Genomic DNA, 144179 nt, shown 5'->3' with positions numbered 1-144179 from the left:
CATGCAAACTCCTCACAGGCAGTGACCCAGGACCGGGATTCGAACCCGGATCCTCAACGCCTTGGCAGCAATGCTAACCACTGTGACACCATGCTGCCTTCATTTTTTTAAAAGTATTTTTATTAAGGTTTTGCAGAATTTTTCATAATAAAACAGTAGTAACAATAATAACAAATAAAACTAGAGTGAACATTAACATAGTGCAAAAAGAGAATATACAATAACAATTAAATAGTTATTACCCCATGCGACCCAGTCTTCCCACACCATCCCAATGAAGTACTCAACTCCCCCTCCTCCCCCCCCCCATAAATTGCTGCTGCTGCTGACATTTTAATTTTCCCTGAGGAAAGTCGACGAACGGCTGCCTCCTCCGAGAGAACCCTAGCGTAGACTCTCGTAAGGCAAACTTTATTTTCTCGAAGCTGAGAAACCCAGCCGTGTCGTTAACCCAAGTCTCTACACTGGGGGGCTTCGAGTCCCTCCACATTAATAAAATCCGTCTCCGGGCTACTAGGGGATCAAAGGTCAAGATGTCGGCCTCTTTCGCCCCCTGAACTCCCGGGTCTTCTGACAATCCAAAGATCGCTATATCTGGACTCGGCACCACCCGTGTGCTAAGCCGTGGGGCCTCACGGTAGCATGGTGGTTAGCATCAATGCTTCACAGCTCCAGGGTCCCAGGTTCGATTCCCGGCTGGGTCACTGTCTGTGTGGAGTCTGCACATCCTCCCCGTGTGTGCGTGGGTTTCCTCCGGGTGCTCCGGTTTCCTCCCACAGTCCAAAGATGTGCGGGTTAGGTGGATTGGCCATGCTAAATTGCCCGTAGTGTAAGGTTAATGGGGGGATTGTTGGGTTACGGGTATACGGGTTACGTGGGTTTAAGTAGGGTGATCATTGCTCGGCACAACATCGAGGGCCGAAGGGCCTGTTCTGTGCTGTACTGTTCTATTCTATTCTATAAGCACCTTGGACAGTGCCCTCGTGAACCCTTGCCAGAACACTCTAAGCTCCGGGCATGCCCAAAACATGTGGACATGGTTTGCAGAGCTGCCCTTGCACCTCATACAACTGTCTTCTGCACCAAAAAACTTGTGATGTGACCATCAATTCACTCGAGACATGAGTAGAAGTAAACCGTGGCTTTTATCAACTTAGAACAGTGCCTACCTGTGACTGAACCAATACTGAGAACCGCCTACAGGTCGACTGCTCTTTACACCTCCCTTCAAGGGGAGGAGCCATGGGCAGAGGAACATGGGGATACATGCCCCAACATGTTCCCCTATGGATAATGCCATACAATGGCGCATAGGAGAAGCCCACAAGGGCAACAGCATAGCACAGATACAAATACAATGGTGGATTATTGTTATAGTACTTCACCACAAATTGCTCATTCTCGCTGCCGTCATGGGTGCCCGGTGGACCACCTTAAATTGAATTAGACTGAGCCTGGCACATGATGAGGAGGAATTAACCCTGCCCAGGACCTCTGCCCACAGACCCACTTCCAACTCCTCACCTAGCTCCTCCTCCCACTTGCCCTTGAGCTCCTCCACCAGGGTTTCCTCCGCCTCCTGTAGTTCCTGGTAGATATCCGACACCCTCCCCTCCCCCACCCAGGTGCTGGAGACCACCCTGTCCTGTATCCTCAGTGGCGGCAGCGTCGGAAAGGTTTTTTTTCAGGAAGGCTCGTACTTGCAGATATTTAAAGGCGTTTCCTGGCAGCAGATTAAATTTGTCCTCCAGCGCCTTCAAACTGGGAAAGCTTCTGTCTATGAACAGATCTCCCATCCTTCTGATGCCTGCCCTCTGCCAGCTCTGGAACCCACCATCCATCCTACCCGGGGCAAACCTGTGGTTGTTACATATCGGGACCCGGACCGACACTTCCTCCACCTTCTTGTACCTCCTCCACTGTCCCCAGATCCACAGTGTCGCCACCACCACCCGACTTGTGGAGTAACGGGTCGGCGAGAACGGCAAAGGAGCTGTCATCAAAGCTCACAGACTAGTACGTTTACGTGACGCCGCCTCCAGCTGCTCCCACGCCACCCCCTCCCCCCACCCCCCACCCCCCCCCCCCAACCACCATCGCCCACTTCCTAATCATAAGTATATTGGATATTGGCCACCCAGTAGTAGTTGCAAAGGTTTGGCAGCCCCCCCCCCCCCCCCCCCCATCCGACTGCGCTCCAACAGCGATCTCCTTACTCGCAGGGTCTTATTCGCTCACAAAAAGCCCATAACAATCCTACTCACACGCTTAAAAAAGGCCTCAGGGATGAAGATGGGGAGGCACTGACAGACAAACAAAAATCTGGGGAGGACAGTCATTTTCACGGTCTACACCCTCCCTGCCAGTGACAGCGGGAGCATGTTCCACCTTTTGAAGTCCCCTTCCATTTGCTCCACCAACCAGGTCAGGTTGAGCCTGTGCAGGGCATCCCATTTCCTGGCCACCTGTGTACCCAGTTGGCGAAAACTTTTCTCTACCATCCTGAGCGGCAGCTCTTTCAGTCTCTCCTCCTGTCCCTTGGCCTGGATCACAAACAACTCGCTCTTTCCCATGTTCAGTTTGTACCCTGAAAAACAAGTAAAATCCCTCAGGATCCGCAGAACCTCCCCCATCCCCTCCACAGGGTCCGAAATGTACAGGAGCGTATAGCGAGACCCGATGTTCCACCCCCCCCCCCCCCCCCCTCCCGAACTAGTCTCCGCCAGTTCCTCGAGGCTCTCAGCGCCATAGCTAGTGGTTCTATAGCGAGGGCAAATAGTAACGGGGAGAGGGGACACCCCTGCCTCGTTCCCCGGTGAAGCTCGAAGTACCCCGACCTCAGCCAGTTTGTACATACACTTGCTACAAGCGCCTGGTACAGCAAGTTCACCCAGCCAATAAAGCCCTCACCAAACCCGAACCTCCCCAGCATTTCCCAGAGGTACTCCCACTCCACCCGGTCAAAGGCTTTCTCTGTGTCCGTCGCTGTTACCACCTCTGCCTCCCCTCCTTCTGAGGTCATCATAATAATATTCAAAAGTCCCCGGACATTGGTACTGAGTTGTCTGCCTTTAACAAACCCAGTCTGGTCTTCCTCTATCACCCCTGGGACGCAATCGTCAATTCTTGTGGCCAGAATCTTAGCTAGCAATTTGGCATCCACGTTTAAAAGCGAAATCAGCCTGTATGACCCGCAATGTTTCGGGTCCTTCCCTCGTTTAAGAATGAGTGAGATCAAGGCCTGTGACATTGTTGGGGGGAGGGTTCCTTTCTCTCCAGCCTCATTGAATGTCCTCATCAGGAGTGAGCCAAATATTTCCAAAAATTTCTTATAGAATTCTATCTGGTAACCGTCCGCCCCCAGGGCTTTACCCGATTGCATGCCCTCTCTACCCTTGACAATCTCCTCCAATTCAATCGGGGCCCCCAGCCCCTCCACCAGATCCTCTTCCACCTTTGGAAACCTGAACTGGTCCAAACATTGCCTCATCCCTTCCACTCCCGTCTGGGGCTCCGACTTGTATAGTTTACTATAGAATTCCTTAAAGACTCCGTTCACCCCCCCCTGGATCCAAGACCGTGTTACCCTCCTTATTCTTTACTCCCACGATTTCCCTGGCCGCCCCCTCTTTTGCAGTTGGTGTGCCAGCATTCTACTCGCTTTCTCCCCATACTCATAGACTGCCCCCCTTGCCTTCCTTAGCTGTACTACCACTTTCCCTGTGGTCAGCAGTTCAAACTCCGCCTGCGGACTCCGCCGCTCCCTCAGTAGCCCCGCCTCGGGGTCCTCCGCGTATCTCCTGTCCACTCGGAGTATCTCCTCCACCAGCCTCTTCCTCTCCGCTCTTTCTCTCTTTTCCCTATGGGATCTAATTGAGATTAGCTCCCCTCTAACAACTGCCTTCAGAGCCTCCCAGACCATTGCTGCTGCTACCTCACACTCCCCGGACAGGCGCCGGAATGTGGCGACTAGGGGCTTTTCACATTAACTTCACTGAAGCCTACTCGTGGCAATAAGCGATTTTCATTTTCATTTCATTTCATATCGTTTGTTTCCAGATAATCCTGGATGTTCCTGCTAATCCGCCCGCAAACCTCTTCGTCTGCCAGCAGCCCCACATCTAGTCTCCAGAGTGGGCGCTGCCCTCTCTCCTCACTAAGCCGCAGGCCCACCCAGTGTGGGGCATGGTCCGAGACTGTGATTGCTGAGTATTCTGTCCCGGCCACCTTTGGGATTAATGACCTGCTCAAGACAAAGAAGTCTATGTGGGAATAAATCTTATGAACGTGGGAGAAAAAAGAGAACTCCTTTGCTCTCGGCTGCGCGAACCTCTAGGGATCCACCCCTCTCATCTGCTCCATAAAACCCTTCAGTTCCTTAGCCACTGCTGGTCGCTTCCCTATCCTGGACTTCGACCGGTCCAGTTCGTGGTCAATGACTGTGTTAAAGTCTCCCCCCATGATCAGGTTGTGTGACTCTAAGTCCGGGATTTTGCCTAGAATGCGTCCCATAAATTCCACATCATCCCAATTCAGAGCATAGACGTTCACAAACACCACCCGGATCCCCTCCCACTTTCCACTCACCATTATATACCTGCCCTCCCTTATCTACCACAATTCTCCCAGCCTCGAATGCCACACCCTTACTGATCAGAATTGGTACCAGCCCTTCGAATCCAGCCCTGAATGGAACACCTGACCAACTCAACCCTTTCTCAATCTCGTATGATCTGGGAGTCTCCTGAAGCATTGCTACATCTTCCTTTAACCCCTTTAGATGCACGAACATGAGTGCTTTTTTCACCGGCGCAGATTCAAACCCCTCACATTCCACGTGATCAGCCCGGATGGGGGCGATGGGGGCGAACCACCCCCCCCCCCCCCCCCCCCCCCCCCGCCGACTAGCCATCGCCTTTTTTTGGCCAACCTCGAGCCCGTGCCCTTCGCTTCCTCGACCGCCCCCACAGGAGCCACCGGCCCCGACCCTCAATTGGTACCCCGAAATTGATACCTCCTCTGTCACCAATGCAGCATCCCCCTCCCCTCCGCCCCCCGCCCCCCCCCCCACAGCCCCACGACCCAAAACCCCCCCACCAAGCACCAGCTGAGCACTTGCTCACCCCCCACTATGCACCCGAGTCAGCTGACCCATGCTGACCCCGGCCGCTCCCGTCCCTGGCGCCGATCAGACTGTCGCCTCATTGTCCGGACCCCTCTCCCCACATGAATAAACCAATTAAACTACCTCTCCAGCCCCAGTGAGTAAATATTAATCCGAAAAAAAAATCAAACAGAAGACACTAACATTGCCCTGTGAGGAGACACTTGTTGAACCAAGGCTCCAACTTCCCGAAAAATCGCACTAAGTACAGGGCCCCCTCCCCCCCTCCGTATCTCAACTTTGCCAAAAACACTGCACCCTTAGCCAGCACCACAGCCCTTACACGCACCCAACATTGTATTGAATCTTATATTAGAAACGGAACCGTGTTACCCAGCCCCACCGCCGCATTCCACCAAAGCTTAACTGGCCTTTAATTTGAGTCCAGCTTTTCTTGTTTGACGAACGACCACGCCTCGTCCGGCATCTCAAAATAGTGATGCCATTCCTTGTAGATGACCCATAGCCTCGCTGGGTGTAGCATGCCAAATTCCACCCCCTTGTTGAAGAGGGTCACCTTCACCCAGTTGAATCCAGCACGCCTCTTGGCCAACTCTGCACCCAGGTCCTGGTAGATGCGTATCATGCTGTTCTCCCACCTGCTGCTCCGTTCTCTTTTTGCCCACTGCAAGACAAATTCCTTGTCCGAGAAGTGATGAAATCTCGCCACCATGGCCCTCGGTGGTTCATTAGCCTTGGGCTTCCTTGCGAGGGCTTTGTGTTCCCTGTCCAGCTCCAGGTGTCGAGGGAATACCCCCATCCCTATCAGAATCTCCAGCATCTTGGATACAAATGCTCCTGCATCCGATCCCTCCACACCTTCGGGGAGGCCAACAATTCTCAAGTTCTGTCTCCTGGACCTGTTTTCTAGGTCCTCCAGCCTCTCCTGCCACTTCTTGTTGAGGCCATCCTGAGCCTCCACCTTAAGAGCCAATACGACCAACTAGTCCTCATGGTCGGATAGTTTCTTCTCCATCTCCTTAATTGCTTTCTCTTGTGACGCCTGAGTTGAGATAATTTGGTCTATTGATGCCTTCATCGGGGCCAGCATGTCCTTTTTAAGATCAGGAAAGCAGCCCCTAAGGAACTTCTGTTGCTCCTGTGACCACTGCACCCATGAACCCTGGTCTATACTGGTCGCCATGCCGTGCCTCGGCGCCCGCTCCGCACGCTTCTGTCCGTCGGGACTTAAACGCTTCACCCGGCCACTCCTGATCCAGCTATCCATACAACAGAGAGGGAATCCTTTTGGCAGTGTTTGCTTCACCAGTCTGCCCCAAAAAGTCCGTGAAAACCCCTGAAAAAAGGTCCAATAGTCCGTTCCATATGGGAGCTGCCGAATGCGTGACCTACTCCTCCATGGTCGCCACCGGAAGTCCGTGCTGCCCTCATTAACCTTAACGAGACACTCTGCGGCAGTGTACAGAAGCCAGATAGAGGAGAAACTGCGTCACAAACCCGAATGTTTGCAGAGTTCCAAACAAATATCCATGATCCACCCTGTGAAACACCTTCTCCTGATCGAGGGACAGAAAGCCACTCGACACACCAGCCCTCTGGCAATGGTGGATCAGGTTCCGGAGCGGATGGATGTGATCATGGATTGTCCGGCTCAGGACCATGTAAGACTGGTCAGGATGGATCATCTGGTCCAGCATGGTGCCAAGACATGAGGATATGTCCCTGGCAAAAATGTTATAATTTGTCTTGAGGAGGGAGACCTCAGGCAGCAAGGTAATGGTGGCCCTGTGCCACGAAAGGACATGTCCCTGCTCGCAATACTTTTCCCCAGGACCGCTGCATAGTCACTCCCCAGGATGTCCCAGAACCCTCCAGACCCACCTACAGTAGGTCCTCCTACAAAACTCTGCAAGCATCTTTGCTGGACAGATCCGGAGGGAAGGGGGCAGTGTAGAAATTGTGGGCATGGGCCCTGATGCCCTCTGGATTTGAGACGAGGGATCTGTCGTGGCCAGCAGCATAAGGAGCAGCTGACGGATCCCACACCCTTTTTCCAGGGGGTAGAAGAAGGGGAATCCATGGTCCATGATTGTGAGGAGCTGGATCCTTGGATCCTCAAACTCATGTAAGCGTTGTGAGACCTAACGAGTTGCAGATCTTCCAGCGCGCCCTTCTTCTCCTACTGCAGGTGGGTCCTCATCGGGCTGACCGGACATGACTCCAGGTCAAGCACCTCCTTCTCCAACTCCTTGACCTTGGATTTCCACCTCTCTGTCGACACCAACGCATACTCCTAACAGAAGGTATGCACGTGAATCTTACCCACGTCTCACCATAGCCTCAAGGAGTGGAAGCCTCACTGCTTCCTTCTCGAGCTGGTCCAGAGGGTTGGTACAAGCCCAGAAACTGCTTGTCCTCCAGCAGCAGGTTGTTAAAATGCCAGTACTGAGCACGAAACTGTCTGAGCATGTGACTAGGCGCGACCCTCCCACACCAGGCGATGGTCCGAGCATGGCATCTGCTGCAGAGAAGCCATCGGAATGCGGGGCAGTAGGCCCTTGAAATGTAAAGGCAGTCGATCCTGGACACTCCAGATCCACCGGCTCTGGTAAAGTTGAGGAACCTGGTCGGGTTCCTCGACTTGGTGGACATCCTTTTTTTAAAAAAAAAATTTGATTACAAACGTGCGTGTAGAAAAACAGTACCATACGCAACAAAACACTCAACAGCCTCACAACCCACAGTTTGGACACTTTTTCCCCACGAAAAACAGTTCCTCAAACGTTGTCATGAACGACCCCCACCGTGACTCAAAGCCTTCCTTTGGCCCCCTCAACTCAAATTTAATCTTTTCCAACTATAAAAAGCCGTACAGGCCCCCAGTCAGGCTGCCATCCCCGGTGGCGTAGCCGACCTCCCAATTCAGCAAGATCCTTTGCTGGGCAATTAGAGAAGTGAAGGCCATGACATCAGCCTCCTTCCCCTCCAGCAGCTCTGGCATTTCCCATACCCTGAAGATCACCACCATTGGGTCCGGCCTGACATCCACCCCTACAATTTTGGATAGCACCCCAAACACAGCTTCCCTGTATCTCTCCAGCTTCTCTCAAACCCAAAACATGTGCGCAGAATTCACCAGCGCTCGCCCACACTTCCCGCACTCGTCGGCCACCCCTTGAAAGAAGCCACTCATCCTCCACCGGGTCATATACACTCTATGCACCACCTTGAACTGAATCAAACTCATCCCCGTGCAAGGGGAGGTTGAATTCACCCTGCGCATCGCCTCACACCACAAACCCCAACCTATTTCCCCCCCCAAGCTCCTCCTCCCACTGACATTTGATCCTCACCACTTGCCACCTATGCCACCACTTGATCCTCACCACCCCGCTCCCCCAACCACTCATTTATATCCCCAATCCTACTCTTTCCCGACGCATCCAGGAGCAACAATTGCTCCAAAAGGGTATACCCCGGCAACCCAGGAAACACCCTCCACTCCTTTCTTGCAGTCTCTCACTTGCATATATCTAAATTCACTCCCTCTTGTCAACTCAAAACTCTCCCACAACACATCCAGACCCGCAAACTGCCCTTCCGGATACAAGTCCCACACCCTCTCCCAACCCACCTCCCTCCACTTCCTGTACGTCTCATCCACCTCCCCCGGCTTAAACCTGTGGTTCCTGCACAGTGGCATCAACATCGACATCCCCTCCAATTTAAAGTGCCTCCTCAACTAGTTCCACACTCTGACCGTCGACTGTACCACCGTGTTCCCCGTGAACTTCCCAGAGCTAACGGCAGCGGAGCCGTCATCATGGTCCTAAAACTGTATCCCCTACAGGACTCCTCCTCCATCCCAACTCACTCCCTACCCCTCCATCGTCTCACCTTCTCCACGTTCGCTGCCCAACAATAGTGCAACAGGTTCGGGAGCGCCAACCCCCCTTTCTCCTCTGCCTCTTTACCCTCGGCACCTTCCCAGCCCATACAAACCCTGAGATCACCATCTCAAATTTCCGAAAGAAGGCCTTCGGGAAAAAGATTGGGAGGGTCTGAAAAACAAACAGGAACCTTGGCAGCACATTCATTTTCAACACCTGCACCTTCCCTGCCAGTATCAGGTGTAATGTATCCCATCTGTTAAAATCCCCTCTCATTTCCTCCACCAACGTTGTCAAATTCGGCTTGTGCATAAGGCCATTAGACCATATAAGACATAGGAGCAGAATTAGACTACTTGGCCCATCGAGTCTGCTCTGCTATTCAATCGTGGCTGATATTTTTCTCATCCCCATTTGCTGAACCTTTCCCTAGCTACCTTAAATGACAACGCCCCTAAATTGTCTCCCCACCCCGCTGCATTCACCAGAAACACCTCGCTCTTCCCAACGTTTAACTTATACCCAGAGAAGGCCCCAAACCTTTCCGTTGTTCCATGATCCTACTCATACTCTCCAGCTGGTCCGACAAAACAACATGTTATCCACGTACAGCAATACCCAGAACTCTCTGCTGCCCCTCACAATCCCTGCCACTTGACTGACCCCTTAAGTACCATCGCCAAGGGCTCAATCGCTAGCACGAACAAAGGAGACAGTGGACACCCCTGTTGCCTTCCCCTGTGCAGCCCAAAGCTCAGTGAACTCATCCCATTTGTACATCCACTTGCCACCGGAGCTACATACAACAAACGCACCCATACCACAAACCTTGGGCCAAACCCAAACCTACCCAAGATCTCAAATAAATACGTCCACTCCACCCGATCAAACGTTTTCTCTGCATCCTCAAAGACAATTACCTCCGGCACCCGCACCACCGACGGCGGCATCTGTTAATCCATTCAACACTGGATGAGAAAGAGATGTACGGATATGGTGTATTCCATTTCTTTGCATGAGCATTTGGTACAAATCACTCGTAAAAATTTTTAAAAATGTACAGTGCCCAATTATTTCTTTTTCCAATTAAGGGTAAATTTAGCGTGGCTAATCGACCTAACCTGCACATCTTTAGATTGTTGGGGTGAGACCCACACAGACACGGGGAGAATGTGCAAACTCCACACGGACAGTGACTCGGGGCCGGGATCGAACCGGGTCCCCGGTGCGTGAGGTAGCAGTGCCAACCACAGCGTCACCGTGCCGCCCCACTCGTAAACTTTTCCCATTATCAAAAGCAAGAAAATCTGGTAAGCCACGAATTACAAAAAATTGGCATAGCTTCTCTATCATAATGGGAGCTGTAATGCTGCCCATGACATGTGTTCCTAACCACTTAGAATGCGCATCCATAACTAAAAACATATTACCCATAAAAGGCTCTGTGAAGTTCACATGAAGTCTAGACGATGGACAGTCAGGCCACTCCCATGGATGTCATGCTCGGGTGGTGCCATCTTTTGGTTTCACTGACATGCAGATCAGAACTTTACCTTGTTCTCCAAATCCTAATCCATATTCTGCCACCAAACCATAAACCCCTACTGTGCAGAAGGAGGCTATTCAGCTCATCTAGTCTGCAATGACCCTCTGGAAGAGCACACTACCCAGGCCCATTGTTCCGCCTTATCCCCATAACCCCATAACCCTACCTAACCTGCACACCCTGGACACTAAAGGAATATGGATTAGGATTTGGAGAACAAGGATGCTTTCTATGGTGTACCTGTAAAAGTTGATAAGACTCAATATGGACATGCCAAATTTCCTTAGTTTCCTGAGCTGAAAGCTGTTGTGCTTTCTTGGCTGTAGCGTCGACGTGGGTGGACCAGGACAGATTTTTGGTGATGTGCACACCTAGGAATATGAAGCTGTCAACCATCTCCACCTCAGCCCCGTTGATGCAGACAGGGGTGTGTACAATACTTTGCTTCCTGAAATCAATGACAGCTCTTTAGTTTTGCTGACAGAGGGAGAGATTGTTTTCATTACACCACTCCACTAGGTTCTCTGTCGATCTCCAGGAAGGAGTTGATCAGTTGCTGCCTAGCCACCCTCTCTTCTCTATCTCTACGAGCCATGTAGACTATAATTTCTCCCCATATCACCACCTTCAATGCCTCCCAGAACATGGAAGGCGAGACTTCCCCGTCCCGGTTGTTAGAAACATACCCGCCTATGGCCTGTGATGTTTTCAGGCAGAAGATCTTGTCGGCGTTGGGTACGGCCTGTCTCCAACCTCATATCCATGTAATGTGGGACGTGGTCGGAGATTGCGATCGCGGAGTATTCCATCCTGACTATTTCTGGAAGCACTGATTTCCCCACTACAAAGAAGTTGATGCCTGTATAGACCTTGTGTACTGGTGTGAAAAACGAGAATTCCTTCTTACCTGGGTGCAGGAACTGCCGTGGTTCCACTGCTCCATGAACGTTCCCAGTTCCCTAGCCATGTAGGCCCACTATTCGAATATTCTGCCGCCAAGACCAGTTCTCCTGGCCCTCAACCTTCCCCTTCAGGCTCCCTTGGGTCACCACCAACCTTTTAACTCTGCTTCCTGGGTGACGATCCTGTCACTCTGGTCGGTCGATGCCTTTTCAAGCTCTTGGATTGTCCTTCCTTGAGCCTCCAGCTTCTTCCCGATCCCATCGAGCGCCATCTGCATGGTGACCAGAGCCACCGACATCACTATCCTGACCACCACTTAGATCTCCACTTTTATCTCTTCCTTCATCCCGGTCAAATCCTTGGTTAGGCATGTCTTCCACCCCAAGTTAGAGGGGTGGGGGGGGAAGCGGGAGGGGGAAATACGAGCACTTTGTCCGAGTCATCAGTCTCCCACGCTCGGGGGTGGCTGGGGTTAGGTTCGGGGACCCCTTGCATCCTGGGTCTGCCGACGCGCTTGCTACTCTTACCCTTTTCCACCTCTTCTGGCTTCCCTGCGGCCTCTTGACCTACTGCTTGCTGGCGAATTAAGGGGCAATTTAGCGTGGCCAATCCACCTAACTTGCACATCTTTGGGTTGTGGGGGTGAAACACACGCAAACACGGGGAGAATGTGCAAACTCCACACAGACAGTGACCCAGAGCCGGGATTGAACCTGGGATCTTGGCGCCGTGAGGCAGCAGTGCTACCACTGGGCCACCATGTTGCCCAGCCTGTTCACATTATATCTTAATCATTTGGATGAGGGAACTAAATGTATTAACTCCAAAATTGCAGATGATACAAAGTTGGATGGGCGGGTGAGCTGTGACGAGGATGGAGAGATCCTACAGCGAGATTTGACCAGGCTGAAAAAGTGGGCACATGCATGGCAGATGCAGTAAAATGTGGATAAATGCAAGGTTATTTGCTTCGGAAGGCAAATTATTATTTGAATGGGTGCAAATTGAGGAGAGGTGGATACTCAGTGAGACCTTGGTGTCCTTGTGCATCAGTCACTGAAACAGCACAGGTACAGCAGGCAGCAAAGAAGGCAAATGGTATGTTGATCTTTATAGTGTGAGGATTTGAGTATAGGAATAGGGATGTTTTACTGCAATTGTATAGGGCATTGGTGAGGCCACACCTGGAGTATTGTGTGCAGTTTTGGTGTCCTTATCTGAGGAAGGATGTTTTTGTTATGGAGGGAGCAGAGCGAAGGTTTACCAGGCTGATTCCTGGGATGGCGGGACTGCCATATGACGAGAGACTAAGTCGGTTAGGATTATATTAATTGGAGTTTAAAAGAGTGGGAGGGGATCTCATAGGTACACAATTCTAACAGGGTTAGACAGCATTGAGTCGGAAACAATATTCACGATGGGGAAGGGGTGGGGGGGCGTCCCGAACTAGGGCCATAATCTGAGGATAAGGAGTAAACCTTTTACAGCTTAGGTGAGGAGAAATTTCTTTACTCAGACAGTGGTGAATCTGTGGAATTCACTACTACAGAAGGTAGTTGTGGCCAAAACGTTGTGTAATTTCAAGAAAGAATTAGATATAGCTCTTGGGGCTAAAGGGATCAAGGATATGGGGGAAGACGGGATCAGGATATTGAACTTGATGATCAGCCATAACCATAATGAATGATGGAGCATGTTCGAAGGGCAGAATGGCCTCCTCCTGCTTCTATTTTCTATGTTTCTAAATGGGGCCGTATATAACAGCCACACCTATGCTACAAAGCCAGGCAAAAATTCTAATTTTCTAAAACCCCAGACAGATAGTCCCACTCTACCCGGTCAAAACGCCTTCTCCATGTCAAGTGAAATTATGATCTCCGGGACCTGACCCTCACCCGGAGCAAGCACCCCTTTCAAAAGTCGTCTCAAGTTCGCTGTCAACCTCTGCCCCTTAATGAAACCCATTTGATCTTTCTCCACCAACGCTGGTAGGCAAGGTTCCAGTCTTAACGCCAATACCTTAGCTAACAGTTTTGCATCCACATTTAATAGGGCGATTGGCCAATACGACGAAGAGGTCCTTGTCTTTTTTCAAGAGCAGGGAAATCAAAGCCTGCCTCAGCATTTGTGGCAAAGCACCTTTCTTCAAGGAGCCTCTGAGCTTCCCTAACAATAGAGGGGCTAATAGCTCTATGAATGTTTTATAAAATTCCACCAGGAACCCATTATGTCCTGGTGCTTTCCCCAACTGCATCATTTTCAACCTTTGTTTGATCTCATCTAACTCCAGCGGAGCTTCATGGTCCTCTCATAACATCTCCTCCACCTTGGGAAACTCCAACTCACCCAGTAATTCCACCATATCTTTCCCATCCCTTGAGGGTATAGGATCATAAATACGTCATTTACCTTCTCCTTATCCGAGACCAATCCCTGTCCTAATCTGGGCAATCTCCCTCTCAGCCTCCTGTTTCCTCAGTTGATATGCCAGGAGTCGGCTTACCTTCTCTCCATATTTGTAAATAGCCCCTTTAGCTCACCTCTGCTGTCGTACCGCCCTATCTGCAGTGATCAGATTAAACTGCATTTGCAGTTTTCTCCTCTCCACTAATAGTTTTTCGGCTGGGCTGTCAACATACTTGCAGTCTACCTCTATAATAATCGTCTACGAGTTTTTCCATCATTGCCTCCAACTCTACATGTGCCTTAGAAGATTGAATTTCTCCTCTAATTACAACCTTCAGTGCTTCCCAGTGTCGAGGAAGAGACTCCCCACTGTCATTGTTCAAAATATAATACTGGATAGCCCCGGAGATCCTTGCACAACAGAACCCAATGTCCACTGGCAGACCTGTATCAAGCCACAACTCCTTACCCCCAACTCAAGGTCTATCGAATGTGGGTCATGGACAGAAATTACCAGTGGCCAGTACTCAGACTTCTTCACCCTTGCCACCAGCGCTCAGCTTATGACAAAATAGTCAATCCTGGGAAAACATTGTGCACTGAGAAGAACAAAACCTCTTTTTCCCCTGGGTGTGCAAACCACCAAGGGGCTGTCCCCCTGATTCTTCCATAAAAGCAATAAATGCCTTTGCCATACCCCCAGGACCAGCAATCCTGGCCTAGCACACAATTCATGTCTCCTCCATAATAAGCTGATGGGTCTTGATCCGGTATCATTGCCAGCAGCCGTTTCATGAACATCATATCATCCCAATTCGGGGCGTGCACATTCAACAACACCACCTGTAACCCTTCTAAACGCCCGCCCCCCCCCCCCTGTTTTATAACATACCTCCCTCCCTCCCACATTCAATACCTTCTCCGAACAACCCCGGACCCTTTTAATAATAAAGATCGCCACCTACCCCGGCGCGTACTGTCAAATCAAGAGTTGGCTCACCCAAGCCTTCCAAAGCCATCCCTGATCTCACTCACGCATGTGAGTCACTTGGAGGAATGTCACATCGGCTCCCATGTTCTTTAAATGAGCAAAAACCTGCACCCTTTTGACTGGGCCCCAAGGTTCCACACATTCCAGGTGACCATCCTTGTAAGGGGTCGATTACCCCTCCCCCCCCCCCCACCCCGCCGTCCACCAGCCTCAGGTCAGTCATTGCCACGACAAAATGTCATAGCCTCGCCGATGATTCCCAGGCTGCAGGCAGATGGCAGCCCTTCCCACTTAAATGGTGGAGCAGAAAAAGATAACTGTTACTGTCAGTTCCCCCCCCCCCCCCAGCTCGTTGTGTCTTTACTTAATTTGCTCTGTTTAATCACCTTGCTCTAGAGTCGGCAGGTAACTTTATGATACCACCACGAGGTTCAAGTTCAAGTGCTGATCAATAACTCAACACACCAGTTAGTAAGTATCAAATCAAAACACATTTATTATATACACAGTCAATCGCTACTCATGCATAAAATACTACTCACTAGACTATCTCTAACACTAAAAGGCCAATACTTAGCTTTGGAAACTGGCCCACCAGGTCTTGGCCATTTATCCCTGCATTCTTAGCGGATCTCCATTTTGGAATCGGGAAGTGGCCATCCCAGGTGGCTACACTCCCTCCTTGTAATCCCTAACGCGAAGCATGAAGGATCACATAACTGTGTCGTCTTCATTCCCTGACCCAGCGAGCACTCTTCCATGGCCTCTACACTGGCCATAACTATGCAAGAAAATTTTAACTAACACTTCTAAGTGGCACTATGTCACAACAGGGACATGCATTACAACACAAAAAAAACGGTACCTCTAACTATCTTCCATAAACTACACTCACTTAAACATCCAATCATACTAACTTCCTAACAATGCAAAAATAATAGCAGCAATCACATTTTTCTCTGGCTTGGCGGTCAAGCACAGAGTTGTACAATCTTTCAGTTGCAAACGAAACACATTTCTTTATTCACAAATGACGCAAAATGAATGTCCTTCATTGTAGATCAAGGGGTTCGGGGGCCTGGTGAAAACCAAAAATAGGGGATCTTATCCTGTATACCGGGGTGCGAGAGCGGTAGGCTCTCCTTCGCCATTTTCTCATGCGGATAGTCTGCACAATGCTGCACAGTATCGCCAATGCTAGAAGGGATTCAATTACATATGAAAGGGAGTACCACGTTATAAACCTATCACACCATGATGGTGTGTTGTTACTTGTCACTGGGCTCTGGGTGCTATGGGGAAGTGAATCATTGACGGTCGGGGGGGGTTGGGGTGAGGGGGTTTGCGTTCGCGCGCAACCAAGTACAAATTATAACTACAGCAACAAAGATGGAGGTTGTCTTCATCTTTCTCTTCTTTCTTCTTCTCTTCCTTCTCTTCTCTTTCCTCTTCCTGGAGCTTCTGGAATTCTGTGGATCAAGCATAGTTTCTGTTACTATCTTGTTTAATATCGTGTACGTTAGCATGTCTGTCCTTTCGTACCAATTTCCCTTTATAATTGGTCACCACCTGTGACTCACTCATTTTTTATTTTTTTTTAAAAACGAATTTCAGGACCAGACATACTGTAAAATACTGAAACAGTGCGAGCCATCTCGCAGGCTGTGTGATTTATCATCCAAATGTTGGATGTAAACAGCAGGAGGGGTGGCAACCGAAGGGTCACCTTAAAAGAAACAAAAACTTTTGAACCAAAAGAGCCAAAATGATGTGCGTATGGGCCGCGACGGGTAAGAGTTGGATGGAAACCCCGGGTAGGGCGGGCTGTGCGCTACCCGAGCTTAGATGACCAGAGGGGGGTCCTCAGACAGGGCGGGAAACACTGCCGTTTCTCCACTGCCTGAGTAACCGACAAGAACGGGCAAGAATGTAGTCATCGAGGGGGGGTTGCAGTAGTGTCTCTAAAGTCAAACCAGAAGAGCAATTATGAACAGGGGTCTGGCAAGCTCTCAGTGGTTTCAGCTGATAAGCATGACGGCAAGTTCTCATAGGTTTCTGCGGACAAATGTGGCATGTGGCCGTAGAAGCGGTTTAAACTGAAACAAAGAACATTTAACAAACATAAACAAACAAACATACAACGGATATCGTGCAGGTTCCATCAGAAAGGACATCGTTTCTCCCAAGCGGTTCCTTTTAAACCATCATCTGGACACCTCAGTTATCCGCTGCGAACAGGGTCACAAAGAGATTCTCATGTTGGGAGTCAGACTCAGAGTCATCATCTTCTCCCGGATGCCATACTATTGTATGGATGAGGGTCGCCAAAGCTGCATGGTGTGATTTAGGGTCCATCTCGTCATTTCGGACAAGCCTGTATAAAGTGTCACGGTGCCAAAAACATGTGTCGAGTTCTGTGGGAATGGAGTCGGGGTCGTCATCATAGGGCGGTGGTCTTGGTCAAGGTTGTTAAGGAATGTGATCAGGAAGGGATCACTTGAGTTGTGGTCAGAGTCACTGGGCGTGGGGCATGTTGCATGGGGATAGTAGGGAGGTGTGCTGTGGCTGAAGTCTGTGTCACAGTCGCTGTCTCTGCTGCTGCTGTCTGTGGGCGTTCCGGGGCGGAGTCTAGAGTTAGGGGGCGGAGTCGAGGTCGAGTCCGTGGATGGGCTGGATGTGTTGGGGGAGGGTAGGGATACGTTGGCTGTGAGCGGGGCGTGGTCTGCTGCGTCGAGCATGACGTGGTGTGCGTGGTTAGACTGAGAGCCATATGCCTTGAGCTGGTTTATATGAAACCACGCAGTCTTTCCGTTGGGGTACTTAATCCTATAAACGGAGGGGCTTACTTTGTCCGCAATCGAATACGGACCCGAATACTTGGGTGACAGGAATGTGCTGGGGTTGTAAATAGAGAGCATGACCTGCTGCCCTACATCAAACTCAGTCGCATGCACTGTCTTATCGAAACAGGCCCTGCTCTGTTTCTTTCTGTTGCCTAATTTCACTGCGGCTGCTAGCTGAGCCGATTTAACATTCTCTACCGATTGCTTCACTGCGTTCTCATGGGTGAGGGCCGTCACTTCGGTGCTTGTCAAGTCAAGCCCTAATAAAAATTCTGTGCCTTTCATGGGGCATCTGGTAATGAGAGTGTGTGGGGTGAAACCTGTGGAAGTGGAAACAGTGTTACACAAAAACATTAATGCAAAAGGGAGGACTTGTTCCCAAGTGGTGTTATTTTGTTGGACCATTTTTCTGAGAGTTGCTTTTAGGGTCCGATTCATTCGTTCGACAATACCACTTGACTGGGGGTGGTATGCGATATGGAATTTTTGGGTAGTGCCAGATATCGTGAGGACGTTCTTCATGACACGTCCCATAAAATGGGAGCCTTGGTCGGATTCAATGCTGCGGGGGAGTCCCCATCTCGTAAAGATGTGGTGGGTTAACATCTTAGCCGTGGTCTTTGCCGTGTTTGTCCTAGATGGGAATGCTTCTACCCATTTTGTAAACGTGTCTATAACAACTAACACATACTTGTAACCATTCCTGCAAGGGGGCAATGGTCCTATTAAATCAATCTGGAGGTTAGTCCAGGGGCCATTAACGGGGCGGCTGTGGCTGAGTTGAGCTTTTTTCGCATACCTGTCCGGATTGTTTTGGGCACAGATAAGGCAATTCTCAACATAGTGAGCGATGTCTTCCTTTAAATTCGGCCACCAACAGAGCTGCCTGAGGTCGGCTGTAGTGGGATCAATTCTATGATGCCCATGACTATCATGGAACAAACAAATAAGCTAATTCCTCTCCTGTTGAGGAACCACATAAAGGGTGGCTTTTAGGATCACACCGTCATGTGTAGTCAGAGAATTTCTAAACGTATCGTACGGGGCTGGGAAGTTTCCTTTTAAAATCTCCCTGAGATTTCCATCTTGCTTCTGGGCCTGCACCAAATCTTCGATATTTGTCTGTGAGACCTGCACTGCATTAACTGGGCGCTTTCGGGGGGGTTCCAAAAATGACCATGCTTGGAGCCTGCTCTAGCTAATAGAACATAGAACATAGAACATAGAACAGCACAGAACAGGCCCTTCGGCCCTCGATGCTGTGCCGAGCAATGATCACCCTACTCAAACCCACGTATCCACCCTATACCATACAACCCCCCCTTAACCTTACTTTTTCTTTTAGGACACTACGGGCAATTTTAACATGGCCAATCCACCTAACCCGCACATCTTTGGACTGTGGGAGGAAACCGGAGCACCCGGAGGAAACCCACGCACACACGGGGAGGACGTGCAGACTCCACACAGACAGTGACCCAGCCAGGAATTGAACCTGGGACCCTGGAGCTGTGAAGCATTTATGCTAACCACCATGCTACCATGCTACCCCTAATGCATCAGCTTTTACATTTCCAGGTGGGGACGAACGGTGGTGACTTCGAACTTTTATAATTCCAAATGTCCTGTCCTTTGCTTTGTCTAAAATGTGGCGGAGTAATGGGGCTGAAGGGAGGGGCTTCCCATCTGCGGAAACAAACCCTCTTGTTTTCCACAGGGGTAGGAATTCTGTAAGGCTGTTGCAGACATAGAGGCTGTCCGAGTATATGTCTGCCGGGCTGGGGAAGGAATCTGGGTGATCTACGATATATGCAATTGCTGTCAGTTCTGCTGCCTGTGCGCCTAAGTGTCCTGGCAGTTTTAATGAGATGTCTTCTAGGCGCGTCCCTGCGCGTCCTCTACATAAATGCCGCATCCTGTAATGTGTTTCCCGTCTAATATAGTGGAAGAACCATCCACACATATTCTCAAGGGTTCGCACGTTTCTGTGTGCTGGGGGCTCTGGGGTGAACTACCTATCTTTCTAGGGGGTGTTTTCACGATAAACGGGCCTGTGTTGTGGTGGGGAGAGATAATTTTGCATTCATGGGAGATGCCTGGGTACTGTAGGTTGTCGGGTAGGAAAGTGTGGGTCTTAGTCCTTTTAACAGTGATGTCCCGTCCCTGCAAAAGAAGGGGCCATCTGGCTGCTCTGATCTGGCTGACTGTGCCATCCTTAAGTCGTCCATCTAGTAAAACTTGTGTGGGGGGGGGGGGGGGGGGGGGGGTGTTCCGTGAGGATTGTGATAGGGTTTAGACCTGTGATATATGAAAAATATTGAACTGCCCAGAAAACTGTGAACAAGTGCCTTTCACAGGCCGAAAATCCCTGTTCCACAGGATCTAAAACTCTGGAGGCGTAAGCCACGGGTCTTAACTGTTCGTGCCGTTCCTGGAGGAGCACGGCCGAAAGGGTGCGATCTGTGCTAGCTACCTCTATAGCGTAGGGGGAAAGTGGGTCTGGAACCTGTAGTGCGGGGTCTGCGATGAGGGCTCTTTTCAAAGCATCCACAGCATCCGTATGCTGCGGAAGCCAATCCCAAGGGGCTCCTTTCTTTAGGAGGCCTGAGAGGGGTGCTGCTTTGGTGGCAAAACCGTTTGTGGTTTCGGCAGTAGCCAACCAGTCCTAAAAATGACCGGAGGGCTGATACATTCTGGGGAAGGGGCAATTTGACAATCGAGTCAATCCTTTTGTGCTCGATCTCGCGTTTACCGTGCGTGATAATCGTTCCCAAATATATCACTTTGTTTTCCAAAATTTGGGCCTTCTTGGGTTAACTTTGCATCCAATTTGCTGTAGGAGTTCTAGGAGTTCTGACAGAAGCGCGATGTGCTCTGCCTTGGTGTCTGTCTGCAGTAATAGGTCGTCCACATACTGGACCAGACATTCGGGGCGAGAGAATTTTGCTAAACCATTTGCCAGCTGTCGGTGGAAAATGGAGGGGGAGTTGTGGAATTCTTGTGGGAGGCATGTCCACATATATTGTTGACCTTTAAAAGTGAAGGCAAATTTTTACTGGCACGCCTTTGCCAATGGAATGGACCAGAATCCATTACTGATGTCCAAAACCGTAAAATATCGTGAGTTGAGTCCCTGTTTGAGCATGGTCTCGGCACTTGTGGCTACCGTGGGGGCTGCTGTGGGGGTGATTTTGTTGAGTTCCCGGTAATCGATGGTCAGTTGACATGATCCATCGGGCTTTCTCACTGGCCAAATCAGGGCATTATTAGTAGATGCTACTGATCTGAGTACGCCTTGTTCTAATAAACTTTCAATTACTTTTGAGATTTCTCCCTCTGCCTCTTGGGGAAATCCATATTGCTTTTGGGGGTCTAGGGTCAGGTCCTGTAATTTGAACCGAACTAGCCATCCTGCCACAGTCATGTTTATGACTTGCAAATGCTGTCCTGTTTTTCTGCAGAGCTGCTCTAACCTGTTTGTCTGCGCTAATCGTGGTCGGGTCAAACCAAAAATCGCCGACTGCGCTAATCTTATTAGCATACTCACCTACTGTGAGCGTTGCGGGGGCTCTTGCTGACTTTGCCATTTTCCAGACACATTGATTTACTGGGTCAAATGACAGGTTGTGGGAGTTCATGAAATCGATGCCCAAAATGTGTTCTGCTGTTTGGGGCAGATCAACTAAAACTATGGGGTGTGTTGTCGTAATGTTGCCAATTTGAATGGGTACAGGGGCTGTGATGTGTCCCTGTTGTGAGTGGCCTGTAAAGCCGCTGAGGGTGATTGTGGCTGTAGTGGGCCACGTGTCCTTTTGGAACATGTTGGAGGAATTAATTGTGGTGCGGGACCCTCCTGTATCCCAGGAAATTCAATGGGTTGTCCCTGTATTTTCGCTGCAATGACCGGTCGGCCGGACCTATCCCAAAGGGTGTCGCACATGCAAGTGGGGGAGCCCGAACACCGTCAGTCTGTGTCGTTCATGTCTGTCTGGTCTGAACGGGCGCTTACACTGTGAATAGGCTTTGTCCTATTCCTATTTAGAGTGCCTGTCTGCTGGGCTCTCTGTGGCTTTTGTGGGGCATTGCACTCTCGTGCAAAGTGTCCTGGATGTCCACAGTTGTAACATTCCTGCTGTTTATGTGGGGGGCTGTTTCTACCTTCATTCACCCATGCGGGGTTCTGATGCGCTTTAACTGCTTGGATATCTGCCTCTGCCTGTGCTTCCTCGGGCTTTGTAAACGCGGGTTTACTGTGTACAGATTGCTCCCAACCTTTTTAAAACCCATTTTTCGTTGTGTGTTTCTTCTGAGGGGTCATAATTAGCACAAGCTCTCTGTCCTGCCTCTGTGGCATGAGAGATAAGGGTACGGGTCCATTTGGCCGTGTTTTCTGGGGTCAAATGGGCGCGGGTTAAGTCTACGAATACCGCTGTAAAATGGATCCACAGGCGTCCAGCAAACACTGTGGGGTGTTCAGTTTTCTTCTGCCTGCACTTATTCAGGCCTTCTACAGGGTCACCTCTATTGTATCCAATCGCATCTAGGATCGCCATGTGCATCTCTGCAAGGGTGCCTCCTCCTACGTTCTGGGGGTCGGGAAGGGCTGCTACAACAGAAGGGTCTAAACTTAAAACTATGAGCTTCACTTGCTCACGCTCATCCAGGCCGTACATGGTCACCTGCTGCTTCACTCTAGCAAAGAATTGGTGGGGATCTGAGGTGGGGAGGAACGGTGGGATCTTTTTGCACGCGTCCCGTAATTGGGTCACGGTTAAGGGGGTCGTGTAAAGAAATTCCGCGTCTCTGTCTGATGTGACTGTGCGGTGGGTGGTGACTGGATTCATGGGTGCCTGATTCATGGGGGGTTGGGGTGCTCTTCTCTTTTGGGGCTCTCCTTGCGCACATGTTCCCAGTACATATCTATGCGCGGTTTCATTTAGTTCTTGCCGTCTTCTTCATCTAACTGGGATCCAAAGGTGCTTTGGAATCCATTTTGAACTGAAAGCAAAGACTGCAGTTCCGCAATCTGCTTCCGGCATTTTGCATGATCCACTGAGCTTTGTCTCTGCTCTGTGGTGGCAGCATGGAGTGCTCTTCACGCTGCTTTTAGATCGCTGCACTGCCTTTGCAATGCCTCTACCTGTTTCTCTGTCCCTTCTCTTACCAGAACTGCACATTGTGTGTCCTGATAGGCCTTATCGTATTGGGTTTGGAAGCTGCTCAGGTGCGCTAGACAAGACTGGTCTGCCCTCTTGGCATCATGCACCTCTCCGTCATTTGCTGCTAACTTCCTTCTCAATTCTACATTCTCTCTCTCGATCTCACTAACATCGACTTTACTCATTCGATGTCTCTCTTCTATCTCTTTGCGGAGCGTCCGAACGACTTCCTCTGTGCCTCGCAATTGTGCCAGACAGGACACAATTGCCATCGGCTTGCGAGCTTTCCCTAAGCTCTTCTTATGTATTTCGTTCAGGTTCTCCCACCAACTATGTCCTATACTCCCGGGACCTGTTTCCTCATTTGAACAAAAGTCACTCCAAAGGGGCCATTCTTTCCCTTTGAGGTACCTTTGAATCTCAACTTCCCAAACTGGACACTGATCTACTCTGCTGCTGGTTGCTGCGACCACGAATTCTTGAGGGTTCATGAGGCGTTCCATTGCCTTCATTGCTATTTTTCCTATCTGTGCTCTCTTTAAAAATTTGGAATGAGGGGTACTAAGGCGGTGCTGTAAACACGGGTACGGCTTTCGCTATTTTCCGGAATACAAACTCCCGACAGTTTTTCGCAACAAAATCTACCAGGTTTACCTTATAACCCTGTTAGTACGCATGCATTAACACACTTCTGAATTATGAGGATTGATCAGAACTGCTTGAACACTTGTGGTTATTTCTGTTCCCAATTGGATTCTAATTTCAAATTTCTGGGTTCTCTCGGAGTGGGGGTGCCACTTCTAAGTCGAGTCCCGTCAGTGTTCGCCAATAAATGTTGCTCGATGTGTCTTTACTTAATTTGCTCTGTTTAATCACCTTGCTCTAGAGTCGCCAGGTATCTTTATGATACCACCACAAGGTTCAAGTTCAAGTGCTGATCAATAACTCAATACACCAGTTAGTAAGTTTCAAATCAAAACACATTTATTATACACACAGTCAATTGCTACTCATGCATAAAATACTACTCACTAGACTATCTCTAACACTAAAAGGCCAATACTTAGCTTTGGAAACTGGCCCACCAGGTCAGGGGAACAAATGGCCTTTCGTTCGATTCTGAGTCTGCAGGCTTCAAGCTTGTATGGACTGGAAGCTAGGAGCGCCTATCTCGTAGCGTGCATTGACTGGACACTTACTTGGTTGGTGCAGCTGCTAGGCAGGTCACGGTCAAGGGTTGTTTCAAGCTGCTGAGAGACCCTGCCAAGAAGGACGAATTTGAACTTGGGGACTCTTATTTTATAGTCCCCAGGGGCTTCGCGCCCTTTTGGGCGGACCCCGTACCTGGTTCCAATTGATTGGACTGAGTTCTGATCACTTGGTTCGATTTCTCCAGTACTGGAGCTGTTCCCTGATCGCTGGGCGGTTCCTAAGTGTCTGTTGACCTTCCTTTGTCTTGGCTCCTGCTGGCGCCGAGGAGTCTGATTTGGTCTTGATTACTTTAATTTATCCAATTGTTCCCGGGGGTCGCTCATTACTATGCAGATGGTTTTTGGTTTCGGTTCCGTCTGGGTTCTGCAAGTCCTAATATACAGGAAACTTTGCACCTGCTTGTTTTCCTGAGCTTGGCCATTTCTCTCTGAATTCTTAGTGGATCTCCATTTTGGAATCGGGAAGTGGCCAACCCAGGTGGCTACACCAGTCAACAGATAGTCTCATCAAGCCCCCTCTACTCTCCCACTTCTAGACCTATCGAGCTTAACCAAACTGGCCCTATAAGTTGCTGCCTCATCCCCCTTTAATTTCCGTTAACTAGCAAACTTACTAGTGCTAGTAAGGAGACCACCCATCTCAGGACCCAACTACTCCTTAACCGTTGCCTTCAAATCTGTCCCAAACACATTTCTTCCCCCGGTCCTCTTTCCCGCCCATAAGAAACAAAGGCCTTTAACTGAGAAAAGACACCCCCATCCCCCCGGCGTTCCAGCAACTAAACCTGTAAAGAACAATCTTACAAAATAATTTTGTGTTAATAGGTTTTCTGGTAAGTTTAAATCAAATTAAAAGGTAAATGTTTATTCATACAACACCCAAAATGTAAACACAATAAAACCACCCACTCACTCAAACACACAGGCAAATACATATAAGAAAAGATGAATTCTAGAGATGAAGCACTTAGGTTGTTAATGGAATAACAAAACACATTTCACATGTTTAAATTATTCCTGGAGAGTGTTGCAGGTCTGATGAGTTCCATCTCTTGGTTCTAATTTATGGCTTTTCAGACAAAGTTGTGGCCAAGCTTTTATAGGAGATGAGTCTTGCAGGTGAAGACAAAATGTTTGTATTAGGCAGGGTTGCTTTCTTCTTCCTGGAGAATGGTCCTTCATTTGTCCTGTTGGCATCGAGACTGCCCTGCTCTCCTTGGAATAATATGTGTTATCTCAAGTCAGTTTCAATCATGTGACCACATGATCACTTCATCTATTATCCACATAGATAACGGTGCCCGTTCACATCTATTTGTGATAAATTGGGATCTTTATGCCTCTCCTTGATAGGTTTCAGGCCGGGAGACCATTGTATTTGAGTCTCTGTAAATACACATATATATAGGATTTGTTAATTACACAACTAATCTTGCATTTTGAATGTTCTTTCAAGAGAGGGTCTACCACCAACAAACATTTCCATCTTAATGACTTTCAGAGTTATGAGTTAGTCCTTGTCAGAGCAGAAATCACAAAAGTCACTTGACTCCCTGGACTCCATCATGAATTCAGCTAAATTCTCCATATGTCATATTTTTTTTTTAAAGTGAAAAGATTCTTCGCCTCCATAAATTCACTGGCATATGGCACAAGTGTCACAACGGTGCATACATCATGTATATATGAACATTGGTCTTATTTGCTCAAGTGTCTATCATTCATTTTTTAAGTTACTAATCAAAGATGCCATATTTGGCTGCCCAATTAGCATCCAGAGGCTTGTGGCTAACATATTGCATAATCCTGGTATATTTTCTGTTCCGCGCTGAGCCTGAGAACTGTCACACCCTGTGGTGAAGTGAATCTCATTTTATCTCCCTCTGGTGGCTGAGCCTTATTACTGCATGCAGCACCATCATTATGTTCTATTAAGGACAATCTTTTTCGACATTCAAATTTCATTAAACTACGTTTTGATTTCTAAATTTGAATCCCGTTCCGAAGGCTAAAAGAAAACTGCATTTTCTGGGCCCTTTCCTCAATGGCATAGCCCTGCTGTCTTTGTAACTGTGAGGTGTGCATTTCTCCTGATTGGTGACCAAGGGTGCAATTCAGCAGACTAAAGTTAACGGCTGGTTTTGGCGAAGACCTTCGCAACGGCTGGCTTGTATCATGCCCGTATTCTCTCCCCCCCCCCCCCCCCCCGCCCCAGAATCTCAACATTTCTGGCTCGCTCGTCATCTGATTCACCAGACTCACGCCTTAGCTGCTCGCCGCTAACAAATGGGGAGCTGCTTTTAAACGTTCCCTCACCACTCACTCCAAGTCAACACACAAACATGGCAGCTCGCAGACCTGCTCCTCGCTTTGGGGGTGCCAGCCTTGCCAGGCTTCTGTGGATGAGAGATGGGCGACCCTGTTTGTCCCAAGTGGGTCGGAGGACCAGCAGCAGGGTCAGTAATGCCACCTGAGAGGTAGTGGCAGCGACTGTCAGTGCGGGCGGCATGACAATGAGGACCGCAGGCCAATGTCGGAAGAAGATCAATGACCTCCAACGCGCTACAAGGGTAAATTACCACCTCTCTTCTGGCATCAGTTCAGCCTGCCACTCCTCAAGTTCCCACTCTTTCCCCCACCCCTGCCCCACCCCACCGCAGATCATTGGCCAACACCTTGCACCTTCCCCACATCTGATCTTCAAACTTGTTCCTTGGCACCCACCAGCACAACCGCTTCATGTCCAGGTGCGGTGCTCACACATGCTGCTTGCTATAGACCTCCTGATCCATCAAGCGCGTGGCTCGCAAAGCCCTCACTTTGTCCCCGCAGGAGAAGAAAGCCTAAAGTTAACCGGACAGGGCTAATTTGGGGGGAGGAATCCCAGAGATTATGAGGAAAGGCTCTAGAAATCACAGGGTTGCTCTGAGGAGAGAGCAGTCACCAATGGTGAGGTTGCCTGTGCCAGAGAGGTGCGGATCCACTGCCCCTTCATCCAGATGACCTGTCTCAAGTGAGTTGTTCATGTCAAACATTATCCTTCCCTCTCACTGACTGCATGACCATTGTCTTGCAGGATCACCATTGATGAGGCAGCACCATCCAGAGTTGTACCCCACACCTGCCACCCAAGGAAACACCTCAGAGGAGAGCTCAAAGAAGACCACTGGTGAGGCATTACAGCTATCACCTGCACCTTCACCGAGTGCAGAGACACACACCTCGGTGGGTGACATGAGTGGACGGGCTTCGGGGGCACAATCTGGTGAACACCACACAGTTGCTGATGCACATCAGGTGGAGGCAGGAACATCCAGAGGAGCCAGCAGTCAGAGCTCTGCTAGATCCCAGGACACAGCTCGATCCCAGCCACATACTGAGCCACTGGACAAGGTTCTCCCAGAACTGATACAGATGATAGGACACAACCGTGGGATTCAGGAGGGGGCAGCAGCGGCATCCCAGCAACTACAAGGCAGATTGGAGGAGTCCGAAAGGGTTCAGACACAGGCAATGGTGCTGACAATTCGTGGCATCGAAGCCAACACTGCTAGGATGGCGACTGCAGTGGAAAACCTGCGTCTTGAGTGGTGGTGTCCAAGGCATGGCTCAGTCAGTGACAACCATGGTTGAGCGCCTCAACATCATGTCCCAGTCAATGAGGGACGTGTGGTCATTGCCAGAGCATGGTTCAGTCACTGAGGACTATCGCTGAGGGCGTCGACACCATGGTGCAGACAATGGGGAGCCGGCACCAGATTACTCAGAGGCCTCTGAAGCTCACTCCAGCTGCCCCTCCATCCCATGGAGGAGAAAGCGCAGCAGGCCATTCCAGGGTCTGCCACCAAGGAGACTAAGGCCGTCTCGTCTCCAGTGCTTCTGACTCCTCCCCCAAACCCCCCCCCCCCACCGACACTGGCGCATCTCAAGGGCAACAGGGTGTAACAGTAAGCCAGCCGGGGCACGCCCCCAGCTTCAGGCCCTCCAGTGGACAACCGCCAATGACATCAAAGGCCACAGGATGTAGAAAGCAGCAGGCTGCCTCCACCTCTGATGCGCATCTTGGGACAAATATCGATGGAGTGCTAACTTACAGAAAATCAACTAGAATGAGGAGCACTGAGTGGGCACTGATGGGGTCACTATCTGTAGCTAGGGGGAATGGAAATTTGTCACAGTGAAATGTTCATTATTAAAACATGTCACACCTGACACATATTAAGCCTCTATCACGTTAATCTTCACAGTGGGCCTGCCCGCACCCCCACTATCTGTTGCTCTCTGCTCTCCCCACCCTCCGCCCCCTGGCACTGTGGTCCCAGCTCCCCCCACCCCGATCTCCTGGCACAGTGGTCCCCACCCCTCGCCCCGTGGCAGAGTGGTCTAAGATCAAAACTCCCGATGCAGAGGATTGGTGTGAGCACGCTGTCAGCAGAAAGACAAGAGTCAGACTTTAACAGAAACAGAGGAGTGCCAGGGCTTTTCTCATAGCGAGTTGTCCCTGCTTTGTACAGTGACCTGCTAACAGTGCCAGTGATCTCACAGACACAGCCTCGTCCGAGGAGAATCTAGAGTCAATGAGGGCTTCCCTGGTCCTCCTGCCATGCCGGACCCTTGCCGCTGTCTGTCCTCCCTTACTCCGGCTCCTCCTCGGGCACGTCTTCCAGCCTCATTCTCCATGTAAGACAAAACTGCACTATCCTGCACCTCCTCCTCCTCCATCATGTCACCGTGTTGCTGTGCCAGATTGTGGAGAGCACAGAAGACTACCACAGACTGAAAGACCCTCTGGGGGCTGCACTACAGGACATCACTAGAGCAGCCAAGGCATCGGAACCTCACCTTGAGCAGTCCGGTACACCACTCAATGACAGCATGGCTGGGAATGTGGGCCTCATTGTATCGGGTTGCCTTGGTCTCAGGCCACGGGACCGGTGTCAACAGCCATGACGTCAGTGGGTATCTTTTGTCCTCCAAGAGCTAACCTGTCATCCTGGGGTGGTCCTCGGAGACACTTTGGACCTCACAGTCCCCCAGGTTGTAGCTGTCATGCACGCTCGCAAGGTAGCGGACACACATGTGCATAATTTTGAGGTGGTGGTTGCACACAATCTGAATATTCAGGGAGTGGAACCCTTTCCTGTTAGTATAGGGCACTCCTTGATGCCCCAGTGCTCGCAGGGCAACATGCTTGCCATCGATTGCCCCCGGACGTGGGACATCCCAGCGAGAGCGGCAAACCCTGCAGCCTGGGCATTTTGGTGGGCCTGGTCCAGATTGAAGTTAATGTAGTTTGATGCCCGGACCTCAGTGCATCCATAACCTCTCGGATGAGCCTATGGGAATTTAATTATCATCATCGCCATCGACTGGGACAAAGATGTCATGTTCCTCCAGTAGCGAGGCAAAGTTATGTACAGAAATGGGATGACCATAACAAAGACTTCAATGAGGCAAAAAATGTCTTGACAGCTCCCGATCTCGTCACCACCATGGTTTTGGAAGAATGGAGTTGAATCTCGCTTTAGTTCGGCGATTCAGAAGACCTGGTTACCTCAGTCCACAAGGTACAAGACTGAGATGCCACACAGGTCCCCACTCGAGCCCTGGAATGACCCAGTGGCACAAAGGTTTAGGACTGCAGTGACCTCTACTGCCATTGCGAGTTGCTGTCCTACTCCTCCACAGGATGCCATATCCCCGATGATGTAGCACAGGTGCCGCACTGTCTCTGCTGATACGCAATCTTCTGATTAATATGTTGTCTGTAAGCTGATGGAATGACCCACAATGCATGTACACAAGGGGTTGTTACTGGCCTCACCTTCTGCCTCCCTCCTCTGCCTGTTGGGTGGCCAGATCTTAGTTCAGAGTATGCGGTAGCCCCCTGAACATGGGGTTCTGCCTCCTGCCTGAGTTGGCATTGCTGGCCTTCTACTGCATCTGCCCGCCTCGGATGGCACAAGACACACAAGGGCAGCCTCCGCGGGATCAACACCAGCAAACATTGTTTTATCTGGAAGAAATTGCAGGAGATAGACCAACAATCAGTAGGGACACCAAATCACCCAAGCCACCCCCACCCTTACCATGACAACCCTGTCTTCTCAATGTACTATCCAATGAGCCAGTTGTGGCCACAAACCTTGCCCTGCACACTCTTCCCCAGCCACATCAGGAGCTCCTAGAGCCCAGACCTCTGCCGGGAACATTATGGAGGACGTGCTCAGCTGCCTTCCGCTCATCCACACACTTACCCTTTGGCCAGGAGAGGATTCTCAGTGGTGAAGCCTTGATCTTTAGTGTTTGATTGTTGGAAGCTGCCTCTATGGTGCTGATGCTCCTAGAGTTCGGGCACACTGTTCAGGTATCAAAGGTTGCTGGACATGTAGTGCGTTAATCCTCCTCTGAGACATGGCATGTGTGTCCTTGAGGAGGCACTTGAGAGTTCAGGAGAGTGAAGTGCTATCACTACTAACAAGGCTTATTCCACATGCACGCGGCAGACGACCTGTAGCAGTCGCGTAGTACAATATGGTGTAGTACAATATGGTGTCGACTGTGCGCAGACCCAACCCGCCATCTATGACACGACAGCAGAACCACCTGGACACCTCGTAGCAGTACCCCTAGCCCTCGCAGGAGTCCCCCCCCCCCCCCCGGCCAGCAGAACGGATCCTGGCCAAGTGTGGCAGCGCTGGACACAGTCCGCAGCCACCATGCTGGGTTCCCGCATGGCTGAAACCATATGTGTCCCACACCATCGAGAACTCAGCCCATCGGGGGCGGAGCATCTTGGGTGGACCGGCCGATGACGTGCCAATATTGTTGCAACGGCACTTGGCGCACGTCACGGTTTCGTCATTTCCGCAGGGGGCAGAGCATGGCTGGCCGTGACGCGCGCCAAGTGGTGTTGCAACAACACTGGCCCGTCATCTGCTGGTCCACCTAAGATGCTCCGCCCCCGATGGGCTGAGTTCTCGATGGCGCAGGACATATGTGGTCTCAGCAGTGCAGGAACCCAGCGGCAAACCAGCTGCAAACCAGCGGCAAACCCCAATTTCACCTTCGGAGCCCATTCTCTGCCCAATCGCTGAACACTATTTCTGAGTCGAGCAACAGAGAATCCCGTCCATGGTTTTAAATCCCTTGCTACTTACTCAGAGAGCAGATTGGATACTTTGAGAAATTTCAAGCATAAAACAGTGACAGCGCTCAGCAAAGGAACTCCCTTTTATTTCTATAAATAAATAATAATGATATAACCTTTTCATGGTTAGGTTAACTGAAACTAATGGAGATTCTGAGCTCTAAAAATAAATCTGATAGTATTAAAACCTGACTGCTTTAATAAGTGGCGGACTGGGTCTAAAAATATTGGTTGCCAGGAGACAAAGGGGGCCCACCCACAACTACAATGCTATCATTTAATTTTCATAACGAATAAATAAAATTTTCAAAAAATACATATGGATAAAAGGGTACAATTAAAATCTTTGTGGAAAAAATGTGTATTTCTTAGTAATTACAGTGTACATGTACTGTACATATTACTGGCAATAGATACCAAATGTAAATACAGAATGTTATAATTGAATTATTTTTACTTTTTTTTTAATTTTAAGTAATTGGTTGATATTTTTAAATAGTTTACTGTACAATTTACACATTAACAGATAGTTCAAAAGCACAATAGAGCATTGCATGCAGTCCACTATATTAAGAGCAATCGTTTGTGTTCGCTTGATGATTGTGCGAATCTGCCAATAATTGCTTCTGCATCCAATTCATCTAACAATTCCTTTTCAATGGATAGCAACATGTATGATTCCAAATTCTCCTCAGACAGCAAATTTCTTAACCTTGTCTTTATGATCTTTAGCTTTGAAAATGTCCTCTCACATTGGACTTGAGTAACTGATAGTGTGCAGATGACTTTATAAAGTTCATAAAGGTTATCATATGCCTTGTCATGAAGTCTGTTGGATGCCAGAGTTTTTAGTACACACGATGGGCAGGTGCTGCAAATTTTACAATTGTTGCAACTGGAATCCATATTCTCACCATCATTAAGCAATAGCTTTAATACATCAAAGTTTGAAGCAAAAGAAAACAATGCTAATATTACTTGATCTTTGCTGATTTGTGGAAACAGCTTAATAATACCTTCCAATGCTTCATCTTCAAGGCCCTTCTCTGCAATAGTTTTAAACTTTGCGGGGTCCAAGCAGGACAAATCTTCATACAACTGTTTGTGTTGTACAAAGCGTGATTCTAGTGACTGGACAATGCGATCCATTGTTAGGTTAAACACATGTACTCGAAAATCAGCTAGAGAATCTGAGGAATTTCTTTCATCATCAATAAACTCATCTGCCATTCTTTTCTTCTTCCTCTGCCTCTTAACTGGCAATGCTGTTTCCAACGTATCAATTTCCAATGTTTGATTTTCATCCATATTCATCTGTGAAATCCTGTCATTACATTTATTTACAAATTCCAAAGCCTTGCTTTGAACGTTATCAAATGTTCTTGTCTATTCCTTCAACTTTGTTGTAGCTGAATCTACCAAACTCTATGCAGTAAACATATCTAAACCACTTGTCTGTAGATAACTTGATAACGGGGTTGTAGTTTCAAATATATACAAGTAAGTAAATGCTGTCAATATGGTTTCAAACTTTAGAAAACTTTGAAGTAAATGCTTCATGTTTTGTTTTTGCATCAAACTTTTCTGAATCTTGTATCATTGATAAGCATGTCAATAGATTTACGAAAGTACTGGCAGCGGCATCATCAAAACGTCCAAATATAGTTGTTGCTGCATTGGATTTTCCTGACCATCTGGTCTCACCAATTAGCTTTAATCGTTTCATTTTTTCATGCCCTAGATGTTTTCGAACAACTTCTATCCATACAGCCATTCTCTTGTATGATGCTTTCACAAAAGTTGCTATATTCTGGAGCAAATTGAAAAAAGAAACTGCAGGCACACAACATTTTGTTGTTTCAGTTATCACCAAATTCAAGACATGGGCATAGCACCATATATGAACATGATGATCAGCCACATCAGCAATTTTACTTTGTAAACCATTATACTGGCCATGGTAGCTTGCAGCGCCATCTGTGCTATCAGATAAACATTTTTGGGGGTCAATTTTAAGATGCTGTAATGTTTCAATCAATAGATCAAAAAGTCCCTGTCCTGTACCATCATTACTTGGCACAACTGAAAGTAGTCGCTCACAGATAATACCTTTAAGCACATACCGAATAATAATGCTAAACTGATCGATGGATGAATTATCTTGTGTTGAATCAACCTGAATAGAATAATATTTTGCTTGAGAAACTTCGTGACTAATTCTTTCTTGTATCATATTCTTCCTAATTTTGATTAACATGTTTATAGTTGTTTTACTCAGGTATGTAACAAGTCCATCACGGCCTTTACTTTGAGCCTTTCCTTGTTGCTCTAATCGTTTGATTCTTTGTTTAGACTTGCTTTGCACTGCAGAAACGTGAGCTGCCATAATGGGGTCATATTTTGCCATCAACTGCACTGTAGCTAAAAAATTGACATGATTCAGAACCTCATTATCTAGAGTGTAGGCCGCTTCATTTCTGTGACCTCGAAAAGGAAGTGCTTGCTTGCCTAACATCTTTATGATGTCTATAATCCTCATGACAATACTTCTCTGCTTCAATACTTCTTCTTTCCTTTTAATTAGTGATGCTGCAAAAAATTTATCTAAGGTGCCATTATTAACCACACTGATATATTGCTGAGCATTTCTGACATGTGTTGTTGTTGATTCATGTAAAGTCAAGCTCTGGCTAATACGCCTGTAGTTACTAAAGCCACGTACAAAGGGTGATGGATTATAAGTGTTGGGAAACTCAAAGGCTAAGCAGTATGAGCAATATAAGCATCTATTTTCTTTGTTATATGTTAGCCATTTTCTTGGGACTGAGTCATTCATAATTTTCCTCTCATACAAACGAGCATCAAATGGCAGATCATCAAGTGGCTGAAGTGGATGTTCAGCAAAAAACTGTTTTAGCTTTGCTCGTGATGGATATTGGAAGATTCCAGTAATTGATCTTTCATTTTCTTGCGTAGGTTCATTTACAGGGTGTGCTTCAGAAACCAAGTCATTTATGCTTGAAGGAATATCTGATTCCCTGTCACTAGTTGAAGCTATGTGTTCAGATGTTGCAACTACAGGCAGTACAGGTACCGGAACAAGGAAGCCAGAAGAAATATTGGGCCTGGGTTGATTAGTAATGGATGCACTTGTATTTGTCTCTACATTCAAAGTAGCTCATCTCTGTTCTTGTAACTCGCACGTCATTGCATCATCACCATGAGCACTGTTTCTTGCTTCTTGATTATTTGTTGCAGAACTGGATATTGATGTGGATTGTGCTTGTGGTATTATAAACTCTGTAATAGGCCTGCATCGCTTGGCTGATTCCTTCCTTTCTGCTTCTTTTTGTTCTTTGCGTTTTAGTGACCCAGATTTATGCTTTTTCTTTTCCATGCTGGTAGGGGTAATATTCCTGAAATAAAAACTTAATTAAAAATAGTCCACATTGGGAAAAACGAATATTGATGATTGCAAGAATAACTTGAAGGAACGCCAGATAAACCCCTACTTGATAAAAAATATAAAACAACTTACTTACACTTCAATAGGCTATGTTTATTAGTCAATACTACTGTGGCCTATGCAGCTTCAGAAGAGGAGACAATCCACTGTCCAGTGTTCACACCAGCAAGCAACTGAAACAACTGTTGAAACTTAGAAGTTTGGTCCGACTATAGTAAAACATTAAGAATGGTCCCATGACCAAAGTTAACATGTCCAGTTTGATACCAGTGTAGTGTTACAAGTCGCAACCCTTTGAGTTTACCGATCATGGCTTATCACTTCAATATCTTTGACCTCATGATTCACGGTCAAGGGTACCGCTTCTCCTTTTCGGTGACCTCACGACCCTATGTACTGCTTGATATCCTTTCAAGTTGCCGACCATCTCAAATCACGAATTGTAACTTTATCTTTAAATTCACACACTCTTGCTGAAAACGTGGGTTTCCAACTATGTCCGACCCGGGTGAACCAGCCCCCCACCCCCCTCCCCACTCCTTTTCACATCCGTTTAACACTGCTTCGTTCCTTCCTACACTGAGTGATTATTTGTTTGTTTCTTTATTGCATTTTTATTTGGTATTGCTCTTTTTAAAAACAATTATATTTTATTAAGTTAGAATACGAATCTCAGGAAAGAAGTTCGAGATTTATTTATCTAATTAATTATAATTTTTAAGGGCCCTTCAGAGATTCACGGGCCCCTTCTTGGCTCTCCGGGCCCCGGACCGATGTACCGGCTGAACCAAGACTACTGCTTGATATCCTTTGAAGTTGCCGACCATCTCAAATCATGAATTGTAACTTTATCTTTAAATTCACACACTCTTGCTGAAAACATGGAATTTCCTTAATTATGCCCGACCCGGGCCCCCCTATTCCACATCCTTCCTCTACCTCCCCTGCTTCGTTCCTTTTCATGCACTGCTTATTTATGTCCTGTTCTTTTTTTTCTTATTCCTTTTTATTATTAAAACAGTTGTCTGTGTTTGTTTCTTTATTGCATTTTTATTTGATATAGGGGGCCCACTTCATCAGGGGCCCACTTGCCATCGGGCAAGCTGACACCCTGGCCAGTCCACCACTCGCTTTAATGCACCCATTGGCCTCAGCAAAATGTAGAAATAATTGTACATTATACAGCTCGGAGTTACTTAATTCCCAAATTAGTTAAACTACACATGAAATCAAATGGTACAAAATACAAAATGCTCAATAGCTCTTTTAATTAACAGAATGCAACTCATTTGCTTACCTGAGACAGTGGGCGGGATTTTCCACGCAACGCACCACCTAGAGGCTGCTTATCATCGGCCGGCAGCAGGATCTTCTGGTCCCACCCTTGTCAATAGCGTTTTAGTTTGAATGCACGTCGCGCCGCCAGGGCTGCGTCGTCAGCGGGAACGGAAGATCCCACTGGTGTGAATGGCTGGAAAGTTCTGGCCATAGTCATCGTGAATTGTTTTGGGTTTTCTAATTGAACATGTTGAAGTTTCACGGCAGTGCTCAGGGGGCGAAAGAACAGGGCCACATAACCAGACATGTAGAAGGTGGTAAAGGTGCATAATTGGGTTAAATTGCAAAGTACAAAAAAAAGTTCAGAAAAGTCTACAAAAGAAGGAGAGCTGAGGAAAAGAATAGAGAAAGGAAGCAACAAAAGAAAGATCACAATACACTTCCAAATGCTAAAATGCAGAAACAAATGTCAAAATATTATACAACAGGTGGGGATATGTTCCCTGACCATCGCAGTCCATCCCTTTTGGAAAATTAGCATAGTACCATCTGGATCACTTTTCGTGTTCAAAAATCATCCAAATCTATCACTGAATTGTTATTTTTAGCTGTAATACAACTCATAGAACATTGGATAAAGCTGCAACAGGTCATTACATATTCATGACCCATTATAAAGCTATTGCAACTATTATCATTTGCATGTGAAGATATTGGGCAGGATTCTCCTTTCCTGAGACTAAATGTTGACGCTGGCGCAGAATTCATGGAGTTTCACAGCAACAAAACTGGAGCTGCTCCTGGTTTTGCTACTGTTAAGGAGCTAGCACCGGTGCCACGTGGAACATCATCGATTCCAAGGAGCTAGCACCGATGCCACGTGGAACATCATCGATTCCAAGGAGCTAGCACCGGTGCCACATGGAACATCATCGATTCTAATGAGACTCAGTGTGGAATTTGCCAGATTGACAATTGACACTCAGGAGGCTGACAAGCTGCAGTCACATATGCCCACTTTACACTTCACACATACCATCTCAGCTAACAAGATGACAGCAAGACGCGCGGCCCCATGCTTCACAGGTGCCAAGCTGGACACCCTCCTGGACGTGGTAGAGGAGTGGCAGGCCACCTTGTACCCGGCCTGCTCCCTGTGCTCCATGGCCGCGAGCCTGCAGACCCTGGTCAAGACCAGAGCGAGTTCCAGGACTGGCAGCGCAAGGTGGCAGGGGAGCTTCAGGGGTTAACACCACTCGCACCCCCATCCCATGGAGTTGCCCGGGGGCTATCGGGCACCCTGAGGGAGGAGGAGGTGATGAGACCTGTGCCGGTGACTCCTGCAGGGGAGGTGCCAGAACATCACAACACCTCGGATTCCCCTCACCCCCCTCCTGTACCTGGTGCATCTGGTGGGCAGTGAGCAGAACAGGGTGGCACCACGCCACCTGGGACGATCGTGCAGCAGCTGGGCCCATTGAGGCCCACTCGCCCCAGAAGACGGCCACAAACGGTGACGCAGGTCGCAGGGCGGGAAACACAGAAGGATCCTGCTGTACCGTTTGAGAATCACCAAGACGTAGCTTTAGGGCCTGTAAGGCCATAAAGTTAGACATTGGTTAAGTTGGCACAGGTGCAGGGCACAGTTTAGTTATAGGGGCTAGGGCATAAATATGTATATATGTTGTCACATTAAAGACCTGTTCACACTGTTACAACCTCTTGGTGCTGTGTCAGATGGTTGAATGGGGGGAGTATCGGGCACAGACATGCATGATGCGCATCGGATATCAGCTGCACGTTCATCGAGTGGAACCCCTTATGTTTGTGTTGGAGCGTCCTACCATCTTCAGGTAATCGTAGGGAGACCTGCATCCCATCGATCACGCCCTGGACAGCGGCAAACCCAACTGACCAGGCACCTTGGTGGGCTCCATCCACATTGAATTAGATGTATTGAGCCGCCTGGGCATTTAGGGACTTCATGACGACACGGAGGTACCTGTGCACCGAGGTCTGTGAGATCCCGGACAGGTCTCCACTTGAAGGACCTGGAAGGACCCCTTGGCATAAAAGTTCAGAGCAACCATCAACTTAATGGTCACCGGCAGCACGTGTCCTGCACCATACCCCCATGGTGCCAGATGCGCCATGATTTGGCAGATTTGTCACACCGTCTCCCTGCAGAGCCAGAGTCTTCAATGGCATGCCTGGTCCGGTAGGTCTTTGAATGACAGGTGCTGCCAGTACACACAAAGCCTCACAAGGCGCCTCCTTTGCACCACCTCCTCCTCAGCCTGTTGGCCAGCCTGCTCTCCATCCTGGTCAGCTGCCTCCAGTTCCTCTGCTGCACGCTCTGCTGTTGCAGCTTCCTCCTCCTCGAGCAGCTCCAGCTTGTACAGCCACAGGGCAGCCCCCAGCTCGTACAGCCACAGGGCATCCCCCTGGGCTGTGGTGACTAGCAGGAAGGCCACCACTGCTGGTTGAATTCCAACATCCATTGTTTGCAGAGGGTGAAAGGCTGACATGTTAGCATGGTGCATACTTCTGTGTTCAACCAGGTCCAACGGGCTAGACGGTACCTGCAGTTGGCATTGCGGGCTCTGCCCACACATGTCTCTCCACACCCGTCCCCACTTCCATTCCCCTGGCCCGGTCGGAGGCCAGCACAATGGGGGCCTCTGGCCTTTGGGGGGTTGCTGCAGACTCAATGCGCTCAATGGCCTCCTTCTGCACTGTACAGATTCTATGTTTATCTAAGATAGCTTTATTCTTAGTTGCACTATGTACTGCATACTGCTCCAATAAACTATCACAAAATACATTTTACAAACAACTTCCAGACCATTCTTACCAATTTGATTGCCTCAGTCTATATTAAAATTAAAGCCGCCCACAACTATTATATTACCTTTGTTGGAGGCTCCAATAATTGTTTTTTGATGCTCCACCCAATGGTATAACAGCTGTTAGGGGTTCTATAAACTACACCCACCCCTGTTTTCTGACTTTTGCTATTCCTAATTTCTGACCATATTGACTCTACTTCATGATCCTCAAATGCCAGATCCTCTCTCATTAATGACCTTATATCATCCTTCATACTAGAAGTGCTACCCCATATCCTTCACCATTCTGCCTGTCTTTCTGAAAGATTGTGTACCCTGGGATATTTATTTCCCAACCTTGTTTTGTAACCACGTTTATGTCATAGCGATGAGATTTAAATCACTTCATTCTTTATGCCACTAATTCATTTATCTTATTGCAGATGCTTCATGCGTTAATTTCATTTTTTTAAACTTCTATTCCCTGCAATGCACTTATTCAACAATGTACATTTTTTTGTCAAACTCTGTCCCTTCCTGTCCCATTCCACTTATCTTTACCCACAGCATTATATTGTTCCAGTATCTCAACCTTTCTCTTTGGATTTTTATCCCCCCCCCCCCCCCCCCCCCCCCACTCCCACTCCCAAACCACCACTTAGCTTAAAGCCCTGCCACTGTCCCAGTTATATGATTGGCCAGGACACTAACTAGTCCCAGCCTGGCTCAAATGGAGCCCACCTCAACAAAAAAAAAAGCTCACTCGTCCCTGAGTTATGATGCCAGTTCTCCATTAATCAAAACCCTTTCTACAGACCCACCATCCTTTGAGCTGCATTTTTATGTAATATATTCAATCTTATTCCAATTGGTGTGTGGCTCAGTTAACAATCCAGAAATAATTACCTTTGATATTCTGCGTTTTCATTTGGATCGTAACTCCTCAAATTCTCTTAGCAGATCTACCAGTCATTGGTTCCCACATGGAAACTCTAAAGGGGTGTGAATATCTCCTGCAATAAAGTGTTCGGATAACTTTCCCTCTCCCTAATGTATTGCGGTGTCCAAAGTTCAGTCTTCATCTCAATGGCTCGGAGTCAAAGTTCTTCAGGTTGTAGACACTTACTACTGACTTGTTTACCCTAGATCAGTGTTTTTCAAACTTTTTTTCCGGGAACCAATTTTTAACCAACTGGCCAACCTTCGGGACCCACGCAGGCCGACCTTCATGACCCACCATTTTCTCTTACCTTTAATGCGAGGTGAGCCTGCGTGGTCCTCATGATCTCACTCTAATCAGGTTCACAGGAGGAGGGGATTCTGCGTATATCAGTAGATTCAGCCAGTTTCTTTGTGCCGTCTTCACCTTTGGGAGGACGGAAAATCCAATCGCGCGCATGTAGGTCGTTGTGAAGGGCAAAAGCAACAAAATGCTTGTTTTACTCAGCTCCAGAAACTCCTCGGACACGCTACTCCAGAATGGTGACAGCCTCATTGACTTGTGCCGTGTTTTTAATGTGCTGTCACAGCTGAGGTGCAGAAGTTCAGTTTCTTCATTTGGAGTCAGCTGCAAGTTAACAATCGATTCTGGGGTCTCAAACTCAGAGAGATTTTTCACACACCTCTTCTCTATCAAAATCTTAAAACTTCTCTGGAAAGTAGCGACCAAAATGATTGATCAGCGCACCCAGATGCAACTGAATAAGGCTTGCCAGCCATTTACAGTTTTCTTATGAATGTTGTTTTCTTCTATGTGTCATAGCAGTGTGGGGAACATGTAATAATTTTGGCTTTGCACTCGCAATTGCCAAACTTTCAATGACTTTTGGAAAGCTGTGATTTCTTCACAGTGCTGAAAGCAATCATCATCCTTCCCTTGCAATTTGACGTTTAGTTCATTTAGAATTGAAAAGATGTTTGCAAGGTAAGACATAGTTAGCATCCAAGTTTCATCAACAAACAAAATCAGCCAGAGAGGACAATTTCTTGAGGAGAGTGTGGATTTCGTACCTCAGTTCGTAAACTCTGAGGAGCACCCGACCCCTTGACAGCCAACGTACTTGTGTGTGGAACAATAAATGTGTGTGCTCGGTCCCCATATAAGCCCCATATGGGGCTGGTTTGGCACACTGGGCTAAATCACTGGCTTTTAAAACAGACCAAGGCAGGCCAGCAGCACGGTTCAATTCCCGTACCAGCCCTCCCCGAACAGGCGCTGGAATGTGGTGACTAGGGGTTTTTCACAGTAACTTCATTGAAGCCTACTTGTAACAATAAGCGATTTTCATTTCATTTTCATTCACACAGTCTCAAAAAGTCTGGTATCGAGTGCGCTGCGTTTAATAAAATTCACAACTTCGCAATTCCTTGCAACACCACTTCTTTCCTTCCGATGCCAGTGCCTCACAGTGAATAAAACAATGATTCCAAACAATGTCCTGACCAGCTGCCTCCTTAATCATTATAACTCCGCTGATTTTCCCAGTCATGTTGGCTGCTCCATCGCTTGTGATTCCTTTGCAATGAACCCAGTCGAGCTTGCACTTTTCAACCACAAAACTATTAAATGCTTCAAAAATCACTGCGCTAGTAATGTGGGTTGGTAAAGGCAGGTAGCACAGCAAATCCTCAACAAATTAATTGTGCCAAACATTTTTTTTTTAAATTTAGAGTACCCAATTCATTTTCCAATCAAGGGGTAATTTAGCATGACCAATTCAACCACTCTGCACATCTTTGGGTTGTAGGGGCGAAACCCACCCAAACGTGGGGAGAATGTGCAAACTCCACATGGACAGTGACCCAGTGCCGGGATCAAACCTGGGACCTCAACGCAGTGATGCAGCAGTGCTAACCACTGCACCACCATGCTACCCTGTGCCAAACATACCAAACGTAAACTAGCAAGGTGGTACAATCTGAAACATCTGTACTGTTGCTCGTTCTGGGTGAGTGTGCTTAACAAGCAATTGGCTCTGTTTTATTCCTTAGCTCTAGAGTCGCCAGGTATCTGTATGATACCGCCACGAGGTTCAAGTTCAAGTTCAGATCAATGACTCAATACACCAGTTAGTAAGTTCAAACAAGACACGTTTATTATTAGTTATTTACTTCTCATGCATATAATACTCTTTCAGGCCGTCAACTTCTAGCGCTGCAACCGTTTGCGCATCCGCCTGCTCCTCCACCACCTCGCCCAGCTCCTTAACTTTAACATCCTGGGCGTCCAGCCTCTGGTTCAGCTGATCCACCGCTTTCTGGATTGGGTCCAAGCTGTCCCGCTTCAGCGCTTCAAAACTGGACTTCATTACCTGGAGCATGTTATCCAGCGCCAGCTGGATTGCTGAGTCCGGGGTCCGTGTGTCCGCCATCTTAGGTCCCAGGTAATTTTCTTCAGGTCCTTGTCTCTGTCCCTTTTTCTCCTTCTTCTTCTGCCTTCTGGAATCCCGCTGTTCCATGTGCCGCAGCCCGCTCCTCAGCACCTTCGCTGCCGCCTTCCTTCGCCCAGCTCCTTAAATTTTACCTCCTGGGCATCTGAAGTGGGTCCAAGCTGTCCCTCCTCAGCAACTCCAAACTTTTTTTCCTTGTCCTGGAGGAAGGAAGGTCCGTGGGTCCGCCATCTTACCCTTCAGGTCAGTTTCCTCCTTGCCTCCGTCTCTCTCTCTCTCTTTCTTCCTCTACCTGCTGGCCTCCCACAATTCCATCCGCTGCAGCCCGCTCTCCTCTTCTTTCACGGCAACCTTTTTGCCGCCCCCGTGGTCCCGCTATCGCGGGGAATCAGCTGCTGAGCCCCGCCGGAGTGAGAGCCCGCCGAATGTGCGGCTCACTCGGACATCGCCGCCACCGGAAGTCCCCTCATGCATATAATACTAAGACTAAACTATTCCTACCACTACTAGGCCAATACTTATCTGGAATAAGGGAACTGCCGGATGAGGGAACAATTGCCTCTTGCTCTGTCCTGGATCCGCAGGCTTCCAGTTGGTGTGGACTAAAGGGGTCAGGAGTGTCTATTCTCGTAGCGGGCGTTGTATGACACTTACTTGTCGGTGTAGCAATTGGCCAGGCCTCTCCTTCCCATGTTCAAGTTCCTGGAGAGCTGCTTCAGTGGCTACACTCCCTCCTTGTGATCCTAACGCGATAGCGTGAAGGATCACACAACTACGGTTTCTTCATTCCCTGACCTCAGCAAGTTCCATGGCCTCTGCACTTTCCTCAACTATGCAGAAAATTTTACCTACAATCTCTATTTGGCGCTATGTCATAGGGAACATGCATTATCAAAATCACAACGGGAACCTCTAACTAACCTTAAATAAACTACACTCAACTTACATTCCATCATTCTATCTTCCTATCAGTACAGAATTATAACAACATTCATGATACACTTTTCTGACTCGGCAGTCGAGCTCAGAGATACATAAGCATTCAAAACACATTCCTTTATTTACATGGCAACAACAGCGAAAAAAATCCTTTATTACATTTCAAGGGGTTCGGGGGACTGATGGAAACCGAAGATAGGGGATCGCATCCTATATACCGTCGAGGTACGAGAGCGGTATGCTCTCCTTCACCATTTCCTCATCCTAAAAGTCTGTACTATGATGCAGACAATTGCCAGTGCCAAAAGCGATTCTACTACATATGACAAGGAGTACCAATGCATAACTTTGGTACACTAGGTCGGGTTACTGGGCTTTGAGTGGTCTGGGGAAGTGAAACATTAACGGCCGGTGGAGTGGGGAAAAGGGGGTTCGCATCCGCGCGCAACCACATGGATTCCATAATCCATAGTACAACAACAACTGGGGTCTTCCATCTTCTTTCTTTTCTCATTTCCTGCTTTGGTGTTCTCTTGCTTTGATCCTGTTCTTGGTCTCTCCTCGGAATGTCCAAGCTATGGGATCAAGCATAGTGTCTGTTAGTGATCCGTTTGACATCTTGAATTTTAGTATGTCTGTCCTCTTATGCCAAGTGTCCCTTTATGATTGGTCACTCCATGTGACTCCCTCATTTTTTTTTTCAAAACGAATTTAGGACCAGACATACACTTAACTACTGTGCCACTGCGAGCCGTCTCGCAGGCTTTGCAATTTACCATCCCAATGTTCCTGGATGTAAATAGCATGTGGAATGGCAACCAAAGGGCTACCTAAAATAAACAAACAAAACCAAACTTTTAGAAACTAGACTTTTGAAATGAGGTGCGTATGGGCCACGATGGGTAAGATTTGGGTGGAATCCCCGGGTAGGGGGTGCTGTGCTGTACCCGAGCTTAGCTGACCAGAGGGGGGTCCTCAGACAGGGCGGGTCCTCAATGCCGTTACTCCACTGCCTGAGCAACCTGAAACGAACGGGCAAGAATGTAGTCATCATTGGGGTTGCCTCTTCTGTCCTCCAAACAGAAGAGCAGTTATGAAACTGGAGCTAGCAAGCTCTCAGAGGTTTCGGCCGATATGCCAGTCGGCTGGACTTCAGACATTTCAGCTGATAAGGTTTCTTGCAAATTCTCAAAGGTATCGGCGGACAAATTGAGTGTGTGTCCGCAGAGCTACTGTTGCTGGAAAACAAACAAAACACAAACAAACAAACATGCAACAAACATACTGCAGGTTCCATCAGAAAAGGACACCATTTATCTCTCAAGCGGTTCCTCTTTTTACGTCATCTGGACACCTCAATCATCATCTTCTGCGAACAGGGTCGCAAAGGGGTTGCCGTGTCGGGAGTCAGACTTAAAGTCATCCTCTTCTCCCGGATCCCATACCCTTGTATGGATCAGGCGTGCTATGGTTGCATTGTGTGAACGGGGGTCCATCTCGTCGTTCCGGATGAGCCTGGATGAATTGTCGCGGTGCCAATGTGTATTGTCAAAATTTGAATGAGCGAAAGTGGGGTCGTCATTGTGGGGTGGGGGTTCTGGGTCTGGGGCCTTTATGTATATGATCTCAAAAGGATCACTGGAGTCGGGTTCGTAGTCGCTGTGTGTGTGGGGTCTGTTGTATTGGGGCAGTAAAGAGGCGTGCTGTGGCTGTCGTCAGAGTCACAGTCGCTGTCTCTGCTGTGGCAGCTTGTGGGCGTGTCGGGGCGTGGTCTAAAGTCAATGGGCGGAGTCGAGGTCGAGCCCGATGAGGTGCTGGTCTGTGAGGGGGAGGGTGGAAATGCGTCTCTTGTGGGCGGGGCGTGGTGTGCTGCGTCAAGCATGACGTCATGTGTGTGGTTGGACTGTGTTCCATATGCCTTTAACTGGTTAACATGGAACCAGGCAGTCTTCCCATTGGGGTACTTTATTTTATAAACCGAAGGGCTGACTTTGTCCGCAATTGAGTACGGGCCTGAATACTTTGGGGCCAGAAATGTGCTGGGATTATAAACAGACAGCATCACTTGCTGTCCAACCTGAAACTCTGTGGAATGTACTGTCCGGTCGAAACAAGCCTTGCTCTGTTTCTTTTTCTTTCCCAATTTAACTGCAGCTGTTAACTGAGCTGATCTTACATTTTCCACTAATTGTTTGACTGCTGTCTCGTGTGTGAGGGCCGTCACTTCTGGGCTGGTCATGTCGAGTCCTAAAAGGAATTCAGAACCTTTCATGGGGCATCCGGTCATGAGTGTGTGTGGGGTGAAACCTGTTGAAGCTGAAACAGTATTCCTTAAAAACAGAAGTGCGAATGGGAGCACCGAATCCCAAGTCGTATTATTTTCCTGGACCATCTTTCTAAGGGTCGATTTTAGAGTCCGATTCATGCGTTCCACTATACCGCTGGACTGAGGGTGGTACGCAATGTGGAAATGTTGTTTAATGCCGAATATGGTCAGGACGTTCTTCATGACCCGTCCTGTGAAATGAGATCCATGGTCCGACTCAATACTTCTGCGGAGTCCCCATCGAGTAAAGATGTGCTGTGTCAGGATCTTTGCGGTTGTTTTGGACGTGTTAGTTCGTGATGGGAATGCCTCTACCCATTTGGTGAATGTATCAATTACCACCAAAACGTATTTATAGCCATTCCTGCATGGGGGCAATGGACCTATAAAATCGATCTGGAGGTTAGTCCAGGGGCCATTAACGGGGCGAGTGTGACCAAGCTGAGCCTTTTTAGAATACCTCTCCTGGTTATTCTGTGCGCAAATTAAACAATTCTCGATGTAATGCATTACATCCTCTCTCAAATTTGGCCACCAACAGAGCTGTCTCAGGTGGGCTGTGGTGGGGTCTATCCCTTGGTGTCCATGACCATCTTGGAGTAGGCAAATCATTTGATTCCTGTCCTTCTCAGGAACCACATACAGTTTATCTTTCAGCCCCACACCATCATGTGTGGTCAGAGCGTGTTTAAACTTGTCCTACGGGGCCGAAAACTTTCCTCTCAAAATCAATGCTTCACAGCTCCAGGGTCCCAGGTTCGATTCCCGGCTGGGTCACTGTCTGTGTGGAGTCTGCACGTCCTCCCAGTGTGTGCGTGGGTTTCCTCCGGGTGCTCCGGTTTCCTCCCACAGTCCAAAGATGTGCGGGTTAGGTGGATTGGCTATGCTAAATTGCCCGTAGTGTAAGGTTAATGGGGGGATTGTTGGGTTACGGGTATACGGGTTACGTGGGTTTAAGTAGGGTGATCATTGCTCGGCACAACATCGACGGCCGAAAGGCCTGTTCTGTGCTGTACTGTTCTATGTTCTATGTTCTATGTTCTCTCTGAGATTGCAGTCCTGTTTTTGGGCCTGTACTAGATCCTCAATGTTTGACTGTGAGACCTGAACTGAACTCACAGGGGCGCTAGCTGGGGGTGTCCAAAAATGTCCGTGCCTGATACCTGCTTTTGCCAGTGCGTTGGCTTTCACATTTCCAGGGGGGGGATGACCGATGATGACTTCTCACTTTAATTATTCCGTAAACCTATCTTTTGCCTTTTCTAGGATATGGTGGAGCAATGGGGCTGATGGAAGGGGCTTTCCATCTGCGGAAACAAAACCTCTTGTCTTCCACAGGGGTAGAAAATCCGTCAAACTGTTGCAGACATATAGACTATCAAAATATATATCTGCTGGGCTGGGGAACGAAGCTGGGTGGTCCACTATATATGCTATGGCCGCGAGCTCTGCTGCCTGCGCGCCTAAGTGACTGGGTAACTTTAGAGCTATCTCTTCTAATGCGTGTCCCTGCGCATCCTCTACATAGATGCCGCATCCTGTTATGCGCTCACCATTTAAAACAGTGGATGAACTATCCACATAAATTCTCAGGGGTGCACAAGTGTCTGTGTGCTGGGGGTTTTGAGTTGAACTTCCTATCTTCCTGGGGGACGTCTTGGCAATGAAGGGTCCTGCGTTGTGGAGGGGGGCTACTATCTCGCAATCATGGGGTTGTCCTGGGTATTGAAGGTTGTCTGCTAAAAAGGTGTGTGTCTTTGTCCGTTTAGCTGTGATATCCGTCCCTGTAAAAGAAGGGTCCAACTAGCTGCTCTAATTTGGCTAACTGAACCGTCCTTCAGTCGTCCGTCCGATAGAAGCTGTGTGGGGGTGTGTTCAGTCAGAATCGTTATGGGGTTGAGTCCGGTAATGTACGAAAAGTACTGTACTGCCCAGAATACTGCGAGTAGGTACCTTTCGCAGGCTGAAAATCCTTGCTCAACTGGGTTTAAAAGTCTGGAAGCATAAGCCACTGGTCGTAGCTGCTCATGCCGTTCCTGAAGGAGCACGGCCGAGAGGGTCAGATCTGTGCTTGCTACCTCAATTGCATAGCGGGAAAGCGGGTCTGGAACTTGGCGTGCAGGGGCTGCGCTAAGGGTTTCTTTAAATCATCCACAGCCTCTGTATGCTGCGGAAGCCATTCCCAAGGGGCTCCTTTCTTAAGGAGGTCTGAAAAGGGGGCTGCCTTTGTCGCAAAACCGTCAATATGGTTCCGACAGTACCCTAAAAATGACCGGAGGGCTGAAACATTTTGGGGAAGGGGCAATTTGACAATTGAGTCAATTCTTTTGAACTCGATCTCGCGTTTGCCGTGCGTGATGATCGTACCCAAATACATCACTTTACTCTCCAATATTTGGGCCTTTCTGGGGTTCACTTTACATCCAATTGTTTGCATAAGTTCCAGGAGTTCAGACAGAAGCGTGATGTGCTCTGCCTTGGTGTCTGTCTGCAGTAATAGGTCTTCCACATACTGTACCAGACATTCGGGTCGGGAAAATTTAGCTAAACCATTTGCCAGCTGCCGGTGGAAAATGGAGGGGGAATTGTGGAATCCTTGTGGGAGGCATGTCCACGTGTACTGCTGACCTTTAAAAGTGAATGCGAATTTGTACTGGCACGCCTTCGCCAATGGGATTGACCAGAAGCCGTTGCTAATGTCCAAAACCGTAAAGTACTTGGAGTTGAGTCCCTGCTTGAGCATGGTCTCGGGACTTGTTGCTACTGTGGGGGCTACTGTGGGGGTGACTTTATTGAGTTCCCGATAATCAATGGTCAGACGCCATCTTCCGTCGGGCTTCCTCACTGGCCAAATTGGTGCATTATTAGTAGAGCCTTTTGGAACATGGTGGAGGAATTTATGGTCGTGCGGGACCCTCCTGTGTCCCATAATAACTCTATGGGCTTTCCCCGAATTTTCGCTGTGACTACCGGTCGTCCGGATCTGTCCCAGAGGGTGTCACAAACCCAAGTGGGGGAGCCCGAACACCATCAGTCCATTCCATCCACATTAGTCTGTCCTGACTGTGTCCCTATACTGTGAATGGGCTTTGCTCTATTCCTGTTCAGAGTGCCTGTCTGTTGCCTTCTCTGAGATTTCTGTGGTGCATTGCATTCTCCAGCAAAATGTCCTGTTAAAACATTCGTGACTTCTGTGGGGGGCTGTTCTGTCCCTCATTTACCCATGCGAGGTTTTGGTGCGCTCTTACTGCTTGAATGTCTACCTCGGTTTGCGCCTCCTCGGGCTTCTTAAATGCTGTCTCACCATGAATAGATTTCTCCCAAGCGCGGGACAATCTTTTCAAGACCCATTTTTCATTATGGGCCTCTTCTGAGGGGTCGTAATTAGAGCAGGCTTTCTGTCCTCCCTCTGTGGCGTGGGAGATAAGAGTGCAGGTCCATTTAACCATGTTATCTTGGGTCAAATGTGCACGGTCTAATTCACCGAAAACTGCAGTGAAGTGAATCCACAGCCTTCCTGCAAATGCTGTGGGGTGCTCAGTCTTTTTCTGCCTACATCTGTTTAGGCCTTCTACTGGGTCTCCTCTGTTATACCCTATTGCATCCAAAATAGCTGTATGCATTTCCTCTAGGGTACCTTTCCAACTTTCTGTGGGTCGGGGAGGGCTGCTACTACTGATGAGTCTAAACTCAAAATTGTGAGCTTAACCTGTTCTCGCTCATCAAGGCCGTACATGGTCGCCTGCTGTTTAACTTTTGCAAAGAATTGGTGGGGGTCTGAAGTGGGGAGGAACAGGGTGATTTTCTCACACGCGTCCCTTAAATGGGTCACAGTTAAGGGGGTGGTGTAAGTGATCTCGGGTGCGCCGTCTGCGGTTGCTTTTCGTTGGGTTCATTGGTGCGGTTCCTCTCTGATCCGTGGGGGTTGGGGCGCTTTCCTTTTCTGCTGCGTGTCTAGCGCACATGTTCCCTAAACATATTGCTGCGCTGTCTCGTTTAACTCCTGCCAATCTGGTGCATTTCTTCCTCTAGTTGCGTTCCAAAGGTATCTTGGAAGCCATTATGCACAGAAAGCAGAGATTGCAGCTCCACAATCTGCTTCCTACACTTTGCATGGTCCACTGTGCTTTGCCTTTGCTCAGTGGTGGCAGCATGGAGTGCTCTTAAAGCTGCCTTCAGGTCGCTGCACTGCTTCTTCAATGCCTCTACCTGCTTTTCTGATTCATGTCTTATCAAGACTGCACATCCTGATAGGCTTTTTCATATTGTACTTGGGAGCTGCTCAGATGGGCTAGACAAGACTGGTGTGCCCTCTTGGCATCATCCACCTCTCTATCCTTATCTGCCAACTTCTTTCTTAATTCTAGATTCTCTCTTTCTATATCACTGACCGAATTTGTCTTGGGACCTTACTTTTATAGGTCCCAGGGGCTTCACGCCCTTTTGGGTGGGCCCCTAACTCACTGGCAATCGATTGGGTCTCATCCCAATCGATTGATATGAATCCTCCAATACTGAGGTTGTTCCTCGATCGTGGGGCATAGAACATAGAACATAGAACATAGAACGATACAGCGCAGTACAGGCCCTTCGGCCCTCGATGTTGCACAGACATGGAAAAAAAAACTAAAGGCCATCTAACCTACACTATGCCCTTATCATCCATATGCTTATCCAATAAATTTTTAAATGCCCTCAATGTTGGCGAGTTCACTACTGTTGCAGGTAGGGCATTCCACGGCCTCACCACTCTTTGCGTAAAAAACCCACCTCTGACGTCTGTCCTATATCTATTACCCCTCAATTTAAGGCTATGTCCCCTCGTGCTAGCCACCTCCATCCGCGGGAGAAGGCTCTCGCTGTCCACCCTATCTAACCCTCTGATCATTTTGTATGCCTCTATTAAGTCACCTCTTAACCTTCTTCTCTCTAACGAAAACAACCTCAAGTCCATCAGCCTTTCCTCATAAGATTTTCCCTCCATACCAGGCAACATCCTGGTAAATCTCCTCTGCACCCGTTCCAAAGCTTCCACGTCCTTCCTATAATGAGGCGACCAGAACTGTACGCAATACTCCAAATGCGGCCGTACCAGAGTTTGGTACAGCTGCATCATGACCTCATGGCTCCGGAACTCAATCCCTCTACCAATAAAGGCCAACACACCATAGGCCTTCTTCACAACCCTATCAACCTGGGTGGCAACTTTCAGGGATCTATGTACATGGACACCGAGATCCCTCTGCTCATCCACACTACCAAGAATTTTACCATTAGCCAAATATTCCGCATTCCTGTTATTCTTTCCAAAGTGAATCACCTCACACTTCTCCACATTAAACTCCATTTGCCACCTCTCAGCCCAGCTCTGCAGCTTATCTATGTCCCTCTGTAACCTGCAACATCCTTCCGCACTGTCTACAACTCCACCGACTTTAGTGTCGTCTGCAAATTTGCTCACCCATCCTTCTGCGCCCTCCTCTAGGTCATTTATAAAAATGACAAACAGCAACGGCCCCAGAACAGATCCTTGTGGTACGCCACTCGTAACTGAACTCCATTCTGAACATTTCCCATCAACTACCACTCTCTGTCTTCTTTCAACTAGCCAATTTCTGATCCACATCTCTAAATCACCCTCAATCCCCAGCCTCCGTATTTTCTGCAATAGCCGACCGTGGGGAACCTTATCAAACGCTTTACTGAAATCCATATACACCACATCAACTGCTCTACCCTCGTCTACCTGTTCAGTCACCTTCTCAAAGAACTCGATAAGGTTTGTGAGGCATGACCTACCCCTCACAAAACCATGCTGACTATCCCTAATCATATTATTCCTATCTAGATGATTATAAATCGTATCTTTTATAATCCTCTCCAAGACTTTACCCACCACAGACGTTAGGCTCACCGGCCTATAGTTACCGGGGTTATCTCTACTCCCCTTCTTGAACAAGGGGACCACATTTGCTATCCTCCAGTCCTCTGGCACTATTCCTGTAGCCAATGATGACCTAAAAATCAAAGCCAAAGGCTCAGCAATCTCTTCCCTGGCTTCCCAGAGAATCCTAGGATAAATCCCATCCGGCCCCAGGGACTTATCTATTTTCACCTTGTCCAGAATTGCCAACACTTCTTCCCTACGCACCTCAATGCCATCTATTCTAATAGCCTGGGTCTCAGCATTCTCCTCCACAATATTATCTTTTTCTTGAGTGAATACTGACGAAAAGTATTCATTTAGTATCTCGCTTATCTCCTCAGCCTCCACACACAACTTCCCACCACTGTCCTTGACTGGCCCTACTCTTACCCTAGTCATTCCTTTATTCCTGACATACCTATAGAAAGCTTTTGGGTTTTCCTTGATCCTACCTGCCAAAGACTTCTCATGTCCCCTCCTTGCTCGTCTCAGCTCTCTCTTTAGATCCTTCCTCGCTTCCTTGTAACTATCAAGCGCCCCGACTGAAACTTCACGCCTCATCTTCACATAGGCCTCCTTCTTCCTCTTAACAAGAGATTCCACTTCTTTGGTAAACCACGGTTCCCTCGCTCGACCCCTTCCTCCCTGCCTGACTGGTACGTACTTATCAAGAACATGCAATAGCTGTTCCTTGAACAAGCTCCACATATCCAGTGTGCCCAACCCTTGCAGCCTACTTCTCCAACCAACACATCCTAAGTCATGTCTAATGGCATCATAATTGCCCTTCCCCCAGCTATAACTCTTGCTCTGCGGGGTATACTTATCCCTTTCCATCACTAACGTAAAGGTCACCGAATTGTGGTCACTGTCTCCAAAGTGTTCACCTACCTCCAGATCTAACACCTGGCCTGGTTCATTACCCAAAACCAAATCCAAAGTGGCCTCACCTCTTGTTGGCCTGTCAACATATTGTGTCAGAAAACCCTCCTGCACACATTGTACAAAGAACGACCCATCCAATGTACTCGAACTATATCTTTTCCAGTCAATATTAGGAAAGTTAAAGTCTCCCATAACAACTACCCTGTTACTTTCGCTCTTTTCCAGAATCATCTTCGCCATCCTTTCCTCTACATCTCTAGAACTATTAGGTGGCCTATAGAAAACTCCCAACAGGGTGACCTCTCCTTTCCTGTTTCTAACCTCAGCCCATACTACCTCGGAAGAAGAGTCCCCATCTTGCATCCTTTCTACCACCGTAATACTGTCCTTGACTAGCAGCGCCACACCTCCCCCTCTTTTGCCCCCTTCTCTGACCTTACTAAAGCACCTAAACCCCGGAACCTGCAACAACCATTCCTGTCCCTGCTCTATCCATGTCTCTGAAATGGCCACAACATCGAAGTCCCAGGTACCAACCCATGCTGCCAGTTCCCCTACCTTATTTCGTATACTCCTGGCATTGAAATAGACACACTTCAAACCACAGACCTGAACACTGCCGCCCTCCTGCGAAGTCAAAACTGTGCTCCTGACCTCTCTACTCTCAATCTCTCGCACCCCAAAACTACAATCCAGGTTCCCATGCCCCTGCTGAATTAGTTTAAACCCCCCCAAAGAGTACTAACAAATCTCCCCCCCAGGATATTGGTGCCCCTCAGGTTCAGATGTAGACCATCCTGTCTATAGAGGTCCCACCTTCCCCAGAAAGAGCCCCAGTTATCCAGAAATCTGAATCCCTCCCGCCTGCACCATCCCTGTAGCCACGTGTTTAATTGCTCTCTCTCCCTATTCCTCATCTCACTATCACGTGGCACGGGCAACAACCCAGAGATAACAACTCTGTTTGTTCTCGCTCTGAGCTTCCATCCTAGCTCCCTAAAGGCCTGCCTGACATCCTTGTCCCCTTTCCTACCTATGTCGTTAGTGCCAATGTGGACTACGACTTGGGGCTGCTCCCCCTCCCCCTTAAGGACCCGGAAAACACGATCCGAGACATCACGTACCCTTGCACCTGGGAGGCAACATACCAAACGTGAGTCTCTCTCGCTCCCACAAAATCTCCTATCTGTGCCCCTGACTATTGAGTCCCCAATTACTAATGTTCTACTCCTTTCCCCCCTTCCCTTCTGAGCAACAGGGACAGACTCCGTGCCAGAGGCCCGCACCCCATGGCTTACCCCTGGTAAGTCGTCCCTCCCACAAGTATCCAAAACGGTATACTTGTTACTCAGGGGAACGACCGCAGGGGGTCCCTGCACTGACTGCTTCTTCCCAGTCCCTCTTACAGTTACCCATCTATCTCCAGTCTTTGGTGTAACTACTTCCCTGAAGCTCCGATCTATGACCCCCTCTGCCTCCCGAATGATCCGAAGTTCATCCAGCTCAAGCTCCAGGTCCCTAACACGGTTTTTGAGGAGCTGGAGTTGGGTGCACTTCCCACAGATGAAATCAGCAGGGACACTGAGGGCGTCCCTCACCTCAAACATTCTGCAGGAGGAGCATTGGACTGCCTTCCCTGACATCCCCTCTAGATTAAAAAAAAAACAAGAAAAAGAAAAAGAAAGGAAGAGCTTACCTGATATTACCTCAAACCCTGCTCCCGCTGAAAGGTAAGCAAATTTAAAGGCACTCACTCACCTTCACGACAGGCCCCTGCTCCCGCTTCCCAACCACCGTGGGGTGGGGGGGTTGGTTAGAGGAGGAGGTAGGGTGGGAAACACTCACAAAGTGTTTCGGGTTTAACTGTCACTTGCCAACAGCCCCTCCACAAACCACCTTCAACTTAGGCTGACCGCACTGCACGTATGCAAATTCCCCCAGAACAGCTGATCAGTAGCTCTGCTCTGCTGCCCTCTGCTGGTTGCTTGCCTTTACTCAAACTCCTTGGGTCTTCTTCGCAGGTTCACCTTCAACTTAGGCTGACCGCACTGCACGTATGCAAATTCCCCCAGAACAGCTGATCAGTAGCTCTGCTCTGCTGCCCTCTGCTGGTTGCTTGCCTTTACTCAAACTCCTTGGGTCTTCTTCGCAGGTTCACCTTCAACTTAGGCTGACCGCACTGCACGTATGCAAATTCCCCCAGAACAGCTGATCAGTAGCTCTGCTCTGCTGCCCTCTGCTGGGCGATTCTTTCTAATTTGTTTGTGTCCTTTTGTTTCAGACTCCGTTGGCGCCGATAAGTATGACCTGCTATAGAATGTTTCTATTGCAGCTAATTGTTGTGTCCATTGTGCCCGGGAATCGCTCAATTAGTATGCAAACTTGTTAGTTTCTATGCTGTCTGGTTTCTTCACAGACAGAATCCACAGAGATGTTCTGCAACCTGCTTGCCTTTCTGACCTTGTCCAGTTTTCCCTGCATGCAACTCAATGTTCCATTTTATGTCGGGAAGTGGCCAGCTTCGGTGGCTACAGTAGTTTCCACCAGTAATGAGAACTCCTGCGCTGATTTTAAATGAGAAATAAACTGGGCTTCTAAATTCTCAGCAATATCACAAATTCAGCGAGCCACTGTGATTTTACTAAGTGGGATGCATTTCACGTTTTCAACGAACCTCTCATCTACGACCATACAAACTATATCTAATGCTGCATGGAAAATTAATCTCTCTACTACAGTGTGGGGCATTTTCTCTTCAGCTACACCGTAAGCTGCCATGTAAGAGGCTAATTGCACTTTGTCATTCAATGTAACGTTTCTGCTGAGGAGGACTTCAACTGACATTTAAGTCTTTGGTGCATCCTTTGAAAAAAAAGAGGTTTGTCCTCGAACTCGCCATGCTTTGTCTTCAAATGCCTTTGAAGTTTTGAGGGTTTTAAACTTTCATTTGCTAGTACTTCCCTGCATATAATATAGATGGGCCTTGCATCCTGATTTGCATTGGCACAATTAATAAATCCTTAACTTAAAAAATCATCTTTATACTGCTTTGTGCCTGATTTCAGCTTCTTCTTAATGGGCTGTTCACCAGAGCTCACACCAGCGCTGCTTTGTCCTGTTATGGACCCTCCTGAACAGCTCACACTAGCACTGCTTTGTCCTGGTGTGGACTCTCACAGGCTTAGACGGCCAAAATGCCTGTTCCTGTGCTGTACTTTTCTTTGTTCTTTGTTCCATCAGGTTTAGTTGCGAGATCCTGGCCTGTTGGTGTCTCTGGCCCTCTTCCTTTTGCAAAATTATCCATTCCATTTTAAATTGTACATTCCAGTTGCTTGTTTGCTGCTGACAAAATGGAGGAATCACAATCGTGCCCAGAGCAGCTGATGTCAGCGTTCAGGACACGTAACCTGCTCTCTCTGTCTCTCTTCAGGCAGGAAGACTGAATTGAATTTTTTAAAAAATCTTCTCCTGGGTCATTGCGCTGACATCAGGAGCAGGCGGTGTTTCTCTCTGGGCTCTGGGCATGCGCACCCACCGATGAGCAGGCACGCATGCGCAGTGTGCCTGCATTTTTAAAGCCGGTCGCGGCCGTCATTTTTAAAGCCGCTCCCAGTCGGCATTTTTAAAAGCCGGCTGCTGCAGCCGTTGTGCCTGAATTCCCGCAATTGTGAACGAAGCGATGGATGACCCTCCTGACACCCACCCGCAGGGCCCGACCCCCACTTTGAAAATGCCTGCCCTAGATCACACTGATGTCCAGGAGCTCCACCATTTCATAGCCACATCACATTGCTCTTAATTAAATGAACTACTTTGCCTTAATAAATTTATAATTAATAAACTAATTAATATTTATAATAAATGAATAATTACTTCCAATAACCTTTACAAGTGCTAGCAAACCTTAATTCTACCAGAAAAGCCAAGCAACTATAATAAATTATACTTCTAAAAGAAAAAGGAGCAAAATATTCAGCATCCAAGCACTTACCAATTTTCCTGTAACCTCATGATTTGATAATTCTCCAAATGCGATTGGTCCACATGCTGAGCCCCTGTAATGGCTCTGCTCTTTAATGGACTCTCAACTCTCACTCTGGTCTTCAATGGACACTCACCTCTCTCGCTCTCTGCTTTCTTTAATGGACTTTCTCTTCTCTCTCTCTCTTCTTTAAAAGACTCTCACCTCTCCCAGTTCCCCTACCTTTCTAAAATAAACTCTCACCTCTCTCTCTCTCAGTTTTTTTAACGGACTCTATAACAGAGAATCTGGGTCAGAAATTCAAACGCTGGAAAATTAAACGAGCAGCATTCTGACCTGACTGAAAGCAGCTGAAGTGTAGAAACAGAGGGATGCTGTCTGAAAGAAGCGCCGTTGCAGAATCTGAAGCAGAAAGACGGAGCACAAATTCCACTGTACATGAGGACTCCACAAGATCTCATGAGAGATCCATTGTGAATGTTCACAGAGTACAAAGTCAAAGGACCTAGCAGGGGTGAGCAAAAAGTTCAGTTCTCAGCCAGGACTAGTTTAAGAAGCTGCAGTCCTGTAAAAGAAGTCATAGCAGCTTTTTTGCAAAAATCACCATGGCCAATCAGATTCAGAGTCAGCGCCATACCATGTGGCAGCCAAGCTGGTTTGAAAATAAAACAGAAATGAATCAGCAGATTTGAAAACCTTAGACAGCAGTCCACTGTAAAATATCCAAGAATCCTCTGATATCGTAGGGAAGGCCCAGAATAGTTCATAGTAAATTGCTGCACAAAGCTAATGACAAAGAGATTGGGACAGCCATTGTCAGGGAAGCCAGCCAAAATGTAATAACCGGCCATGAACTAAGCAGCCGCACAAAAGGTGGCTCCCATCTGGAAACCCAATTTTAACCCAATTTACGGGCACCAAACTTGAAAAAAAATGGTTCAAACTTGACCCTCGTCGATAGCTCAGTCGGTTTGGATTGTTGGCGGGCTACCAAACGGCACACAAGTGGACCTTCGTGGCAGCACAAAGTCGAACTGCAGTCGTTGCCGCCATCCTCGTCCTCGACAGAGAGGCTGGCAAGAGTTCATCGCAGTAGAACTCCAAAAGCACATTAAAGGAGTGAAGGGGGACCAGCAATGGAGATGGGTATCAAAGCAGTGGTTGCCCCATCGCCTCCCCCTACATGGGTCGATGGACAGCGTGGAATGGCAGCTGAAGTCTCAGGGAGCTATGATCTTGGAAACGGAGAGGATGATCACAGAGGAAGAACAAATTGCCTTGTAAGAGGCCGAAAAAACAATGTTGGCAGCGTGCCAAAAATCCTGAAGTGCAGAGTTGGCAACCAGGAGACTGGTCTTGGGCCTGAAACTCCAGATCATCAGTTACCAGAGGGCACAGAAAGCAAGAGCCCATACAAATAATCTCAAAGATGCTCAGGAAGCTGGTCAGGAAGGGGTCATCACTACACCCCCCCCCCCCCCCCCAAAGGCGGATCGTGCCCATATGTCGCTTCACCAGAAAGCATAGCCCGGGAAATCACTGCGGGCTGTAGTCATCAAACTCCACAGGTCAAAACAAGGAACGTACCCTACAATGGGCGAAGACCATGCAGACCTATGATTGGGAGGGACATTCCATTAGTATCTAACCAAGACATTGGAGACAACCTGGCTAAATGCGGACTGGAATTTAATAAAGCCAAGATGGCACGTGGCACCATTTCAAAGTAAAGTCCGATTTGGCATGCTGCACCTGGCAAAACATAGGGTAACTTCCAAGGATAGGGACCATTTCTTTAAAATGCCGGAGGAGGCAAACGACTTTGCACAGAGGAGTGGACTGGGGGAAAAAGGTTTTTATTGCACCATCTTTAAAATCTGCACAGTATTTAAAGCTATACTCCCTTAACTTTAAAGCAATCATGGACAACAAATGAACATTACCAGACTAATTTAGACTAATCAAAGGGCCACACCTAACACAAAATTGAGGACTTTGTCAAACAGTACAAGTCTTTAAGGTACAAGATAGCTTCAGGATTCAAGAAAAAGACAGAAGCTGAACCAGTGAATACACTACTTTATTCAGTCAGTCTGACACCCGATGACATTATTGAGACATGGAATAAATAAATCCTCAGGTAAATTTGAAGAAGTTCTTAGTGATACATATTTTAATCTAAGCGGCAACACAATTTTAGAGAGCATAATTCAATAAATGCGCCCAACATCCCGAAGAACCAGTTGACTCTTTTATAAACCAATTATACCGATTGGCTGACTACAGTAACCTCAAGTCAGATCTCACAAGGGACAGAATTATTGTCAGAGTACTGAAAATGCCCTTGCAGACGTACTACAGGCCAAGGACGTTCTGACTCTAGAAAAGGCCATCCAAATAATCAGGCAGTCTGAAATCTGCCGTAAGAACCAATCTATTTTATAAGCGAAAGTAATGGTACAGAACAGCCCTAACCATCCAGCTTGTGGAACACCAAAGGGGCAGAGAGAGTCCAGGCCAAAGTATACAAAACCTTAACTGCCCATGCCAGCACTATGGAGCTGTGATCAATGTCCAACAATCTCATTGCAGTGTTACAACTGCAACCATCAAAGCTATGTAAAGTTTAGACACTCAGATGGATAGTGGACCCCAAGACATCCAATGGGACAGACAGGAAGAGACACAATCGTGCTTCTTCAGTGAGCTCAAGGATCCTGGATTCTCTTTTTGTATTGCAGTTATCTCAGTAAACAAATTGATCTCAACATCAAATGAGACATGGGAGCCAGTATTATGGTCCTGTCAGATATTGAACTGTGGCTGAGAGAGACCTCTAACAATAATCGACAGACATAGCACTGGATGAGCCTGAAGGAATCCAACTTCCAATCATAGGCATGATCCAAGAAGCACTAAGGTACGGCAACAAGCAGATACTCAAAAGTAATGTACGCCATTCAAAACCAAACTTTTCTCTCTTGAGCAGAGATGCTGGTGTTACCTTTAACCTTCTAAAAATGGCATCATTGCAACCTTTACACAGAACTGCAAGTTTACAAGAGACCTACCAGTCAAGAGATTCTCAACTGCGATTTTGTCTCTGACACCCTTCACAGAGTCAGTTAATCGAATTTCTTTACAGTGGCAGGAGCTCATCAGACCAGGCAAAACTTCAGATAATTACTACAGTACCTCGAGTGGAAGGCACATAGGAAAATGACCATAAGCACCAACCCCAGGCTCCAACTGCTGCTGTCAGACGAACTGTAAACACCCCGGCATCTCGAGCCAATGTGCAAAGCTGCAAAATGACGCTGGAGCAAGGGACTAAAGACATCAACTCGCCAGAGCACACCTCAGTAAGAGATAGAAACACATGGAAGTGATGCGATAAAAGCCAACCCGAAAGATGAGCCCACTGATGAGGATTATCCAAACGACAGGGAAATACACCTTCAACTCCCACAAAGTTCATGGCAGATACATGGAAAAATTAAAACTTCAATTTTACCACAAATTAATCGAGTGAACAGTCTCTCTGGAAAGAAAAAAGAACATGATGGTGATCCCTGAGCTGAGCAAATGGGGAACTAAATAGGGTTCAACTCTAAGGGGGATAAAAAGACAACTAAGTGCCAGAAACACTAAGTGCTGAATCAGCAAAGGTTGCTCAAACTATTGGAGCTTACCACTCCTCCGAATGTGATCACACATAACCTGGAAGAATTGTCAAGCCAAGGATTGATGTGGGACTGGGAAACATACTCACTACAGTGTGATGTAAAAAGACACATGTCCTGAGACCAGAGTCAGCTGTAGACTGGACAGTGACCTGTGTAGAAGCAAGCATGGAGTTAGCTCACAGCTTGGACTACACCCTGTATATATGTGAATGGTTATGCATTATCAATAAACAGGTAATGTTCAATGGTACAAGACTCCGAACCTCTGAGAACTACTGAACAGACATACGACATAGAACTATAAAACTGACAAAACCTTCTGGCTTCCACACTGATGTAATTAAGCATAGAAATCCTGAAGGTGTTCAGTGATACCCCCATCCCCCATAGGGTGTGTTAGCGAAGTCCCCACATATGGTAATCTTAGAAATCACTTAAATTGACACAAGCTTTCAATTTTCGATCATTAGTCTCACTGTGACAACTATTAGGAAAGTTAACCCTTACTGAATGAGATGACTGCATTCACACTAGGTTCATAATTATTGTTGAACAACTTCTCTGGCCCTCAAAAATATACATGTTAAATGACAATCTTCTCCATGATAAAAAACACCCAGATATTTTAAAATGCAACAAGTGAAACGTTTTACATTTCGGCTTCTACCTTAATCCTAGTTTTGTGCATATTTTTGCTGTTTGAAAAATTATTCCAACGGATAATCAGTTCTTTTCCTATGAGAATTCTTCCAGGTGACTGGCTGGTAATGACAGCCCGATTGCTGAACATCAGCAATCCTCTTGTGCTGACACCAAAGTGAAATTAACATTGAGCATAGTAAAACCCATATCACAGAGATCGCTAGATCCTTTATAGGCCACTTTCTTCAAGGTCAGCAGCATGTTCTAGCATTTTGTTGACAACTGCAAAATCCAGAGCAATGCTTGAGTGTTTATTGGCATATGCAAATTAATAGCTGCCAAATTATATCTAAATGAGAATTCCTAGCTTTTGATCACCTCTCCTGGCAGGCCATACAAGATCAATTTTTAAAGATTTACTTTTATTATTATAATTTGCATATTTTAAAAAGTAGTTTGTAGGATACTTCCCACAATGCAAAAAAAAAAAGGCGTACGTGTATTGTATGAAATCCTTTTGCTCTTTTATTGTAAGCTATTGATTCGATAAAGTTTTATTTAGATATAAAATTACCAAAAATTATTCAAGTGGATTCATTCACATTGATCATGTTTCAGAACCAAGATCATCAGTAGGGCTTCTCTTTGTATTCTTCCAAAATGTCTTTTCTGTCCTTTGCGGTTGGCATGTTAGGGCTAATGCCATTTCTTCGTCTTTGAATCATTATGTTGTTCTTTTAAAGGGGAAACAAAGGTGTCAAAGTAAATAATTATTTCTGCAAAGCTTCTTCAAGATATTACTGCATGAACTAACTGAGATACACAATCGATTTACCATAGTTGCATTCTTGGTCAATGGCTATTGATGAGTTAAACAAATCATAATTCATAATTGGGACTCATTGTGCCAATATATTACATGTCCTGCATCACCACTGACAGAAGATCCTTGAAATGGCAGCGTTACAAGAGGCCCAAGAGCTTTCCACCTACATTTGTGCTGAAGATAGGGTAGTTTAACTTGATTAGAAAATCCAGGTGTTAAGCAATACCACAGAGACCAAACAACTTGGTGGTTGATTTTCTTTCTCATACATCTCAAAGATTCTTCTGATATGAGTTAAACCTTCAGTCACACTTACCCAGAATTTCCTGCACATTTTATACTTCAGAAAATACTGGGTGCACATGTCTCTGTTGTAATTATTTGTTTCTAGGCACATTCTGGAGGCATCCATCTCCTTTAAAAAGAGACAAACCATTAGTCAGATCAGCTAACAGGCATAGTTAAAATGACGGCTGGAGTTTAACAATGTTCCTACCTCAAGACATGGATTAACGTCTTCATCTCTTAACTTTTGTACATTTCTAGGCATTCCAAGTTATCTTTCTATCGCACCTGGCATCAATAAAAGTTATAATATTAGCCAATCTTAAGAAAGTGGTGAAGACCAAAAGCTTTGGAAACATGTCTGTCTTTTCAGCAATGTTCAAAAATATATCACTCACTTGACTCAAAAACGTAGTGGGTATTTAACATTTGTCGGTTGGTTTTAGGGAGTTTTATTCTTAAAATGAAATCCTACCCTTTGCCATGAATCCCTGGAAAAAAAAACATCCAAATTATAAAATCACTTTTGAAAATTGGTCAGTTGGGTGAAAGAGTAATCCAGTGTTTTGATCTATGCTGATCAAGATGGAGGTTGATGATGGCTGGTAATACAATGCTACACCAGCAACTAATTGCATTTATATAGAACCTTAATGCAGCAACATTTCTCAAGACACTTCAGAGAGATAACCAAAAGTTTGGTTAAAGACATTGGCTTCATGGTGAGTCTTAATGGGGAGGTGCAGCAGCAGAGAGGTTTGGGGAAACAATTTCACAGTGTGGGTCAGAGATATCTGAAGGCACAGCTGCCAATGTACAGGATAAAGGTATGCATAAGAAGCTAATGCCAGGAATGGAAGATGTAGAGGTAGTTAGAGATAGGGATGAGTAAGGTCATAATGAGATTTAAATATGGAGACAAAGATTTTAAATTGAAGGCATTAGCAACCAGTATAGATCAGCAAGGATAAGAAAGATGGGCAAGTTGGACTTAATGCAAGCCAGCAAAGGCTAAACTCCTTGTTCAATTGGTTAACAGTATTTTGACCTAAGCAAGGTTCTCCAGTTTCCTCCCACAAGTCCCAAAAGACGTGCTGGTTAGGTGAATTAGACATTCTGAATTCTCCCTCAGTATATCCGAACAGGCGCTGTAGTGTGGCAACTAGGAGATTTTCACAGTAACTTCCTTGCAGTGTAATGTAAGCCTACTTGTGACACAAAGATTATTATAAAAAGTGTATGCCAACTTTGTCTGCCTGTGTACATCCAAAACAGGCTGTTGCCATTTTATTAACATTCTAGGAAGTTCACACTAGTGCGCAATAGAAACAAAGTCTTTAACTTATGTCATAAAGAACACAAGCTTGTGTGGAACCAGGAAACGTTATTCTTCCCGTCACAGGTCACGCTTAATTTATGCATTATCCCATTAGACTACTCAATTTATTTAATCTTCTGGACAAAGGTTCTGCAATGTAATCGCCAGCCCCCAAAATAATTCAACCAAAGTTAAACTTGACTCTGTGACTAATTTTGCATCCTTACAATCTCACTGAATACTACTTTCCAAGACCAATCTTAAAAATATAAATGAAAATAGATCTGAACTTTCGGATCATTAACCCGAAACATGAACTTTATTTTTCTCTCTGGAGGGTGCTGCCAGGTTTGCTGAGCATTTAAGTATTTTATGTCTTTATTTCAGACTTCGCGCATGTGCAGGGTTTTGCTCTGGTATTCATCTGACCTCATGTTTTTATTTCAAGATGTAGTATTATTTGACCTTGCTCTGTACAAACTGGGTACTACATCTGTCTAATGACATGACTGCCCTTCAAAAGTCATTCATTAGCTATGACACTTTTTAATGGACTCAGGGACATGAAAGGAAAATAACTACAAGCTTGTTCTTTCCTAATCCTTTGTTTAACACCCCCCAAAAACCTCCATCCTGACATCACCTTCTCTTCCTCTGCCCTCACCCTTCCAGGTCTACCTTATCCTCTCCCCTTTCCGCTATTTTTGCTGCCATGTTTTTTGTCTGTTTCTCTCCCCTTTCATGCACTTGATTCTTGCCTTAACTTAATTTTACTTTTTCATCCTCTATTCTTCTCCCCCACCCAATTGTCTCCCACAATTAGGGAATGGGATGACTGGAATGGGCTTTACCCTATTCCAGTTATCCCATTCCCTAATTTTCCCAGACTTCAATTATCTTACATACTCTCCTATTCCATCTATTGGTACCTCTCCTAGTGTCCTTTCTCAATCCCAATCTGTTTTACATTCTCTCCAATTCCCTCACCTCTTGTCCTGCACCCATCACTCTCTGCCACTCCTTCTCCTCACTCCACCGGCTTTCTGTTACCCTTTAATGACCGTCTAATCAATTTCTGCCCCACGTGGCCCAAGCCTCTGTGACTAATTTTGCATCCTTACAATCTCACTGAATACTACTTTCCAAGACCAATCTTAAAAATATAAATGAAAATAGATCTGAACTTTCGGATCATTAACCCGAAACATGAACTTTATTCTTCTCTCTGGTGGGTGCTGCCAGGTTTGCTGAGCATTTAAGTATTTTATGTCTTTATTTCAGATTTCGCGCATGTGCAGGGCTTTGCTCTGGTAGTCATCTGACATGTTTTTATTTCAAGATGTAGCCCCAGATAACCCCTCCTAAGGTCTTCTGCTCCCTCCAATGGCTATCTACCCAGACCATATTCCCCTCCTATGGTCCTCTAACCCTCAATCCCCTCCTGCCCTCTTTATTGTTTCCTGACCCCTCCAACCCCCAGCCCTCTATATCCCCTCCTGTCCCCTCTGCCCTACTCTGGACCTCTATCCATGGCCCCCTAACCACACCTACCCCCCTCTCCTATGGCCCACCACCTCTCTAGCCCTCAATCCCTTCCTGCCCTCTTTATTTCCTGACCCATCCAACCCTCCTGCCCTCTCTATCCCCTCTGTCCTCCTATGGACCTCTAACCCTCTCCCATGGCCCTCTATCCCCTCTCCTAGGAGCTAGGGAGCAAGAAGATACAGCTCTCTAATTCCCTCCTCTTCTTTCTAACTCCCTCTTTCCAACACCCCTCTCTCCCTCCTTAACCGCTTTCCCTTCTCTCTCCAAGTCTCACTCTCTGTCCTTACCTCCAACATCAGGACACATCAACCCGCGACGTCACAGACAGCCGCGCGCTATAATATGAGTGGAACCTAACTTGATGGCGGAAACCTTGGATTGACGTTGACAGACAGCCGAGGCTGCCCAATCGGATTCCGGATCCCGCGTTGTATGTCAGCGGAATCCCCGCCCTTTGCCGCTGCTGCTCCAATCGGAAAGGGGCGGAGGGGGCGGGATGTCCGCCATCAGGGTCGGTGGAGGCGCAGCGCGTATACAATGGCCGCTGGAAGGAGGCTAAAGCAAACAATTTTTAGGCCCGCGGTGAAACAAAAATATGAGAAAAAAAATTTTAAAAATTCGGACAATTGTTTAAAGCTGGAAAAAAATACGGGAAAGTGATGTTGAATGTCCCGCGGTAAGTTCCAGTTGAATTTTGCCAGGTGTTGTCCCCTTTTTGAAATAGTTTATCAGGGTTATTTAAATCATGTTGTTGGGGGGGGGGGGGGGGGGTTGTGCCCCCGTGTGTACCTCAGAGTCTGAGAGAGACGGAGGGAAACTGCAGCAGAGAGGGGGGAAAGAGGAAACAACTTTCTCCAAAACTGATCCCAACTCATCGCCAAGGCTGAGGATAGATAACCTCAGCCGCCTTCTTAATAGGATTGGGGAGTTGAACCACTTTATTCACTTTCTTGCTGGAGCTCCGTTTGGAATTGGTTTATTTTATTATGGTTTTTTTTGTTGCCGTGTGTTTAGCGACAGCGCTGAAGAGGGAAAAGGGAAACTTGAAGCAACTTCTTCCGTCAAAGCTGCAACGAGACCCGAAATAATTTAAAGATATTTTTCCCCCCTAAAACGAACCTTTCGCGGAAATTTAGTGTTAAAAAGAGCACACTGCCCCCTCCCCCCCCCCCCCCCCCCCGTGTTTGTTTTTGTTTCGAATACGATTCTGGAAGAAACTGAAGCAAAGATCAGTTGCCCCTTCATCTGAACAAATTTTTAAATCGGGTCTTGGAAGCCCAGACGCTTTCAGAGGGGGTCGGAAATGCCAAAAACGTTATAAAGTTTCAATTTCTCTCTATTTGATTTTGAGCAATCGAGTGAAGCGAGCAGCTTTACACAAACATGCAATCGTGGTGTTGAGGAAGGGGGGGAGGGTAGACCAGGATTTCTAAGAGTTGTATATTACATTTTACTGATTTTGACGTTTAGGAATATTACCAAACAAAGTGGGAAATATCAGCACCCATTATGTTCTGTGGCTCCAACGAGTTCCCGGGGTAACACAAATCTAGATCGCCTCTTAAACGTTTAGCAATGATAATAGAAACTAGGTTTATGTAATTAAGTGTAAACATTGCAACTTTAAAATAAACTACTTTATCGAGAAAGTCGCAGGAAATATTTCGTTTAAACGGATAATGCATAATTTCGATTTGGAGCAAATGTTTGAAAAGGGGTATTGCATTTGAGAGTGCACTGATGTTTGATTTCCTCTCTTTAATTGCCAAGTACCTGAAGCAATTTGACACTTTTGGGAATAAAAGTATTAACATTGTGGAGAATAGCAGTAGAAGTGAATGTCGTGAAATTAATAACAATACGTTAACAATATGTTAGTAAACATTTCCAAGTCGGTACGATTAATTAGTCGTTGGAAGAGTTACGACCAGAAGAAACAATGTTTATTTCTATTGAATCATAACTTCTCCTGCTTTTTTGTTTCTACTTCGCTGACGCAAAGTGTGTGTTATTTTGCACTTGTGAAGATGTGCTGCATTTCTGACATGTTGCACGAGGGGGCGGGGAGTGCAGTGCTGGTTCAAGACAAAAGGTTTATTACTGGAAAATGATTGAAGTTGGATAATTCAGTTTTAGTTCAGTCCTTTTTAACACTCACGAACTAAGCAATTTCAGCACTTTATATTTGTGACTTGTCTGGTCGCATTATGATTGTTATTCTAATAACTTATATTGACACGTACAGCACGTTAACGCCATAGGAAATTCTCTTGCAGTCTTTAGTATAGTGACATGCGGAATGAGCTATTGAAAACTTTCAAATTAATACTAAGTGCACAAATATATACGCCTCACCTTGCACTTTTAGATTGTTTGTCGATACATATCCGTAACGGAGTGACGTTCAAGTGTTAGCGCGTTATTATTTTATATCCCAGCCATGTTGTGGAGATGCCGGCGTTGGAGTGGGGTGAGCACAGTAAGAGGTCTTACAACACCAAGTTTAAAGTCCAACAGGTTTGTTTCAAATCACGAGCTTTCGGAGCACTGAGGAAGGAGCAGAGTTCCGAAAGCTAGTAATTTGAAACCAACCTGTTGGACTTTAACTTGGTGTTGTAAGACTTCTTACTATATCCCAGCCATTTGAGAAGTGTTTTTTTTTAAAGTTTGTACATGACAAACTAAAAGATTTCAATGAGTTCAGCTATAAAATACTTGCAGAATGGACATGTAAATGATTTTTAAAATCAATAGAGATAAGGGTTGGTAGGAGAAATAAGGAAGAGACCTACTCTTTGGAAAATTAAAAGTTTAAATGGGTAGACGTTTGGATTGAATTTGCTTTATTGTAACTGGTACCAAGGTACAGTGAAAGTATTGTTCTGCGTACAGTCCAGACAGATTGTTTCATACATGAAAAAAGGACATACATAAATACACAATGTAAATACATAGATCCCTTTGCACTTTGCCTGTGCCTATGGCTACAAATCAGTAAAATAGCAAAGCAGGTGAACAAAATCGTAACAATGTCCGGGGATTCATTTCTGGATGAATAGAATTCAAAAGCAGATAAACAGTTAAACATGTTAGATCCTCAGATAGACCATGTTGAATGCTGTGGACAATTCTGGTCTCCATATCACAAAATTAATATAGAGGCACTGGAGAAAGTGCCAAATAAATTACTAGGATGCACGCAGCCAGAGGCTACAGCCATCAGGAAAGGCTGAACAGGATGAGGTTCTTGCGAAGAGATCGAGAGGTAATCAGTGATGAAGGTCTTTAAAAATATGAAGGAGCTTCACAAGGTAGATGTAGAGAAAACATTTTCACTTTTAGGAGGGTCAAAAACTCAGGGCTACAAGGGTACACTACCGTAAGGTGACCCATAAGGAATTGAGGAGCTGCTACTTTACTCATTGGTGGGAAGCTGGAACTTGCTACCAACATGATGTGGTTGAGGCAAATAGCAAAGTAATAGTTTAAGTTTGATAAGTGGATGAGGGAGAAAGGAAGTCTATATTAATTAGATGAAGTATGGTAGGAAGAGAGTTGCGTGCAGCATAACCACAGGCATAAATTTATTGAGTCATTTTTGTATCCAAATTGTGTAGGAAACATTGCAACAGACATTTTTCTATTTATCAAAGTAGAAATTGCTGTCATCATAATGCTTTTAAAAATAGTCTACTAAAGTCTGTTGTTGAACTGTAAAAAGTCTATCATTCAATATTCAACATTTCAGTTTAACAAAATACTTAATTACACATTGACCATGCTTATTTTAGTTATATATTTCCTAATATCTACACAGCCATCTGGTAAGTTTTCATAATCTTAAAATTTGAAATACAGTAAACAGCTGTTACTGAAATAAGGTTTTCTTAAATCATAATCTTTTTAGCTCGTTTATATTAGATACTTAAGAAATCTATGTTAATTTTGGGATAAAGGATAGTTAGAGACTGAATGCAAGTCTTTCAAAAAGGGAAACCTTAAAAACTCTATTTGAATTGTATGCAGAGTTTTCAAGTTTCATGAGAAATGCTTAATTATATTTATAAAATGTCATTTTCGGGAGGAGCTTAGTTTAGTTGAATCCATTTATGAAAAAGGTGGAGTTTTCAAAAAGAGGAAGATGTTGAGAACAAAGTTTGGCACACTCAGGAATATGTTTCATCTTAGCCTCTTGTTCTTTACCAGTTCTGAATGGATCTTAATAATTATAGCTTGTGCTTTGTTTTTATGATATTCATTGATACCTAATAACTGTTAGAACAATTGTTTAAAAGCAAACGGTGAACTCAAATCAAAGTTGACTTGTGAAAACGATTCTCAAATAACACTCAAATGATGTTTGTTTTGAAGATTTGTTTAATTGTTGGAGTTGAATTTAAGTGCCTTATATGAAAATGTATTTCTGAAATGCATTGTAATCTAAAGATATTTAAACTAACTCAAACCTCTATGTACAGTTTTATTTATTACAAGCATTTGTATAGCCTTGTGAACTGGAGGAAATATAAACACATTATGCCGCTTGAATTTCTTAAACTTCATTGTAGTAACATAATACAATCCACCCAGCTAAACCAGGTACACAATTTCCTCTTTCTTTCTATCTTGTGCTGACATTGAAACATTTGTAGTTAAAAACATTGCACCTTAAGAAGTAATTTGAGGCCATGAAGAGTAGCCCTTTAAATTGGTTATCAAAATTGTTTATTATTTTAGTGTATGCTTGGGACTAATTTACTTGTACAATTGAGCATTTGATAGTATGAAACTTCAGAATTACCAATATTTGTAAAGTTTCTTCCATTCAATATTATCTTTTATTGTCAATGATTACCTCCCACCCCACCACTTGTTTCAAACTTTTTTGACAGGCATTGGTACACTGCAATATTTGAAAAATGGTGTCATTTCAGAGATTCAGGAAATAATCTGGATAATTTAGGAATGCTAAAATAAAAGTGAATACCTTGTTTTTCCATTAAAGTGGGATTCCTGAAGGTAATTTCATCTGTCTACTACTGCAATAAAGTCTAACTCACTAAATGCCCTTAGTTTAAAAATGCTCATGCGCACATTAGACACCTGAAATAATTTTGCTTGCTGATTACAGTGCATAAAACTTTCCCTTCTAAAACAAGCTGAGAAATTAAACATTAGAACGTCTATGTATTCTAGTTTTTAGCAGCTATCTCAGAATATCTTTAGAAATTTCTGTTTAAAATTCAGGAAATCTTTGATTGTTTTCATTGTTATAATTCTGCACTTACCTTGCATCTTGTTTGCCTTTACACTCTCCTATTATATTCTCATGTAAATGTTTCCTTAATCTTGGACAATATTTCTCCAAAAGACCCACAAATTAATTGTGTAAGGAAAGTCACAATCAAACATAAAGCTGTTGAATACAATGTTAGCCTGTAAACAGCAGCACATGTTGACTGATGAGAATACAAAATCAGGAAAATGTTTCTCTTATCTCCTCTTCAGACTCTTTGTACAGGTGGTGTTATTAGAGGGTGACATTTTTTCTATGAGTTAGCTCAGTGCAAGTGATTCAGTATTAAACAGTATTTTCTAAAATGTATAGTTGTACAAAATAACTTTTGTAAAACTTAAAAATCTTCAGCATATAAATTACTGAAGCTCTTTTGAATATGGGGTGATAAATGAGATGAAGAAGCAAGTTTAATATCATTGATAGAAAATGATTCCGAGAACAACACCTGATTGGGAAATCTGCCGAAAAGGTACATGGATAAGATGTTCATTTTCTGAAGTTTTGAGGTGCACCTTGAAACAAAAATAAATCCTGATTATTTTTTGTGAAACTATTTTATTTAAAATGTTACTGTAAAATATGACTACAATTCATAAAACACTTCAGAATATGTTCAAAATATTTCATATCTGTGTGCTGGAAATGTTTTCTTGGTATTGTTTTCTTTCGAATTCTCACTCTTGCATTTCATCATGTGAATTGCCAATCCTTTCTGCACAAGATTTACATGCAGCTTAGAAAGTGTTTGCTAATCATAGGAATATTATCCAGACACCAAAACAAAACTCGCACATAAATATTTTCTAGATGAAACAGGGTATGTATTGATGTAGAAATACATTATTTTCAGATTCTCTTGTCGGAATACAAGTAGTTCAGCCATGAGCTATATGTATAAAGTTTTATAATTTAAGAAATACAATATAAGGAATAATTAACTTTAAGTATGTATTATTAGGCTGTTATGAATCTGCTAATTACAGTCAGTAAGAGAATTTTAAATTAAATTAATTTAGTTTAATATTCAGCATTTTAGTACCCAAGTCCATTTTCAATCAGAGCAAAAGTTGAAAAACTTTACTGTTAAACCTTTTTCTAAAAGTTTGTGCCAATATTCAGGGCATTTAATGGCAGAAATATTTTTTTCTTTTGACAATTTAAGTCTCCCTACGCTTAATATATTGATTTTAAAAAGAAAATCCTGTTGTTTTAGACAAGAGTTGTAATATTTTTGATGATTTACAAATGTAACCCAAGAGTGCCAATTATGTTTTATTGAATATAATTTACATACTACAAGCACCAAACAAATTGAGCATTAATAAACAATTTAAGCACATATTCTAAGTGTATAGATATTTAAAGTTAATAGTCTTCTTACTTATCAGAGTAGTACCAATATGGTACAGGAAAATTCACATTTAATCTAGTCTGCCTTTAATGTTGTCCTAGTGCATTTCTTGTTGACGCGTCGGAATTGTTTGTACCATTGCCAGCAACGAAGGTATATTACGTTTGAATGAAACAAAGTGCTTGCCATATATATTTCTAGTTTGGAATAACGAAATCTATAATATCATCGTAATACTCAGTATTTTCTTCAGTTTGTTCTCGTATATAACCATTTGCATTTACTAATAGTCTACTCTCAATACTGCAATGTTGTCTTGTAAAATTGTCTAATAAATTGGATTCAACATTTTAGTTTTAAAAGAGGATTAGTAAAGTTTAAAATATGCAATCCCTTAGAAGCTTTGTTACAATTTTGCATCATTTTAGTTTCTTAAAATCACAGTAACACTAACAAAATCAGTTGTTAATAGTGTTGTAGAAGTTCCTTCTTGAGATACTGGTGTATGCCTCGTGGCAAATAAAAGTATATTACAGCATTATGAACTGATATAAATGATAGTAGTGTATAAATACAGTTGGTGGATATGGATAAACCCAGATGAATTCACTTTAGCTTTGTTGTTTCATGCTCATTTTATTTAGTTTTACATGTAAATAGATATTTACTACTTTGGTTAATCATCACAAAACCAACTGTTGGGTTTTGATGTTGTGCTAACATAGAAACAAAAACAAAACTTAAAACTGGTTAAAAGAAAACTTGGTATGGTATAATATTTTAAGCAACGCTTTAGTCTGTAGATAAAAAAAAGATAATGGATTTAAATCCAAAGGGATGGAAATTAATTTTGCGTAACTAATTGTTTTGAAGTACCAAACATGTTATTTTAGTTACTTTCAAAAATGAGAAGTGTAAGCTTTAAATTAGGTTTTCAGAATTTAGTTGTTACGTTTTGTTGTATTATTAGCTCCTGACAAATTTAAAAGTAGTCAGCTAAACATGCTTTACATCAATGAATATGAAAATATCTTCCATGAAATTGGGGTAAGCAATAAATTTTATTGAGTTTATGTAATAGTTTGTCAAGAATATCTGGTTTCTTTTTAAAGAAAGCACATTTGAGGTAGCATTATTTTGGCTTCATATCTGTTAATTGCAGCATTATTTTGGCTTCATACCTGCTCATTGCAAACTTAAACACAAAACATAGCTTTATTTTAAAATGTGAAGTATTATCCCATATTCCTACAAGAGGGGGTATAAAATAAAAAATTATTACAAACTTCAATTTTTTTTCCTTCTCTGACATGAATTCCCATTTTTCATTATGTTTACTCTGATTATTCTGGATTATGCTGTCTATGCAACATGTACTCATTTTACCATCCTATTGAACAAAGCCACAATGTAAAAGAAGACGACAGTTGTTAACTTTCACAATTGCTCCAATTAAATTAAACTTATCGAATGTCAAAAATAATTACTCAAAAAGCAAAAGCTCAGTCAGTAAATAAAATTACTACATACTGTTGCGAATTAGTCCACTGTGCTTGCATATTTTATCTATACTTTAAATGTGTGAGGAAGCTAAATCTAGTTTTGATAGTTATTCAATACTGGATTATTTCAAACTCTTTTAGAGAAGGTCTAAATCAGGGGTGGGCAAACTTTTCCGTGCAAGGGCCACATTCAGAAATTCACAATTTTAAAGGGCCGCATAGTATATTAAGTAAAATAATTACTTCACCCGGTTATGATTCTGGGCGCCTCATATAGAACAGGCCCTTCGGCCCTCGATGTTGTGCCGAGCAATGATCACCCTACTCAAGTCAACGTATCCACCCTAAACCAGTAAGTAACCCAACAGCCCCCCCCCCCCCCCCCCCCATTAACCTTAAAAAAAAAATTATATGACTTGGTGGGCCGCATAAAGACCTTTGGCGGGCCGTAGTTTGCCCACCCCTGGTCTAAATGATAATCTAATGTAGTAATAATAATGAAACAATTGTATACCCTCTAATCCATAGCAAGTAATATTGGACATTTATAACTGAGTATTAACTAACGGAAAAATAAATTAGAATCTGAATCATCTTTTGGATTCTTTGGAATATATTAAAGGGAAAAAGAAATGTGTTCAGCATACTTGTATAACTGTCTTTTTTTTGTGAAATGTGTCTAACAAGACGAATTAGCATATACAATTATAGAAGACATATCCATAGAGAACCTTCATACCAGATATATTACATAACATTGAAACCAAAATAAAATTGAAATGTCAGCTGATGTTTATTCATCACACTAAAATGACTAATTTAGAATTGATGTACTTGTCAAGGAAAAATGCCGCATTATCCTAGTCATTCATGGATATATGTAATTAAGGAAGTAATGTTTTTTTTGAGCAAAGGGATCTCTGGGTACAGATACACAAATCACTGAAAGTACTGACACAGGTTAATAAGACTTTTAGCAAAAAAGCAAACAAAGCATTGGGGTTAATTTCTAGAGGGATAGAATTGAAATTTATCAAGCTTTGTATAGAACCTTGATTAGAACACAATTGGAGTACTATAATTTTGGTCTCCATATTACATAAACAATGTTGAGGCACTGGAAAATTACAGGATAATAACCAGATCAGGGAATAATGATCAGATTGTGGGTTTTTTTTCTCTAGAAAAGAGAAGACTGAGGGGTGACCTGATAGAGGTGTTTGTTATTATGAAAGGATTTGTGGGGAGATGAAAACTAGGAACCATTAATATAAGTCATTGATAAATCCAAAGGCAATTCAGGAGAAACGTCTTTAACTAAAGAGTGATTTAGAATGTAAAATTCACTATCATGAGTAGTAGGGTGAATGGCATAGATGAATTTTTGAGGGGAATATAAATAGCATCTGAGGGGAGAAAGGAATAGAACAATATGCTGATAGGGTTAGGTATTGTTGGGTGGGAGAAAGCTTGCATCGAACCTAAATACTGAGATGAACAAGTTGGCTTGATTGGTCTGTTTCCGTGCTGTATATTTTTGGCATTCTTGTTAAACTAGGTCATCAATGGTTAAGACGTACTATTAGATTAATTCATAATCATATGCTAAATTTTCTCTTGCATTATCCAAATATTAGTCTTCAACATTCTGTTCTCTATTTTAACATTCAAAAGTAAAAATGATAAATTATTTAAAATTCCAGAATGTTACTTAATATTATGTTCAGTTTACAAACACAGCTACTTGTGATTATTATTTTTGAAGGTTAAATAGATTTGCATTAAAATTCGCGGTCCACCGTTTTAACATATCACCCAGTTTTATTTTTAAACCTGTTTAAAAGCATCATTAAATTAAGTGGATAGAGAAACTTGATATTAAAATTAATATTTATACAGTAGTATCACCTAGCACGATTTTCAGATGCCAGATCAATTGTGCAGATGTTTTACTCGATTCATTTTAATGAATATGTAAATACGTTTACAGATTACATTTTGCTAAAACTATACATTAAGGAAAGGTATAGACAATGGGTTTTAATCACCTTTTGGCTAGACAGCAATGGCCAGATTCACATTTCTGTGCTCATTGGCATTCCAAATTATGTCAACTCCCTGACACTTACTGAGCAGAGGGTGGGCTCAGTGTTTTATAATGAGTGCATACTGCCGTTTTCTTTTTGCGCACCACTTCTACGTTTCCCAGTTCATTTACTGAACTTTGGATTTTACAGGTATTTCAACTACTTGTTCTGTGATTCTGTATTCTTGGGAGATAATAAAACTGGTTGTTAGTTTCATTCCTGTTAGTTTCATGACTCTGGTTTTGATGCACTTGACCTCAAATTTTAGTACTTTGCTTTGTACATCTTTCAAAATATGTGTTTAAAACATATACTTTGTTTCCTACAAATATGATTAAATACCACTTTGCTATTTGACTTGTCAAATTGTACGATGTTCTGTTTATGCACAGTTCATAAATTTGTATTCAAATGCAACTTGGGTGCTTATTGAAGTTTATTTATTGCATGTTTTAAACAACACTGTATCTTTAATAAACTCGTATCCCCAATAGCTTGTTCTTTTTTTCAGAAGTTCAATTTTTGTTTTGTTTTAACAAGAGTTTGCAAAGTCCATTTAATTTGTTTGTTTCATTGAAGGCTTTCTTCATATTTTTTAGTCAACATACATTTGTTAGTTTCAAATATAAATCAAATGTTTTTTTTTGGTTTTAAGTATTATAACAAATATTTTACTGAGTGTAAGGAAGTTAGCTGTGGTGCACTGGCCACATGAAGTCATCAATTATATTTTAATTAACTGAAAACCAACACAAGATCTGAGTTTTGGCTAAACATTTTCTGAATATGTTAACTTGTTTTTTTTGTTGCTAATAAAAATTGTTTGAGAAATGTAAAGTGTCCTATTTTGCTGAATTGCCAATTCATTTCCTTAAACTCTTCAGGTAGGACTTTTTGGAAAATAAATGCAATAAGTGTTTCATTTAATGGCTTTGCCACATCCCATTTTACAGCTTTCTCTCTGACCTTAATCATTTTGCTGCACACCAAGTAGCTGACTCTATTTGGAAGTGTATTGACGTATACAGACTTTCTCTACAAGAGAATTAAAATCCTGTGTCAAAACCAATGATCTTTTTGTCTCAGATCTGTTGCAAAATTGTCTCAGCTTGATGATAGAATTGGTCTTTTAACTCCTGCAGTGATATTATTGCAAGCTTTGGTGTTTTTTTTTTTTAAAAGTAGATTGGAGCATTCCTTCCCCATCCACTCCATTCAACTTTGCAGAATTGGTTGCATCTTCATAAATAAATTATCCTAATTGGATAAATAAGGGAGTTTAACAGTTCCCTAGGATTAATTTTCATCTTTTCATGATGATGCAAAAGTGCATGACAATGAGCTGTTTGTTGACAAGTAATTTCATAATTAAAGGAACCCTCCTACTCCTATACCAGATCTATCAATTTGGTTCTTTTGCTGAGCATTCATGCTTACTGGAAACCAGTTACTCTTACTAACATGATCAGTCTCTCCACTTCCACGACTGAACTGGTTCTGGATAATCTGAGGAAGTACCTCGAACTACTAAATTAGCATTTGTCTTTCAATTTTTCTAAGCTTTTAAGTTTAAACGGCAATAATAGCTGTTCTGAATTTAATTTATATTAGTTTATATGTTAAATATTCTAGTCATCTAATATATGCAAGATGGCCAATGCAACCAGCAAAAAAGGCAATCCTGAGCCCATGTTCACACAACACCTGCACATTTTAAGTTTTCTCAATAGTCAGGTCAATAATTTACCTTCAGTTCCACAACCCTTGGAGGCCTGGACGGACTCTACTTGTACAGAGATTGGCTCTGCTTATTTGATAGAATCCCTGCAGTGCAGAAGGAGATCATTAACTTTTGTAATTTTGGTTCTACATTATCAAGAGGCGAAGGATCCTACATAGTTTTTCCCTACAACCTCCAATCAAGATTGTATATTTACTATGTAAAATTGGATTGGATTAATTTACTTTGCAGGATCACTATGTTGGTACTTGACAAACAAATATTTTTTTTAAATCCTTCGCAGTAATGGGGACCCTTGATTTATCAATACTATTAATGGTGAATTTCTGATCTGAATCAATTAAATACTGACAGATTTTGGAAGATGGTATAATTGATATAAAACAGAAAATGCTAGAAATACTCCGGTCTGGCAGCATCTGTGGAGAGAGAAATAGAAGTTGATATTTTGGGTCAATTATCTTTGCTTATTAATCTGAAACATTAATTCTGTTGCCGTCCACAGATGCTGCCAGCTTTGCTCAGTCTTTCTAACATTCTCTGTTTTTATTGCAGGTTTCCAGCATCCACGGTATTCTACTTATGTAATAGTGCAGTTGATGTTTGTGTGTAATTTCAGAAGACACTTAATAAAGCAATTTTTTGATATAGATTTTTTTAGCAAGATTGAAGCCCACAAAATTAAAAGGGACAGTAACAGTATGGGTATAAAATTGGTTGAGACAGTAGTGGTGAATGGTGTTTTTCAGACTGGTAGGAGTGTACCCTGGGAACTGGAATACACTGTCTAAAGGGGGGGGGGGGGGGGGGGGGGGGGGGGGAGGTTAGGAGGTGGAGGAAGATTCCATTTGAAACTTTCAAAATGGAAGTGGATACATGCTTGAAAAGAGACATTTGAAAGGACTGAGACTAATTGGATAACACTTTCAAAGAACCAGCAGAGACATGGGCCAATGGGCCTGGCTCTTTACTTTTATTCTGTGAATTCCTGCCTCATAACACCATCCATTTGTATCATAGTCCTTTGGTAGGTCAATCAAATAAACATTCTGAATGACGTTGCTACCTGCCCCACTGCCACCCAAGGCTAATCCTGAAGTTGTGGAAAAACCTGCATTTCACCCCACCTATATCAAGCTTTTGTCCCTAATGTCCATGATTCTACCAAGTCTGTTTTCTTCCTCCTGAGTATTTCTGGCCAATCATGCCCTTGCCCATTGCTGCTAAAACACAAAATTGTCTTCAACTCCTTGAGCGTTAACTTCTCCAATACGATCATAGTCCATCTCCATACCCAAGCCCACCAAAATGCACAGCCTGTATATTTCACTGGCCCAAATTATTCCCCTCAATTGATCTTGTCTTGACCAAGTTCTATCGACTGCCTATAATCCATCAAATTGACTTCAAATTCTTCTTGGTTACCTCCACCATCTTACTTCATTGATCTCATAATAATCTTTATTAGTGTCACAAGTAGGCTTACATTAACAATGCAATGAATTTACTGTGAAAATCCCTGAGATGCCACACTCCGGCGCCTGTTCAGATACACTGAGGGAGAATTCAGAATATCCAATTCACCTAACAAGCACATCTTTCGGGACTTGTGGGAGGAAACCCACACAGACACAGAGAACACATGCGGATTCCACACAAACAGTGACCCAAACTGGGAATCTAACCTGGGTCCCTGGTGCTGTGACGCAACAATGCTAACCACTGTGCTACCGTGCTGCCCAAGCAATACATCCCTGAACACATCCTCATTCTTCTGACATCATGTTACACCTTTGTTCTCTGCACCACCATTTATAAGTTTGTTTCCACACTGCACCGGTCTTCTGGGACTCCTTTCATTGACTTCTCTGATCTGAGTTTGTTTCCACACTGCACCTGTCTTCTGGGACTCCTTTCATGGGCTTCTCTGATCTGAGACTTCAAACTTTCTCTTTGACCATGCTCCTCGTTTTCCTCACTATTTAGCCACTAGTGTTTTTCCGAGATGCCTTTCTGTATGTTGGGAACTATTTTGAAAATTTGTAAGTACCGGTAATTAGTAGTGTTAACAGCCTGTATAGGCTCTTTGAGCCGGATAATATGGCTACTGTTGTCTGGATAAGCTTGATTTTGTAATAGATTTGGTCTCTAGCTATGCTGTTTCTCATTTATTGCACATGAAGAAAGTTCTGTCATGTACCATTCACATCGTGCTAGTGGAAAGAGATTAACCACCAGCATGATCTACCAGAAGCGGTCTTACTTTTCTCCCTTGTACTCCTTTTGGAATCCTGCAATGTACATCATAATATTTGTCTATCATTAAATAACTATTGTTAACATAAACATATATTTTCCCTGCCTAGATGTGCAAAAGAGGAAATAAGATGTTGATCTCTATCACAACCCAAGATTAATAAAGTGTACTGACTGGGCGTTAGGGAAATGGAGGAAATAAGTGTGTTGTGGATTTTTATTTCAAAATTTATGAGGTATATTCAGATGTCACCTTTTTTTTTCAAATTTAGTTCACTAAAATTTCTCAATTTTTTCACTTGGGGTGTTCATTGCTGAACTTAAAACTTGGCATGATAGAGAGATATGAGGAAATGAGGTCCAAAACATAGCAGGCAATTTAAGGGTTAAACAGACTGAAGGAAAATACGGTCAGCCCAGACTCAAAGGGATACACCAACACCTAGATGTGTCGCATGGTCCCATTCAGACTTAAACCCATTGGGGAATGCATATGATTCACCCAAGATCGTTGTCTTTTGGGACATTCTTGCATGACCAACCATTATCCTGTTAGAGTCAGATGACTCATTTGTCCATCAATGGAAGGTAGTTGCATATTAATTGCATAGTTCTGGTATTTTGTGTAAATGGGACATCAAACAGCCCAATTACAGTATGTTCCAATCTGGACATTGCTGACGAAGACCTCTGTTTGAAGGAAGGGACGGAGCTTAGAGAGGGAGGGAGAAAATAGATTTGGAACAGACAGAGAAGGATGTGAGCGAAGGCCATGGAATAGGTCATGAAAACTGCCAAAGAGAAAAGGGATTCTGAAAGCAATGCCCTAACAGAAGAAAGATTTCTTCCCAAATACAAGAATCATCTTTGCCTGTCTATGTAAGTGGAAAGAGATCTATGTGTTATTTAGAGTGATGTTCACTGAGAACTGATTGTATTAAGGTTAAGAAACTGCATGTAATCTGTTAGTGTTAGAACTGTGAAGTAAAAGTTTTTAAATTCTTTGAGGAGGTGACAAGTAGGTTAGACCAGGGAAACCCAGTGGATGTGGTCTATCTGGATTTCCAAAAGGCCTTTGATAAGGTGCCACACAGGAGGCTGCTGAGTAAGGTGAGGGCCCATGGTGTTCGAGGTGAGCTACTGGCATGGGTTGAGGATTGGCTGTCTGACAGAAGGCAGAGAGTTGGGATAAAAGGTTCTTTTTCGGAATGGCAGCCGGTGACCAGCGGTGTCCCACAGGGTTCAGTATTGGGGCCGCAGCTGTTCACCATATATATTAATGATCTGGATGAAGGGACTGGGGGCATTCTAGCGAAGTTTGCCGATGATACGAAGTTAGGTGGTCAGGCAGGTAGTGCTGAGGAAGTGGGGAGGCTGCAGAAGGATCTAGACAGTTTGGGAGAGTGGTGCAGGAAATGGCTGATGCAATTCAACGTGAGAAAATGTGAGGTCTTGCACTTTGGAAAAAAGAATCCAAGCATAGACTACTTTCTAAACGGTGAGAAAATTCATAATGCCAAAGTACAAAGGGATCTGGGAGTGCTAGTCGAGGATTCCCTAAAGGTAAACATGCAGGTTGAATCTGTGATTAAGAAAGCGAATGCAATGTTGTCATTTATCTCAAGAGGGTTGGAATATAAAAGCAGCGATGTGCTACTGAGCCTTTATAAGGCTCTGGTTAGGCCCCATTTGGAGTACTGTGTCCAGTTTTGGGCCCCACATCTCAGGAAGGACATACTGGCACTGGAGCGTGTCCAGCGGAGATTCACACGGATGATCCCTGGAATGGCGGGTCTAACATATGATGAACGGCTGAGGATCCTGGGATTGTATTCATTGGAGTTTAGAAGGTTAAGGGGAGATCTAATAGAAACTTACAAGATAATACATGGCTTAGAAAGGGTGGACGCAAAGAAACTGTTTCCGTTAGGCGAGGAGACGAGGACCCGTGGGCACAGCCTTAGAATTAGAGGGGGTAAATTCAGAACAGAAATGCGGAGACATTTCTTCAGCCAGAGAGTGGTGGGCCTGTGGAATTCATTGCCGCGGAGTGCAGTGGAGGCCGGGACGCTAAATGGCTTCAAGGCAGAGATAGATAAATTCTTGATGTCGCGAGGAATTAAGGGCTACGGGGAGAATGCTGGTAGGTGGAGTTGAAATGCCCATCAGCCATGATTGAATGGCGGAGTGGACTCGATGGGCCGAATGGCCTTACTTCCACTCCTATGTCTTATGGTCTTAAATATCGTTTTCTTTTTTAATAAAGTTTTTGTTTATGAAATAACCAAGCCATATTTCTTATATTATCACTTCTGGAGCGAATTTCTGCAGTCTTAAAAAAAATTATGCATCTGGTTCAGTATTTTATCCATTGTTGAATACTGACCAGGCAACTGTAACAAAGGTGATAGATGTATGTTGTGTTTTACAGAAAATGTAATATAATTCCATTTATATCTGCAGTTAGTGAACCAGTTCATGGAACAGGACTAAACATTAAATTCAAATAACCAGACAGTTCATGGAATATGCTTGTTGTAAATAAGTACAATATATCAAATGCTGTTTTTTTAATGAATAATAGTTCTAAAATGAGTGGCAACTAATTGGTGATATGTAATTCCAACAGCAATGAGGTCATATTTTGATTAATATTTGTGTATTCATAGTCACAATCTCAGATTGCTTAGAAGTATATATTTGTTCCGAAGGATGCATTTTGAAATGAAATGAAAATCGCTTTATTGTCACGAGTAGGCTTCAAATGAAGTTACTGTGAAAAGCCCCTAGTCGCCACATTCCAGCATCTGTTCGGGGAGGCTGTTACGGGAATCGAACCGTGCTGCTGGCTTGCCTTGGTCTGCTTTCAAAGCCAGCGATTTAGCCCAGTGAGCTAAACAGTCCCTACAATGAACAGGAAAATGTTTTTGCTTCACTTTAACAATAAAAATTATCTAATAATCCAGGATTGGGGCCTAACTTCACTGAACAGGCAAAACTTCCTTTGTTTAATTTCAGAACTGGATAGGACCCTGATGCTGGAATTATATCAACTACTGTTAAATATCATTGTTCCTCCCTATTTTGACATAATAAACACACATTTCTACCGTGTTATAAGAAATGGTTTTTAATTTATTCTCTAAATAATTTATTTAAATATGTTAATTAATTATCATGGATGAGACTGTAACAAGTATAAACAGCTCCCAGAAGAGCTCTGAGTGTTACTGGAAGCAGCTTCCTGGAGAATCTTTGATGGAATCTTCCTAAATGACATTCAGCATATCACGGTTTAGCATTTAATTTTGGGAACAATTTGATTAGTATTCTTTGTCTTGAATACTGGTATTCATGGTCTTGAATATTGGTATTCATTGGTTTATATAATGCACTTGAGTTTTTCATTTAGTAATAAAATTTATCAAATTCATTTGCATCACAAAAATATCTTGATGAAGGGATGGGAACGTGCGTGCATTTACAATTCTAAAATTGGGCACTTAATTTTGAAATACCATTGAAGTCATTCTATAATCAGTACATTAAAATTAATAAGAGCTATCTGCTAAACAAAATTACTCTTTCAGAACATGCCTTCAAAATTGTTTACTAGATAGAAAGATGAACCCCCTTATGATGATGATGATGGCTGGAAAATTATAAAGTTGTGTCACTGTTTAAGGGATTGGAGGAATTTATGTTTGACCTTTTTATATGGTCTTACTAAGAATATATGTTTGAGACAGGTGATTTCAACATTTGTTTGGAATGGACCAGATGGACTGCCGAGTCTTTCCAGCCTGTACTTTCCTCTTTAATATTCTTTCATAGGGCCAAAAATACATAGTATTGTATATCATTTAAAATTAAAATTAAAATCATAGAATATACAGTGCACAAGGAGACCATTTGGCCCATCAAGTCTACAGTGGTCCTCGAGAAGAGCACCCTACTTAGCCCACGCCTCCACCCTATCCCCGTAACCCCACCTAACCTTTCAGACACTAAGGCGCAATTTAACATGGCCAATTCACCTAACATGCACATCTTTGGACTGTGGGAGGAAACCGGAGCACAGGAGGAAACCCTCACAGACACTGGGAAGAAGTGCAAACTCCACACAGTCACCCGAGGTCGGAACTGAACCTAGGTACCTGGAGCTGTGAGGCAGCAGTGCTAACCATTGTGCCGCCCCAACTATTACAACAATGAATTTTTATTTTGCGATCTGAATTTTAGACTATTAACAAGTAAAATATATTGGAATTGCATGCATATTGAGCAAGAGCTGCCATCCCAAACCATAGTGAAATCAATTGCAGTTTGCAAACTTTAACTGTCCACTCAAACACAAAATTGGGTCGTGATCCACCACTGAAGTGAGGCAGAATAGGACTTCTCCCCATCCAATGCTCCCAAACTGACCTCTCCAGAAATCATCCGCTCCAAATTATGTGCATGATGTTTAGAACTGCAGACAGCCTAACAAATACAATATTTTTTCCCATTCTCTCAATAAGATATATAAATTTCATACCCACTTGTTTTTTTCCAATTAAGGGGCAATTTAGCGTGACCAATTAACCTACCCAGCACATTTTTTTGGGTGTGGGCATGAGACCCACGCAGACGTGGGGAGAATATGCAAACTCTCACGGACAGTGACCTGGGGCCGGGATCGAACCTGGGTCCTCAGTGCTGTGAGGCAGCAGTGCTAAATTTGAAAAGTAAATTTAATAGCATCTTATTCTTTACCAATTGTGTGATGCAAAACTCTGCTGCAATAGGAATTCTGACCAATTTTAATAGTAATAGCCAGGACACAATACAAGAACATGAGAAATAGTAGTTGGAGTAACCTGTTTGATCCTTCAAGCCTGCTCCATCATTCAACATCATGACTGATCCTTTTCCATCACAACTCCACCTTCCCACACTCATCCCCATATTCCTCAACTTTCTTAGTCCTCAAAAATCCTTAATTCCCCGAGTACCCAAAAATATTTCTCCTTCTGTCTTAAACATACCCAATGACTGAGCATCTACTGTTCTCTGGGGTAGAGAATTACAAAGATTCACAAGAACAATACAGCACAGGAGCAGGCCGCGAACTTACTAATCAGACCAGCTACATTTTTGTCCAAATCGTTTATGTATATTACAAACAAAAGAGGCCCCAGCACTGATCCCTGTGTAACACCACTGGTCACAATCTTCCATTCAGAAAAAGACTCTTCTACTGCTAACTTCTGTGACTGAGCCAGTTCTGTATCCATCTTGTCATCTCACCTCTGATCCCGTGTGACATCGTCATTTGTACCAGTCTGCCTTGGCAAAGGCTTTACTGACGTCCACGTAAACAACACCCATCGGCCTCCCCATATCAATCATCTTTGTCACCTCCTCAAAAAACTCTATCAAGTTAGTGAGGCACGACTTCCCCTTCACAAAACCATGCTGCCTATCACTGATGATTTGAGAAAAAATGGGTAGAAATGCTGTCCCTGAGAATTCTCTCCAATAATTTACTGGCTACCGACGTGAGGCTCACCAGCCTATAGTTTCCTGGATTATCCTTGCTACCTTTCTTGAACAGCAGTACCACATTAGCTATTCTCCAGTCCTCTGGGATATCACCTGTAGCAAATGAGGATACAAAGATGACAGTCAAGACCCCAGTAATTTCCTCCCTTGCTTCACTCAGTGTCCTGGGGTAAATCCCATCCGGCCCAGGAGATTTATCTACCTTAAAGTCTTTTAAAAATCCAATACCAACTCCCTTTTGATGTCAACCTGACCCAGACTATCCACACATCCTACCCAAAGAATCATCTTCCACAAAGTCCTTTTCTTGGTGAACACTGATGCAAAGTACTCCAATTTCCCCTGGCTCAACAAATTGACTCCCCTCCACACTGTCCTTAAGGGGTCTAATCTTTTCCCTGGCCACCCTCTTGCTTTTTACATATGAATGAAAAGCTTTGGGATTCATCTTAATACTACTTGCCAAGGACTTTTCATGACCCCTCCTAGCCCTCCTAATTTCTTGCTAAAGCACCTTCTGACTTGCTTTCTTTCTACTACTCAAGGGTTTTGTCTGTCCCCCACCCTTCTGGACCATACAGAAACCTCCTTTTTCTTTTTGATGACGTTCACATTAATCCTCGTTATCCAAGGCTCCCTAACCTACTTATCATTTGTTCTCTCAGGAACATGACTTTCCTGAATCCCAATGAACTATCGCTTGAAAGACTCCAATATACCTGATGTTGATTTACCCTCAAACAGCCGCACCCAATCCAAATTCTTCAATTCCTGTCTAACCTTATCGTAATTTGCCTTTCTCCAGCTTAGCACCTTAACCTGAGGGTTACCCTCATCCTTATCCAAAAGTACCCTAAAACATCCAGAATTGTGGTCACTACTCCCAAAATGTTCCCTGACTGAAACAAAAACCATATGTCCAGGCTCATTCCCTAATACCAGGTCCAGTACTGCCCCTTCCCTAGTTGGACTATCTACATATTGCATCAAGAAGCCTTCCTGGATACATCTTACAAACTCTGACCCATCCAAGCCTCTCGCACTAAGTGAGTCTCAAGTCAATATAGGGGAAGTTAAAATCCCCTGCCACAGCAACCCTGTTACTTTTGCACCTATCCAAAATCTCTCTATCTATCTTCTCCTCTATCTCTTGCTAGCAGTTGGGGGACCTGTAATAAACCCCCAACGTTTTGACTGCCTCATTCCTGTTCCTGAGCTCTACCCAGATTGCCTCATTGTATGAGTCCTCCAAGGTGTCCTCCCGCAGTACGGCTATAATATTTTCCGTAACCAGTAAAGCTACTCCCCCACCCCTTTTACATTCCTCTATTTCTCTTGAAGTATCTATATCCTCCCAACGGAGTATTAATCAGTGCTCTAATTTCATCTGCCTTATCTGCTGTACCTCTGGCGTTGAAACAAATACACTTCAGACCACTGTTTGAGCAGACAGGGTGATGTTGTTGTTCTCTTATTTTTGTTCTCCATCTCCCCTTCAGTTAATACACCTTCTAAGCCAACAGTCTGGTTCCCGCCCTCTACTATACTAGTTTAAATCCTCCTGAGTGACTCTAGCAAACCTCCCAGCTAGGATATTGGTGCCCCTCCAGTTTAAATGCAACCCATCCTTTTGTACAGGTCTCATCTACCCTGAAAGAGAATCCACTGGTCCAGAAATCTGAAACCCTCCCTCCTACACCACCAGTTGAGTCATGTATTTAGCTGCACTATCATCCTATTTCTAGCCTCACTGGCATGTGGCACAGGGAGTAATCCTGAGATTACAACCCTAGAGGCCCTGCTTTTTAGTTTACTGCCTAACTCCCTAAACTCCTTCTGCATTACCTCGTCGCTCTTCCTCCCTATGCCGTTAGTACCTTTGTGTAATACGACCTCTGGCTACTCCCCCTCCTCCTTCAGGATATCTTGTGTTCGTTCAGAGACATCCTTGACCCTGGCACCAGGGAGTCAACATACCATCCTCAAGTCTCTTTCACGTCCACATAAGTGCCTATCTGTGCTCCTTACTATAGAGTCCCCTATAACTATCGCTCTCCTGCTCTTTGCATTTCCCTGCTGAGCAACAGAGCCAGCTGTAGTGTCACTGTTCTGGCTGCTGTTGTTTTCCCCTGATAGGCTATCCCCTATCTCCCCTGCTTCTCCCCCCAAACATTATCCAAAATGGTATACTTTTTAGAGAGGGTGACAGCCACAGGGGATTTCTACACTGCCTGCCTGCCCTTTCTAGTGGTAACCCAATTTTCTGCCTGCACCTTGGGTGTAACCACGTCTCTTTCACTCCTATCTATGATGCTTTCCACCATCTGTATGCTCCTAAGTGCATCCAACTGCAGCTCCAACCAAATCACGCAGTTTGTGAGGAGCTGCCATTGGTTACACTTCCTGCACACGTAGTCGACCAGAACACTGGACGCGTCACTGATCTTCCACATCCCAGTTTGACCACTGCACCCTGTTGAGTGACATTTAAGCATTAGTTAATGAATTAAAAATAAATACTTATTAAATTATTATTAGATTAAGTTGCAGTTAACTATATGGTCCCTGGCGCTGGATTTCTATTGTAAAATTAAATGCTAAATATAATATGCTGGGATGATTCACACACCTGATAATTTTCAAACAAAACAATTGCAATCAGCACCACTTGTCTCCTAATTAGGCTTTAGGTGATTGACAGTTAACTGCCACTCAGTTTGTGTGTAAGTGGAGCAGTCCCTTATTCACTTTTACTGCACGACTTCTACATTAATTCAGACTACTGAAATTTTAAAATTTAAAAAGCTGTCTTATCAATTCAAATCCCACCTAGCTTCAAATTCCCTGCTCCCAAACTCACTCTTTGATGTGTCTTCTCTGTCTCACAGAGAATGAACTTCAAATAGGCCTGAGATGGGCTGGGATCTATCTTTTGACTGAAGACATTTCTCCCGATAGAAAATGTCCTAAATGACTCACCCCTTATTGTGAAACTTTGACCGTATTCTAGATCCCACAGCCAAGGGAAACGTTTTCTCTGCATCTATCCTGTCATGCCAATTGCAAATTTTATACGCTTAATTCGGTCACACCTTATTCTCCTAAATCTTAATCTTTTCTAAATCTCTTCTTAAAAGGACAATTCCCATATTCCAGTGATCAGTCTAATGAACATTAACTGCAATTGCTCGAGGGCGAGCATGTCCTTCCTTAGATAAAGAGATCAAAAAGGTACCCAGTACTCCAGGTGTGATTTTGCCAAAGCCCTGTATAATTGTATTAAGACATCTTTACTCTTAGACTTCAATCCCTCTTTGTAACAAAGGGTTGCATACCATTAACTTTCTTAATTTCTTGCGATGTCTGTTAAATTTGTGATTCATGTCCAAGGATAGCCATGTCCCTCTGAATGCAAACATTTCCTAGTCTCTCACCATTCAAATATAAAAGTCGGCTTTTTGGTAATTTTTCCCTCCCTTATAATTGGTGCATGCACCTGGGAGGACGCAACTGGGAGGACTAGAAAATTCATGATGTTGGGGTGATGTCTGCAGAGGTCATTGTAGAGATGCAGCTGCACAATGGAGCTGAACAGCAAGTAAAGCAGAGCCAGCAGATAGTAAGTTGAGGATATTGCTCCAACTAGGAGCTAGTAAAAGTAAACATCCGAGTGATGTGAACATTCTTTTGACGGAAAGTGGTAGGTGTACATGGCAAGAAATCTGCCACCAAAGCCAGAACCATGTACAGGGATGTAGCACCAGTGGCAAGTTGCAGTATCCTAATCCTCAGCACCTTCCTTCAGCCCAGGAATTAACTCGGCATAGAGTGGATACACTAGAAAGGGCAGAAGTCCATTTGACCCATTGTGTCTGTATTGACCCTCCTGAAGGAGCCTGTATCTAGTGCCACCTCCCCGGTCTCCTCCTTGCCTCCTTCACAGTGGTGGCAGTGGGGTCTGCCATGACTGAACAGTCCAGTCCTGGATCCGTAGACGCTGCCACAGAATTGGCAGATGTGTTCCGGGGTTGGGTGGGTGAGACACTCTGATTCTGCGCTCTTGTTCCACTATTTATGCTTGGCTTCTGCGTGCTCCACCCTTCATTGCTTAAGGTGATTGGCACCTTCGCGAATGCTTCTCCAGTTTGTGCGTTAAGGCAAGCAATTCCCACATGTCAATGGGTTAGTTGCATTTATTTAGGGAAGCTTTCAGTGTCTTTGTAGCGTTTCCTCTACCCTTCTAATGATCGCTTGGTATTGTGGGGCTCTGAGTAGAGCACTCATTTCAATAGTCTTGTGTTAGACATGCGGGAATGAGGCTGGCCCATCACAGTTGGTCAAGCGTGACCAGTGTCTCAATACTGGGGATATTGGCCTGGGAGAGGACGCTCACATTGGCAAGCCTATTCTGCCAGTCGATTTGCAGATTTTGCAGAGGTAATGTACGTCACATCTCTCCATGGATTTGAAGTTCCTGCTGTATATTGTCCATGCTTCTGATGCATTCAGGAGGGTTGGGACTACGGCTGCTCTGTAGACCATGAGCATGGTGGTGGATTTGAGGTTTCGGTCTGCGAACACGGTTCCTCAGGCATCCGAAGACTGCACTGGTCCATTGGAGTCTCTGCTGAATTTCATCATCAATGTAGGCCGGTTAGCCGGACTTCGGTCATTGGTAAGATTTGAGAGTCCATTATTAAAGATGAGATTACAGAGTACTTGAAAGTGGATGATAAAATAGGACTGAGTCAGCACGGCTTCATCAAGGGGAGGTTATGTTTGAAAAATCTGTTAGAGTTTTTTGAGGATGTAACAAGGACGTTAGACAAAGAAGAAGCAGTAGACGTGATTTATTTAGATTTCCAGAAGGCCTTTGACAAGGCGCCGCATAGGAGACTGTTCAATAAGTTAAGAGCCCATGGTGTTAAGGGCAAGATCCTGGCATGGATAGAGGATTGGCTGATTGGCAGAAGGCAGAGAGTGGGGATAAAGGGGTATTTTTCAGGATGGCAGCCAGTGACTAGTGTGGTGCCTCAGGGGTCGATGCTGGGACTACAACTTTTCACTATACATTAATGATCTGAAAATGAAAATGAAAATTGCTTGTCACGAGTAGGCTTCAATGAAGTTACTGTGGAAAGCCCCTAGTCGCCACATTCCGGTGCCTGTTTGGGGAGGCTGGTGCGGGAATTGAACCATGCTGCTGGCCTGCTGTGGTCTGCTTTAAAAGCCAGCGATTTAGCCCAGTGTGCTAAACCAGCCCCTTTAGAAGAAGGAACTGAAAGCACTTGCTAAATTTGCAGATGATACAAAGATATGTAGAGGGACAGGTGGTATTGAGGATGCAGGCGGGCTGCAGAAGGACTTGGACAGACTAGAAGGAGAGTGGGCAAAGAAGTGGCAGATGGAATGCAATGTGGAAAAGTGAGAGGTTATGCACTTTGGAAGGAGTAATGGAGGCATAGACTATTTCCTAAATGGTAAGATGCTTGGGAAATCAGAAGCACAAAGGGACATGGGGGTCCATTGTTCACGATTCTCTTAAGATTAACGTGCAGGTTCAGTTGGCAGTTAGGAAGGCAAATGCAATCTTAGCATTCATGTCAAGAGGGCTAGAATACAAGATGAGGGAAATACTTCTGGGGCTATACAAGGCTCTTGTCAGACCCCATTTGGAGTATTGTGAGTAGTTTTGGGCCCCCTATCTAAGAAAGCAAGTGCTGGCCTTGGAAAGGGTCCAGAGGAGGTTCACAAGAATCATCCCTGGAATGAAGATCTTGAGGACTCTCGGTCTGTTCTCATTGGAGTTTAGAAGGATGAGGGGTGATCTATTGAAACTTACAGAATACTGCGAGGCCTGGATAGAGTCGACGTGGAGAGGCTGTTTCCGTTTGTAGGAAAAACTAGAACCAGAGGACACCATCTCAGATTAAAGGGACGATCCTTTAAAACAGAGATGAGGGGGAATTATTTCAGTTAGAGGGTGCTGAATCTGTGGAACTCTTTGCCGCAGAAGGCTGTGGAGGCCATATCACAGTGTCTTTAAGACAGAGATAGATAGGTTCTTGATCAATCAGGGGTTATGGGGAGAAGGCAGGAGAATGGGGATGAGAGAAATATCAGCCATGATTGAATAGTGGAGCAGACTCGATGGGTAGAGTGGCCTAATTCTGCTCCTATGTCTTATGTTATGATCTTGATGTCTGTTTTGCATTGAGAGGATCCTGAGATATGGGAAATAATTCACATTGTCCAAGAGCTCACCATGGATCTTGATGGTCAGGGGCAGTTTTGTGTGGCAGGAGCGGGCTGGTAGAGGACCTTTGTTTTCCGATGTTTAGTCGGAGGGTCATTCTCTCATGCCTTGGTGAATGCGTTGCCGATGCATTAGTGGTGAGTTTGCATGCACACAGGTGTCGTCTGGGTACTGAAGCTCGAAGAAAGAGGTTAGGTTGGTCTTGGCTCTGGCCTGGAGGTTGAACAGTTTCCCACTTGTCCAGTAGGTTAGCACCACACCAGCGGGAAGCTTCATGGTGATGGGTGTGGAGTGTTGCTGCAAAGAAGATGGAATAGAGTGTTGGTGTGATGACACAGCTCTGTTTGATCCCAGTTTGCACACGTGTTGGCTCTTGTGATGGTTCCACTGGTGAGGGTCACGTCTAGCATGTAGTCATGGAGCAAGCGAAGAATGGTGACTAATTTCTGCGGGCAGCCAAATTTGAGGAGGATGGTCCACAATCCCTCATGGTTGAAGAATCGAAGGCCTTTGCAAGATCGATGAAGGCCATATACAGAGGTTGATGCTGCTCCCTGCACTTTTCCAGGATTTGTTGCGCTTTGAGGATCATATCCATTGAGCCTCTTAATGGGCGGAAATCACAAGGAGACTCGGGTAGGAGCTATTCAGCCATTGGGAGGAGGTGATTGGGGAGGATTCTTGCAATGACCTTTCCTGTGGCAGAGAGTACTGAAATCCCTCTGTAATTTCCACAGACGGACCGGTCTCCTTTCTTGAAGATAGTCACAATTAAGGCGTCTCGGAGATTACCTGGCCTGCTCTCTTTCTTCCAGACAAGGGTAATGATGTGGTTTCTTGTCAAGAGTGCCTTTCTGCCTCACGTGGCCATTGCTTTTCTTGTCAATTACCTTAAATCTGTGTCCTCTGGTTCTCGATCCTTCTACCAATGGGAACAGTTTCTCCCTTTCCTCTGTCCTGAACCCTAAAGACTTTGAATATCTCAATCAAATCTCCTCTCAATTTTCTCTTCTGCAAGGAGAACAGCCCCAACTTCATAGAATCATAAAATCCCATTGAGTCTGCATCAACCCTCTGAAAGAGCACCTGACCTAGGCCCAGTCGTCTGCCCAACCCAATGACCCCAGATAATCTTTAGACGCCAAGGGGCAATCCACCTAACCTGAACATTCTTTGGACTGTGGGAAGAAACCCGAGCACCCGAATGAATCCCAGGTAGGCATGGAGAGAACATGCAAACTGTACACATCCCTGGGACCATTCCCATGAACTAGATCAGTAAAAGCAAGTATTGGTAGTAAGCTTCCAGGCATCTCTATTTTAAAAGTTTTTAGACTGTAATACCAAAGAGCCTAAATGTATCAAATAGAACAGTTAAATTACAGAATTCTATAATTCGTGCATGGCCTTTGAAGAACCATTTACCTTATGGGAATTCCATAGGAGAAGCAGTAGGCCACTCGGCCCATAGCATCTGCTCTACCAGATCATGGCTGATCTGATATAATCCCAATCTCCACTTTCTCATCTTTTCCCCATAATCCTAGATTCCCTTTCTGATTAAAAATCTGTCTATCCCAGCCTTAAACATACTTAACAATCCAAACTCTACAGCTCTCTGCGGTAAAATATTCCAAATTCACTACTCAGTGAAGAAATTCCTCCTCATCACCTTCATAAATGAGCGATCCCTTACTCAGATTATGTTCTCTGGATTGATACAAATTGTTCAATAATTGTCAAATAAACCATTCTGTACCTGACAAACATTCTGTTCTCATGGGAGCAGCAACGAGGCTGGTTTAGCTCACTGAGCTAAATCGCTGGCTTTAAAGCAGGCCAGCAGCACGGTTCGATTCCCGTACCAGCCTCCCCGGACAGGCGCCGGAATGTGGCGACTAGGGGCTTTTCACAGTAACTTCATTGAAGCCTACTCGTGGCAATAAGTGATTTTCATTTTTTCATTTCAAAAGAAGCCACTATTTATCCATTAAACAGCCAGGCAAAGGAGGAGGAATTTCAGACACTGAGATTCCATTCAGCTGAAGCAGTAAGGGATTCAGACACTAGATGCTGCACCGAGTTTTTTTTGTGCAGAGCGTGTGTTAATTAACACAAATTAAAACTATTTTTTAACTTCCTAAAGACCCTTGCAAGAGCAAGATAGTAAGCAAAAAGAAAACAATATGAAATTCAGTTTGTTTATCCATCCTTCTCTTTGCTTATAAATAGCAGAAAAAACTATTGCAGAGACAGTCAGTAGAAATTCACCTCCATTGTCATTCATTCTCTTACTTGCACTCACCAGCCCAGATACATTCACTCAGGGAGATGGAATCTTTAGATGAAAAATGGATACTGGGTTCTACATGACGGTTGTAGCAGGATATTTCTGAGCAGAGATTAAGGAAATGGCACCTCTGAGATGAAGTCTTTGGACAATGATCTCCAAGTCCTAGACACGAGCAAAGTATCACAACCATGAAGGCCCTGAAAATGTGCAGATGTCAGGCTAGCAGTATAGTACGATGACATTATTTTCAACATCAGAGAGGGCTGCTCATAATCCTAGAAAACGTGGAAGCTGAAAGAATCTGGTCCCCAACCCAATATTCTGTGGGACATAACAAGTCATCACATCCATATGCAGACTGTGATTCCATCACTCTTGTGGTGTAATGGTATCATGCAAGATTTCCCATGCATGCGATCCGGTTTTGATTCCTGGGTTGTATACACAAATCTTTAGTGCAGACACAATGAGCTAAATGGCCTCCTTATGCACCATAACTATTCTGTGATTCTACAGTCCTAGAATGACAGAATGAAAGCAATACTAACTTTAATGATATGCATAAGCGATTCTACATGTGTGTGTATATATATGTTAGACCTCCAACCAGCAGGTGGCAGTAGAGTTACACCGTAACACTGCAGTCTGGGTGAGGCGTCGTTGTGTTATGTATTAGCTCTCATTCGATATTCTAGTTGTTAACTATCCGTATTGTTTTCTACCCACGTTATTGTAATTTAGTCAATTTTAACTAGTCACAAACTAGACGTTCTTTGGTGCACCGAGTCAATCATTGCAATGCATTAGAATGTAACATGGCACCATAAGTGATGATCTACGAATTGAAGATCTGAAGTAAAGAATTTAGGAAATGGTATGACTTTAAAAAAAAATCTCCTAATCGATGAAGAGCATCAAAAGAACATCTCGATGCTCAACTGCTCATCGAAGAAAAAGATAGCTTGAAAAAAAACAGTCTTTGTGTAATTGGTAACATAGATATAAATTGGCACGCTTTTAAGCAGCAGTTTAATTCCCACATATCCTGAAAGATATGCTTGTTAGATGAATTGGACATTCTGAATTCTCCCTCCGTGTACCCGAACAGGCAACTAGGGGATTTTCACAGCAACTTCATCGCAGTATTGTCAGCCTACTTGTGACACTAAAAACAATTATTATTATTTGTACGTAGCACCTCTAGGTTTACAGGCACAGCCTGGTGAACATTGCTGCTCATTGTAGCAGGTCCACAGGTGATCAAAATCTTGACACATTTGTCTTTGAAAGAGAGGCTGAGTGAGAACTTTTAACACCATCATTAAAAAGTTCGATGAGCATTGTACTCCCAAGGACTTTTGAAAGGTACTTTTTCAGAACTTGCACGCAGCAGACAGGCAAGTCGTTTGACAGTTTTCTCACAGATCTAAAATTAAAGGCTCAGTAATTTTGCCACATTAAAAGCATCCCGTACCAGCCTCCCCGAACAGGCGCCAGAATGTGGCGACTAGGGGCTTTTCACAGTAACTTCATTTGAAGCCTACTTGTGACAATAAGCAATTTTAATTTCATTTCATTTCATCAATGATGAGGGATTAAATCGTATTTGGCATAAAACGATAAAATGTGTGAACGTCTTTTGAGGGAGAATGAGCTCCAGATCAAAGATGCAATAAAAATGTGCCATGCCACCCTGTGCCCTGGCATGGCGGAGGGGGACCTGCTGGAATTCTTGACACTTATAAAGGTCAAATTTGAACTGAGGGGAAGGATGGAGGGATTCTACAATTCATGGGCGTTGTTCATTCTGCACTTTCGAGAATTGGATCACATCGAACATTGGGTTGTTGGGGGCTGGGACTGTATGTGTTAATGGTAACTATGGGTGATTCCTCTTTGTCATTTGTTTATGTTAACATGCAGGCTAATTTTTGGGGGTTTGGTGGGAGGATGGGATCGTTGTTATTGATATGGGGATTGACACTGCATTCATTACTGATTGTTTATTGTTGGGTGTAAATTTGGGAGAAAATGTGAAAAAGGAGTCTGGATCCAAAAGACCTCAATGGCAACATCAAGTGAGAATACTATCCAATACCAAATTAAGAAGAAATAATGAGCGAAATGTTCGGTGCGATATGCGTCAGTAAACGAGATGCATCACACGTTTTTTGGCAACTCAAATTGGATGAAGGGATTACAAGGTATTGTACTTTTGACACTCCATTTGAACAAAGAACAATACAGCGCAGGAACAGGCCCTTCGGTCGTCCAAGCTGTACCGGTCATGATACCAATCTTTGCCAAAACCCTCAACATTTCCTTGTGCCATATCCCTCTGTACCCATCCTATCCATGTGTTAGTCAAGGTGCCTTTTGAACGCCGTTAATCTGCTTCTGCAGCATGTTCCAGGCACTCACCACCCTCTGCATAAAAAGGTCCTGCCTCACACATCTCCTCTAAACTTTGCCTTACGGACCTTAAGCCTATGCCCCCTGTTGACTGACCCCTCCACCCTGGGAAAGAGTGCCTGCCCATCCACTCTATCCATGCCCCTCATAATCTTGTACACCCCCATCAGGTCACCCCTCAACTTCCGTCATTCTAATGCAAACAGTCCAAGTCTATTCAGCCTCTCCACATAGCTAACACCCTCTAGACCAGGCAACATCCTAGTAAATCTTCTCTGCACCCGCTCCAAAGCCTCCACATCCGTCTGTTAATGGGGCAACTAAAATTGTGCACAATATTCCAAGTGAGGCCTTACCAAGCTTCCATACAATTGTAGCATGACTTGTCAGTTTTTATACTCTATGCCCTGTCCAATGAAGGCAAGCATTCCTTATGCTTTTATTTGGGTGTTTTTATTTTATTCCGAGTGCCTTTTGGGATAATATCCACATCTGAAACCTTTCACAGGGCAGTGGAGCACATTGTGAGTAATCAAGGTGTTTGTGTGTATGTTGACGAGATAACGGTATGGGGTTCTACGAAGGAAGAACACAACGACCGAATCATCAAAGTACGCCAAAAGAGTGTTAAGAAGTATGGCCCGAGGTTGAACAAAACCAATTTGATGTTAATAAAATCATGTTGCTGGGGGACAAGTTGTCTGCTCAAGGCGTAGAACTCAATCAAATAAAAATACAGGCAATAATGAAAATGCCACGACCGTTGGACGAGAAAGGAGTTCTGAAGATATAAGGAATAATCAGGTAAATTTATTCTGAATTTGTCAGCCAAGGTAACATGTCTGAGAGAACCTATCAAGGAGATGAATACTTTTGAATGGACAGATAAGCACAAGTAAATATGGCTTACTCTGAAATCAGTTTTGATAACAGCTCCAGGGCGAGCATTTTTTGACCTGACCAAGAAAACAAAAATCCCGACTGATGTGTCGATGGATGGGTTGGATGCTGTTTTGTTACAGCAGGAAGATGGAGATGATGGGAAACCAGCTGCCTATACATCTAGGTTCATGACTGACTCCGAGTGTCGACATGCTCAAATTGAGCAGAAATGTCTTGGACTAGTTAATAGCTTGGAAAAGTTTCATAGCAATGTGTATGGCCTACCAACTTTTGTGGTAGAAACGGATCACAAACCATTCGTAGCCATTGTCAAGAAAAAAACTTAAGAAAGATGTCACCATGCATCCAAAGGATGATGAAGTTCCAGCAGTATGATTTTGATCTAATTTATACTCCAGGCCAGCACATTGTAGTTGCAGATGTGCTATCAAGAGCTACAGCTTTGCTGGAGGACAATCATATTGAAGATGATGTACAAGATAACAGAGACACTGCCAGTGTCTGATGAAAAATCAAAACTAATAGTGGCAGAAATCAAAACAGATGAGGTTCTGCAGATGGTTCTCAACGAGGAATGGCCGAAAGGGTAAAAATACCACAGCATTAGAGCAGAACAATGTGTAGCCAATGGATTCCTACTAAGGCAACAAAGAATAATAATACCAATCTCTCCAAATGGAGAAAATCAAATTCGCCATCCGAGGGTCAGACGACAGCTTCCACAGAACGTGGGAGCCATTCATGCAATTGTTCCGGGACCTGTTTGTGGCCAACGAACAAGAAGAAGAATAGCCAGGTGGCCAAGAATCAGGGGAAAATGGACGGGAATCGGGGGAAGGTAGGTGGGGGGGGGGGGGCTACGGGTTCGTTATGGGGGTTTTTTCTCATGGTTTTATGCTTATTTCTTTTTCTTGTTAATTTATTGTTTTTGTATTGGAGGGGAGGGGTTACTGTTTTTCTCTGTTGTGATAGAATTTGTTGTTGAAAACTTGAATAAAAATTATTCCAAAAAAAAAAAAGGACAAAGCCGCAAGCGATAGACTGATGGCAAGCTAAGGCCCAAAACCAAATTGTAAATAAATGCCTATAAACATGTGCCTCGGCCATATTGGGGAATGTAAAATATGTATGCCGGTTAAAGGGAGTGGCCACAAGGGCAGCACGGTGGCCTAGTGGTTAGCACAACCGCCTCACGGCGCTGAGGTCCCAGGTTCGATCCCGGCTCTGGGTCACTGTCTGTGTGGAGTTTGCACATTCTCCCCGTGTCTGCGTGGGTTTCGCCCCCACAACCCAAAAAATGTGCAGAGTAGGTGGATTGGCCACGCTAAATTGCCCCTTAATTGGAAAAAATAATTGGGTAATCTAAATTTTAAAAAAAAAGAAGAGAAAAAAAAGGGGGTGGCCACAGTTGTTATTATTAAGATGCTTGCCTGTAAATATACATGTTAATTTTTGCGTGTTTTTTTCTAATAATTTGTAATTTGTTGGATATAAAATATGAAAACTCAATAAAAAACATTTCCAAAAAAAAAAGAATAATACCAGTCTCTGCGAGCTGAAATTTTACAAAACAAAATCATGAGGTCCACCTCAGAATTGAAAAGTTTAAAAGGAGATATGAGACACAGTATATTGACCAGGGATCAACAAGGATATTGAAAGGATGGTAGAGGCATGCACGTCGTGTCAAAAATTCCAACATAGACAAATGTAAGAACCAATGCAGATGGATGACATAGTGACACTTCCATGGCAGAAAGCAGGAATAGACTTGTTTTATCTCGAAGGGAAAGAGTATTTACTGGTCGTAGATTACTTTTCCAATTTTCCTGAAGTGGCACAGTTGTGTGGAATTTGCATATTCTTCCCGTGTCTCTGTGGGTTTCCCCCGGGTGCTCTGGTTTCCTCCCACAGTCCAAAGATGTACAGGTTAGGTAGATTAGCCATTGTAAATTTCCCCTTCGTGTCCAGGGATGTGTAGGTTAGATAAGGGAGTGGACCTGGGTAGAGTGCTGTTTCAGAGGGTCAGTGCAAACTCAATGGGCTGAATGGCCTCATTCTGCATTATAGGGTTTCTATGTTTATTTGATGTCGAGAGAGAGAGGAAGAAATGAATCCTATGAGTCTGTTCACAGATAGTAGAGAGTTTTCTGTTCGGTTCTCAAGGCTTGGAGAAGCAATCTGTTGAAGCCTCAGAGTCAACAGCCTTCAAAGAAAAGCTACCAGTGCCCTAAGACGGTTGTCGTATAGAACATCTGTTCACATCTTAGACCTTCATATAGCACTTGGAATGTGCAATGAAGACTGAGGAAGCATCAAAAAGTCACAGTGGCACACTCTGACTTGCCAATTGACCACTTGATTATAAAGTTCCAGTAATTTGTGTCAAAAATATGTTTTTTGACCAAAGCTTGACCTTGCATTGGATCCAATAGTATGTTTGACACAAGACCTTAATGGACCATATTTAATAATGAATGGACCATTCTACGGTTTGTACGTTTAAATTGTGCAGAGCCGGAGAATCCTGCTCGGCTGGCGATCAGCAACACCACCCACAGCTGCTGACTGGCTCGCTGACCTTTTGGAATTTCTCCACCTAGAGAAGATCAAGTATGTGGTCCGAGGGTCGGAGGAAAGCTTCCTGGAAACTTGGGGGCGGTTTGAGGCCAGCAACGAAGAGTAAGTTCAGAATTAAAAAACCAAGATAGATGAGGAACCAAAGGACTGCGCAACCCAGAGGGAGGGGAGGGGTGGGGGGAGATGGAAGGAAGGTGGGGAAACCACAAAGGAAGAGAAGAGGAGGGGGCTTTCACTGAAAAGAAAAGCAAAACAGAGCTGAAGCCGGTGGGGGGGGGGGGGGGGGGGGGTTATAGACCAATCCAGAGGGCCGCTTGAGAAGATAACCCTCTCACTTACTCAATTCCAAAATCATTTTCTTCTCATTTGACAGACCAGGACCCTCAAAATTATTAAAAATATTTGCTGCAGCAGGTTGTGCCAAGCTTTAGTAATGGTGCATTTAGTCATTGGTTCTACGCATAAGTAGCAGCCCAGATGGCATCAATCACAGAAAATTATTTTTAGGAGCCTGCAATTCCCAAGTCTTGGGAACCAATTTTTTCTTTATCCTTGGATTTAATGAACCTTAAAATTACTTGGCCTGTTGGCTGTATCAGTGAGGTATCATTCAGAGGTAAATATATGCCACATGTCTTTCGTGAGAAATTCAGCATCAGAATGCACCAAGCGATTGTCAAGAAACAACCAGAAGTTGAGGTCACAATCAAATGAGCCATTTCTTATTGAATGGTAGAGAAGGCTCGAAGGGCCAAATGACCTGTATGTAGGAAGGCTTATAGTGGAACTCTACAGGGACCCTTATTTTTATTAATACAAATTAATGACCTAGACCTTGATATACAGACCACAGTTTCAAAATGTGCAGATGGTCAGAAACTTGGATGAATTCTGAACTATGATGATAGTGTGGGACTTCAAAAGGACATCGACCCGTTGGTGGAATTGGCAACCAGGTGCCAGATGAAGTTTTATGCACAGGAATGTGAAGTGATTCATTTCGATGGGAAGAAAATGGAGACAATATAAAACAAAGGGTACAGCATAAAAACTCTGCCTTAAAATGCATACAGGCAGCGTGTCTACTAAAGCCATAATTAAACAGTCGTAAAAGTTGAGGTAATCATTCATTCCAACCATTTCCATGATTACTGATAAAGGGCAAATAGGATATTGTTATGATTGCTGGAGATTACCTGGAGCGTCGATAATTTATGGGGGACTGTATTTAGTCCCAGCTAAGCAGGTCATGAAAATACAGATGTAATTAATGGGAGGAACAAGGTCTGTAGCTTTTCAATACGGTATAAGATTTTAAGTTGTACAGCAGTTTGCCATAGAATTTGAGTCTGACAAGACAGAAGTGTACTGGATCTGCTCTTGAAAGGTCTCTCAAAATCTTCACAAGCTAAGCAAGTAACTTGTTTTTTTAAACTGTATTTATCAGTGGCATTTGAAGTATATTGTTTTACGTAATTGGAACGAGTGGCTGGTGTAGATAGTAAGTTTAAGTTTTTCCTTGTGTTTAAGAACTGTTTAACTGACAATTGTAAAACTATTTTCTTTGATCATGTGGTTAATTCTGTGTTTATGTTAAAACAACTTTAATTTTAAAATACCTATTGTTCAGAGTCATCGCTCCTGGGGTGAAGTATCCTTTCTTCAGTATTATCAATTTTAAAAAATATGTATTTGGGGTTTTCTTCCAGTATTCCAACAAAAGTTGGAGTCTGGTCCAGTATCCTAACAGGAGACAGAGCACAAGAGCAAGGAGGTTATGTTGAACTTAAGAAACTAATTTGGCCTCAGCTGGAGTACTGCATTCAGTTCTGGGTACCATATATTAGGAAGGACATGCAGACATTGGAGAGAAGGCATGGCTGAGGAACTTCAGTTCGGAAGATGGACTGGAGATGTTTTTCTTGGAGAAAACATGGCTGAGAGATTTGATAGAGGTATTCAAACCATGAGGGATCTTGAAGGATTAGAGGGGTAGAAACTGTTGTCACTGGTGAAATGATTGAGAACAAGAGGCACAGATTTAAAAAAGCAAAAATTATACGAGAAAAAAAACTTGGGTTGAGATCTGTAATGTGCTGCCTGATAGTGTGATGGAGGAGGCAGGTTCAATCAAAGCATTAAAAAGAGAATTAGACTATCAGAAAAAGAGGAATGTTCCTTTTTCCTGCCTTCTCTCTGTAACCCTGTACAAAGTGAATTGTTCATTATGGCAAAATGGTGCAGACACAATGGGCTGAATGGCCTGCTACACTGTAACAATATTTTATACTTTTTATTGAGCCCAATTAACTTATGCCGTATCCCTCTATATGCATCCTATCCATGTGTTTGTCAAGATGCCTTTTGAACGCTGTTAATGTATCTGCTTCCACAGCCTCCCCTGGCAACGCGTTCCAGGCACTCGCCATCCTCTGCGTAAAAAACCTGCCTCACACATCTCCTCTAAATTTTTCCCCATGGACCTTAAACCTATGCCCCCTGGTGACCGACCCCTCCACTCTGGGAAAGAGTGCCTGCCCATCCACTCCATCCGTGCCCTCATCAGCAATTAACCTGCTGAACCTGTCTATTTAGTTTTCAGCTGCCTCATGATCTGCTACGGCTTTATTTCACTCACTTTTTATTGTCTTATCTAAATTTAGAGTACTCAATTCATTTTTTTTAAATTAAGGGGCAATTTAGCATGGCCCATCCACCTACCCTGCACATCTTTGGGTTAGAGGTTGAGACCTACACAGACACAGGGAGAATGTGCAAACTCCATACGGACAGTGACCCAGATCAAACCCGTGCCGCCCCAATTGCCTTACTCCATGACACCTTTTAAATTTCATTAACCAACCTGAAGTGTAGTTGCATGGAGTTGAAATATTTAGTTCATCACAGAAAATCTTGGCTTGCTTGATCAACAGTGGCCCAGTCAATGGTATCCTCGCACTCCTCTTCCAAATCCATTCCATTATCACTTGTGTGTGAATTATCACTTTCAATTCTTTGCGAATTTCAGTGTGAAATTTCAAAATCTTTGTTTTTTTTAAATCGTAAATGGTGGGAGTATCATCTCTATATTTTTGCACTGGAGTGCTGAACTTGGTGCATTTGAGTGCTCCAGTGAGAGTTTGGTGACTGAGGGAGTAGAAGGGTAATTTTTATCTAAAATCTAGTATTTCTTTTATTTAGCTAATTAACTTAAAAGTTGCTGTTTGGTTTAGAAGGTGAATTTTGAATCAGCTTTAACAAGGTCCCACTTGGAGGTATTTGCAGCTGAAGCTTGTTAATTAGTTAATTGGATTAAGCCAGTTTTCAGAGGCTAGATTCACAGTATAAAAAGGATCCAGCTACAGTGTAGACTTTGTTTGCACTGGAGTGCTGAACTTGCTGCATTTGAGTGCTTGTGAGAGTTTAGTGACTGAGGGAGTTAGGTGCTCCTTTCATTTCATTTCCGCAAAGAGCGGGAAGGGAGCCAGGAGTTTGCAGAGTGCAACTGACTGGAAGCAGAGTCGGAGGGCGGAGGTCCAGTTGGTCTACAGGCTGCTATATTCTGTAAAGTAAGAGGGGATGGAGGCTCAGGCAGTTGCATGCTCCTCCTGTAGGATGGGGTGGTGAGGGATACCACCGGTATCCCTGCTGACTATGCCTGCGGGAAGTACACCCAACTCCAGCTCCTCAGAGACAGTGTTAGGGAACTGGAGCTGGAGGAACTTCGGATCATCCGGGAGGCAGAGGGAGTTATCGAGAAGAGTTACAGGGAGATAGCCACGCCAAGGTACTGGACAAGAGTAGCTGGGTTACAGTCAGGGGAAAGAAAACTAACAGGCAGACAGTGCAGGGATCCCTCGTGGCCATTCCCCTTCAAAACAAGTATACAGTTTTGGATGCTGTTGGGGGGGGTGACCTACCGGGGGAAGGCCCTAGCGGCCAGGTCTCTGGCACTGAGTCTGGCTCTGGGGCTCAGAAGGGATGGGGGGAGAATAGAAAAGCAATAGTAATAGGAGATTCAATGGTTAGGGGAATAGATAGGAGATTCTGTGGTCGCGAGCGAGACTCCCGGAAGATATGTTGCCTCCCGGGTGCCAGGGATGTCTCAGATCGTGTCTTCAGGATCCTGAAGGGGGAGGGTGAGCAGCCAGAAGTCGTGGTGCACATTGGTACCAACGACGTAGGTAGGAAAAGGGGTGTGGAGGTAATAAACAAGTTTAGGGAGTTAGGCTGGAAGTTAAAGGTCAGGACAGACAGCGTTGTCATCTCTGGTTTGTTGCCAGTGCCACGTGATAGCGAGGCTAGGAATAGGGAGAAAGTGCAGTTGAACACATGGCTGCAGGAATGGTGTAGGAGGGAGGGCTTCAGGTATTTGGATAATTGGAGCACATTCTGGGGAAGGTGGGACCTATACAAGCAGGAAGGGTTGCATCTGAACCAGAGGGGCACCAATATCCTGGGAGGAGGTTTTCTAGTAGTCTTCGGGGGGGGTTTAAACTAATTTGGCAGGGGAATGGGAACTGGATTTGTAGTCCTGCAACTAAGGAAGACGATAGTCAGGACGCCAAAGCGTGTAGTGACGCAGTGGGGAACGTAACACTGACAAAGGAGAGTACTTGCAGGCAAGGAGATGGATTGACGTGTGTATACTTCAACGCAAGAAGAATCAGGAATAAGGTGGGTGAACTTAAGGCATGGATCAGTACTTGGGACTACAATGTGGTGGCCATCACGGAAACTTGGATAGAAGAGGGGCAGAAATGGTTGTTGGAGGTCCCTGGTTATAGATGTTTCAACAAGATTAGGGAGGATGGTAAAAGAGAGGGGGGGGGGGTGGCATTGTTAATTAGAGATAGTATAGCAGCTTCAGAAAGGCAGTTTGAGGAGGATCTGCCTACTGAGGTAGTATGGGTTGAAGTCAGAAATAGGAAAGGAGCAGTCACCTTGTTGGGAGTTTTCTATAGGCCCCCCAATAGCAGCAGAGATGTGGAGGAACAGATTGGGAAACAGATTTTGGAAAGGTGCAGAAGTCATAGGGTAGTAGTCATGGGTGACTTCAACTTCCCAAACATTGAGTGGAAACTCTTTAGATCAAATAGTTTGGATGGGGTGGTGTTTGTGCAGTGTGTCCAGGAAGCTTTTCTCTCACAGTATGTAGATTGTCCGACCAGAGGGGAGGCCATACTGGATTTGGTACTTGGTAAATGAACCAGGGCAGGTGTTAGATTTGTTAGTGGGGGAGCATTTTGGAGGTAGTGACCACAATTCTGTGACTTTCACTTTAGTAATGGAGAGGGATAGGTGCGTGCAAGAGGGCAAGGGTAAATACAATGCTGTCAGACAAGAATTGAAGTGCATAAGTTGGGAACATAGGCTGTCAGGGAAGGACACAAGTGAAATGTGGAACTTCTTCAAGGAACAGGCACTGCATGTCTTTGATATGTATGTCCCTGTCAGGCAGTGAAGAGATGGTTGAGTGAGGGAACCATGGTTCACAAGAGGAAGAAGGAGACTTATGTAAGGCTGAGGAAACAAGGTTCAGACAGGGTGCTGGAGGGATACAAGATAGCCAGGAGAAAGGGATTAGGAGAGCTAAGCGAGGGCATGAAAAATCTTTGGCAGGTAGGATCAAGGAAAACCCCAAGGCCTTTTACATATATGTGAGAAATATGAGAATGACTAGAGCGAGGGTAGGTCCGATCAAGGACAGTAGCGGGAGATTGTGTATCGAGTCTGAAGAGATAGGAGAGGTCTTGAACGAGTACTTTTCTTCAGTATTTACAAACGAGGGGGGCCATATTGTTGGAGAGGACAGTGTGAAACAGACTGGCAAGCTCGAGGAGATACTTGTTAGGAAGGAAGATGTGTTGGGCGTTTTGAAAAACTTGAGGATAGACTAGTCCCCCGGGCCTAACGGGATATATCCAATGATTCTATGGGAAGCAAGAAATGAAATTGCAGAGCCGTTGGCAATGATCTTTTTGTCCTCACTGTCAACAGGGGTGGTACCAGGGGATTGGAGAGTGGCGAATGTTGTGCCCCTTTTCAAAAAAGGGAATAGGGATAACCCTGGGAATTACAGGCCAGTTAGTCTTACTTCGGTGGTAGGCAAAGTAATGGAAAGGGTACTGAGGGATAGGATTTCTGAGCATCTGGAAAGACACTGCTTGATTAGGGATAGTCAGCATGGATTTGTGAGGGGTAGGTCTTGCCTTACAAGTCTTATTGACTTCTTTGAGGAGGTGACCAAGCATGTGGGTGACGGTAAAGCAGTGGATGTAGTGTACATGGATTTTAGTAAGGCATTTGATAAGGTTCCCCATGGTAGGCTTATGCAGAAAGTAAGGAGGCATGGGATAGTGGGGAATTTGGCCAGTTGGATAACGAACTGGCTAACCGATAAAAGTCAGAGAGTGGTGGTAGATGGCAAACATTCAGCCTGGAACCCAGTTACCAGTGGCGTACCGCAGGGATCAGTTCTGGGTCCTCTGCTGTTTGTGATTTTCATTAATGACTTGGATGAGGGTGTTGAAGGGTGGGTCAGTAAATTTGCAGATGATACGAAGATTGGTGGAGTTGTGGATAGTGAGGAGGGCTGTTGTCGGCTGCAAAGAGACATGGATAAGATGCAGAGCTGGGCTGAGAAGTGGCAGATGGAGTTTAACCCTGAAAAGTGTGAGGTTGTCCATTTTGGAAGGACAAATATGAATGCGGAATACAGGGTTAACAGTAGGGTTCTTGGCAATGTAGAGGAGCAGAGAGATCTTGGGGTCTATGTTCATAGATCTTTGAAAGTTGCCACTTAAGTAGATAGAGCTGTGAAGGCGGCCTAAGGTGTGCTAGCGTTCATTAGCAGAGGGATTGAATTTAAGAGCCGTGAGGTGATGATGCAGCTGTACAAAACCTTGGTAAGGCCACATTTGGAGTACTGTGTGCAGTTCTGGTCACCTCATTTTAGGAATGTTGTGGAAGCTTTGGAAAAGGTGCAAAGGAGATTTACCAGGATGTTGCGTGGAATGGTGAGTAGGTCTTACGAGGAAAGGTTGAGGGTGCTAGGCCTTTTCTCATTAGAACGGAAAGGATGAGGGGCGACTTGATAGAGGTTTAAGATGATTAGGGGAATAGATAGAGTGGACAGTCAGAGATTTTTTTCCCTGGGTGGAACAAACCATTACAAGGGGACATAAATTTAAGGTAAATGGTGGGAAATATTGGGGGGGATGTCAGAGGTAGGTTCTTTACCCAGAGAGTAGTGGGGCATGGAATGCACTGCCTGTGGAAGTAGTTGAGTCGGAAACGTTAGGGACCTTCAAGCGGCTATTGGATAGGTACATGGATTATGGTAGAATAATGGAGTGTAGATTAATTTGTTCTTAAGGGCAGCACGGTAGCATTGTGGATAGCACAATTGCTTCACAGCTCCAGGGTCCCAGGTTCGATTTCGGCTTGGGTCACTGTCTGTGTGGAGTCTGCACATCCTCCCCGTGTGTGCGTGGGTTTCCTCCGGGTTCTCCGGTTTCCTCCCACAGTCCAAAGATGTGCAGGTTGGGTGGATTGGCCATGATAAATTGCCCTTACTGTCCAAAAGTCTATGATGTATGATTAACCTAGGACAAAAGTTCAGCACAACATAGTGGGCCGAAGGGCCTGTACTGTGCTGTATTTCTCTATGTTCTATATACTCCTCATTCAGCTTTTGCACTGACAGATGTCTAATTAATTTCTACAATAGCTTCCCTTCCTTGACTGTAGACAACAAATTATGCTTTTTTCTGAAATGCTCACCATGGGTGATATCTGCTGATTATTTTGACATGATTGCATTGACAGAAATGTAACTTATTTTCTCCCTGTAATTACAAAAAAGCGTCAGGCATATCGGGCAGGATGACGGTCATCACCTTAGAGCAGGAACTAAACTGTTGTGCCACTTTAAACAAACTGGCAGGGTGACGCAGTGATTAGGATTGCTGCCTCATGGCACCGAAGACCGGGTTCAATCCCGGCCCTAGGTCACTGTCCCTGTGGAGTTTGCACATCTTCCTGTGTCTGCATGGGTCACACCCACACAACCCAAAGATGTGCACAGTAGATGGATTGATTGACAAGGCAAAATTGCCGTGTAATTGGAAAAATAAAAAACAAACTGGCAACGCTACTGAGAACCAGTGCATAGCCAAATTGTCCCAGTAAGTCAGAATTAACTATATACAAAATGCAATATTTTCAAAAAGTCTAGTTTTTGGGCAGCCGGATTTTGGACATCATACCTGCAACATAAACAGACATTGCTGCAAGTCTGAGTTTGTCTCTTAGCTTTCTCTCAACTGGCCGCTTCCTATTACAAACAGTAGCAACGATATCCCTTATCTGTAAGAAGTCAGCCAACACCTTGCCTTCAATTCTAAGTGCAGGTATACTGCACTGCCGAAGATAATAACAGCATCCTGCAGGTTGGGCACTGACATTCAGAAACCGTGCCTACAGCCTCAGACTAAATTGACATTGAGAACGTGAAATCTCTTTTTCATACAATGTTATAGGTTAGCAATGGAACCACATATGGTTAACAATCTAGGAAAACGTTCAATGTCTCCTAATTAATTCAATCCAATGATACTTAATGGGCTGATAACACATTTTCCTGATTTTTGCATCAGATGATGGGAATGGGAGTTATTCTGGCAGAGCATTAATTATTTATGGCAAATGGACAGCAGATTGGCTAACCATCAAAAGTTGTTGCTTCTTGGAATGATTGAGTGGCCAAGAAATTATGCAATGATGTAACTTTGAGCCAAAGTAAATACTGTCCTGGTTTGCAGATCTCTTGTAGGGGGTGAAGCAAAGCTCTTGCAATGTGTCTTGAGGAAATCCTCTAGAGCAGTGCTTCTCAAACTATCTGATGTGGCAGACCGGCAGTTTTTTTTTCAATGTGTTTGAGACCGGTGAGCGAAACAAGCCAATCCAGGATTACTGTCTCTTTCTTTTCTGGAAACACTCCACGTACCGGCAGACGATGGCTCGCGTACCGGCACCGGTACACGTACCACACTTTGAGAGGCACTGCTCTAGAGATCACTACAGCCTAGTTATTTGGGTATCTGCAAGACTATCTGTATATTCTACAATGCTCTATTCAATTCTCGTGTTCAGCTTTTCTGCTGTTCTATCTCTTGCTTCTCTGAAATGAATCCACATTACGAAAGCCATACGACAAACTAACTACAGTGATGCAAATTTCTTGAAAGCATAATCCTGACCCCTATTCTACAATTTAAATAGGCTAAACTTCAGTCTGGTACTCCTGAGCTAGGGGTCACCTAAATTGTATGGAGGCAAAGGACCTCCCCCTGTGTTTCTTCTCAGCCTGCTCAACACTATTATTCAAAGCTGTGTGAGGAAAATACAAGTAGTTATAAGGGAGTTATATTTATATTGTAATGTTAGAAATAAGGTATAATTTTAAATGGGTTTAATTTAGTGTTTATGTGAGGAAAGGTAAACCTATAGTTAGATTCATGCTAGGGTGTTTGTATGTGGGTGGATGTTGGTTTCAATTCTAATTGATCCTATTGTTTAAAGATAAGTTATGGTGTGAAAAGTTCTTTTTAAATCATGGAGAAGTAAAAATCGTTGATTCACAAATAGGGCTACTTTTAGGATAGGAAGGCTTTTTGAGTTCAGTTCTAATTGGTTTTATAGCAGTTGGAGATAGGTAGTGAGAGGGAAGACAGCTCTACTGGAAGTAGTTGGTTTACAAACTAGAGAGGGAACATCTTTCAATTTTGCTAAAAGAAAAGCCATACTATGGAGTAATGCTTAATAATAATATTTATTGTCACATATAGGTTTACATTAACACTGCAATGAAGTTACTGTGAAAAGCCCCTAATGGTCACATTCTGGCACCTGTTCGGGTACACAGAGGGAGAATTCAGAATGTCCAAATTACCTAACATCACGTCTTTCGGGACTTGTGGGAGGAAACCGGAGCACCCGGAGCAAACCCACGCAGACATAGGGAGAACATGCAGACTCCACACAGACAGTGACCCAAGCCAGGAATTAAACCTGGGACCCTGGTGCTGTGAAGCAAGTGATATCCACTGTGCTACCATGCTGCCCAAAAGAAAACAGATGCCAGAAATCTAAAGTCCAGCCAGTGAAGGAAACAAGAGAAGTTTCTAAGTCGCAGGTTAAAGGCACAATAACAGAGAACTGTTCAATAAAGAGCTGAGACGTTGGCTAGAGAAAAATCAAAAAGGCATAGGAAGTGATTAAGATTTGTGAGATTTTACTACAGCTAATGGCCAACACGAGTTGAAGTAATTGTGGAAATCGATGGCTGGACCTTGGTGTTTGTGTAAAACCATTTAAGACAAAGGAAACCTGAAAGGAGAAGTGGAAAACCTGGATGCTGAATTCCTTCGAGTGTAGAATGAAAGTTTTGTTTGAAACATTGGTTTGGCAAATCTGGAGTGGATCTTTTTAATGCAAACAGCTGATGGAAAGCATGGTTTTCTTGGTCCTCAATCTTTCCCTTAAGTTTCCTCAGGATTGCCACCGACCTAGAACATAGAACAGTACAGCACAGAACAGGCCCTTCGGCCCTCGATGTTGTGCCAAGCAATGATCACCCTACTCAAACACACGTATCCACCCTATACCCGTAACCCAACAACCCCCCCTTAACCTTACTTTTTAGGACACTACGGGCAGTTTAGCATGGCCAATCCACCTAACCCGCACATCTTTGGACTGTGGGAGGAAACCCACGCACACACGGAGAGGACGTGCAGACTCCGCACAGACAGTGACCCAGCCGGGAACTGAACCTGGGACCCTGGAGCTGTGAAGCATTTATGCTAACCACCATGCTACCGTGCTGCCCAAGTGGTGGTTAGCATGGTGTAACATGGAGATGGAAATCTCTTTATTTCTGTCTCCAGGGTGATGATCCGGTCGCTCTGGTCCCTCGAGGCATTTTCCATGTCCTTAGTCGCGTTTCCCTGGACCTCTATCGCCTTACTACCTTGTTCTCAATCTTAATTCAATCCTTCAGTTCCTTTATGAGGATCTTCTTCCATCCATCCTCCGGTGGGGATGAGGAACTCATTTTGCGGCTTGCTGGCATTCTTCACTCTGGTGTGGCTGGGGCCCCCCACCCTGTGGGTCTGCTGATCTCACCTCTCCTGTCCTTTGCAGCAGCTTCTGGTCTCTTTGAGGCCCCTGGAGCTCCTACTTACCAACATTTCTCCTTGTCTGTGTGTTGTAGAGTGAGGGAATGTTTTTGTCTGATTTTTGCAGGCTAATTTTGGTTAAAAGTGCCTATTTTCTAGTTCTTGGAGGAGAGCCACCTTGTGTGCGTCTGCTCGGCACATCCCCATCAAGTCAGCGGTTTGAAAAGTGGGGTCTTTGTAAATGGAGTGAGGAAATCCTCGTGACAGTTATCTGGGGGGGGGGTTGAAAGAGCAATCTACAGAAAATCGGTTGAGTGGCACTGGCCATTTTACTTTAGAGTGGGGGTTACTTTTGAAGAGAAGGGAGGAATAATGGTGTATTACATCATGATCAAACTTTGTTTAATACATTTTTCCTTGCTGTTAAAAAATAATTAGTGATCCTGTGACTCAGTTCCTCTATGTTTGCTAGAAAATGTAAAAATTTATGATCTTTTGAGCCAGGGTTCCATTCTGGGATATTCCTATTCAATTATATTAACTAGGATCTTAACAGCTGCAACATACATAGGATCTGCAGCGCATTTCACTCCAGTTGCGTGCCTCATCTCATCTTGTGCATGCCTGTGTGGTCCTAGCAAGGATTCACAATAACTTTGCCTATATTTGAGACTTTCCCTGACTTGTGGGCAATTCACGTGGTTAATTGTATCATTTATGGGACAATTTGATTTATGTGGTTTATGTGTTCTGCAATCATCAGTTTGTATATTAACATCTGTTAATATACAAATAATATATTTATATATTAACAGAAACCTGGAGGGAGTCATTCGTAAGAATATTCTCTCTTCTAGACTGGATTAAGCCAGTGCCATTTTACTGCTCCACTCCAGATTAGTAAAAAGTCTTAAAAAACTTTGATGAAGATAACAAGGCTTAAAAATAAAAAGTTACAATGCAGCTGCTGAGCCAAGGAAGCATTCATCTTAACATGCCACCAGGGAGCCCAAGCAAAACGCAGATCGTTGGGAAAATCCTTCAGTACAGGAACTATACCAAAAGGAAGATGGTCATGGTTGTTGAATTACGGGGGTGGGGGTGGCACGGTGGAGCAGTGGTTAGCACTGCTGCCTCACGGTGCCGAGGTCCCAGGTTCGGTCCCGGCCCCGGGTTACTGCCGTGTGGAATTTGTACATTCTTCCCGTTTCTGCGTGGGTTTCACCCTCAACCCAAAGATGTGCAGGTTAGGTGGATTGGTCACACCAAATTGCCCCTTAATTGGAAAAAAAATAATAATTGGGTACTCTAAAGTTAAGAAAAAAAATAGTTGTTATATTATTGTAGCCTCATTACATTACAGAGTTATTCAGTTGAAACCTTGGCTCACCCATTTTTGGCTGACTCATCAACAACCTCCCCAGTATTAGATGTAAGACTGTCTCCTAGTTTAGCAGGTTTCAGTTCCATTCAGGATTCCCTTGTTAATGAAGCAGCCATGTTAACTTACAGCAGGATGTAATAATATTCAGGCTTGAACGGAGACGTGGCAGGTTGGCGGAAACCACAATGTTCATGAACTTTACCATTCAATGCGAGGCAATCTGCATCTCTCCTACGGAGCTGAATACCAAACCACTGGTTCACTATGGCTTCGATATGCACTACAGCAACTAAACAAAGGTTTGATTGACATCTCTCAGTCCCTCTACTGTGAGAGAGAACGCCAACAAAATCAGAGGAATTTCATAACCATACCTAGGGGTACTATAGCAATCTGGGATGGCCACTTACAAGCAGGGACAGTGAAACACGCAAAGCCTCATGGGTAAAATGGACAAAGCAAGATTCAGGCAGGCTCAGAGCCTGAAATGTATATTTGCAAGCAAGAAGTCCAGACGATATCGAAACTCCAACCAATTAGCATTTTGATGGGCCGATTAGCATTTGATGGTCCATCTTCACCAAGACAAAGAACTGGTACTCGAGCGACCAGTACAGTAAACAATGGGGTCAGTAACCGCTTGGGACACGCCCAGCCATCCAGGCCCCCACCCATTTATTGGTTAGGAATCAAATCAAGTGATCAGGATCACCCAATTAGTAGGGTCCAAACTGAAGGATCGCCCAAAAGAGCACAAAAACCCCCAAGTATAAGAAGAGAGTCCGCCATATGTTCGTCCTCTTGGACCCGGCATCCCGGCTACGCCCGTTTCCAAGTGCAGCACCACCAGAAGCAAGTCCAAGTTCAACGCTCGCTACCAGACGGATGAGCCTAGCTAAGCAGCAGTTACTTCTCCAGACTCGATAGATCCAGAATCGAACAACGGCCTCTGTTCCTCTGACCTAAGCCGGGTGACTGAAGTTAAGTACAGGTTGTCTTAGTTGATAGGTGTAGTTAACTAGTAGTGTTTATGTTGCATGACTAATTGTGTGTAAATAAAGTACCCTTGACCTTGAACTAACTAACTTATGTTTGGCTCTTGAAAATGAAATGAAATGAAAATCGCTTATCGTCACGAGTAGGCTTCAAATGAAGTTACTGTGAAAAGCTCCTAGTCGCCACATTCCGGCGCCTGTTCGGGGAGGCTGTTATGGGAATTGAACAGTGTTGCTGGCCTGCTTGGTCTGCTTTCAAAGCCAGCAATTTACCCCTGTGCTAAACAGCCTCTCTTTGATCGATAGCCGGTTGAACCTTGTGGTGGTATCATTTGATACCTGGCGACTGAGCATTAGAACATAGATATCCAAAAGAAAAAAGGGCAAACCCACTGATTGCCGTAGTTGGAACAGAGCCACAGGAAAAGAAAGGCAACAGTACATATTATACATAGGGACGGCACGGAGGCACTGTGCTTAGCACTACTGCCTCACAGCACCAGGGACCTGGGTTCAATTCCAACCTTGGGTGACTGTGTGGAGTTTGTACATTCTTCCCGTGTCTGCATGGGTTTCCTCTAGGTGCTCCAGTTTCCTCCCGCAGTCCAAAGATGTGCTGGTTAAGTGGATTGGCCATGATAAATTGCCCCTTAGTGTCCAGGAACGTGCAGGTTATGTTATGGGTTGATGGGAATAGGGCCGGGTGGACAGGGTAGCAGATGTGGGTAGAATTCTCATTCAAAGGATCGGTGCAGACTCGATGACCCGAATAGCCTCCTTCTGCACTGTGGGTATTCAACGGTTATCTACCCAATACCACAGACTGTCCCAGTTTAGGAGAAGGGTCAGCTCCATCCTTGCAAGGAAACTGCAAACGGACAGTGAAAGTGTCTTATTACAGAGATAGATGATGCTAACAATTATTTTTTTTTTTAAAGTCAAGATCAAAATCTGCCTTTAAGAATTGTGTCTTTGACACAATTTGTTACTTTGTATTGTTTGGTATGGTTTTGGCAGCTGCAAAATAAATAGTAAAAATGAATGAAGTTTTGTGCTTTTACAGTACGAGGTGAGGGAGTGCAACTGATGTAATCCAATGGAACAGTTTCTGTCTGATCCAAGAACAATAGTCTTTAAAATGACAAATTGCTGTGCAAGAATAATTAACCATTGACTTCATCTGCTTCAATTTCAAGAGAATTTAACCATATTATGAAATGGGTTTATGTAGTAAAAGATGCAGTATAAATATACTGATCGATATGTCAGACAAAATATAATGCCAGTTCTTTTGGACAGAGAAATCATAACAATGCTGAGTGACTGGTTCATCTACTTACTTTAATGTTGCGAGTAGAGATCGGGAACTTCAACTCTGACTTTGGAGCATCTGGAATGGCGGTGCTCGTGCACAGACCAGCATTTTAACATTCATTGGGGTTAGAGACCCTGTGCAAGAGGGGAAATTGTGTGAAAGTCCTGGTTTGAAAACAGGAAGAGGACGCCATCGAGAAGAAGAGTCCCAAGCAAGGGATGGCGAGATCTTAGCGAAAGAGCGGACAGAGAGGTCCCAGTTCAATTAAAGACAGCTTTTTAAAAATACTCCAAATAGCAAAAGTAGCAAATTTCAAGGGGTAAATGGAAGCTCTGGTAATTGAAGAGGGCTCTAATGAATCCCTGAAGATCCAAGAAGGCAGCCAAAAGGTTGGTGATTCCATGCTACAGACCGTTCGGTAGTGTCCTCAGTGTGCAAGTTGGTGAGTGTATACTCAAGAATCCAGGGGAATGGAATCTTGATAGAGGAGTCTGAAGCCCTGCAAAGTAACCTGTTATTGATGCCATCTGAGTTTGAGTGACGTTTTGGAGAGATCTCAGGTTAGATCTTCAAAGGTGAAGACTGGAATCCCTCGGAGGGAGACAAAGTTTCAGTGAGATTGGTTGACTCAGTGTTACTGATGTCTGGGTGGATTATGAAATCCATGGACTCTGTCTTGGTTGTATTTGCACAGTGTGTTGTGTTCAACCACAGTTGGCTGGTTAATTCATACATACCTCATAGATATAAATTGTTTTCACTTTATGACCTTGTATAGTAAAGTTTATTTTTGTTTGTCCAAAACCCCTGGAATTTTGTGGCTTTCTTCACTGATCAGATATATTGGTTACTAACCAGATTTCACCCACAACTTGGTGGTCTGGACTGCAACACATTTTAAATTTGAATGACAAGATACTCTGTTATTACTCTTGTATAAAAGGAGGGGTCTTTTTCAAATCGTAGTCTGAAAATTTCAGAAGAATCAATTTGAAGTGAACCAATTTGTCTCAGACTCGTGAAAGAGAAAAATTACTTTGACTTTTTAAGAAAGTGCGACAAGAAATTCAAGAAGCCATATATCAAAGGACAGTTTTTTTTAATGAGTTAGCTTAGACTTAGAATAAACAGTTGCACTGTTGTTTAATTCTCTGTATAATTAGGCAAAGGGATGTCAAATGTAAACACAAGAACATGAAATCCAGCTTATTGAACCTGCTCCACCATTCAACAAGATGAACTCCGCTTTCCTACCAGTAACTCTTGGATTCCCTGAGACACCAAAAATTGTCTACCCCTACCTTAAATATAGTCAACAATGGAGCATCTCCTCTGACATAGAGAATTCCAAAGATTTACCAGTCTTTGAGTGAAGAAATTTCTCCTTCAGTCGGGTCAGTGCATTATCCTGTAACTGTTACTTATGTACTTGTGTGTGTTTTTTGAAAACTGCAAGAGTTGTTCTTTAGATATGCCCAACAATTATCAGACAGGGATTAACAGACAGGGTTTGCCTTGTTTTTACTTTCCACATTACAAAAATTTGACCTTCATCTCAACGCAAGAAACAAATGTTAGTAGGCATAAGGAGATGGGTTTCAGCCGCAGAGGTAATCTCAGTTCTAGAAGCCAAATAATTCTGGGTAAGGTGATTGGAAAAGACCCAAAAACCAAGTGCATTTTCAATTATTGTTGTAGTGCAAATGTGGTATCCATTTCATTCTCATCTGAGTACTTGTCTGCAAAATCTGGCTTCACAGCATAGAATCCCTACAGTGCAGAAGGAGGCCATTCGGCCCACTGGGTCTGCACCGGCCCTTTGAAAGAGCACCCACTTAGACCAAATCCGCCGCCCTGTCCATGTAACCTCACCTAACCTTTGGACACTAAAGGGCAATTTAACATATTTATTTTCCATTCTAACGTGTTTTTCCTCGAAAATGGCATCCAAGGCACATGCCTCACTCAAATGGTAGCACCACAAGTATGCATGTGTCCAGTGGAAGTCAGATTTTGATGTCAACACATTGATTTGACATCAATGTTGCCAATTTGGACTTCAACACTCCAGCTATTGACCACTCTTAAATTCACACAGCTGAACATAGGTGAAGCAGGAAGTATCTCCCACCAGCGCTGGAGCATCATTTATTTTGCTGGTTGCTTATTGATTTCTACTGGCTATTGGTTTGATTGCTCAATTGTTTTATGGTTTACAAAGTTACTCAAGGTTCCTCCTATCCTTGTTCAGTGAGGGACAAATGCCTCAGATGCTTACATTAAATGAAGGAGATCCTCACTGAAATCAGCCATAACAACCTCTGGGCACAATAAGGACAGCATTGCCCGTGGTCATGTAAGTCATGACCGTCTATGCATTTGGCTCTTTCTATGCTGGAGCAGGAAACCATTGCAATATATCCTAATTTACCGCCATTACATGAGGAGGACACATAAGCTCTGTCTTCCAAGAGAACAGAGCAAATTTAATTCTCCTGTCCAAAAAGAGCGAACGCATAGCTTTGCAACAATTTCTGGCTTTCCTCGGGTACAAAAGTGTACCCATTGACACCAGGCACTGCAAGTCAACTCTGAGATAAATAATAATAATAACCTTTTATTGTCACAGGTATGAAGGTACTGTGAAAAGCCCTGGTCACCACATTCCAGCGCCTGTTTGGGTAAGCTGGTACGGGAATTGAACCCGCGCTGCTGGCTTTGTTCTACATCACAAACGAGCTATCTCGCCCATTGAGCTATACCAGCCCTGTACCGCAATCAGAAGGGATTGTACTTCCTCATTGTTCAACAGTTGTTCAAACAATGCTTTCACTCTGGACGGCCCTGGAGGCCTGCAGTATGCAAAGTGCGTGCCAAGTTTCTTCATTGCTGCATGTTACATGGCCTAGCCATCAAGAGGACAAAGCCCTTGCCACTAGCTATACAGTGCCCAGCTAAGGCGGAGAAAGGTTTAGGGAAACCAATATGACCCCTTTCTATCTGGAATATCAGTGGTAGATTCATCAGAATACCAGTGAACACAACCCTAGATCCCCTTTCAGCAACAGTTCCACACTTTACTATTACATAAGAACTAGGAGCAGGAGTAGGCCATCTGGCCCCTCAAGCCTCCTCCGCCATTCAATGAGATCATGGCTGATCTTTTGTGGACTCAGCTCCACTTTCTGGCCCGAACACCATAACCCTTAATCCCTTTATTCTTCAAAAACTATCTATCTCTATCTTAAACACATTTAATGAAGGAGCCTCAACTGCTTCACTGGGCAAGGAATTCCTAGATTTACAACCCTTTGGGTGAAGAAGTTCCTCCTAAACTCAGTTCTAAATCTACTTCCCCTTATTTTGAGGCTACGCCCCCTAGTTCTGCTTTCACCTGCCAGTGAAACAACCTGCCCGCATCTATCCTATCTATTCCCTTCATAATTTTATATGTTTCTATAAGATCCCCCCCCCCCTCATCTTTCTAAATTCCAATGAGTACAGTTCCAGTCTATTCAACCTGGGACCTGAGCTATCCCTGCACCCTGCCCTGGGTGCAGCTGTTCTTACCTGTGTTTCATCATGGCTAGTGCCCACCTCTAAGCTGTCCTCCTAAAATATATGCAGCGTAGTATTTGAGCTGATGCTGCAGATTGGGAGCAAATGATGGTGTTTTTGAGTCATTGTTTTCTTGCTATTTCATCTTGCTGTTCAACCGCTCCACGGCATGGCCACATTGCAGTTGTTTGGCATCCAAAGGGAGAAAGTAACAATGGTAGGTTAGTAATGAGGGGAGGTGGGGAAAGGAGGAGGTTCATGCTTATGTTGTCTTCCAACTTGTAAAATAAGAGTTTTGTTTTGGTAATGTGCCGACCATGGTGGAATAATTGTGCAGGTTAGAGGATATGACATTTAAAGATAAATTCACATGAGGTTGATTAATTATTTTTTTTAATTTGCTGGCTGGGAAGACAGATTTTCCTTATTAGACAACATTATTAAACCAGGTGGGTTTTAATGACAATTGATGAATGGTTTCCTGGTCATTATTAGACTTTTAATTCCAGATTTTGAATTCAAATTTCACCATCTGCCGGGTTGTGATTTGAACCTGGGTCCCTGGATTACTAGTCCAGCGACAATACCACTATCCTACTGCCACCCCATGGCTAGAATCTTAAGCATTGATGCCTGAAAGCTTGTCTAGAGGACTTCTCTCCTCCTGTTCATGACCTCCAACAAGGCATCCAGTATAGCATCAAATAATCTTTTTAGTACACTCTTTCTGCCCTTTTACACTGTTGTTCACTTCCTTCTGTGACTAGTTCCAGCATTTATTCCAGCCATAATACACCTTTTAAAAGTGATGATTTGCTTTAAGCTAACACTGAGGCATGCATCCACTGAGCAGTATGCTTATTGTGTAAGGCAGTAGGCAACACAAAGTTGGCTTGCTGTCTGTATCAAACCTGATGACCTTGGGTAAATTGTATATTGCAGCACCTGCACCTGTTTTTGGACTTTGTCCAATTAGTTAATATTACATTATGTACTGGAATGAAGTATTTTCAAGCTATTATGTATAAACCTCAGATTTTCCTCATGAAAAAAAGTTAAAGAAAAAGAAAAATAATTTAATGTGCTTTTCTCAACACGAGAATTTTGTATTTTCTCAGGGAGAAGTAGATTTCTTCCAAGTTTAATCCCCTTGGAGTTGTCAACATCTTGTTCGTAACCTGTATGATTTAGGTGTATTGTAGCACCTACAAGTTGGAATGACCATTTTTGATTTAACTTGAACTTTCACATTGAATCATCAGCAAATTAATTAAGCAAATAGCAAAGTCTTTCCTGCTACTGTATTTAGCATCTAAACACATTCATAAAACGGTCATTAATATTTTTAAACAAGTGTCAAGATAAATCAAGCCAATCCTTTCCACTTATCCCTCGCAACAGAAAATGCCTTTCAAATCACCTCAGGATATCCGCAAGAGCAGTTAGCTTCTAATTGACTAAGGAAGTACAACAATTAATTGGGAATTAGATATTACAGGACATATTTCAAAACAATAGGGAAAACAGGGAGGTGGAGCAGCTGTACTTATTCGGATAACAATGGCAATAGAAAAAAGCTGAGCTATTGGCAAGACAAAATAAAATCCATATTGATAGAGATAAAAGGTAATGAAAAATCAATTTCATTAATAGGCAAAGTCTACTAATAGTGAAAAGAGATGGAGGAAGAAACATTCAGACAAATTTGAGAAATTAGTAAAAACCATAGAACAATAATGGAGGATTTCAACTGATATTAATTGGACAGAAGAGGTAGGTAAAAGGGGATAAGGGAATGGAGTTCCTACAATGTGATTTCTTTCAAAGCCCAACAAGGGAAGATTCCCATTACTCTATCACATAATGAATGAATCAGAGCAGATAGGGGGGACATCTCGGCAATGGTGGTCATAATGGAGGACAATAGTTATGTTAATAGATTGAAGAAAAGCTGATGACAGGTGAGAATATCACTTTTAAAAATAAAATGGGCAACAATAGTACTCAACAATGAAGGAGAACAACAATGTGTTCAGAGTATTCTGCTAAAAGGAAAGAACAAATGAGACTGTTGATGAATGAAGACAAATGGGAAGAGTCGAGTGTTAGGAAAGAGGAAAGTACATAGTCAGCAGAGGAGTACTCGGCGAGAGCACACGGCTAAGAGATGAGGAGATATGTCAAAACAATTACGGAGGCAAAGAGGAACATAGAACAAAACAGTAAAATATTTCACAGACAAATCAATAATTTTTTTTAAATGATGGGCAGCACAGTGGAGCAGTGATTCCACTGCTGCCTCAATGCTGAGGACTAGGGTTCAATCACAGCCCCGGATCGCTGTCCGTGTAGAGTTTGCACATTATCCCCGTGTCTAAGTGGGTCTCACCCTCACAACCCAAAGATGTGCAGCGTAGGGGAATTGGCCACGCTAAATTGCCTCTTAATTGGAAAAAAGGAATTGGGTATTCTAAATTTATTTTTTAAATGATGGGATAAGACCATTACAGGATACACAGGATAAAGCCACAGGTGATGATATTAAACCATAATTTTGCCTTTGTATTTACCAGGGGATAGAAGATTACATTGAATAATGAGATAAGTACATTTAAAATAAAGGGATGTAATGAATAATTGAACAAACTCAGGATAAAATCTCTATTGCTGATGGTTTGAATCCACATATTTATTTAAAAATCTAGGGAAGAAATAGCAGAGACAATACTTTTTTGATATTTTGTTAGAAAAAGGACTAGACTGGCAGTTAGCGAATGTAAAAGGTGAAAGAACATGTCCGGGAAAAATATAATAATGAATGGAATGGACTTAAAAACCAAAAACCTTGCTGACCAGCCTATTTGATTTCTTTTTTTGAGTAAGGAACAGAGAACATCGACAATGGTAATGCAATAGATTTAATTTATCTGGATTTTCAAAGGGCCTTCAACACGTGTCCCAAAATAGACTAATGAATAGGTCAGAGAATGAGAGTCAGGGAAAAGTGGCAGAATGGGTTGCTGGATGGTTTCAAGACCGAAAGCAGAGAATAGGAGTAAAGGAGAGTTATTTGGAGTGGCAGAAGTTGGGAAGTTTTGTGGTCTTCATAATTGGCTTTCCAATGTCTGAATTCAAGCATGGCACCAAACATGCATGTAATGGGGGCAGAGATAAGTCAATACTGAGATAAGGGACTGCAAAAGTTTATAAGAGGACACATTGGCAAATAATTAGCAAATGCAGTTGAGTAGAGATAAAATTTGATGCAGTACATTTTGATTGAAAGAATAACGAAGTAGCTTATTACTTCAGTGCCAGGGAAAAACAAAGGGATCTTGAACTAAAGACACACCAACTAAAATGACACTACGGACCACAAAAAAAAATCAATAGAAATGGACGCAATTTTTCAGAAAGTCATTTGTGGCGAGTTTAGCTGGGAGTTCCCCACCGCTGTGTTTCAGCCCTGGGAGTTTCTCACCAGTTCACTTGCTTTTTCATCACTGGGTAGTTGAATTCCGAGATTGGGCCTCCATTTTTATACGGTGCCCCGGTCTCCAAGTGAGCTTGTCCCCCTCATGGGCAATGCCACCCACATCACCCTCCTCTCTCTCCCCCAACCCACCCTCCCCCACCCAAAGTTAGGATACCCCACTATGGGGTCCCTGGGGCCACCCCCTTACATGCCCCCTCCCCCTTCCAGAAACCCCATCCATCACACCCCCAACCTCCCAGAGACTCCTTCGTACCTGCCCAGCACCATCCTTTTTATCCTCCCCTCCACCCTCCTTTCATGGGCATGGCACCCTCCATCCCTTACCCTTGCACTATCATCGTGGCACCCAGGCAGTGCCCCTGCCAGCTTGGAAGTGCCAAGGTGCCATCCTGGCAATGCCAAAATGTCCAGGTAGAGAGCTATGGGGTTAACCAGCCCTATCCCTTGCCTCCCAGGGGACTCTGACGGCCTGGGAGACCCAGCCCAGGTACAATTCCACCTTGGCCACGTTTGTGTGGACCAGTACTGAACTGCACCCAGCTGCAGCCTTCCTAGGGAGGCTGGTAGATATCGTATAAGCAGGCCTCGAGTAGGCTTTAAGGCCTATATGCGTGGGTACTGCTTGGTTCTGCCCATTGTGGGCAGGTTCCTGATCCCGATGCCTCATGGGACTTGGGTAGATCCAGCGATGCGTTGTGGCTGTTGAAAAGCCTGCAGGAGGCTTCACCTGGGATCTACCGGCCATTGGGGAGTGTCTGGCCTGTAGATTGTGCCCTATGTTTCTAAAGTGATAGAATTGAAAAGTAGAAAAATTATGCTCAACACTAACACGGTTCTGGTCACCATTTTATGAAAAGGATATAGAAGCGCTGGAGGAGGTGCAGAGACGATTTAAAGAGATTATTCCAGAAATGCGTGTACACCTATCAGGAGAGGATTGACAACCCGGTGTTGTTTCTTCTTGAAAAAGAAAGCTGAGAGTATGACCAAATAGAGATCTTTAAAACTCTGAAATGTTTGGATAAAATGAATTGAGAAAGAATGTTTCCTGGCTCTGGGTCACTGTCCGTGTGGAGTTTGCACGTTCTCCCCGTGTTCACCCCCACAACCCAAAAATGTGCAGGTTAGGTGGATTGGCCATGCTAAAACTGCCCCCTAATTGTAAAAAATGAATTTGTGAAAAATAGAAAGAATGTTTCCTGTTGCAGGGAAGAGCATTTGAGGCCATCCACGAGGTAATTATCAACAAATCCAATAGAACATTCAGAATAAACTTCCTTCACCCAAAGAGTAGTGGACTGTGGAACTCACTACCATGGACGGAATAGTATAGATGCAGTTAAGGGAAAGCTAGAAAAGCATTTAAGGGAGGGGGAATAGATGGTTACGGAAGGTAAAACAGAAAAGCTTGCATGGACTGATTAGACTAACTGGCTTGTTTCTGTGCCATATATCCAATTTAGCCCTATGCCAGATTTTGCTAGCAACACTCACTTTACAAACATGTAAATTGGATAGCAACTTCCAGTGACCACAAATGCACAATTAAAAATGTAAATCAGGAAATTGTTGTCCACAATGCCCTCCTTCAAAAGCTGTGGAATAATGGTTTAGTTGCAGAGACTCAATTAATATACCGAATGGCATAAAGTGCTGTACGTATCTGATGGATACCTTCCCAGCTTGTCTTGAAGGTTAGAACATGTCCATTCCACTCTAAATACGCTTTTACAACCAAACCACCTCTCTGATACTTATTAGCATATATATTATTTATATTTACACACCAGAATTGTCTCCTCTCACTCTATTATTTTGCTTTCTATACTTGATTGACATCAGAATCTGCAGATTAATGATTCTTCAATCTGATTAGTCATGGCAATATGCAATTGCTTGCTTTGCTCACACAGCTTCCAGATGCTCTGTAGAAGGCAATGCTTTCTCGATAGTTGGCTGACAGGAACTTCCAGTTCAAACACCCATTTAAAAAGTCAGAGGACTATTGGAAAAGGTGTTCGCCATTGACCGTGACATCCACCCATTATTGCTCTCCTCCCTTCAAAGAACAACATATTTCTTGTGCCTTTGAGCAATGTCTTGGAAGATTTACTGATAGTTTTGGGTTAAACTCATTTTAAAATGTCATCTGTAGTGCTTGTTTGCTATTTTCTATTAACCTAGATTTTTAGATGTAAGACGTATCTAAAGACTTGGTGTTCGCATCTTTTTAGATCATCAAAAATGGGACGCAGTACATTCTGGTCATTACCAGGAAGAATTAGCAGGATTGGTTGAAACTGCTGTACATGAAGCTGGATGCAGAGTTCATTGTTTTTACAACAGAGCAGTGGAGTACAGAAAAGGTAACTGTCCCCTTTCTGGGCATTTATGTCAAGTCTATATGCTTCAGTTACTTTCATAATATGCAAGTTCAAAAATGCATGGGGTGGGAAGAGGGTCATTCTTTCCAAAATAACTTTGGGCAGCATGGTGGCACAGTTGCACCGAGGTCCCAGGTTCAATCCTGGCTCTTGGTCACTGTCTGTGTGGAGTTTGCACATTCTCCCCGTATTTGTGTGGGTTTTGCCCTCACAATCCAAAGATGTGCAGGGTAGGTGGATTGGCCATGCTAAATTGTCCCTTAATTGGAAAAAATGAATGGTGCATTCCAAATTTAAAAGAAAATAACTTCAAGCTATAAGAGGTGAAAGCTACTGGGGGGTAAGTGGAGCATGTTTTAGTGGGACAGCATTTGGGAACAGTGATCATAATGTCAAGTTTAAAGCAGTTATTAAAAAGGACAAGATAAGGACAGAATAGTGGTGCAGTGATTAGCACTGTTCGATCCCAGCCCCGGATCACTGCCCGTGTGGAAAGTTCACATTCTCCCCATGTCAGCGTGGGTCTCACCCCCACAGACCAAAGCTTTTTTTTTATAAATTCATTGATTCCAATTAAGGCGTAATTTAGCGTGGTCAATCCACCGACTGCACATCTTTGGGTTGTGGGGGTGAAACTCACGCAAACACAGGGAGAATGTGCAAACTCCACACTGACAGTGGCCCAGAGCCGGGATCAAACCTGGGACTTTGGCGCCGTGAAGCAGCCGTCCTAACCACTGCGCCACCATGCTGCCCTCCCACAGCCCAAAGATGTGTAGGATAGGTGGATTGGCCATGCTAAATTCCACCATAATTGGAAAAAAAATAATTGGCACTTTAAATTATTATTTTTTATTTTATTTATTTATTTTTAAAAGGACAAGGTACATTCAAGTGTAAAAATACTTCACCCTGGGAGTGCTAATTTCAGTGAGCCAAAAAGGGATATGCCACAAGGAATAGGGAGAGCAGAAATTGGGAAGCAAAACACCATTGTTGAACTATGGGGAGCCTTCGAAGTGGAGATAGTTTGGGCAAGAGTAAACACAAGCACAAAAGGATGGGGGGGGGGGGGGGGGGGGGGGTGGAGGGAGAGCTTCCAAAGCTCTAGAGCTCCCTAGAGAACTAAATGTAAAAGAGCGTAAAATTAGTCCGAAAAAAACTCATGATAATTATCAGGTTCATAATATATTCGAGAAAATACAGAGGAGATCTTAAAGACCAAGAGGGCAAGCTGAAAATATGTAATAGCTGAGAAAAAGACTTTGTTCCCTTTTGTTCACACAAATGCTAACGGGTAGTTAAAGGGGGGGGGGGGGGGGGGGGGGGGGGTCAAGGTTAGGAGCCAAAATAAGATATTCTTGTGAAGATAATGGGCATGACTGAGAATGAGTATATTGCATTGGCAGAATCCTCTTCCCTAATGAAAACAATGGAGCATAAACAAGGAAGCAGTAGCAATGTTGGGTAGATTAAAAGTAAAGAGGATGTACTTAAGAGTTTGGCAATCCAAAAGTAGAAATGATATCTGCCCTGGATGGGATGCTATTAGGTACGGAGGTGGACAAGAGTGGAAATTGTACCACAATCTTATAAACATCTTTAGATATGGGAGTGATGCTGGAGGACTACTGACAGATTGCCAATGTTTTCCCCTAAACCCAGCAACTTCAGAACTAGAGAAAACATTTATTTTACACAGTGATCTAGAATGCACCACGGGAAACGATGCAGGTAACTGATTTAGTAGTAATATTCAAAGGAGAATTGACTAAATATTGTTCCTGAGTAATGTGATACAGTGCTATTTTACTTTCAAGTTCTTACTTTTTCATCAAATTTATTTTTCAAAATTCTACAGTGCTCCACATTGCCTTTTTTTCCATCTAATGTGCAAGAGCTAACCTGCAAAAACATTTCCTCCTCGGTACTATTATAACATTTTCCCAAGCTTTGTTTATTTAATAGAAATAAGTTTCAACAATACTGATTTTGTGCACTTGTGACACCAACTTCTGATTTTTGGCCCTAGGTTCTAGATTCATAATTTGCAAAAACCTGGGAGAAAGTGTGACTGAACCAACTAAATGAACCCGAAATGAGTTCTATTATGGAAAGTGGTATTTTCGTCAGGAGTAGAACCAAGAAGAAAATCGTTTGAGCAGGTAAACTACTCTCCCTGATCCTATAATTTAATTATATAAAAAGTCAAACTATTGTTTTTTGTTTGCTTTATATTAGTTCACATTTTTGCCATCCACAAGTCCAGATAGTGAATGGTTATAGAACATTGGTTAATTTACACAAACTCTATTAATATCTTTAATGAAAATCCTTGCAACTGATCGCGATATAAAATAAATTGAGTTGTTGAAATTTTAAATCATGGGGCCAATTCTCAGTTGCAGTAAACTGACACCTACAAATTGGCTCTCCTGCATGCAATCTTTAAGTTGCATTGAAATCTGAGAAAGGTAGAGATAGGACATACTAGAAGTGGTTTATCTACAACGTGCACTCCAAGACAGAGGAGCTTAAAATATAATAATTTTCTTATACATAATTAACCTTCCATAAACAACAAACCCTTTTTACGGAATTTCATAACATCAAACTTTTTAAAAAATTGTTCTTGGCATGTGAGCATCACTAATCGTTCTCAAAAAGGTCATGGTGAGCTGCTACCTTGAAGCTGCAGCCTGTGTGGTGTAGGTCACAGTGCTGTTAGGAAGGGAGTTCCAGGGTTTTGACCCAGCAACACTGAAGGAATCGTGGAAACTAGCAGGCAGTGATGTCCCCATACTGGCCTTGCTCTTCTAAATGGTAGAGGTCACAGATTTGGAAAGTGCTTTGGCGAGTGAACAAATATGAACTGGAATAGAGATAGTATGTCAACGTAGATGATTTGGACGTCGATACAAGAAACAAAAGAAAGGGGAACTGGTGAATAGTGAAGAGGAATTTTCAGGAAGACAAATTAATTAGTGGAATGAGCAGTCTGGTAGGTGGTAGATGCAATTTCATGAGAATAAGTTTGAAGAAAAAGAGGAATGCGAGTGTTCAATTAAATAATAATGCCCACAGCAAGTGAACAGATAAACAGGAGGTAAGATACATAAGTTGCCTGAAATGCAAGCAGATAAAGCTACAAATAGGCCAATAGAATATTTGGAGAATTCAGAATAATTACCTCTTAATTGGAAAAAATGAATTGGGCACTAAATTTATTTTTTTAAATATATTTTTATTCGGACCTTTGTTTCTGGAGACAAAAATACACGAGAAAAAAAGGACAGGAAGATCGTCTCTTTTCAAAGATTATAAATGCATTTCCTTCTGCTAATTTTACTTCATTTTACAATAAACTGTGAGCCATTAGAAAATAGTTGCAGTTGTGGCATGGTTTTAAGAATTGGATTTGTGTAACTTAATATAGAGATACCATTGAGACTGTTCTTCAGAAATCAGTTCAGTTGCACCATATCTTGTTTGAAATGATTTATTAAACTTTCTTAACTTGTATTGTTTATAGGTTCTAAATGCGTTGAACATATGAAACATCAGAAAGAAGAAATAGAAGTCAATTCACATCAGTACATCTGGACCAAACTCAAGTCCAGAGATAAGGCCTACTGTGGAGTGCGATGGCCACTGTCATCCCTGGTGATCTTTTAGACGTAAAGGATACTCAGAAGGTTCTAGCAGGGAAACGTAAACGAAGTGAAACCAAATCGAGAAAATCCTTTCCTTGTCAATTGTGTGGAAAGATCTTCACAAGTGTTGAGAAATTGAAAGTGCATTCATATTCGCACACCGGCGAAAGACCCTACAAGTGTTCACACGAGGCCTGTACCAAAGCATTTGTGTCTAAGTATAAGTTACTGAGGTATGAAAACCCTATACAGAGGTGGAAATATTTCTATTTTACAGCAACATTGGTTGTATTTGCCTCGAACATTTTTGTAATTTAGCATTGTAAATAAAATATAGCAATTCTAGATTTCAAATTTGGACGCATTCCAAGCTAAAGAACTGCCTGCAACTAATGCATTTTAATTGGATTAAGAAAATATATTTTTGACAAAGTTAATCAAGGTGATGATGACGAAATATTCAGACCTGAAACTGGTGCATTGGTTGCATGTATAGATTTAGGCTCACATTGATACAAGAGACAATGGGACATTTGACTAAATGTTGCTGTTGGAGTTTGAATTACTTTGAAGGTACTGCTATTTTTCGAATTGTTTTTTTTATTGTGTTTTAGATGTAGAAAACATGTAGAGATTCTGCAAAAGACAACAAAACAATTGTAACTGAATTAATTAATGAATATATATCAAGGGCAGGAGTTTCCACTCTATTCACCCAAAATTAGCCATTTAAATTTTTTTATTTACCAATGCAAATAGAATTTAAGATATTTTGTATTACATCGCATTGAATTTGACCCAGCCCACAAAAAGCGATCAAGCTGTCTTTCTCCCCCACGACCAAGCAAGTTTAGGGTGCGGTGCTATTGTCACTGGACTAGTAATTCTGAGGCCCAGACTAATCCTATGATTCAGATCCTACCAGCTGTTGCTGGAATTTGAAGTCAATTAATAAAATCTGGCATTGAAAGCTAGCCTTAAATGGTGACCATGAAACTATTTAGTTTAGTTCACTCAGCTAAATCGCTGGCTTTTAAAGCAGACCAAGCAGGCCAGCAGCACGGTTCGATTCCCGTACCAGCCTCCCCGGACAGGCGCCGGAATGTGGCGACTAGGGGCTTTTCACAGTAACTTCATTTGAAGCCTACTCGTGACAATAAGCGATTTTCATTTCATTTCATTTGTTGTCACAAGAACCCATCTGGTTCACCAATGCCCTTTAAAGGGAAGTACATGTCTAATCCTTACCTGGTCTGGCCTGCATGTGACTCCAAACCCACAGCAATGTGGTTGACTCTTTCTCCCCTCTTAAATGGCCTAGCAAGTCATTCGGTTCAAGGGCAATTAGGGGATGAGCAATAAATACTGGTTTTGCCAGTGAAATAATAAATTATGATTGTGAGTTTCTTGCACCCGCTGCAGGCCTTCGAGGTTCTAAAAAGATTTTTTATAGGTGCAAGGACACTAATGGACACTTTAAAAAAATTTTAAGATTCAATTCATTTAAAATTACAATTGCATCATTACAGGTGGCTAACTAGCTACACTGCATTTTTTGTGACAATTCCATTTTCAGTTACACTGCTCCATCATTCATACATCAAGGAATATTTTTTTAAGCAATTTTTTTTAAAGAACTTTATAAAGCACTCCTAGATTGCACTAGTTCATGGCAGATTTTACATTTGATATGCAAATTAGTTTAAACAGAAACCCAAAGTGTGAAAATCACTTCCCAAAACCAGGACAATTTCAAGTGCAATTTGCATCTTGATCACAAGATTATGCCCAAAGCAGAAACTCCATCCCAAGACCTTTATTGAATGATTTCAGCATTCGTATTTTTGTTTTACTAAACCAAAGATATTCGCTGTTTCCGTTCCTTTTCAAATCATACATTCTCAAGAGTATCCAAAATGAATACTTTGGATTACTTGCATCTTATCTCTCCTTTTAAATACTAAGGGATTTGGGGCAAAAGCAGGATATGGAGTTAGGTCGCAGATCAGCTATGATCTCGCTGAATAGCAGAAGAGGCTCAAGGAGTCAAATGGCCTACTCCTGAAAGAGTTTTACAGCACAGCAAGAGGCCATTTGGCCCATTGTGTAACACCCTATACGTCGCTTTAATTTGCAAGTAGTTGCATGTTCACACATAAAAAAAACATGAAACTTAACATGAAGACAGATATTTTGACTCTGACAACAGTTTCAACACCAACCCACGTATCAATTCTAATTATGCAAGTGTAAAGGACTTTCAGCAGCTTTTAATTAAAATATGAGTAGTTGCGTTTCGGAATTTGTGGTTCCAATCTAGTATCTTACACAAGTTTTTTTTTTTAAATATTCCTTAGCCATGTTTTAAATATTTGGTTTACTGTAAAAATAAATATCAGTATTTCTTGTGGTTTAGAACTGTTGGTCATGCTTGACATAATCAAATTAGAAAACAGTAGAAAACTAGTATTTGATGTATTTGTGGAGAAAATATATTTCTTTTTAGCGTTAAGCTTATTTAATTATATTCAAAATGGCTTCAAATTAAGAAAAGCCAATTTGATTTTATTTACTGTAACTATTCGAAAAGTGTGCATTTAATATTTACAATCTTTATATCTATACTTAAATTGGGAATATATTTAATTGGATTGTTAATAATATGGATTCTTGATATTTCTCCAATTTTATCATGGGGTGAAACGCAAAAGAATTAATGCTGGTGAGGAATCTAAGTATAAATACATAAACATTCATATGGTAATATTCACAAAAAAAAAGGTTTGTTCCATTTGTCCATTTTCGCTGAACTATTCAAAATATCCTCCAATGTTTTGTATAATTTTCAATAGCTTTTTCAATATCCAAGGAAAACATGATCGTAAAAGGGCAAAGCCTTGACAAGGCTTGTTATGTTACATGTTATTTGAAAATTATCTGCCCTGCCTGAATCCCAGCAATGAAATACAAAGGTGTATTTTCAAACATTCCCCCAATGCCAACTATTCTTTGAAGAATCAATATTTCTGTACGTTATTCCAGACCTTGCAAATACTTTTCCTGAACAATGAAGCCAAAGTTTGCAGTAACAGTTTAATGCATTATCATAGTTACCAAACATAAAATGCTGAGAAAACCAAGTTCCTTGACCATTTATTCATTGTCAAGATGTCTAAAAATGCAAGGTTAAGTATTTGAAACATAATTGAAAGCAAAAGTCTAATCATTAAATATTATACAAATTTTGACCCTTTATTTTCTTCTATAATGGTGCATAGTTCAATTTTTTGTGTTTTAATTTGGTGACAGTCTTTGTCTCCAACAAAACATGTAGCCCATTCAAAAAGGAATTCTTCTTCAACTGTTGATTGCTTTTTCTTTTTATTAATTCATGCCTGTCTTTTCCTGAGGGTGTTACTTTAAATGCAAATCACAACATTTCGTAAATGTTTCAGCAATTTCCTTTTTAATAATGTTGGGGAATCTTTTGGATGTCATTTTAGGGTATGTCTACATTTATAAATTTAAAGTTATTTCTCTTGCACTCATTTTAACTGGTCCATATTTTTGTAATTTCCTCTTAAACTTGATTTGATTGGATTGACAACAATTTTGGTTATTCAATTTCAACACAAATTTTATTAAAGAAGAGAACTAACTTTTTAAAAAATAACCTTTTCCCATGCAAAAACCTCAGGGCTATTTTAATCATTTGAATATTATAATCCACGCAGCCTATGTGTGCTAATACATATGATTAAATGTTTATAAATGATCTTACTTGCCAAAACCTTGTTATTTTCTGCAATATTTTGCTGTTGAAATTATAGAACAGAGTTACTTTAAGAAATTGCCAGTTTAGTTAATACATTCTATTAAGTCATTTTGTAGCACAAAACTGGAAGCTTTGCTCCAAGAGACGTGTCATGTCGGATGTTTTTTCATCTTGTGTTCATCAGGATACTTCAAGAATACCAATAAGGGGAAACCAACAATTTATACTCTCCATGAAGAAATTGCTGAATGGTTGGCAAGTAGACTCTGATTAGTAGAGGCATTGCCATGGATAATGCACCAGGTGACCTACAGTTAACTGCAATTTAAATTTAAACCAGGCAGCTTGATAATGATTGGTTAAGATATTGCACCGAGGAATGGGTTAGTAAATATCTATTACATGTTTTGTTTAGTTGAAACGGGCGCATTGTGTACACCATGTTTTCTTGTGTCTGCAAAGAGCAGGACCCTGTGTTTTAATGTGTGTAGCTTCCAGCACATACACAAAGCCCAACCGTCAATCTTAAATTGATCGACAGCGTAATTCTTAGCATGCTGAACTTACTAAATCGGCAACATGTGTAGTTTGAGTTCAGTTTTAATGACACCATGTATTCCTAAATAGATGGTGTTGCCATTCCCTCTCGGTCCTATTCTCACAAATATCTTTATTGAGTTTCATAAGAAATATGTCCTGGATGGAACAACACCTAACCCCCTGCCCCTTGCACATTTCCAATTAGGTATAATTCTGTGATTGGACAACATTTGCTAAATAACCCTATGTGCTAAGATTATGCTAAAAACCCATTAATACACAAGGCCTTGTTCTTTGCACAGAAAGAACATGGACACACTATATGTTTCAGCTAAACAAGTGGCAGCCATTTGCTGACTCATTCTTTGGGGCAATTCCTTGGCCAATCAGGGTCAAACTGCCTTTTTAAAATTTCAAAAAGTGCTTGGCAGTTAACTGTCAGTCAGTCACCTGGTGTATTATCCATGGCAATGCCTCTACTAATTAGTCAATTTGCCAAACAATTGTTATTTTTAAGTACAGGATGAAAAGCTTCAGCATTTTTTTTTCAGCAATACTACATTCTATTAAATTTAAATTATTTGTATGACTATACATAAGCTTACAAAATTATAGTCGTGAGACAGATCTTCCAATGAAAAATGAATGCAATTATTTTTGCGGGTGTACAGTAATGTGTATTGCCAACCTGCAAACATGGAAGGCCAGGACATTTTACTTTATGTAGATGTTTAGATGAGTTTTCTAGTATCAGTAACAACTTGTATCTATTCAAGGCATATGGCCACCCATTCACCTCAGAAGACCCACAAGTGTACTTACTGTGAGAAAATGTTCCATCGTAAGGATCATCTCAAGAATCACCTACAGACTCATGATCCAAACAAGGAAGCCTTCAAGTGTGAGGAATGTGGGAAAAACTACAATACAAAGCTTGGTTACAAACGTCATCTGGCTCTGCACGCTGCAACTAGTGGTGACCTAACCTGTAAAGTGTGCTTACAAACATTTGAAAGCACAGGGGTGTTACTGGAGCACCTGAAAACACATGCGGGCAAGTCATCAAGTGGCACAAAGGAAAAAAAACACCAGTGTGACCACTGTGACCGTTGTTTCTATACTCGTAAAGATGTTCGGAGACATATGGTAGTACACACTGGAAGAAAAGACTTCCTTTGTCAGTACTGTGCCCAGAGATTTGGTCGGAAGGACCATTTGACACGCCACATGAAAAAAAGTCATTCTCAGGAGCTGCTAAAGGTGAAAACTGAACCACCAGACTTTATGGATCTATTTAGCTCGAATCCATCGTTATCATTAAAAGATGAGCTAACTCCAGTGATGTCAGTGGTTTCAAGTGAACTGACAACTCGGCCATTTACAAATACTTTACAAATGAATATCTACAGTGCCCATATTCAGACCATGCAAACATTAGGGTCAACAAACCAAATGGTCTCTACACCATTACCTTTAGGAATGGGTTGCCCACTAGAAATTGAATCTTCAATTCGCTCTCCTCAAGAACTCTCCTCAAAATATTTTCTTGGTTCTACCTCATATGCCATTGCAATGCCTGAAAAAGGACAACCATTAAAGAGTGAGATAGACAGTTACTTAATGGATTTACAAAGTGATTTACTTTCATTTGCCCATGACACTCAATCATCCTCCTCAAAATTAGGTTTGGAGTTGCAGGCAGGGTCTCTGGGTGATGGATATGGGGATATATTGCTTTCAAAAAGTCCAACGGTCCTCAGTGAACCTCTGAATACACCATCCTTGGACTTTTCTCCATTGTTAAGTTTCTTGCCACTTAATAGCCCCCCATACAATCAACCAGTTTCTTTTGGCAATCCTGGAATGTGTTATGCACAGGAAGAACCTCACACATCTTTAATTCCTCTCCCACCACCATGCCAGGATTCACATGAAACTGGCAACAGTATTGCTCTCAATGCTCTGCATCCCTTATCTACAGTCTTCACAACTAGCTTAAGCACAACAACCCTACCACGTTTTCACCAGGCTTTTCAATAGAAAGCAAGAATTTATTTCTTATCTACTTCCGTTTACAAATATTCTCTTGTGACCCAGGTACCCAGATGGGACATTAAGGAATTGGACGGTAGAATCCTTAATGGTTTCTAATATCTTTGCAACTTTGTGAATAGTCACCGGAGGCAAGCAAAAGCAGGCCTAGATGAATAACATGGGACTGTTTTTGTTCATACTGGGAACATCCGATTTAGCAGTTAATGTAATCCAAATTTATTATACATTAGTAAGCAGATTTGAGTCTAAGCCACCACTAATAGCCACCATTCAAATGGAGGAGGTTTACTGTTGTTTCCATAGCACTTCATCCAACTCCAAGACCATAATGGTTTTTAGTTCTAATGCTGAGGTTGTGCTGGCATTAAAAATAAATTTTGCAGATTTAGTTATCAGTGACTGCAACATTTACTGTGCAAATTTCATTTTTTGACAAGCTTTTTTTAAGAATACTACAATTTTAAAAATTTTATTGCAGCTCTATTCAATAATTTTTGCAAAGTTATTTTTTTTTTTTAAAGGGATCTTTTCAGGATCTTTCTAGGGTAGTGGTCCATATGTGTTTAAATAGTTTGGACATTAAGTACTTTTAAACTTGGGGCTCAACTGTGCACTGAGGGCCTCCTAAGATCTTTAAAATTCCATTGCTGCAAAATAATTACTCAGAATAGGTTAACAGTTTATTTTCAAACTAAAACATCTTGATTAAAATTCGTAAAGCTTATAAAATGTCATCAAATTCAATACAGCACCTTTTTAAAATCTGATTTTTTGAACATTAATTTGCCATGGTGTGGCACTACAAATTCTACGTGAATCCTGCTTTCCAGTTTAAAATAATTTTGTTAGTTTTCTTTTAAATTCTTGAGTAAGCAGCATTAATGAAGATTATGAATTTATATATAGGTATTCAACTAAACTTTTCAATACTTCAGAAATTCGACAAAACTGTGAATGTGTATTTAGTTTCTAAGATGGCATAAATTCACCTCCATTTGATTATTGGTTTAGCCAACAAACTTGGACAATATCCTCAACAGAAATTATTAGAAAGCATTAGAAGAGCTAATTCTGAAAATAATGCACAACCTTGAGAGGCAGTGAATCAATGGTAAACAATTCACGGCAGCAAATGAAGTTTTTGAAAAATCATTATACACTTAAATATTAAATTATGCAAGTTTTCCTCAATTGATTGAGTTTAAATAGCATAATTTAGCCAATATGTTTAGCTAAATAGTTTAGGCTATTTAGTGCATTTTAGGTTTCTTTTTTCACTACTAGCTGCTTTGAAAATCGGCTCATTCTAAGAGAACCATTTCCTCTATTAGTCTTACAGAATTGGTCTACCCCAAATTTGATATTATGACAGCTATTTTGATTTATTTCCGAGCTTTCAGTTGATCTTTATTGTCTGCACCATGTTACTTATGTTCACTTTCATGCCTGGTCTGTATTATTATAATGCGCTTTCATTCATTGTTTCATTGATGAACTGCAGACTGTATGAAATTGCCATCATTTTCTAGGCTAACCTCAAAGTTTTTTAAAAACTCAAAATATTTATTTTAAACTGAAAGTAATTGTACTTGTAGGTTTCCTTTTGTAGTTTGAAAAAAAATGTACCTCCCAAAATGTATCAGTATTTTTAAATTCAGATGGGCATGTTAGTTTCTTAATTTGAATTTTTCATCGAATTTGGGCCATCACAGAGGCACAGTGGTTTGCACTGCTGCCTCACAGCAACGAGAACACGGTTCACTTCTGGCCTTGGGTGACTAGACATTCCCCCAGTGTCTGCCTGGGTTTCCTCCCACTGTCCAAAGAGGGCCATGCTAATTGCCCCTTTAGTGTCCAGGGATGGTTAGGTTAAGGGATTACTTGGATAGGGTGGGGAAGTGGATTTGGATGGAGTGCTCTTTCAGAGTGTCAGGGCAGACTTGATGGGCCAAATTGTAGGGATTCTATGAATTTCATTCTTTTCAGCAAGTAAACTCAGGAGATAATGAATGCTGTTTGTTATCTTCTACTATCATAGCAAACAAGTGGTGTACAAAAGCAAATATGTGTTTGCTTGAAATCTAAAATAAAACCAAAATACTTGAAAACTCAGTAGGTGTGGCAAAATCTGTGGAGTCACCAGAAGCATCTGTGCAGTGAGCAACTGAGTTAATCGACTGAATTTTAATTCCCGATGCGGGTAGCTAGAGTCAGAATTCTCAAACTTGAATGGTACAGTTTCTGCCCCAGGATAGGGGTGGGAATGTTGCATATGCAGGATAGAGTCGGGCCTGTTGATCCCGAAGGAGATCGGAATTGTGCAGACTGGTTGCCAACAGCCAGGAAGGACTGTTTAAAAAGACTATGTCCCAGCTGTGTTGTTAAATATTAGGCCCTCTAGTCCTCACCCCCTATCTCCCCCCCCCCCCCCGCCCCCACCCACTCACTCTCCAGACCCTCATTTACAGACACTCATACGTTCCATGCCCCCACCCACCATTCTTTGTACTTAACACATGCCATCATCATATCCACCATTGGTAAACCACGATGAGATTAGTAAAATAAAAATATAAATGATTATTAGTTTTCTCCAATTTAAAAACATTCAAAAAACTTATCTCAAGTACTTAAGCCCTTATCAAAACAATAGACCTATATTCACAGACAACTCTTTGATAACCTGAGCTGTCTTATCAGACTGAATTTCCATTCTTCCCCACCCCCTCTAACTTTGCTCAGATAATTGTAGGTTGTGGAAAGCAACCAACTGTTGATAATGATAAATGGCTTTTGAGGGAAGGTCAACATAGCTATTTTTAAAATGTTCAATTAGTTACAACTCTCAATGACAGACACAGGCTTTCAAAACATTTATTAAACAGCTGGAGATTTAAACAGCTTGTGGATTGTCAGTTTTACAAGTCCTAACTACCCGAGCATACAAGTCTACTCCATAAATTTGTGACTCACATACTGCAGGTTATGGCCCTTGCTACAGTGTTAATGTGGTTTGTTTGAACTCAGCACCGAGTTTAAATGGCCTAGAGAAGTTTGAATTTCCTCTCAAGCCAGACCCAACCACTTTAGGGGCTGGTTTAGCACAGTGAGCTAAACAGCAGGCTTGTAATGCAAAACAATGCCAGCAGCGCAGATTCAATTCCCGTACTGACCTCCCCAAACAGGCGCCAGAATGTGGCGTCTAGGGGCTTTTCACAGTAACTTCATTGAAGCCTACTTGTGACAATAAGCAATTATTATTATTATACTATTTACCCATACGCAGACACGGGGAAACGTGCAGAGTCCGCCCAGAGAGTGACCCGAGCGGGAATCGAAACTGGGACCGTGGCTCTGTGGTTAGCACTATTGCTTCAGAGCCAGGGTCCCAGGCTTGATTCTCACTTGGGTCACTGCCTGCGCACAGTCTCCACATGTCTGCATGGGTTTCCTCCCACAAGTCCCAAAAAACTTGTCAGGTGAATTGGACGTTCTGAATTCTGACTCGGTGTACCCGAACAGGCACCGCAGTGTGGCGACTAGGGGATTTTCATAGTAACTTCATTGCACTAGTAATGCAAGCCTACTTATGACACTAATAAAAATGATCATTGGTTAAAATAGGATCTTCTGGGTCGGAGTCCCATTCACTATTTTTAAAAAAGTTGTCAGAGATTTCAGAATTCTGCAAAAAAGTTAATGTGTTCTGAGAGAGGGTAATCTCTCCTGCAGATGCTATTAGCTGTGTATTTCCAGAATATTCTGTTTTTAATATAAATTAATATTGGAATTGTTTTAAATAATGATTTAACATGTTGTTTCAGTGGCAGCCATTTATCTAACTGATCATGATTTAGCCAACCCATTCCCTGCAAGCCATTTAAGAAATGAGCTATCAATTTAGTAAGCAATATTCTCATATTACTTTTTTTTTAATTTACATAAACATTTTTTTTCCAATTAAAGGGCAATTTAGCGTTGCCAATCCACCTGCCCTGCACATCTTTGGGTTGTGGGGGGGAGACTCATGCAGACACAGGGAGAATGTAATCCACACAGACAGTGCCCGGGGCCGGGATCAAACCTCGATCCTCGGCGGTGTGAGGCAGCAGTGCTAACCACTGCACCACCGTGCTGCCCTCTTCTAATAAATTATTTAGTAAGATGCGTTACAATCAAATTTATTGGTTGTCTGTTAGCAACCTTGTAATGGGCTACAAACAGCTTTTCATAAAAATTCAAACAGGCTAAAATAATTGAATAAAAAGCAAAAAATTAATATTGGAAGCCAAGCAAAAACATCGATACTGGAAACAATGAGCCTGATTTTAGTTTTGTAAGTGAATAGATTTCACCTATTGTGTGTGGCATTTTGGAGAAAATGCACAAATTAATAATTCAGGCATAACCATTCAGAAGTGTTGCTTGAGAACCGAAATGAAATGAAATGGAAATAGTTTATTGTCACAATTAGGCTTCAAATAAAATTACTGTGAAAAGTCCCTCGCCTGTTCGGGGTTAACATGTCTGATATTTCCACAAATATTAATTGACCCGATGTGTTCATCAATTAAGTCATGCTTTTGGTCTCATAGGCTTCTTGAAGACCTTGGCTTGGTGGAATTAAGATAGAACATTAATACAAATAAAATTAAGATAGAATGTAGGGAAGCCATAGGAACTATCTAACTCTGATTAACATATTATTTTATCTGTATTTTTCATGATAACTGCTAACAGTAGATTAATGCAATACTGTTCTACTTCAGTTATGTAGTTTTGGTTCTTTTACGCACAAAATTCTGATTTTCCTACCCAGTAAACGTGTTTCACAGTTTAGCAGCACTTAGTTGGCCCAATTGATCCTAACTATTCATCAATTAGAAAAAACGACTTTACCTTGCTGAATGAAATATAAAATGGTATTAATGTTTGAAAATCTTACGTGGATAATTTTTCTACATTCTGTAGATCACACTCGAGACTATTGCATATATTAACCAGTTCCCTGAATATATAAACCCTTGCTTGTATTGTATTATTTAATCATATTGGATTAAAGTTGTCCAATCATGATTTTACCAAAAAAGGTGAGCATATGAAATGAGAAACATCATTCCACCCAAGTTAGCTCTTTCTTTTCAACCAGTGATTAGAAAGTCCAGTCAAATAAAAAGCAAAATATTGTGGACTCTGGAGACCTGAAATACAAAGTTCAGCGAAAACCCAGCAGGTCTGGCAACATCTGTGGATAGCGAAAGAAACAGTTAACTTTTCAAGTCCAATATGATTCTTTTGTACCAAAGTGTCATATTGGACTCATTGGCACTGTATCCCTCTCCAGAGTTGCAGCCAGACCTGTTGAATTTTTCCAGCACAGTTTTATTTAGGAAGTACAGACTTATAATTGGGTTGTTCCTTTTTTTTTGTATTTTAGTATTTGCATCTTCCTCCATGTGAATTACCCGAGTAAGAACAATGTTGCAAGAAAGAAGTAACAGTTTAACATTCTGGAACCTAGATTTTTAGCTCATTTAAGTAACTCTGAGAAGAGCAGAAGCGAACAGCAAAACTCATTCAGTAAGTTACTAGTAAGTCCCTACCAGCGAGAGGTGGATCAAGTGGGAAAGAAATTAAAGGGGAAATATATATTTTTTTAAAAATATATATATATTGTAATTCATTTAGGCAAATTACTCCCCTGATCTTCATCGAAGTGCAACAATGAGTAACTGAGAATCAACTTTTTCTAAAGCGATGAAAATCATGTCTTTGTTAGGTTTAATTTAAAAAAACTGCCATGATTATAAAAGTTAGATTAAAATAGTAAACGTTGGAAATTAATCCCCACAGCTATCAATGAGAGCTACCTTGTTAGTTATTCTGTATAAATGTTAGAAAAATTAGGAATGAAAAGGCCATTTGGATCATCAAGAATTATTACTCTTACTCACTCAAGGTAACCACAATATTTTGAGCAACCATAATACTTTCAGTTGTTCCTTTGCTTGGTGGATTATGGAGCTTTCTTTCACCATAGTTGTCATACACTTGAAGATTCGTGGTGATGTGCTTTCGAGGAGTTAAAAATAAAACAATTCTAATGGTGTCAATCCTTTTTTTAATTAATTTACCCATTTTCCCCCCCTATTAAGGGGCAATTTAGCATGACCAATCCTGCACAACCTTTTGGGTTGTGGGGATGAGACCCACACAGACACTGGGAGAATGTGAAAACTCCACACGGACAATGACCCGGGGCCGGGATCGAACCCAGGTCCTCAGCGCCATGAGGCAGCAGTGCTAACCACTGCGCCACATTGCCGCCCATGTACGCTTAAAAGTATTCTGAATCGGAGGATACTTTTTAAGCAAGTAAGTTTTTAGTTCTCCATATAGGCAAATGCACATTCATTGACTAGCCAATTATAAATTCATATGTAATCAGATTAGGAGCCCATTGGAATACTGATTATCACACAAACTCCTTTTAGCAGTAAATGACCAAAACAATAACCGAGGCTTGTCAGTCACAGTAATAAATAATACAGGCACAATAGTTACGCATTCAATAAAATAATAGTATTCTTTTCACGTCAATATGTCTCTTGTGTACATGATGAACTCCCTTTTTAAAATGCAGTAACCATTACAGGTTAGCAAACTTCCATATAGTTTTTGTTTGCACTAACCTCACAAACTGAACTTGTTGGATGTATAATTCTTTCAGTTTATAATAGTTAATATTTTTAGACTTGGAAATCATATCATTGGGAGATATAGTTTTGTACTGGTCCTGTTTAAAAATTTCAAACCACAAGATAACTGTATTAGTATTGAAGATAGGTGGAAATCTGGACCACACCCAAAAATAACTTTAAACTGTAACTCTGGTCAATTACTGTCTGGATTTGAAAGAGTGCAGGATTTATAGAATCTGCCAGGATCGATGCAAGTGGGGCTGGAAATTAGCCCTGCTAACCAGCATGATGAATCACAGACTCTAATTAACATCCAAGCCATTTCTATGCAGTCACGATTGGAGAATTTCCCAGTTAGCTGCTAGTTTCCTGAAGCAACAGGAGCCAATTTAGGTGCCTGAAGGTGGGCACCTGGGGGGCAGGGGAGAAGAGTACTTGAGGCAGGCCCAAATTATCATCCCTGCCCTGCCTTCCAGGGTGCAAGAGAAGTGGGACTTTCTCCTCTCAGTGGTGACCTTGTTGCTGAATCTTTTCAATTGAAGATATAATTAAGTTGGAGTGAGGGTCACTCCATGTTGAGATGTCACCATTTTACTTATCTTTCATTATTACCTGCTGCCTGCTCTCAAGCTCTACGGCCTCTGTTGGACCTTCCTCCAGCTAGAAGAGCCTGTTCGTCACCCTTAATTGGGCAGAGTACCCATCTCTGCCTTTTTAAAATGTGCACCTGTGAATATCCCAGTGAGTTACTGTTTCCCTCCAGGTGGTTGCAGAACCAGTAAACGGTCACGGCTCTGGTTTCCTGGCCCAGGAGAGAAATTCATTGCTTAGTATTTAGTCATTCACATAATTAAGTTTACTGTTTTAAGTTGGGGAAAGTTTAGCACTTTTTGAAGCATACATTATAGAACTGTGACTAAGCAATACTTCAGATGTGGCTGTATGTTGGAAATTTACTCAACACAATAGGATTGGTGCTTCTTGTGTACATATGTACAGACAGTAAATAAATACCAATGCTGCTGGATAGATTTCTTCTGCTCCCCTCACTCCCATCACCTCCCCACTTGTGGGTAGATGATTTAAGTAGAAGTAGAAATAGAAAATTATCTATTGTCTTTTTATATGAAGTCCATTAGCTGCAGGATAATGTGCATGGACTTTTTTTAAAAATAAAGTAAATATCCTTTTAAAGAAATACACACAATGTAAAACAGATGGAATAATTACAGGATTTCATAGATCTCATTGAAAGCATTGGGAAAATATTGGGACATTGTGCCTGAAGTGCTTACTGAAAATGTAAATATGCATTGTACAAGATCTTTCAACCATTAGTTTTCTGTAAATTGTTTGAAAATAATGCAGAGCCAAATTGAGTATGTTCTTCCAAAAGCTGACTTTCTGCCAGCAAAACCAAGTAGGAAAACTATCCCTTATATTTGAAACTGCAGTTTGTCTATGACAGAGGTAGACTGAGCAAGTGGAATAGATTGCAACACAGCTAAAAGGGGAATAGCATGAAGATAACCTGTGGGTAAAATTACAAACACCCATTAATGTTTTGCACACAATCTGTATGTGGAACTACAAAATTCTCTAGTATGTTAGCCAGCCCCCATCCCCCCCAACAAAAAGAAAAAGAGAGTGTTTTGTTACTGCAGAAATGTCTCTATTTAAATACACCTAGATTTAAGGTTTTCTTTGGTTTAGACCAGAGAAAACATTAATTTTAAGGATGTCTTTGGATTTAAAATAACTAGAACAATGAATTAAGCTGTCTGGAGGATAAAACCCCTAACACCTGATTGGAGGGGGGGGGGGGGGGGGAGAATCAAAGGCTGACAACCAATTAAAACTAACCTGGGTTAAATGAAAAGTAATTCCATTGAGAATAAAATAATGTCCCCTTAAATAAGATGAATGGATATAGTTTTGAATTTCTACATTCAAATTGCCTTCAACTTCCAATTCAACAAGTTAGTGAACTTTAAACAGTTAACTTTCAAACATGATTTTATATATATTTTATTTTTAATATGTCAACTAAAGCACAAGCAAGTGCATGCTGCTTGAAACATGGAATTTTTGAAAAATGTTAGATGTATTTTTTTAGATTTGTACAAAGGTTTGGTTTTTTTATTGATGCATAACTTGAGTAACATGTTTAGACTATTGTTGAAGCACACAATTTACATGTGCAAAATAACCCTTTTTTAGCACTTTCATATACCTTAACCCTTTAAGAGCATCTCTTAAAGGTCATACATTTAACCATCATAAACTTGTTTCAAGTGCCATTAGATTTCATATTCTATTATTAGAGCATTAAAATTCTTGTATATAAAATTTTACATTTTCTATTTAACTTTTAGCAGGTACAAATGCCAGTGTTTCTTTTTTGAAAAATGTCATATTTGCTTTACTTGCACAGAGTTGCTGTGTCTCACGTAGGGATTTTTTTAAAAATAAAGACAATATTATAATAAACCAGTTAGATATAGTTCCTTGATGCTGCCGTCCCATCAGTTCCCTCTAAATAAATATATTTGTACAGATGAGAAAGTGAACATTTAAGTGAAATCATATTGTTACAACTGAAGTGAAGCAAATTCGATGGGGAACACTCCTGCAACTATTTTTGAAGTGTACATTTTGCTGCTAATTCACATTTGTTTAGAGGAAACTAGTTCTCATGGTGCTATGAACTTTCCTTTATTAATTACTAGGATTGTATAATGTAGTTATCAGTGTACAGATAATCAGCAATGGCTTGAATAGTGCAACGACACTCCTAAATGCTGTGGCCTTTGTACAAAGCTGCAGCACATTATTTTGCAGTTGTTATTTAGAAACAACTGTTGGAAGGTTTTAACATCTGATCAAAATCAATAGTGGATGTTTGCTGGAACTGCATGAACTCTATCTAGTGCATTTAAAGTGAAGTATTGTTACGCATTCTGTGCATTCTCCCCAAAGTATTATTTTGTCTATTGCTTTGTGTTCACATAGTGCTTCCCCCATGAAGAACTGAAAAATACCAACAATTGTTCCCCTGCCCTTTGTATCATAGTTCAAGGTTTAAGCAAATTGACAAAGTTAAAAAGATGTAAACATAATTAGATATATAATGTGACTGTTTTAAAGCATATTATTTTAGTTTAAACCAAAACTGATGGAATACTAACTGCATTCCAAATTGGACTTTTGTACTTCTTTGCATCCTGTTCACAATGGGAAACATATTGCTTACAATGTATATACTTATCAATGTATTTGCATACTACTGGTATCTGTAAAATATAGGCATAAAAGATGTGTAAGATTATGTTCACACCTAAAGCTGCAGTAATGCATTTAGAATTTAATCTCTACATCCAAAGAAATGCTTCAAAAGCAAACTGATTATTTATTATGCCAGATAATCTGCAATTTTATAAGCAATATGCTATAATAAAACAGTTACGCTGCAGTTCCATTTGGTCTAAGTGAATGAGTGTGTGCATGGGTTTCCTCCGGGTGCTCCGGTTTTCTCCCACAGTCCAAAGATGTGCGGGTTAGGTGGATTGGCCATGATAAATTGCCCGTAGTGTCCTAAAAAGTAAGGTTAAGGGGGGTTGTTGGGTTACGGGTATAGGGTGGATACGTGGGTTTGAGTAGGGTGATCATTGCTCGGCACAACATCGAGGGGCGAAGGGCCTGTTCTGTGCTGTACTGTTCTATGATTCTAAACATTGATTTAAGATTGGATAATTATGCAATGAGATGACTCAAAAGAGTACAACTAATTCAGTTCTTAAAAACCTGCTGTATCCATTTTCAATGGATTTCAATCAGCCATTCACTCACACTCCTACACTCATTCATTATCAACACACTTCAGACCTTTGAAAATTTAGCTGAATATGACAATTACTGCTGTGAAAAGAGGACCTGTCCTTTCCTTCTCCCAACTTTCCTAAGGTCACTGGTCTTGCCTTGGAGCACCTGTGCTTCCCATTTATGCTTCAGCTAGGTTCAGAAGATCCTGGAAGAAATGGATAGTATCATCGAGTTGTAGAAACCATTAACTGGATGATCTCAGCTATTACGCGGGAGACAGGAGCAGGAATTTGAAGATAGCCTGGCACCCAAAGGAATGGTCCACGGCAATCAATGGGAGGATGGCTTCTTGGGCAATTACATTATTACAGCAGTGGGATTATGTTACCATACTCTATGCTTCTATTAATCAACCCCCACCTCCTTCTGACACTCCCCCACTCCATCTAACCCTTTCCTGCTAGTGGGTTTGAAGTGGGTAGTGTTAAAACACCATAGAGTATATTACCATGGCTCAATTTTTTAAGTCGAGATTGGAACCCCTAT

At 43.2% G+C, this 144179-nt stretch overlaps 2 protein-coding genes across 5 annotated transcripts; one reads left to right on the top strand and one right to left on the bottom strand.

The window, feature by feature from the left end:
* Nucleotides 1-61071: 61071 nt before the first annotated feature.
* chchd7 (coiled-coil-helix-coiled-coil-helix domain containing 7) lies at nt 61072-64947 on the bottom strand. 2 transcript variants are annotated; one of them, XM_038809396.1, is made up of 5 exons: nt 64833-64947; nt 62081-62173; nt 61894-61970; nt 61714-61812; nt 61072-61305 (listed from the first exon to the last, which is right to left on the bottom strand). In XM_038809396.1, exons 3-5 carry the CDS (start codon nt 61945-61947, stop codon nt 61201-61203), a joined length of 258 nt encoding a protein of 85 aa, XP_038665324.1. In that variant the 5' UTR covers nt 61948-61970; nt 62081-62173; nt 64833-64947; the 3' UTR covers nt 61072-61200. The 2 variants fall into 2 exon arrangements, with proteins under 2 accessions (XP_038665324.1, XP_038665325.1); XM_038809397.1 differs by lacking the exon at nt 62081-62173 and having other exon boundaries at nt 64833-64896.
* A 169-nt stretch (nt 64948-65116) lies between these two features.
* LOC119972531 (zinc finger protein PLAG1-like) lies at nt 65117-136555 on the top strand. Of its 3 annotated transcripts, XM_038809393.1 has the most exons (6): nt 65126-65221; nt 116279-116330; nt 122938-123069; nt 125120-125252; nt 126620-126973; nt 131832-136555. In XM_038809393.1, exons 5-6 carry the CDS (start codon nt 126732-126734, stop codon nt 133093-133095), a joined length of 1506 nt encoding a protein of 501 aa, XP_038665321.1. In that variant the 5' UTR covers nt 65126-65221; nt 116279-116330; nt 122938-123069; nt 125120-125252; nt 126620-126731; the 3' UTR covers nt 133096-136555. The 3 variants fall into 3 exon arrangements, with proteins under 3 accessions (XP_038665320.1, XP_038665321.1, XP_038665322.1); XM_038809392.1 differs by lacking the exon at nt 116279-116330 and having other exon boundaries at nt 65117-65221; XM_038809394.1 differs by lacking the exons at nt 65126-65221; nt 116279-116330; nt 122938-123069; nt 125120-125252 and having other exon boundaries at nt 126860-126973; nt 130700-136555.
* Nucleotides 136556-144179: the final 7624 nt, after the last annotated feature.

The sequence above is a fragment of the Scyliorhinus canicula genome, chromosome 10, assembly GCF_902713615.1.
Source record: "Scyliorhinus canicula chromosome 10, sScyCan1.1, whole genome shotgun sequence".
Taxonomy (NCBI): domain Eukaryota; kingdom Metazoa; phylum Chordata; class Chondrichthyes; order Carcharhiniformes; family Scyliorhinidae; genus Scyliorhinus; species Scyliorhinus canicula.
The sequence above is the reverse complement of the archived record's forward strand: the minus strand, read 5'-3'. Positions and strand labels throughout refer to the sequence as shown.

Bases quoted from the DNA above. Each gene is read 5' to 3' on its own strand.
- LOC119972531 (XM_038809392.1), top strand. From the start codon at position 126,732: ATGGCCACTGTCATCCCTGGTGATCTTTTAGACGTAAAGGATACTCAG. The intron at 126,974-131,831 runs GTATGAAAACCC...TATCTATTCAAG, and splicing joins TCTAAGTATAAGTTACTGAG to GCATATGGCCACCCATTCAC.
- chchd7 (XM_038809396.1), bottom strand. From the start codon at position 61,947: ATGCCTAGAAATGTACAAAAGTTAAGAGATGAAGACGTTAATCCATGT. The intron at 61,813-61,893 runs GTAGGAACATTG...CTCTTTTTAAAG, and splicing joins ACGTTAATCCATGTCTTGAG to GAGATGGATGCCTCCAGAAT. The intron at 61,306-61,713 runs GTAAGTGTGACT...CCCCTTTAAAAG, and splicing joins AAATGTGCAGGAAATTCTGG to AACAACATAATGATTCAAAG.